Here is a 115,115-nt window from a genome sequence, read left to right on the forward strand (position 1 = left end):
TACCTGAATTCATTTATTAGAATGGGTGTCTGGTCTGGTGTAAAGTGGTTTAATTAAACAAATGTTCTTGCTCAAAAAGAAATTGGGACAATTTACGCTCCTAGTTTACCAAATACACGCAGTGTGCAGCACATTTAAGCATCTAGACTGGAGAGAAGACAGCAAATGGAGGTGTTATTGACATAATCTCTTACCCAGGCCAAAGGACCCCTCGCTGTTAGTATAAAGAGCGACCGTGACTGCAGTACTCCAACAAACAGTTTAATTACTTAACATGTTCAGTCAGTGTATGCTCTGTTTTTAAAAAGTCAAGCGTATAAAACTGTGAGATAAGGTGCAATAATGACAATAGCTGACATACAAATCAACATTGAACTCTTTATGCTTTCTTTTGGATATTGGTGTTTCATTGGGACACGGTTAGCACACTGCAAGATAGAACATGCTCAGGGACAAAAGAAGAGGAGGAGATGGAAGGGAGAAAAAAGTGTACAGTATCACATTTGTGAATGCAGTTTTGTGCACGGCAGATTATATGCGCCGACAAGATTCACGAACCGAACAATAACTACCGTGTTTTACATATTTGAACGCACGTTTTGACATCTCATGCAAAATGTAAAAATATTTGCAATACAAATGAAAATATTTACTCTGCATTTCTCGGCGTCAGCTATGCTCCATGCTAAAGCTATATAAGTTTCGCAAATGGAACGTCAGAGCGTTTCATTTGTGATCCAAAATACCTATAGAAATATATTGTCTATCTGCAGCAAGCTACATTGTACTTATTGTGCCATATTCTACAATATTCTGCAGTAGCACAGAATATACTGTACACAACAAAGGTCATGGACAAAAATATACAGAAACAATCTACTGTCATAGAAAACCGACACAGTTGGCTAGCTAGAAGATATAGAAACAGGTGTGTCAGACCGAAACGACAACCAGCACTGAATGGTCCCCCATTGAGATCATGCAATATCATAAAATGTAACATGTAAAAGAGAACAGCTACAAACTCCTAGACCCCTCTAGCAAGTCAAGTTCAGCGCTAATAGAGGTCCTCAAATAAATGTAGTTAATGAACCTTAACCCGAAACACTGCTGGAGTTTTCCCCAACTTGCTCACATTTATTTAAACGTGAATTCTGAGAGAGGTAGAGAAAGAGAGAGAGAGAGAGCATCCATCCATTGAGTCAATGGAAAACCAATTTGAACACAGTCACCCTGCCTAAACTTCAGCCTCAACAAAGAATGCCATCAGCAGTCAAGGGCAGAGCATCCAACAGATTTGGGATAAAAGTGTCATCTGCAACTAGAACAGGAGTCCATGTGATATCACCGTGGAGAAGGCACAGAATAACTTTGCATTCATTTGCAAAGGAAAACAGGCGCATTCCCTCTCCCTCCAAATGACCATAATGGTCCTGTGCTACATTTTCAAGTGCCAATTGTGATGAAGTGGATGCACCCACCCCCACCCCCCCATCCCCGCCCCACACACTCTCTGGCTTCTTTTTCTATGAAGACAAAAAAAAAAACAACAGTATGAAGGTGCCCTTGCAATCTAGACTTGATGTGTAGTGGTCTGTTGTGTGTTGAATGTTACAATGGTCAGTTCTGAAAAAGAGATGGGATCCTTCAGAGCCAGCCAATACATTATTCATCCAGAAACGCTTGTTAAAGCCTTACAGGTTATGGCTGAATGTAAGAAGGGAGACAAAGGTTAAATAATCAGACAGCATCAGAGCAGTGAGGAGCTGAGGATGAAGAGGGATGGAGAAAGAGCATAACAACATGGGACATAAAAAAGCAAACAGCAAGTATGACTACTGAAATACGATGAGACCTTAGATGAAGAATTCTAAAGGTTTGGATATGGCCCATCATGAGCAGCTAATGCCTTTCAGATAAGTTTTATTGTTTTTTTCTTTTTATACCACATGAATATTCAAGCTGTGCTTTACACTGAATGTTTCATTATGAGTGGACCAATAGAAATGGTCCACTTGGTATAACTTGTATAACTGTATTATGTTAAAGTCAAGAATGTACAGTAAAGTAAAGAATGCTTCCAGAAATTCAGTAATGTGAAAAAATTGAGACACCCCATGAAAACCCTTGTGTTTTTCCTAACATATTTAAACATCTGGACGCTTGATCTTCACTTGAACAATATAGAGAGATGGAGGTAATATAACTAAACACATACAACTGAAGAAATGTATTGTAAAAATGAACAATTTTTTGTTATTAATACAAAATTATATAAGAAATACGTATTAAATTAGAAATTAGAATCAGGTGCAGCATATTTGCTGTAGATGATTAGAACATGGTCTTATTTAAACCTTAGACATGTGGTTTGCTCTTGATTATTGAAGTGAGTGGTATAACCATTGCTAGATCCAAAGGGCTCCCTGAGGTTGTGTATGGATATGAGTCTGGGTAGGGATTTAAAAAGACCTCAGAACAATTAGAAATCAGCCGTTCCACTGTCCACTAAATCATATACAAGTCAAACCACTGCCAGCATGTCAAGGTCAGACTGTCCAAGCAAGTTCAATAGCGGACCATGAAGTTTCCAACAATCTTAAAATGTCATCCTGGGATCTACAGGTAGTTTCTGCTACAGCTGATATCAGAAAGAGATTGCACAAGTTTGATTTTCATGTGAAATGAGTCCCATGAAAATGAAAAAAACAAAAACAAAAAAAAACATCAGGGCAGGGTCTTTTTTTTTCCAGACCCATTTGCATCTACAGTCTTCTCTCGAAACGCCTCAGAGAACTCTTTGGATCTCGCAATGGTGACGCCACTCACTTCAACAATCAAGAGCAAATGAACTTAAATGTCTGAGGTTTAAGTAAGACACGCTCCTCCAGAATCCTCTCCAACCATGTTCTAATCATCTGCAGCTGATTCAGATTTTAGTAAGTAGTAATAAATGAGGGGGTGTCTTCAATTGTTCCTTGAAAGACAATTGCATTTTTATTACTTACATTTATTATAAAATTACATTTCTTCAGTTTTATTGAATTAGTTATTTTGCCTCCATCGCTCAGTACTGTTCAAGTGAAGATCAAATGTCCATCTGTTTAAATATGTTAAAAAAGACAAATTTGTTTAGGTTTGGTGGAGGTTTGTGACTGCAATGGTAAATCAGAGGGATAAAACTTGGTTGATGAAGTCAAGAAAAATGCAGTTTACGGATCAGAAGGATTGTTTAAGGGTTGGGGGCAGGATTGCTGTAGGATTTGCTTCTAGGTTGTGAAAAGATTCACAGCCTCCTGGATTATTCTCATTTCTCTCTCTTTTTCTCACTCATCAGAACGTTTAGAACTCACAGTTATCTAACACTGCCATAGACAGCCAACAACCACTTATAAATGAGCAAATACATTCAGACATTTTAGAACATACTACACATGACACATGTTGCCCAAATGCCTCCTTAATAGTGAGGCAGAAGTCTCTCAAAGTTAAATTGCAGTCGTACCATTCTGCACATGATATTAAAGGTTCTGTGTTGCTTGATGGTCGCAAACCTACCATGGAGTTTCCATTGTTCGTTCCACACACATATAGTGCTTATTACTCTCAGTTAGCTGGTCCTCAGAGAGTTCTTTGGTGACAGTAGGTGCTCACAAAGTTCTCTTGATCACTGTCTTGCTCTGGGTTCATGAAAACGGTTGATGGTTTATCTCTGGTAGGGTCTTGCCGTTCCAGCAGGCTACGGCGGAGACCCGTGCATGCTCGGGTCATTGACGTGTGGGAGAGAAGATGAGCTCATCTGCCCTTTCACCCCAACTACAGGCACTCATTCTCGTTCTCTCTCTATCTCTCTCTATCTCTCTCTAACTCACGCTCCCTTTTGTTCATCCCCCTCTGTTCTTCTCAACCTTCTCTTTCTAGAATCTGTTAGAATCATATCAGCTGTTTCCTTTAACTTTTAATGGGTTCACAGCTCCACCAGATGATGGAACAAGTTTTTTTTGTTAGATGAAGTTGTGAAGTTGTCCTGCTTTTGATGTTCCAAGGCATTTAGCAGCACTAACATGTGGGCAGAGCATCTGCTTCCTTTGTTGTTGTGTTTGTGTGTCTTTGTTCCCCCGATTTTTTTAGAATAGACTGGACTGAGTGCAGATGTTGGTAAGGAAATGTTGTTCTTCTAAATAAAATCATATATAGGTGCTGTCAGCAGTCAAGGGGGTAATCACCAATCTATACTAGGTTGGCAATCATCAGTTTGTGTACATGCCCAGTTAAAAGTCCCTAGAACTCCAGTCCTTCCTTCTCCTTTTCTTCAAATGCGTGTATTGAGAGGGGGCTTGTTGGGCGTGCCTGAGGCAGATAGGGCAGGACGGGGCTCAATCCCTTTGCTTTTCATGAAGGACAGCAGCTGGTCAGGGATTTCCGCCAGGACATCTTTAGCTAGTCGTGCCATGCTCAGGACCTGGTTCCCAGAGCGGTCAATGTAGTCCCGGAACGGAACAAACTGGTGGCCGATAGGCAGAATAAAAGAGACAGATCTTCAGGCGGTCAAATACAGTGACAGAGGATGCTGTTACCTAAAGATTGGTAAAACATGAAAAGAGAGATGAAAAGAGAGGGAAGACTTTCTTTACCTGCACAATGTCTCTCTCAGCAAATCGCCCTCTAGAAGACACTCTGACATCATCACCGTCTAACTCCTCCATAGCTGCAGAAGAAAAGTAACACTACATGACCTTCACAACCTACAGTATGCTAATATCTGTAGTTTCTTCTCTTTAAATTCCCCTCCAACCTACTATACATAGTATCTGCGTCATAGACTATATGTAACACAAGTGCTCATGAGTTGAAGAAAGTGTGGTATAGTGTGTGTTTAAAAAGCTTTAAACACGTCTGTTTAATTCCTGCCTTCTTACCACATCTATTAGTCTACATTACTATACAGCATCTACATCAACCATTAGTCAAACTGCTTCCCACCACGGCTGATTGACCACAGTCTAAAAATGCAAAAAAACACAAGTCACTTAATCTGCTTTTTTATTAGAAATTTATTTGTTTTCAGCATGAAATTGGAAAATGTGGTAAAACATTTTGCTTTAAGACAAGTTGCAATGAGAGGAGATGATTTAGCAATATAGGCTTCTAAGCTATTCATTAGTGTTGGTAAATGTTCATGTATTAATGTTACTTAATATAGCTGCATGATTTTAGAGGCATTTAACTTCCCTTACACACACACACTGCCACGGCCCTACAACTTAGGCCTACTTAACGCCCCTTAGCCACAACTTCCTAACTACGATGAGCGTCTGTGTGTCCCCAGTGTCCGCTTTTTTGAAAAACAAAATCACCCTAGCTTACCACACATTGTGCTGAGAGGACACAGACAGGACAGCAGCACTATCTGATAAAATTTGGGAAACTGCAAAACATAATTACAGTGCCAAAAACTAAACTAAGCTATAGGATGCTTTGTGGCTCCTGCAGTGCAGTAAACCAGCCAATGAAAACAGAGCTTTTCAGAAGCCCCCTCACATACTTACTATTTATACATTAAAGAACAACTTAACACACTGAATAAATGTGGTCTTTGTGCATTCTATGTATCAAAATAGTGTTTATTTTCCAGTTGAAATGAAAAGAAAATCCCAAATGTTTCATGTGGTCGTACAGTGTGTTCAGACTAGCAGGCGACAAAGCAACAAGCTACCAGTCATTTCCTATGGGAATGCGCAACTGACGTGGCGACAGAGCGCCAAAATACAAATCATGTTGTGATTTTCTCAACTTTATGCAAATAAATTATGACGCGGTGAATCAACACTCTTAAAAATTGGCTACAACAAATTTTTCCGCCCAGTTGCAGACATTCCCTTCTGCTCTCTGAACTTTTTGTTCCTACCGGCATTTGTTTCTTATTCTCAACAGTGTGATGCTAAACATGGAAGAGAGGCTCATAACCACTTCTTCTTCTTTCTTTTGACCCGTTTTATATGATGCATCTGTGCACATGTACAAGGAGAATGTGTATATTTTTAATAAAGATAAAAAAATAGCGTATACATATGTAGTATTTGTTTTGGCAATGAAATTTCCTTGTCGAAAGTACCCACAAAAGACAAACTTGGGGCGTAGTAATGAAAAAAGGCGCCTTCATTTAGAAGCATTCCTTAAAGATGGTGGGATTTCTTTCTGCAGAGAAAATGCCTGTCTATTCCAGATTAAAAATAGGGCACCGTCACCCTAATCCTCTCTGTAACAGTGCTGTACTAAGGTGGTCCTGATAACTATGCTGCTGCTGTAGTTTGGAGTATATTCATACTTTGTTGTTAAGGAGTGTTTTGCTTGATACCGCTATAATTCTGTGTGTGAGAGAGATAGAGAATAAGGGGAGCATCTGTTGATGCGTACGTGTATGCATGTGTGTGTGTGTAGGCTGGAGGCAGATGTCAGTTAGCTGAGCCTCTGGGGGAGGCACAGGCTTAAGCACTGCTTCTCCAGGGTGCAGAGGACGCTTACGCTGTGCTCGGTGTGTGTGTGTGTGCCGGAGAGAGCATAGGTATTGATCCCGGAGATGCAAGTGTGTATGTAAATGGCTATGGGTGCTGAAGGGGCATGGCAGGGGATCGAGGGGTGTGTGACAGATGGCAGCTGAGGACACAGAGACAGGGGGTACAGGGGGCAAGAAGAGGAGAAAGAGAGAGACAGGGAGACGAAGGAATAAAAAAGAGCAAATGAGAGGCAGGAAGCTGATGATAACGAGACAACTGAGACTGTTCGGAACATCGTGCACTCTGTGTATTTGCATTCTGAACACATTTTGGCAGTTTCGAGTGAAGTTTGAAATTAAGCAGATAAATTAAGCAGCTGTTGTGTCTTTCCTTAGATGCATGAGTTTTCTTCCATAATTCTGTCTGCTAACTAGTACAGAATTAACATAATATTCATGTGCATGAGTCAAGTCACACAAGTTCCTGTTTGTTAAATCAAATGAAAGCAGTTTCTACGTGGAGTATTAAAGGTATCATTGCTGTTGTAAGAACAACGTACTGAGTCGCTGAAATTGAATCTGTAAGGTGTATTTATTTTGACCGAATGAGAGTTTTGGTACATGAAAAGGATATACACTATATGGACAAATTCACTGGGAAAGCTGCTCCAAAACCAAGGGTATTACAATAGAGGTTATCCTGCTTTTGTTGGAGTAACTCTGAGCTAATAAAAAAAGCTAAGGCTAATGCTAGGCAGACCAGAGACGGGGGAGAGCTGACCATAGCCAAAGTAGCCTCACATTGAGCTAAATCGGCTAAAAGCTAACCCAGACTATTGCGTTGATGCAATCTCTTCAGCTTGCCAACTGCATGCCACGCTGAGAGGACACTGAGAGGACAGCAACACTTTTCCAGTAGGAAATCATCACAAAAAATGTTAGTGGTAGTGGTAATGTTGTAAACCAGCCAATAAAAGCCAATAAAAGTTTTATTTTTTCCCACAAGGAAAGCCCTTCTGAGGCCAAATAACAGGGTTGTATATAGGATTGTAAATCTGCTACTGAGCATTTTTCACCCAAACCTAAGCCGCATAATTGGAATACACATGAGAGGGTGCCTGTAACATAATTATCGTTTAAATGCATATAAATAACTTACAGTGAGAGCTAGTCTGGCTAAATTATTGACCACATGGCACAGTTTCTATGGTATTCCAGGTGGTTTCTATGGGGTTGCTGGGCAATTGCTGTGGTGTTCCTGATGCTATTTTTATTTAACTGTGTAAAACCAAATGAATTAATGAATACAAACATTTAAAAAATAAATAAAATACATCCACCTTTTCTCAGTGCAGAGAGACACATGCTGGATTTCTCATTGAGCGATCCCTTCTTATTAGGCTGAAGCTGTCTCTTCTCCTGACAGTAAGCAAACAATTGAGAATTGCATGCGCGTGTGTATAATGAAGGCTCATCATCACTGCTCGTTATTATTCAGATTCAGTGTTCGGTGTACAGAGTATACTGTGCTTTAGGCTGCACTGTATAATTCTGCACTGTATAGCTGTAATACCTGATAGGAGACCTAACCCAGGCTATAATGATTACCAGGACACTGTGTGTGAGGCTGTGTGTGTGCATATGCAATTGAGTTTGTTAAGGCTGCTCAGTAGTCCTGAAATGGAATGAACTGGTGCACGAGAGATGGACAGGCAGAAACCGAGGCATAGCTGGGAGGTAAAAGAGGGGGCAGTGGCTTAAAGATATACAGAGCTTTAGGCTGTGCTGCATAACTTAGCTTTAATAACTGAGATGGCCAAACTAATACTGGTTATAATGATTACCCAGGACACTGTGTGTGAGATTGTGTGTGTGTGTGTTTGTGCACATGCAACTGAGTTTATTTACCCAGCTCTGACCTTAGGACAAACAAGGCATCTCTCGCTCTCTCTCAGTCACTCACACACACAAACACACACCACAAACTTACCATCAAATTCAGCGGGGCCCACACCCACAATAATGATAGACATGGGTAAAGCAGAGGCCTGAAGAAAACACACACACATAATAATGATTACTGAGCTAAGTCGAGTACAAGCTTCCATGCAATTGACTAAAGCCTTCCAATTTTGGGAAATTTTAACAGACACAGTACACTGGAGCTTAGTCCTGTCTAATACAGGAGCATTTACACTGGAGAGTCTATAAAATGTGTACACAGTAATGATCCTCACAAATAAGCAGAGCCCTGGCTAATTTTCCACTTAATATGGTACTCCTAATGCTTGCATTATGCTTGCTCTTTTTAAATATAAACAGACATACTTGCAAATATGCAATGTACACACAGCTGAAGGCTGTATTCATGTGCCACATTATTAAAAAACTACAGTGTTGTCTGTTTAATAATCGTTGACTGTTGCTTAGCAGTGAAAGGCTGCTGTGAAAAACTACATGTTAACAGAATTGTTTATTGTGGTTATTATTAATAACATATTAAAGTATTGGTGACACCTGATTTGGAGAGGCCCCGCTTCAATGTAATAATTACACATTAACATATCAAGAACAAATGAAAAATCTTGCAGCACTGGTATGTCTGAATGCATTCAGTAGATTATCATTACAAGTGCCTTTTAGAAATAAAATTTGTGGAAAATCTGCTTCATAATTTCTTCATAATTGTTGGCTTTTTTATTTTTTGCTTTATTTGAAGTGTCCAAAGCCCATTTCTGTAGATATTAACCCGAGAAGTCATGAACATGTAACAGATATAATGCATACCATCTTAACATACTCAACATAGGCATGCTGCTGACACCAGTCTGTAACTGGATTTTAACTGGATTGAGTTTTGATTAAAGTCAGGGTCAGGATAAGGGTCAGACGGAGGGTTAGGATCAGGTTTTGGGTAAGGAGTAAGGTTAGGATATGGTCAGGGCTAGGATTAGGTTTTGAGTTAAGGTTAAGAACGAGGGTGAATACAGGGAATTTATTAGATATTTACATATTTTTGTATACTCATGTCACTCTAATCTAAGGAGATTTAAGGACACTTTTAGGACTGCACCTTCAGCGGGAGTCTACAAACCTCTGAAACATATAGAACATAACAGAACATGCACATTCTGGTTTTATTTGGATTCATGAGTAAACAGTCTCTCACACTGACGACGGCCTCTTTGGTCTGCACCATGTCTGAGATGACTCCATCTGTGATCATCAGCAATACAAAATACTGTGAACCATCAGTCACATCCTGCGCTGACCTGAAACAGACAGAGAGAAGACAGATGGCATGGAGGTGCCTAAGTCCACTGTGTACTAATACATATATCAACATGGTTTGGTATTATGTATCAACAAAACCAAAATCTACATTGTAATAATGTCTTATAATACTTTCTGTCATGTTGGTCCTCATTAGGCCCCACAGGCCCGTAAACAATAAATACATGTCACTTTGACCTTTCAGAATATGCCACCTAATCATAACTGGACAAGAATATGTATACCACATTTATAATGACACAATGCATTACTCTTTCATCATTATTCAGTGCTTGCAATACATTTGGAAACATTTCTAAAAGTTTTCAGTTCATCTTGAAAGATGTATTATGGACTTTTACTACAGGAGTCATTTGTAAATGACTGTCAGTGGTTAGTATGTGCCTGTGAGAGAAAGAGAGAGAGAGACAGAGAGAGAGAGAGAGAGGTGTATTAGCCCCCACAGCAGGCAGTATGGGGTCCCACCGGCTCTGTGTCTGATTGGCTCAGCATCACTATATGCCCACTGGGCAAAATCTCCAGCCAACTAAATGGCACAACTCTCTCTTCCTCTTCCTCTGTCTGTCTTTCTCTCTCTCTCTTTCACTGTTTGGACCGCTCACTCCGCCCGTCATTAATCCTCACTAACTCTTTGTCTCTCTCTCTCTCTCTCTCCCTCCCCACACACAGACCTTTTTACTGTTTACTGTAGAAGTTAGGCACCAACTATGGGGCATGAGGGAAGTGGTCTGAGAGTATAAATACCACAAATCAGTCTAAACCCACCTGCTGCCACCTAACAACAGCAGCGTGAATGGGAACGACAGAGAGAGAATGCTGACAAGTGTGTCCTCCCCCTCGCCCTTCTGTGTGTGTGTGTGTGTGTGTGTGCATGGAGAGCTCTTGAAGTTCCTCGTTGGTATATCTGTGCTGTTATGCAAGAGCCATCTCCACTCTCCCAACATGATATTACTATGGCAATGAGCCAGCTATAAATAAATGATGGGTATATAGAGAGATCAGAAATGAACAAAGACTCAGAAGAGCTAACTGACACAGCAGAGTGTCCTCAGGACAACATCCAAACTCAGAGGAGGAGGTCCTGTGTGTGTCTGTGTCTTACCGTGCTACCTGGTTAATGACTGGGGCAAAGTTGGTTGGTCCATAGAGCTGGACTGTTCTGAGGCTCTGGAAGTAAGCCTCCAGCACTCCCTCTATACCCACACAGTTTGGGTCTTCACTGTTTCCGTTCTTAAAAAAAATAATAAAACAAACAAAGAAAAACATAAATCACAGAAATTAATAGATATGTTTCTAATTATAAACTGAACAAGATCATCATATGATTAAATAATCATGGCACAATGATTAATCCTGAGTGCTGGTATTTTTGCCAAATGTTTGTTACCCTTCAAATGTAATGGTGCAAACACACTTGTAACACCCACCCCTTAACATGGGGTACAACAGCAACCACTTTGCAACACATGAGCAACCATGTGGAATACCTTTGCAACTGCCTAGCAACCACTTAGTAACACCCTAGCAACCACTGAGCAACATTCATGGAAACCGCCTGAAATACCAAAGCAATTACCCTGCCACACTGTAGCACCTATCTAGTGTCCACATAGCAATCACCAAGTAACCACTTAGCAACACCATAGCAACTATTTGGAAACATCACAGCAACCAATGTGGATACCATTGCAACTTCATGCCAGCCACCTGGGAAGGGTTTTGTTAAACCCTTTAAATAACAGCTGAATGTCCAACTTTCAGTCACAGATCAACTGCTTCATACCAAAGCCATTGTGGTATTGTTTCCAGAACTAAAACAAAGTGATCATTTAGTAAAAAGTCATGCACACAATTTTCTCTTTCCATTAAATGTTTTGTTCATGTCAGCCAATGTATGTTTGGTGTGTGAAGCAGTGTAGCTTAGGTTCTGTAGAACAGAAGCTACTAGGTTAGTGTAGCTAACTAGTGATGGAAGTACAGTAACCAGCAGTTTGGTGAGCAAGTTCAATAATAATTCTATATAATATCCCCTAAACCAACGGTGGCAAAGTTTCCTTCTCTTACCTCTGATTAAGATTCTTCAGATAAAATTGAAAAATCAGCTAATCATCGGTCTCAGAAGAGAAGAGACACTTGACCAAGGCTCTGACTGAAGTCAGGAGTCTTATTCTATCCTGAAGGACATCGGGGAAAATAATACAAGTTTGGCCTCTCTCTCATTAAATACAGGTTTCCTGGATCGACTGAAGTTGAGCAAACGAGTGGAGATATCTCTATATTAGCCGAAAGCTTGATCTCTTCAGTCTGGAGAAGAGGCTGGAGTGGCCTCTGGCAGTCTCCACGGTGCTCATGCGTGGCTGTGCATTAGATTGGTAGATCCGCAATAGCAGATTGGAGCGAATGACCCTCCGACCCTGACGAGCACAGAGTAGGAGAGAGGGAGATTGAATGGGGCCGGGAGTGAATCGCTTTTTACAGGAGCGTGGCCAGCCTTTTATTTCTCTCTGATTTTGGGGATTTCCGTGCGGCATTGAAAGCAAGGGTGACCTTTTCCGAAACTGCCTGACAGATTCAAATTTCTTTGGTCGAATTAAATTTGCTTCTGATTCAAACGATTCAAAGTCCGTCCTAACCTCTTTCCAAAAGCGTTTTCTGAACTTTTCCGCAGTGAAATGAGCTCAGTACAATTGTGCCCGTGGAGATGTACACAGTAAATTGGGCCCTGGTGAAAACGAGACAATGTGCAGTGAATCCTGAAGGTCAATGTATGGGTCATCATCATCTTTTATGAAATGCTCTCATACTGTCCTGAAATGACATTAACAACGAGAAGAGGAAACAGAGCGAGAAAAAGAAAGAGGGAGGAGGGAGAGTGTTTAAAGAATCCAAACAGAAGAACAAAGGCAGTGAGGCATCGTTAGCTAATGTATCACTGTTGTAATTGAAGTTGCTTTTGCATGACGCTGTTTCAGTACTGTCACGCTAAGGTGAGCTCTAATTAAGGCAAGGTGATTACAGTCACTGGCATATTGGAACAGGAAGAAAAGTGAATAGCTACAAACAGTTCTTGACAAACTAAATCAAGAACACCAAGTATCATCTTGCAACTCTACAAAGTTCCATCTCTGAGATTATATTCCATATGAAAAACAAGCATCTTACAAAGTCTCAAAGTCATATGTGGCAATGAAACTGTTTTGTGAAAAAAGTGTTATCCTGAACTCATTTGGCCAGCCTGGGCTGTGGGAAAAACATTAATGACCAAACATTGTATAAACAACACACATCACTTTAATGGTAAAATACTTTTGAGTCTGTGGAACTGACTAAAATGCCAATACCTACAGGAATTAATCAGAATTCCAAAATTTCCCTCTGCATTCTGGGAGTATGTAGTGATATGAGTAGCCTGAGTAGACTGATAAATCACTGTGCTGATCAGTTATTTATCTCAGTGTTACTGAATTCTACTAAAGCATGAGTAGACTGATAAATCACTGCTGATCAGTTATTTATCTCAGTGTTACTGAGCTCTACTAAAACCTGAGTAGACTGATAAATCACTGTGCTGATCAGTTATTTATCTCAGTGTTACTGAGCTCTACTAAAGCCTGAGTAGACTGATAAATCACTGCTGATCAGTTATTTATCTCAGTGTTACTGAGCTCTACTAAAACCTGAGTAGACTGATAAATCACTGTGCTGATCAGTTATTTATCTCAGTGTTACTGAGCTCTACTAAAGCATGAGTAGACTGATAAATCACTGTGCTGATCAGTTATTTATCTCAGTGTTACTGAGCTCTACTAAAGCATGAGTAGACTGATAAACCACTGTGCTGATCAGTTATTTATCTCAGTGTTACTGAGCTCTACTAAAACCTGAGTAGACTGATAAATCACTGTGCTGATCAGTTATTTATCTCAGTGTTACTGAACTCTACTAAAGCCTGAGTAGACTGATAAATCACTGTGCTGATCAGTTATTTATCTCAGTGTTACTGAGCTCTACTAAAGCCTGAGTAGACTGATAAATCATTGTGCTGATCAGTTATTTATCTCAGTGTTGCTGAACTCTGCTAAAGCCTGAGCAGACTGATAAATCACTGTGCTGATCAGTTATTTATCCCAGTATTGCTGAGCTGTGACAGGGTGAGTGAGAATTCAGTATGAATTTTGATTGAATAATTCTTTAACTGACAGCTCAAAAATGTTGTTCCTATCACTTACTGAAATTTGAAGCTTGCCAGGTTGAAAGCTAGAATCTTGAGAATTCCACACTCACAGAGTACACCTGCCACTCTTTACTCTGACTGTGTCATTCAATCTCTCTCTTCCTGTCAGTTCCTTTCTCTCCTCTCTGTCTCTCCCTATTTTTTATTTCTTCTCATCCAACACCCTCCTTCCTTTCTCTCTTTCTCTGTGTTCCACTGGCCGTCCCCATGGGTAAAGTGCATCAGAACCTCAAGGATATTTTTTTATCCTCTTCATTTCAATGGCTTATTTGTTGTCTAATTCTAATTGTGCAGAGGCTCACTTAAACGCACAATATGTCCTCTAAAACATCAAAGACCCCCTGAGTGTTTTCATCAATCCCCCTTTTCTTCTTTTTCTTTATTAAAGAAAGAAGCCAATTTTCAGTCTTGGGACTTGGACTGCTTGCTTGGCTTTATAACTCAGTATGTTCGCCGACCATTCTCTCCTCTCTGGCTCTCCTCTCCTCACTTCTTCTCTCCTCTCTTTCGCCTCATGTCTCTAAGTCACTCGAGCCTGTCTCTCTTGCCTCTGGGCTTAAGCAGACTCTTGAGTTACCATTGTGTGCTTCATATTTCATAACCAGAGCTTATTCTGGTCTTTCATTTTTCATAAGGTCCTTCTCACTCTCTTGGAGCGGACACTGAAGTCATGTGGATGTCTGAGGAATCTGAGTTAGAACTGGGTCCTGGGTTTTTAATAATATTAGATAAATCAAGGCTGAAGGTTGATTCAGGTTTAAAGAGCTCCGATCAAAGCATTTGTTGTGGCCAGAAGAATAGCTGATCTGCTATTGAATGGATCTAATCTGCTGGTGAATGGATTACAAGTTAAAAAATTCCCCAACATGGTTTGACATACATTATGGACAGTCTCGACAAGTCAAGAATTGATGTGGCTGATGTAATTTTAATACGGCTATGAGTTGCTGGTTTAAGGCTATATGAGTAAAGGACTGTGTTTTTAGATTTCAGCATAGAATGAAAAGAGGGCATTCAGGCATTCAGTTCCAACTTCAGTTTACTTACTTCTGCTGCTAATTCTGTAAAAGCAAAAAGTAATGTATTTACTCATGTAAAAATAGTGTACACATTTAAATCAAGTTCATTATTTTTTAGAATATTCTAAAACAAGACAAGTCTTGTTGTAACAAGACAACAAGACTCTTTTAGATAAGATGAGATAAGATAATCCTTTATTAGTCCCACAGAGGGGAAATTCTCAGTGTCACAGCAGCAAAAGGGTAGCAAGACACTCAGATGCAATTGTATATTCTTTTTTCCAGAGAAGAATGCAGTGGCATGAGATAAGAACCTGTTGTGCTTATCTTCAAGCTGTTGGAGGCACCAGAGTGGTGGCTTTTACGGTTATCTGAGCTGAATCACACAAGCAGATTTTGTTTACACTTGTTACTAAGGGCTTCTTCACACCTGCCATTAAAATGCGTCCTGGGTGATCCAATGCAGCACAAAGGTGGCCAGTGACCAGCACAAAGTATAGGTGTGAACAGGGTACAATGTGTCTCGACGATGCATTGTAATCTGATCACTTAAACCACCTTTGAAGGTGGTCAGAGACGCATATGACCACATTATTTTTGTAAACTTTAAAATGTTATTCATAGTGATATTTTCTTTTTGGGCGTATTTGTACAGTCATTCATTGGGACTGGACGTTTTTCATATAGTGTTTTAAGTTTGATCTATATTTATAACTTATATCACTGCTGTGATATGAAAAACACCACCCTTTTTGTCAATTTTCTGGATGAACAGACCAACAGAAATGCTCTAAACTCTTGTGTTACATTGACTTCCATTTAAAGTTGACAATATTTTTGCCTTCTCCTGTAAAGTCCCCTTTTTTCATTGGACAGCAATGAAATGAACCTTTAACCACATACCAAAACAACTTCTAACCTTCAAACCCCCAGTCATGTTTTGATGTCTGTAATATCAGCAAAACCATATAGGAGATTTTTTTCAATCGCAACCATTTGAAATTGTAATGAAAACTGTAGTCAAAACTGACAGTCCTGACAAAAAGTCTAAGAAGAAAAAACTCATGAAAGAAAAATAAATGAACCAAGCTGTATTGATGTGCTGCTGGAGATTTATTGTAATGAGCTCACCAGAGGAAATGCATGAGAGATTTTGCCATCCGGTGGCAGTTTGGCTCCAAAGCCATATGCAGGGAAAAGCTTGTCACTGTCGTAGTCCTGGATGATCTCCCCCACCGCCTTCAGTGCCATGGCGTAGGTGTTCATCTGATATGGACTCATGTAGTGCAGTGAGGTTGGCTGGGCTGGGTTCCCTGAGATCAGAAAGGGATTGGGAACACACTTTTTTTTAGTATGGCCTAATGAGCAGCTTTGGGATTAAGCATGAGTCCCAATCCGAATACCTATTCATTTTGATGTCAGGATGTGTGAGCACACTGTCAAATAAATTATAAATAGAAATATCCAAATGGCCTTTGGTAGTGTATTTAACAGTATTTATGCTCTGTATAAATTTCAAGTTCAATTGAAATTATGAATAGGACTGAATATTCAGTTATTCGAATATTATTTATTCTTCATAACCCCTCTCATTGATTCCCCCAGGGTCTTGCAACAAACAGGAAAAAAAAACGACCCAGTGCACCCTGGGCAAGTCACCTACAGAGTGATACGGCCCCTCGCTGTGGGTCAGCACATACTTATTACTGCATAAAAAAGCAAGGCTTCATTGAAGTCAGGAATTCAACCAATGATGCATTGAACGACTCAGTGGTGGTCTGCATCACGATGCAAAACTACTAGATAATCATCTGAGATCTGAGCTGCATAACAAGCTGGATTTATGAATGACTGTAGGCAGAAGGATGGGTCTGGCAGGAAAGAGGGTTTCTGAAGTATCTGGTGTTCTATGCAGCTGAATATTTCATGCTTAGTGCATCATTCAAGCCTTCTTTGTTTCAAATGAGAAGCGTGAGACTGTACACACCACTTGGGATCAAGACAAGTTCAGCATGACTGTAGGTAATTCATCATGCATGTACTGTGTCATTGAATTACATACACTATTCAGACCTTGAACATATGAACATTTCGTTTTTAAAGATTTAAACAAGGCAGGCATTTTAATTAACTCTGGGTTGGGCTTTAAAAGACGAAAAGATGACCTTTAAATTGAGGATTAGAGTTGTAGGTGTTGTTTCTACTTAAAACCCCATTAACCCTCTCATTACTCATAACATCAATGGTACTTCTCCTTGTGGTTATTTTTGTATTGAGGAAATAGTCTGCTCTCATGCTTTGTACATTTCTTCAGTTTTTAAGTTCATGGAAGTCCAGCATCCAGCTTCCATTTCTAAGTACAGGGAAACATGTTGAAATAGTAAGTGTTTCAAATAAATATGTATTAGCACAAACTTACCATTTGACGCAGTGAAATCTATAGCCACTGTGAAGTTGAGCTGTGTCCTGAAGGCCAAAAAACACACAATTTTACCCCATTTGTCAAGCTAATTAACTCTGTTCACATTATAAGCCTCAATGCCATTCCATTTTTGCTCAGATGTTATATTTCATCAAGTATGAATGTGTGGATAATTGATTCATTTTTGTCAATAATGTGAACAAACCAGTGTCCTAAAATGACCCGCATGCACACATCCAAATCAATAATGTCATGCGAAGGAACTTCATGTGTCACCAACAGCAGCAAACAAATGAAGTAGACACACAGCGTCTTTCATAGCGAAGATCATTTGCTCTGAGCAGCTCTTAGATATTTATTACTAGAGCAAGACGAAGGCAGACATTTTGTATGCATTGGTTTTGCACTGTTTACTAACACTAACGTCAGGTTAGGCACTGCTGCAACACTAACATTGTGGAATTGCAGTGGAGAATAACACACATATGAATTCTTATCTTATCTGTCTTATTTAGGTCTTCTTAGCCTAGTCATTTTGCCAGGACAACACATCCAATGTAGATTTGACTGGTCATATGTTACCATTGGTTTTTGTAAAATCTAATTTCCTCTTATCTTTAATTTAATGACTTACCTTTTATCTCACTGGTAAAAAAATCCAGTTAAAAAATGACAGCTTGGTTGCTCCAAGACTCAACATTCAGAGTCCATTGTAAGGACATTGAGGAGAACTCCACAGTGTGTACCCTTCTTTCTCTGCATCCTTTTTAACCTATACTGTAATTGCTTGGCTATTCATGCTGTCACAGTCTATGTACAGTCAGAATCTCACTTAGCTCATTCACCCAGCTAGATACACTGCTAAGGAACTCCTAGGAACCCTGGGTCTCTGGAATTGTCAATCAGCTGTCAACAAATTCGACCTCATCATAGGATTTGCAACTATACTTTCCCTTCACAGCTTGGCACTAGAGGGAAAGATTTGGACCACCCCAGGAGAACACACGGACACCTGTTGCCTTCTCCACTGCTTTACTCTCCCATACCTGAAGCCATCCCAAATGTCATCTTCAGAAGCAACTGTACTTCACCCAACCACAGCACTGAATCAGGCTGTTTCTTTGTGTAATTCTCTCTTCCACATGTCCTCAACTCCTCTCACACCTTTTTTGAAGGTCACAGTCAAATTTGACAGTTACCTTCAAGAGGAACATTAAAATACTTGTGTTCAATGTTTCCTCCAACAGCTTGCTCATCTCTACCACCAATTACTTCTTTTCCAGAATGACCTTCAGGTACCACTGCTAGCACACTCTACTTGGCCTCCTCTGGACATTTTGCCTAAGGATCATTGTCTTCCAGCCCTTGGCTTCCTGAATTGAAAGAAGATTGCTGCATAAAACAAAAGAACTACGGTCATAGCGGCAAAGGCCAGATTCTCTCCCTCATGACAACATATGCTCTCCACTTCCTGTCTAGTCACCTCCCTTCCTTCTCCGGAGGATGCCATGACTTCCTTTGGACAGTTCATCAACAAATTAAAAATCTGTAAGTCCAACCAACTGTAAGTTACTGTAAGTAACCAACTGTTCTTCTGCATACAAAACGAAGAATTACTGACTGTCCCACAACCTCCACCACTGAGCCTGATTCCTACCATACCATTCCAAGGAACCTCATTGATATTGTTCCATTTCTGACTTCTCAAGTTTGCCTGTTTCACTGTTTGAGTTTTAATGAAAAGCTTTTCCCAGATTCAACAAACACTACTACTATACTATAACTATAACTGCATTTCACACCATTTATTTTTCTCCAAAACTCTAGAACAGGCTATCTTGACACAGCTTTCATGGTCTTCACATCTTAAGAGGAACAACCATCTTGAGTACAACCAATTCAACAAGTTCAGACACCACCCTCTTGTCAGTCACAGAGGCTCTCCATAAAGTAAAAAAAAAAAATAATACAAATAAAAATACAGTAAAAGCTGCTCTTCATTCAGCGTCCTCAAGGTCTGCTCTTGGTTTTATTGTACTGCGTCAGGGTACGGTTGGGTTCTTGTCTTGTAGGTTCGATTCTCACAGTTACTTCACTTTGTAGCATTTTGTAAGTGGCTCTGATCTACTAGGTCGGAATTTAACTGTTCATATCCAGGCTCTGCTTTAACAACACAAAGAGTAAATGCGGTGTGTAAATGCAGTTTGAACCAGTATTTTTAAACAGAAATGGATTGCAAGTGTAATCTATTGTTTTCTGCACAAACAAATCAGCAACACTTAATGGATTTCTGAGTCAACCAGAGCCTGAGGCATTTAAATGAGGCACAAAAATCAACAAGCATGACTCTTCAGCTTACCCTCCTCTGATGAAGTCTACAAACGTGTATTCAGATTCAACTTTAAATGACAGCAGTGTCACCTTTAGAAAGAGAAAAACACATTCTTATGAGGCGCAGACACAAACACACACACAAACACACACAAACAGGCAGTGAAAACATAATGAGTTCAATCAGGTACGCACTGTTCCAGAGTTGACATATTTTTTCTTCTTTCCTTTCTTTTTTGGATTCAAAACCTGAACAAAGAAAACACAAAGATATGTGTTAGAATATACACATTATGGACAAAAGTATTGGGACACCTAGATCATACACCTACAGGACATGACATCTAAGTCTAAATCCATATGCTTAATATTGAGTTGGTCCCACTTTGCAGTTCTAACAGCAGATTTGGAACTCTGCAGTTATTTAGTCAGCAAAACGTTGGCGACTATGCGTCTTAGCATTCGGCGACTATGCATCTTAGCATTCAGCCACCCCGCTCTGTAACTTTACGTGGTCTGCCTCTTCATGGCTGAGTTGCTGTGGCTCCCGAACCCTTCCACTTTTCAAAAATAACACTCACAATTGATCATGGAATGTGATGTGATGCACTGAATTTGGCTAACTCGAAAGCTTTATTGCCAACAATAACACAATATTTTCCCTTATTATTGTCAAAAAAAATAATAGACTGAAGGGAGAATATGTTGATATAATATATTTTATTTATGTAGAAATGATGGACGCATTTGAATCAAGTAAGCGCAATGCATTTCTTCTTTGTGGTGTTTGCAATCTTCAATATGACTGAGGCAGTAATATGTTGTGTAGCCTGAGGCCAGTGGTGGCTGCCCTTACCTCATACACATTAAACTGGCTCTGACCTCGGGACAACTCTCTGTAACTGGTGGTGAACTCTCCGATAAAGTCATGACTGCAGGAAAGAGAGAGAGAGCGACTATATTGAGAGACAATCACTCTTTATGAATTCTCCAGAACATCTATCCCCTCTCAGCCTTTCATTATGTGAGTGACATTTCCTCAAAATCATAAAAAAGGACTTGTGCCATCCATTCTCTGGCACTGGACCTCATTTGTCCATCCACCCATCCATCCTCTTTTCCATATCTTTCTGGTGAGGGTCACGGTGGGTCCAGAGTCTACACGGATTCAAAGGCACAGAAGAAAGGAAGAAAAAATGCCAGTCCTTTATAGGGTATCGTACATTGCCATGGGCAATTTGATATAGCCAACTCCTGGGAGGAAACTGGTGCACCTGGAGGCACACCAAACTCCTCTCAGACAGTGACTGGAGAAAGAATTTAACCCACAATCCTTGTCGCTAGGAGCTGCGCAGCACACACACCACCTGCTGCGTGACCAGGCCACCCAACCTCATCTGTCCTGCTCTTAATACATTTACAGTGATATTTTCAGCAACTTTATTAATGTTGGTAAATAATGGCACTTAACATGAAAATATAATTTTAAAAAATTATTTGATTTAGAAGGTAATTTAGTATATTCTATGACCCAGAAAAACATCAGAGACTACCATATATTTACTTAATGTCCTATCAGAACACTGCAAGTAAAAAATATTTATTTTTCAGCATTTAACAAAAAATTGCACAGAATCTTCAACAACTAATACAAGATCAGATGTTTCTTTTATCTTTATTACAGCTTCTATTATTTTAGGAGACTTGACTTGATATTTTCACACTTCCAAAATTTAGTCTTATAAATTAGAGCATTTTCTACTCCTCACTATCCAAGTCATCCAACACATTCAATGATGTTGAAGTCCAGACCCCTCAAGTTTTCAAACCAAAAAGCACCCAGCACCGTCTTCCATTTTAGGGGTCGAGAACTCCAGGTAAATGCAGACGGCAGGCATAAACATAGCAAAAGAGTGAACATTGCCTATGTTATTACATGCATATGCCACAGTGGTTCCATGCACACTCAAAACCTAGTGGGCAGAGTATGAGTTACACTTACAAGTAGATTGCCCTTACTCTAATCTGTCAAAATAAGGTCTGATCTTTTGATTTAGATGAACGAGTGAATCAGTTGGCAGTACCAAATTGGGAGAAAAAGTGACAAATTTGACAAAAAACGAAATGTATAAAATTACTTATATAGTTGAATAATTCAATATATAACTGAATTTACAGTAATTAAGAGCTGTGTATCTCTTGGAATAAGAACATCATGGTCCTAACCATGGTCATTTACCTTTTCAATAAATATTTTATTTTATTGAACTGAAATGGCTTTTTTTTTTACTGAGGGTACAAAAAGGGTTAGACATATGGATCACACTTTATGCCCTGACAGGTTACAAATAAATGTGTGGTGTCTGTGTGTGTGGGTGTGTGCGTGTTTGTCACCAGACAATAACTGTACAAGGTCAAGGTAAGAAGAAATGGGACCTGTGTCATTTCCCTCTTGTTGTCCTGTCTTTCATTGACAGCACACACACATACACCTTCTGCTTCACTTCCATCAGCTCTTAACTCTTCTCCTCCTCTTATCCTTGCCCTCATCCTTTCAGAAAGTCATGTAAACTCACAAGCCTCTATCAGCAGAGCACTGGCCCGTTCACTCGGACATGTCCCAACCTTTTAGCTTGACCGGGCTACAGAAAGAAAAGAGCAAGGCAATGATGTACAGCAAAGAGCAAGGATATAGAATTTACCTTCCGTCTCTGTCCCAGTCATACACATCTACCTTAACGGTCCTGCAGGAGGGTCAAAGAAGAGAGTGGAAAAGATTCACAGAGATGGAGGAGAGAAGCAGAGAAAGGAAGATAACAAAAGAAGGAGAGTGAGGATGAGAGAGACTGCAATCACATCTAGAATATTGTGGAAAAAACTGCAATGCAAATATTTTGAGCATCGTACAAGCTAACGGGCCAAAGCAGACAAATATAGGGACATCCTGGGGACGTTCATGTACTTGTTATTCAGATTCAGTCCAGTTTGTTGTGGGCAAAACAGATAATTGCTGAGAAAAGCTGGGAAATCACTTACGGCAGCACAGTCACACATACCCAGAGAATAAAAGCCCCCCACCAACACCCAATCTTTTGTCATTATTTGGACATTATCATCAAAACCTTATTTTTATTCAACAGTGGGGCCGCACTCCTGCAGAGTGCTTTTCACAGCTGTCCTGCAGAAATGGAGAACAGTTTAGTTTTGCATTTGAATAGAGACAAGCACTCTTGTACCATCTCAAAGATGTGAAAGTTTGGTTTGCTGTTTGCATAGTTTTCACAACATTCCATGTACAAACAGTGGCACTGGATTTATCTGGATTTTCTGCATGTCTGCTATATGGCAGATTCTTCAGCCATATACTTTTATGTTCCCGGGATATATAATTATGTTAGCAGTACTAAAAAATAAACTGCTTAGCTATCAAATATGTAATTTTTTATCACCATCAAAAGTAAATATGGGCCAAAATAATATTTTTTTCACGTTTATACATCAATATTTTGTTAGTTTGGCCTTGTTAGTTTATCCCCAGCCCAGACTCCAACAAAAAAGTGATCAATTCTTAAAAAAACTTGTGTTTTTATAATAACCTAAAAAGACACATTATGTATTATATTATATCTAACCAACTTTTACATATTCATGAACAATACATTACCGCAACAGCCTTTGATTTCTTGACAAATAAAACTTAAAAAGAAAATATATAAAAACAATTATTGATTATTGATTATTATTGATAATTGTATTTTTTAAAAGTTATGATAGTAAAGAATTAAATGCATGTATAGATGCACTAATATATATTTGTGTGCATGTTAAAATTTTTTGATCATGCTTTGAATATTTGTGGGCATGAACTAAGTTCTAAATCTCTGCAGAATAATCCCCCCTCCCCCGCGTCAGCTATGCATACATTTCTGCATATGCCCTTTAATATGCTGTCCTTGTGTGTGGATGTGTTTGAGTCAAGCTGGTTTGCACAAGCTCTAAATCTCAGTGTTGAGTGCAATAACACCAGCGCTGGCCTGATGAAATAATCGGCCGACTGCTGGCATTATTCTGCCCACCACTGAGAGCACCACAAATCCCACAATCCTCCTCTCTGCCTGCGGCTGAACAAGCCATCCAAACATATGCAAGCTTAGCAAGAGGCGCCGGCTCCTTTTGGCTCTGGCAGTAGATACTGCCTGAGGGTAGAGTGCTGTTAGGTTGAGACTGGCCTGAGTAGAGGCTGCTATGGGTTAGGATTGGTCAGCATGCACTCTAAAGTTTAATATCCACCCCCTAATGTCCATGCCTCAGCTGCTAACAGAAAATAGTCAATGTGTGTTAATGTGCTGTTCATCAATGACAAATGTGTATAATAAGTCAACAGGCACTATATATTTATTTATGGGAGAATTATGTCAACACACAGTGCATGTGTATGGGGCTGCATAGTCACTGATAAGAGTGCCCATGCCAACCCCTGTCCACCAGTGAAAGTGCTTACAATGGACAAGCTAGCCAGATCTGCTTTGGCAGCCCACAGATAACCAACATATAGGTCATAATTCTTTGGACTATCATTGTATATTATAGTGTAATATCCATGTAAAATCATTTTTGTCAAGTTATCCACCTCTACATGTACTCAACACTCAATACACTTCAAATATTTATTATTATACTTAGCTCTGTTGTCATTATGTCATCACTGTGGACATATCTTAAGTTTTTTCATTTATTTTATGGCTTTCTGGCTTTGTACTAATTATTTGAGATGTTTACAGTCATATAGGGATGGCATATTAGAACTATTTTATACATTTACCAGCAGCCTATTTTTGAAAAAAGTGTACCTCAAAACCCATTAAAAGTTGAGAATTCAATCAGCTCACCTGTCATAGTCACCGTTACACAGTGCACGCACAGGGATGGTGAAGGGCTGCCATACTGGATTCAGTGTGTTTTTGATCACCTCTGTCTTATGGCAGATAGTGAACCTATGACACACAAACACAAATTGTTCCTCATAAATAACTCACACTGACCCTTAGATCAGTGATCAATGACCTTAGATCCACCTTCTTGCAGACGTTTGCTTCCATAAAAAGTCTCTCTACCTGATCCATCTAAATACTTCCTTCAGAAGTGCTTGATCAGCTGAATGAGGGGATATATCTGGGTTGAAGAAGAAACCTGCAGATTTATACCAATTTATTTCTTTCACACCCTATTAAAATGGAAAAAGAGTGGAAAATGTATTATTTTAATTAATACCACATTTGTACCACTTCCTGCTTTTGTTTTTTTAGAATCTTAGGAAGCTGCTTAGAAGAGCCTATAACACCTGATTGGTTGGACAAGGTTTAAGGAGTCTTTAAAATCTTTCAAATTTGCATTACCTGGCTGTTCTTCACAATGACTGTGAACAATCCATAGCCCTAACAAGCTATTTAAGATCTGAGACCTTGTAGAAATGATAAAAAAAGTGATTGGTGAAATAGTGCGCACAGGCTTATTCTGCATAAAGCCGAAAGGATGCTTTTAGTTTGTCATTGTTTGACATTAAAATAAACAGAATTCCTGTAATTAAACTTGTAATTAATTATATATAATTGAAATAATTGTAAATCTAACATATGGTAAATTACAATTACTCTAGATTTCTATGGGCTAATAGACATGTTAAGGTGACTAATATCTACTTGTTGCTGCTTGCAGAAAGAAAAAGAGTAAAGAAGAGAGAGAGAGACCTCTTCCCTGCCAGCTCACTCACGTTCCATCCTCGTTGCTGCGGTAGAACACCAGAAAAGGATCAGATTTTCCAAAGAAGTCTTTCTTGTCCAGTTTGTTGGCACACAGCTGCATAGTAGCGATATCCTGCAGGGATAAACACACACAGAGGGTGGGCGAACTGGGAAAAAACACTTTCACACAGCAGAGAGCTGAGGAAAGTCCCATCTTCTACAGCTGTTGTTCACCACTCTAAACAAACAAGAAAGGCTATGAAAGGGTCAAACTCTCAGACATGAACATACGCAGGCAAATCCTAATATGAAGATATCTAAATGAAAAAAGGACATAATGTTGAAATTGTCCCTTAAACATACAGCTCATGTTGATGCTGTTACAGGGAGAATTGCATCTTTGTCATTACCACTTTATTGCAATGCCACGTTGTTTTTTGTATCATATTTGCGTAAAAACCCTGTAATATTACTCTACTGTGTCAGTCCATATGCGTCAGCTTGTCCATGAGGGGGAGCTCAAATGGCAATGATATCTTTACAGCAGTGAATTAAAAGTGAATTACGCTTGTGAATAATACTGCTTTAAAATGGCTATTTAAAATGGCTGTGTTAAAAAGGTCTCATATGAAAACCCAGAATGGAATAAATATCTCCTTTCAAGGACATACAGAAAGGACACAGGCCTTAACATCCTGAGGGAATATTTACAATCCACACAATTATCCTTAAAAACCAAATATACGCTCAGTCTTCTGTGCACTTGCTCTCCTACACATACACACTCACTCACAGAAAGTGTGAAATGAGACAGCTCATCTGCCTTGTGTAAATATGCTGTAATGAGGGTTTTATCCTGCTGGAATCACGGGCGGTAAAGCACTGGCAAAAACAAACACTCCTTCTCATTTCTCTCTATTTACCATATTAATGTGAGCTGCACATTTCTCATAGCCATCACCCATAATCTTATCCGCATTAGCCTCCCACCTCTGAAGAAGGCTGTAAGCTTTCTCAGGTTATTAAAAATTGGGGGGTTATGTATCTGTTAAGTGTGTATCATAAAGGAATCTTCAGTTACCTCCAATATAATGCTGTTCTCAAACACTGCAGACAGGGGAACTCCAATAAACCACAACAGAGATGTTTCATTTGATTGATAACATCAATCACAATCATTACAGCATAGCTAAGTGTAAAAGTAACAGTAACAGTCTAGTATAACTCAATTGCACATAAAGTATATTGCTCCCTCGAGCTGGCGAGACAGCAGCAGTGAGTTATTAAGGAAGCAGCTTCACGTATGGTGAGCTGAAGAATACAGTAATTGATCTGGAGATATAAAAAGGCCCCAACACTTAAGTGACTGAAGCAGATCCATAGGAAGATTTAACTTGAGTTCAGTGAAGAGTGAAGCAATGGTGTTTAAGGGAATCAGGTAGTTTCTAACTGAAAAAGACAAGAGAGCGAGGAAAAGAAGAGAGAGAGGTGGAGAGTGCCTCCTAAGCTTTCAGAAGCACATACAGTAATTACTTTAAGTATTTAATGTCTTTATTGGCTTAGGACGAGCGTTTAGTGTTGAAAAGCCATTAGAGCACATCTAATGTGGAATTTTGCGACTTTCCTGACAAGCAGATGGTTAGCAGTACGCATCAGTGACGTGACTGATTCAATTTAGCTTGCAGCGCATTACTGTAGACCTTTCTTCTTCATACAATAGCATCACTGGTCTGGCAGATCAAGTGCCAGAACACTTCTACTTCAGCTTTTCCAATTACAGCAGAAAATGCAGCATTTAAAAGCATTTTATAACGCTGTGAGGAGAGCACTAAGCACACATGATGCAACACTTCAGCACCAGCTAAAAAGTAGGGTTGCATGATATAGATGAAAACGGCTATAGACACAGCTTGTCTAGTCCCTGTAGAGAAGTACTGCCAATAGAATAGGATTCTCTGGACCAGATACACATCAACATATTGGCACCATGCCTGATACCAGGTGTGGGCTAGAGGGGTATAAACCCTCCTGCCCTAGCACTGAGCTGTGGAGCAGTGAAACTGTGTTCTCTGGAATGATGGATGGCACTCCCTCCAATATATTGTGGATGAGGTGGGGAGTTGAGGATGAGGTCAGGTGGTGATCATTCAACATCCTGACCTCGCTAATGATATTGTAGCCTTTTTTAATCCAGCCACTGATCAGGTGTCCAAATACTTTTGTCCATCTAGCATATTACGAATGTCTATGACTCCCAATATATTAAACAGACAGTGGAAAATGTGACTCAATGATTGTCCTACACTGTTTTGACCAAAATTATTTGAATTCGATTAGCTGGATCATGTGGCTTTTATTAGCCAAAATATTAAAATGGAACTGGGATTGTCTGGTATTCCAGATTGTCTGGGATGCTCACTGTATTCAATAAAAATGTAGTGACTGATCAGTTGGGTTATTTTGCATATTGTGGCATTTGTGGCATCAGTATTTACAAGGTGAATGTAGTCATAACATTAAGTATTGTTCCAAGCGCAACCCTAAACCCAAAGCGCAACTCTACCCCCCAAGTGCAAACCTAACCCCCAGGCGCAAACCTAATCCCCACACGCAACCGCTTTTCTGTCTGGTGCTCCCCAAGAGGTTAAAAAATTTAAGTTCTGTAACTCCACCCGAACTGGTGACGTAACAGTGAGGAGTTTTCCCACTATTACACAGTGGTGGGTCGCGACCTTCCAAATATTGACGCTCCCACTGGTCACCTTGGCAATGTCTGAAGCAGAAAAGCTTTTGATTGTCTACTTTCTATCATTTCCGTGTCGCACTAAGCCTCACCTCCACATGCTTGCTATCAACCTGCTAACGTGATTGTTTTTAAACCTGCTGAGAGGGTGGAAGACCTGCTGATATTGAGGGTAGGTATACACTCTGTCATTTAAACTTCCTCCCACATGAGTTCTGAAGTCTTGGCCACAGTACAATGGATTGGCATGTGAAACTGGAGCTTTCGGTGCATTACCCCGTTTTTATACTGCATAAGAAAAGCAGCCTTTTATATTATATTTTGATGTAGTGCAGCACTTTTCCCACCAACTTTGTTACAGTTGTTTTACAGTTACTGTGAATGTCTCAGTGAGTTCAGTATGTGAATGTTCCATATGTACAAAATAAAGCTACAATAATCTATTTATTATAACTATAATCCTTATTTAAAGCACATAACTTCACTTTAGGAGATGATATTTGAGCAGCCCTGCTAGTGAGGTGCATAGCAATGTGATGCAAGGACCTTGCTGTCCTCCTCTCACTGCGAACGAAGCCAGTTTTGCTGAGGGGGAAGCCCTGTAACAGATGGTGTTTGGCACAAACAGGAGTGTGAATGTGAATTCCAGCAGCAGAGAATGTGAATTCCCATACCCTACTAGCCAGTGCTTTTACCAGGTGTGCCCTTAAGGGGTGCCTTGAAAGCAATTTCCAACCCTGTAATGGAAGCAACACTGGACACTACTATCCAATCTGTCATTCAGGTCCACAGCAGAAGGAAACTCATAAATGATATTTTAGCAAGGATGCAGTGACTTGGATATTATACATGTAGACATAGATATTGCTGCTACTGCACAAAAATCTTGCATTTCCATTTTTGTCATTTTTCACTTCGTGACATAATGTGATTTCGGTGGTTGTTCTTTACATTGGGTCACAATTTCATAATGAATAGACCAATAGAAATGCTCCAAAATGACTTGTGTCAAATATTTAATTGAATGTAAAAGAATGTTTTTTCTACCCCTGTAAAGTTGCTATTTTGGAGATATGGGGTTTTGACAGTGGCAGTATTTATATTGCAGTCCCCTAAACAGCGCTCATTTAAAATTCATGAACATTCAGCCTGAGCTACTCTTATGAAGTCTTATGTAACATACATGCAGTTGCATCACTGCTGGACTCCAGCACTCATTCATTATCTAGGCCATTATGAACTGGCTGACTGGAGGAACATGCAATCATCTCACCATCCACTTCTGCTAATTGCTGCTTCTAATTATTTAATTATTCCAAGAGAAAAGCTGAAAAAAGAAATAAATAATTCATGCTTTTGAAAGGAGGAATGTTATGGTCCATTAGTTCCCTTAGCTTTAAATGTATTTGATTAAAATGTTAGTCTTTCACTCTCTGCCAGAATTGCTGTTTGTGTGTGTGATTTTTTATAAAGCGATATTTATTATTCAATACAAAGATTCTCTGGTATTCACTCTAATTCAAAAAGATGAGTTTGTGAATGAATAATGCAAATGATTCATTAAAAAGTTGCCAATCATGAGCAAAAACCAGCAACAATAACAATTTTCTATTCACACAGAACCAGTGCTGACATTTAAACTTCATAAAGGCTTCATCTGAATAATTTGAGGCTGAAATGTCAGCATGGTTTTAAGTTTATACAAAAAAGACACATGTATGTGGCTCATTTTAACCATTTTCAACTAATAAGCAGAACATTGTTTAAAATAGTTAAAGAACTAAATGAGGAACTGAATTTCTGTTCCTACTTTAGATGTAAAAAGGTATGGAAGTGTTAAGAGGCACAATCAGGGTTTTATACTATTGGCTTTGTTTGTATACAGTGTGAACATTACCTTCTGAATGTATTTTAAGTTTCCAAGCAGCTAGCAAACCCCACTAAAACCCAGCAACAACAAGAGTGTAATATAGAGCTTAAAACATTACTACTACATCTTCTTCAGTGGTTTTCAAAGTTAATTTGGAGAATTCTGTCCTGATATCCAGGACTTTTTTTCTCAATGTTTTAAGTGATTAATTCTAAATGGTCTGAGAGAATTAGTGGAATAGTAGTTTTTTTGTTTGTCTGTTTGAACTTAAATTTTAAGAAAAGGTTGGGCTAAATGATAACATATAATTATCATGTTTTTGTAGCTGATACCAAGATTAAAATTAATTCCACATTTGTCTTTTAACTTCTTGTTTATGCTGGCTGCTGCTATCTTTACAAATGTGGACAATACTTTTTCACAGATTACCTTCCAAAAGTGAGCTCACAAAAGGACATGAAGTCCAAAAACATTTTTGTACATAACAAATGACTTAAGCCTGATATGACTGCTTTTATTTAGATGGGATGTTTTTAGCTGCTGTAAAAAAAGCAGAGTTCCTTATTTCAGTGATGCAGCCTCTGGTCATTAGCATTAGCAGTAATTTGGTCTGAATGCTGACTAGCCGACAGTGGGGAAAGTCATCAAAAGCCTGGCTTCTGAGTAAATCACTGTAAGTGCAAGATGGGGGACAAAACTAAGCAAATGCAGCCCTTATTACAGGAACTCTTTAAACTAAGGCAAGGAACAGAGAAGAGCCCAGCTAAAGCTAAGCGGAGACTACCTACACAGATTGCACACTTTGCTGTGCCAGATACTGGCGAAGGTGTCCTTAAATAATCATTTAATCACACATAATAATAAACTATAGAAATAGTTTTTTTTTCTTTATCACAGTTTTAATTGTAAACACACACAGCTCCAGGTCAGCAGGGAGAAATGCCTGCAGAGTTCACTCATTCATCAATGCAAGGACATTCGTACCGCAGACGTTTTATGCTGCTTCATGCTGCTAGTCTCTTTTCCCTGTAGTCTGATTCTCAAAATAACACAAATGAATCAATCAGTATGTGCAAGAATAATGATATAGTAAATATTTAATAAACATGACATCAGAAAATGCTTGATTTAACATCGGAAGTTCAAATAAAGAACTATAAAGATGGTGGCGCCCTCATTTTCTCAGCATGTAAGGTGAAGAGATATTTCAGGCAAGATTATTTTATAATCTAGGTTCTTTTTGACAATAGACCTCAATATAAGTGTGTGTATGTGCAGCAGGGGTTAAAACGTTACTGAAGGCACTTTTGGAAAAGGTCCTATCAGGATTTTTCCTGTGTACTAAAATAACGGATTTATATCTGATTTACTACATAATGTACATTAAAGTTATTTTTGTTGTTATTGGAAGAAACCAGCATAGACCCAATCTTAAAAAATGTCCCATTAAGCAGCCAGCTTGGGGCAGCCAGCACAACAGAGCTGCCAAATTCATCACAAATATTAAAACATATCTCAACAATCCTAAAATATGTGGCTTCAAAAATCTCTGTCTGTGTGTTAGAAAATGTAACATCACACAAGCTGTGTCAACAATGGGTGCAACTTAAAGTCGCTGAATGCATTCATTAGAAGGAGTTTCCACAAACATTTGTAATAAGTAATAAGTAATAAGGTGCTTCTAGTGGTTGTTTGACTGATGCCTTGAAAGAACCACTTTCGGTTCAATAAAGATCCCATGTCTGTAACAGAGATATAACCTTGTATGTAACAGAGATAGAACCATGTCTGTAATAGAGACAGATGAGTGGGAATACCTTCTTAAAGGTCACTTGATGTAAAGATTCTATAAAAATGTAAAGGTTCTTCACGCTCACACACATCTCTATCACAAACAAATGTCATAGCATATGTATTTTTTCTATGGCATCATTCAAAGAACCTTTTGAAGCACCTTATTTTTAAGAGTGTATCATGATATATTGGCTGCCACATCATCCACCCTTTTGAGTGTATATGCTGAACCTACCCTGCAGTTGCTGAGTTCCTCAGCGGTGAAGATGATGGTCCCACACTTCTTCCCTGGAATTCCACTGGAATCAACAAAGAGAGAAAGAGAGCACACAGTTAATCATTTGCGAAAGTCCAGAGCATAATCGAAACATCAATACTGCTCTGTGTATGCTTATCTTTGTTTCATTATTAGTGGCACATATGATGGATGTTCTGTGATGGAGAATGTATGTGTGTGTGTATATGTGTGTTTGGCAGCAGTCAATAAGCCTGTTTGTCTGCAGTGTGTGGTATGTATGGACAGTGTGTGTCTGTGTGTGGTAGTTATGGTGCCTTATGTGGAAATCTGAGAGAGTTTATATTGTTCACAACTATCTGTGTATTTAGAGGGTGTGAATGTGTGTGTTGATAGACTTATTTTTTTGGTGTGTGTGTATGTGTGTGTGTGCACAGTAAGTAAATGAGGGTGTTCAGTAAGAAGTTGGTGTGTCAGAGTGAGAGGTCTAAAGGGCAAGAGTGTGAGCTGCAAACACAATTACACTCAACCCACAGGAGAATCCCCATCACTCAATACCTCCGCACAACACACAACCGCTATGTCTCTCACTCAATATTAGCCAGGAAATTACAGAGAAGTGGTGTGAAAGTCCTCCTCGCTCTGTATTAGAGTGGCAGGAGGTGAAGTCAAGAGGAAACAAAGTGAGAAATTTCTGCAGGGTTTGTGACAAGAACAACAACAGAAGAGAAACAGTGAAGGAATTAAAAGACTACCCTGATACTGTTCACTCTAATTTCAATTTATCATAACTTTATTTTTTATTACCCCTTTAAGTACCATGGACAGTTATTTTGATGTTTCTCTGTATTTAGATAAGAACCGAAAACCTGAAGACTCAAAATGCACTCATCAAAGAAGTCAGTGGTGGCTGAATTCTGTCAGTAAACATTTATGCAAACACATATTGTTGCTGAACACTTTCATGAAGTCTTCAGTCAAAGGTGTTCATTAAAAAAGCACCTAAGTGCAGTATAGGGACAAAGGTATTCATTTCATTTTCATTCACTCTTTATTCCAAAATCCTGCTTTTGTTGGAGTACATGTCTCTACTGTCTGTAGGCACACAGCAATCATTCTCCAGGAGAATTTACAAGGAAGCCAGAGTTTAGGACTGAAGGAGAATGATGAAATATTATTTTATAATATTATACATTTTTGTTACCTTTTTTTACCCAATTTCCTCCCCAACCCACTCATTAGTACTCTCCCCGCTATCATATGTAATGCTGGGAGGGTGAAGACTGACACATGCCTCTTCTGACACATGCGCAACCAACCACTGCCTCTTGTTATACTGCCATTTTTGTCACCAGGCATTTAAAAATGCCTTTAAAAATGCATTTAATGCATTCATTGGTTAATGCACTGAGAGGAATATGCTGGGTACCCTGCTCTGAGCGAGTTATCTACCCAGCTGGAAAGAGCAAGGCCAATTGTGCTCTCTCAGGCTCCAGCTGCTGATGAAAGGCAGTTTGACAGGGGATTTTTGTGCGACATCAACTACGTATGTGTTAAATTTAACACTGTAAGTAGCGATTCAACAATGGAAAATAGATTAAACAAAAACATAAAGCAGTGTAGCATAGTGGCAAATGTGTGTCTATAAGACAGGGATAACATACATTATACACAATACCGACAAGACACAGCTGAGAACAATGATTTGTGAGAGGAGTTATAAACTACACACAAGTGACATCGATTAGAGGGCAGAGCTAGGGCAGCAAGGAGAGAAGTCAAGACAGAAGGCAGTTGAGAAACCATGACAGAACCCTCTGAAATGATTGCCACTGTTGGTAAAAACAGAAGACTATGGGGATATCTTTTATCAGCTTTGACTAGAAATCAAAACTACCAACAAAGATATTTTTCCATAGTCTTTCTGCCTCATCTTTATCAAATATGCCAATAATTGTGAAGAACACTATAACTCTTAGAGGTGCCAAAGACATTTCACAAATGACAAAAGCGTACAGATGATCAGTCTGTACCTTAAGAGAAAAATCACCACCTCACACATTAATTTCTCAGCAGAGACTAAATCATATATTCAGAGATGAATGAGGCAATCAATGGCACTGTCATCTCATTAAATGTTATATTTGGAGAAGACAAGAGTGGAATGGGGAATCCCTCCATTATAAATGTCTTCTGTAATAATGCTGTGTGACCTGCTCTCAGCCCTGCCTGAGTGTAAGTACTCTGTAATGAGCAAAAAGAGCAGAAAAGAGGGTTCTGATAAGCACATTACTGCAGCCAGAGCAGACTGAGGGAATGCATGTCTATATAAAAAGAGTGACCATGTAATGAAAATCCTCTTTTAAGCAAGTCTTTCCCAGGGCTTGGAAATATCTGGGATTTTCTTAGGGAACTCATGGGCAAAATCTAAAAAATAAAAGTGCTACAACTTATTCCTTGGGAGATGTCATAGATGATGCACTCTGGAATTAGTGCCACTGTTGGTAAAAACAATCAGAAGAGACCCATGTTTGTAAAACAAGTGTGAAGAAGATCAAGGGAAGGCTGTTGAAACCTTAAACGTTTTACACTATCTCAAACTTGGTTCCTTAGTAGTTCTTCCATGACACAGCTTAAGAAACCCTTTGTAGAACCTATATACACTAAACACTTAAAAACATCAACATGCCTTCAGGGAAAATGCATTTGCTTATGATTCATGGATCACAAAGGTCATAGGAGTTAATTCATTTCAATATTATCCAGAAACTAAATCCTTTCTTCTTGAACAGATGAAATACAGTCCTTTCTTTCCAGGACTGTCATTATATTGGTATTTCTGTCAAAAGCATTTAAGTGAAACAATTATAGTATTTAATTACAATTCAATGCAAATCTGAGTTGTGTGGAAACCTACATGGCCCAAATTATCATTTTAATTAGTTAGTTACAATCACCAAAGATTTATTAGGAACATATACTAATACCGGGTAGGACATCCTTTGGCTCTCAAAACAGCCTCAGTTCTTTGTGGCATGGATCCACCAGATCTTGGAAACATTCCTTTGAGATTCTGGTCCATGTTGACATGATTGCATCATGCAATTCCTATAGATATTTCATGAGCACTTCCAAGCTGCAAAACTCCTGTTCTACCACATTCCAAAGAATTTCTATCGGATTCAGATCCAGTCACTGGAAAGCAGCCTCAGGGAAGCACCCTCGGGGAAGCAGCCTCAGTTCTCAGTTCATCCATGTTGATATAATTGCATCATGCAATTCATATAGATAGTGTCAGGAGCACTTTCAGGCCATAAATCTCTCATTTATCCACATCCCAAAGGTGGTCTATAAGATTTAGATTCTGTGACTGAGAATGCTACAGGAGAACACCGAACTCATATTTACTGTCATGATAATGAAACCAAGTCTGAGATTCAAGATGAAGATTTATCTGACCAGGCTATGTTTTTACGGTCTTCAGCTGTCCACTGTTGGTAATCTTGTACTCATTGCAGCCTCAGCTTACTGTTCTTGGCTGACAGAATTAAAACCCACTAAGGTCTTTTGCTGCTGTAGCCCATTCACCAGCTGTTGTGCACTGTGGGATGCTCAAAGTTATCTGAGTTACTGTACCCTTTCTGTCAGCTCCAACCAGTCTGTCTACAACAATGCATTTCCTGTCATTCACTGGATGTGTTTTCTTTAGGGATGTCCTGAAGTCTCTTATTGCTGAGTATATTCACCTCCCTGAAATAAACTTAGAGACTAACTCACACCCCTCTGACATGTGCACAGCCAGCCACACCTCTTTTGCGAACTGCCGCTAATGTGACATCACCAGGCAACCAACCCGCCTGGAGGGAAGCGCTGTGTCCCTGGCTCTGATGCACCAGCTAGCAGTCGCCAGTGACGGCCAGCACCACTCTAGTGTGATGTAGGGGAGAGCGCCATCTACCCACCCTAGATAGAGTAAGGCCAAAAGCTTTGACTCGGAGCCCCGGCTGCCGATGGCTAGCCTCTGATCACAGTGACAGCATCTTAGTCCTCTGGACCACTCGGGGCAAGAATTTTGGGCTTCTGGCACACTGCAGACTCTCTTTTATTAACTCTTTTATTTACCTTTTGAGAATGTCCTTACTGCTGCTGGCTAGGAATAACATCTGTTAATGGCACCCTGAGGACACCAGACAACACTCTGAACTAGAAATTGGACTGGGATTAAGATAGCTACAACCAGATCTATTAAAATATGCTTGGATAAGCCCCAATCCAGATCCACTGGATCAGATCGGGACATCCCTAGTTTTCTTTATTCCACCATTCTAAATAAACTCTAGAGAATGTTGGGCTGAAAAGGCTCGTTTGACACCAAAAATCATGTCACAATCCTGTTATGTCACAAAATAAGATAAGATAAGATAGTCCTTTATTAGTCCCGCAGTGGGGAAATTCACAGTGTAACAGCAGAAAGGGATAGCAGGACACTCAGTTACAAAAATTTAGATAAATAAATAATTTACACTATATACACACAATATAGATAAGAATTAAAAAAGCAATAAACAATATTATTTACAGTAAAAGACTCTTAATTGCACATGGGGGTGGGATATTGCACATAGTATTCCCTGAACATGAACATGTGTGTGTAGTTAAGTGTGTGTGTATGTGGTTAAGTGTGTGTGTATGTGGTCCGCTGGGAGCAGTGCTGGTTGTGTAGTCTGACGGCAGCAGGAAGGAAGGACCTGCGATACCGCTCCTTCACACACTTGGGGTGAAGCAGCCTGTCTCTAAAGGAGCTGCCCAGTGCTGCCAGAGTCTCATGCATGGGGTGGGAGCTGTTCTCCAGCATGGATGCCAGCTTGGTTGTCATCCTCCTGTCTCCCACCACCTGCACTGGGTCTAAGAAGCACCCCAGGACAGAGCCGGCCCTCTGATCATGTCATGTCATCTAATTCACAGGACATCACTTTTCTTTTAATGGTTGATGTGAAAACTACCTGAAGCTGGTGGACCATTTGCATGTTTGTATGCATTGCAGTACTGCCACACAATTGGCAGGTTAGATAATTGCATGAATTAATGGTTGTGCAGGTTTAGATTTCTAATCAATTGCTCAGTGAGCAATTTAGTCACTTTTAACATCAGTAGAGATAGAGTAACATAAAGTCTGCTGTTATACTACACAAAACTACAGTTCAGTTTGGGCTTGCTCTGAACACAACACAGAGTCTAACAAAGATATTGATGTTGGCAGTGATGGAAAAAGGGGACAGAGCAGTGCTGCTAAAAGTAACGCTAAAGAGAACCACACTGTGCCTTGCTCCCAGCTTGTCTTACAGACACCAAACTGCCTCATAGCTTTCAGCGACTCAATTGCAAGGGATGTGTGAATAGTAACATCTGAATGTCACAAGCATGAGCTCATATTGGTGCAGATGTAGGACATGAGTGAGTGAGTGTATGATTTGATGCATCATTTTTTAGTTGAATATAGAAATGCTGCATTTGTAACTGTTTATCTTGCTCTTGTAAAATATCTACACAAGCTTTGTTTCACTAACTAAACACTAAAACTAACTGTACACAGAAACTACATTCCTGTTAACAGCCCACATGATACAACAAAACAAGAACATTAAAATCTATAATAACATTATATCATACCAAAGAGACTATGGCTGAACACCTTTTTTGGACCACATTGAGTAGGCTTATTCCTTACTCTTACTAACAGGTGTAGGTGAGCTGAGGGACTAGAAGGCTAGGTGAGAGCAGCAGGCCACAAGTAGGTGTACAGAAAGAGGTGTATGGAGAGATAATGACAGCACCAGGTAGTTTAGTACCAGTCAGGTTGCTCTATTTCTCACTCTCGAGCCTGCATTGCCTCAGCAAGCGACTTGCATCACTTTGCCAATATAGATAAAAGTGTACCATACAAGTTCTTCTACTGCACTGACGTGCTTTCTGTGAAGCGCACAACTCTGTGTAATGGAATTGAAATTGGCTGAAATGAGGATCAGTGACTTGTTTGCCACAGTGCCAGGCTGTTGTTAAGGCACACATGTGAGCACACACACTTTCACACATTCTTCCCCTCCTGTCTTGCTTCCGCTGCAATGGATCCTGAAGTAGAAGACAAGTTAAACCGCACGCCGGCAATTATAACATAATTAATTCTCAAGGGTTTCCGTTCTCTACTTGAAGCATTAATAAACGCTGCTGTTATTTTCACACTCCTGTCCACTTTAGTGAAAACGGATCCTTATTAAAGTCCAGTGCTTAATAATCTTTTGAGCTTAACAGCAACCTTTTGTTGATAGTTAGAAGGCTGAACACGACTTTAGCCAAACTCCAACATTCAAACTTATCCACGGTCCAGAAACCACGCAATAAACAGTTGTAGGTAGGTCTGAAAACTCTAACTCTAAAGCTTAAGGCCTTAGAGTGAAACAAAAGACTTTTAAGAAGGTCACAGGTATGAAGAGACTGCAGTGTGCCGCTTGAGGAAACAGGCTAATTGCAGGAGGAATGCTGAAAAAGTAGCTGCGGGAGATAAGGAACGTTAGCGTTTGTAGCTGTGGGCGACCGGAATGTTCTACACGGCTGTGGGAGATTGCAGCATGTGTAGTCTGCTCCTTCTGAGGGAATCTCCAGTAACATCTCAGCCGCCTACCACTCATCCACTTCCTGCAGTGAAACCCCTCGAACAAACGCACACACTCACATGCACACACCCGCTTTACATAATAAGACTTCGGACACGTAGTCCACCACTCTCCTACACTTTTACTAACGCACAGTCAAATGTGACTAGTCATAAAAAAAGAGAGAACACACACACACACACACACACACTCAGAGAAAAGAGAGGTACATAAGGACTCCATCTCCCACTCACAGGTTACACAATCAGAAATATAGACTCCATTATGCAACAGAGCTAAACATGTAGACTCACATACACCTACACAGAAACAACACACACACACACACACACACACACACACACAGACACTCACACACAATACACACACATAGTTAATGCCTCACTCTCTCTCTCTCTGATACACACATTCACACATACACACGTCTGCTTTTATTTAAATTAAAAATACTGAGTCACTGTTTTAAACAGCTGTGCAGATGTGCTGACACATCAACCACAAGATTTTTAAACGTCCTCTGACGACGAGGGCGACTCATCATTCATACCCGTCGCCATTTTACATATTTACATTCAATGAGCAGGCACTTACTCACACATCTAGCATGAGTGGGCAAGAACAGCCCACAAACACACCAATATGGACAAAGTTGACACTTGCTACTTTGTACCTGGCAATTTTATCAGAAACACCTAACATCTAGGTGCACTTTGCAGGTTCTCTGTAGGTTCTCAGACCGTAGACCAACTTTTAATGCCCAACTGGTCTGCCCTCCATCTATCAGCAGGTCACGTTTTTAAACAGCTGTACAGATGTGCTAACCCTCAATTACAACACTCTTTAAAGACGAGGGTGCTGCTCAAACAGCTGCTCTCCTCAGTGAGTATGCCACTTGCTACTTTGTACTTGGCCATTTTATCAAAAACACTGCATTGAGTAGGTTCTTCGTAGGTTTTCAAATTGTAGACCAACTTTTAATGGCCGACTGCTCTCCCACCATCTATCACATAGATGGAAATAGGAAACACCGCTTACCAGATACAATTTAGATGGTGGACTATTTTCAGCACAGCAGTGACACTAAGCTGACAACCCCAGCAATGCCACTGTTCCTGATGCACTCATACTAGAACAACATACACCAGCAAGCTGCAAAGTTGAGAATAGTCCACCAACCAAAAGCATCCACCATCCCTGTGGTCAGAAACCAGCCACTGACGAAAGGGCAAGAGTGCTAACCTTGGTCCTTGCAGTGCTCAATCCTAATTAATCTAACATACCTGATTCTTAATGAAGACATTCAGGAACATCTAAATATGAGAAACCAGGTGTGTTGGATCTGAACCTGCCAAGGTGGCAGGATCTGGATTGGGCACTCCTGTGTAACATCCATATCTCTGAGTGTCCTTTTAAGGTGATCTTTTCACAGCACCCACATAACATCTGTATGAAGTGTGCTGCACCACCTGCCACTTTTTTAACACAGAAATGGATCCAGTATTGAAATATGCAACAGACTTATGTTTACAACATCATACAAATTGTTACACAAATTGTGTGTGGAATAAGATGGTCTATGATCTCCAATTCTATATACAACATGTAACAACACTGTATTTACAATGTGGCAAGTAAACGGAAGGAATTTCAGAAATTCTGCTGTTCCAGATACACACATCACCAGTGCAACGCACATTAACATGCCACTTACATGCTGGTTTCAGTGTTGTGCTGAGAATGGTCCACTACCCAAATGATATAATATCTGGTCAGCAGTGGTACAATGGTGGTCCTTTTCAAATGATGGATAAGGTAGAGGGTCACTGAGAGTTCCTACAGAACCTACAAAAGCATCTACATTTATAGTACATGGTAGATGTTTCAGATAAAACAGCAGAACCCAAAAAACTGGAAACGCAGTAGTTACAGATGTGTTAGAATTTAACTTTGAATATATTTCACTTCATATTTTCAAAGGCGAGAGCAGAGTTGCTTTTGGTTTTCAGTGGACCCTCAGCCTCAGTAGACTCCACTAAAGCAGAAGCAGCTCTGCTCTCACTAAGCAGAAAGAATGGCTTAGTTCTCCTCTCTCCTCTCAGAGCCACTATTTGGTCACTTTTACAGAACTGAGCAGTTATCGACACGGGGTGTCCTCCGAGTGCATTCAGCTGTCCTGCATGACTGCATGAGTGGCTTGAAAAGATGCAGTGATGGTCACAGAGGATGCACATGTCATGGAAAAAGCAGAGAAAGCCCTCATGCTCTGGCTTTGATAGCTCAACTTCAGCCACTTTCCAGCAGTGCCATTGTTTGAAGGCTTCTGCTGTTTCGGTACCCAGCTGCAGCCGTTCCTGATGGTATGACTTCTAACTTCAAAGACTGAGCTGAGCTCTGGAAGCTGATTTCTTTCCACCTCCCAGCAGTCGTTCGGCCATTTAACAAACACGAAAGAGGCATAAAACGGAGGAAAGAAATACAGCAATTGACAATCAGGGTATTATGAACACTTCAGGGGGGAGTACATGAATAACACCTTACTGTCTCATCATCTGAATAGCTCACAGTCTTAAAAAGTAAATGGAATAAAACATAGACAATTTATTCAGATTATTTCAGACACTCTTTTTCCCACTTCAGCAATTACCTAGTCAATGCAGACATCACGAATGTGACCAGGAAAGTACTTTAGCACTGTCAGATTTGGAACATCAGAAAAAACAGACTGACTAAGCCTTCTAGTGAGAACCAGTTAGATCTAAGGTGATACCAAATGAAATGTCCTCATATTGTGACACTGAATTACCATCTTTTATAGAGCATCAATGTTAGAAAAGCTAGTGGTGAGGAAGTCAGCTTTCCCAAATCTGCTACAATGATCAATAATAAAATTGGCATAGAGAGATTAAACTTAAATGAAATATATCCTTTGCTGGTTAACCAGTTGGCATACTAGCATAGGGTATAGTTTTGCTTGATTGGCCAGCTTGTTAACCACATTGACCAACAAATACCAACTTGGACTATCTAAAACCAGCTGCCAGCTGGTCTTGAGCTGGATATGTCTCAATTTTGCCAAACTCTTACATGCATGAATTATCCAGATTTGTTTTTAGTTTATCATGACAACTTGCTAAATGTCATCTATTACCAAAGCTTAAAGTAAACTATTTCATTGTCACCAAACCTTAATGTTAAAGTTGACAGATTAGAAACAATAATAAGGAGTGTTTTTTCACAGTCTAACAAAAACACATTTACATTTGGGAAAAAAAGTATTTAGTCAGTCACCAATTGTTCAAGTTTCCCACTTAAAAAGATGAGAGAGGCCTGTAATTGACATCATAGGTAGACCTTAACTATGAGAGACAAAATGAGAAAAATCATTGTCTGATTTTTTAAGAATTTATTTGCAAATAATGGTGGAAAATAAGTATTTGGTCAATAACAAAAGTTCATCTCAATACTTTGGTATATATCCTTTGTTGGCAATGACAGAGGTCAAACGTTTTCTGTAAGTCTTTACAAGGTTGGCACACACCGTTGCTGGTATGTTGGCCCATTCCTCCATGCAGATCTCCTCTAGAGCAGTGATGTTTTGGGGCTGTCGGCGGGCAACACGAACTTTTAACTCCCTCCAAAGGTTTTTCAATGGGGTTGAGATCTGGAGACTGGCTAGGCCACTCCAGGACCTTGAAATGCTTCTTACGAAGCCACTCCTTTGTTGCCCTGGCAGTGTGCTTGGGATCATTGTCATGCTGAAAGACCCAGCCACGTTTCATCTTCAATGCCTATGCTGATGGAAGGAGGTTTGCACTCAAAATCTCACAATACATGGCCCCATTCATTCTTTCATGTACACGGACCAGTAGTCCTAGTCCCTTTGCAGAGAAACAGATCCAAAGCATGATGTTGCCACCCCCATGCTTCACAGTTGGTATGGTGTTCTTTGGATGCAACTCAGCATTCACTCTCCTCCAAACACAATGAGTTGTGTGTGTACCAAACAGTTCTACTTTGGTTTCATCACATTCTCCCAATACTCTTCCAGAACATCCAAATGCTCTCTAGCAAACTTCAGACGCGCCCGGATATGTACTGGCTTAAGCCGGGGAACACGTCTGGCACTGCAAGATCCTTGGCGGCGTAGTGTGTTAATGACAGTAGCCTTTGTAACGTTGGTCCCAGCTTTCTGCAGGTCATTCACTAGGTCCCCCGTGTGGTTCTGGGATTTTTGCTCACCGTTCTTGTGATCATTTTGACCCCACGGGCTGAGATCTTGCGTGGAGCCCCTGATCGAGGGAGATTAGCAGTGGTCTTGTGGGTCTCCCATTTTCTGATTATAGCTCCCACAGCAGATTTCTTCACACCAAGCTGCTTGCCTATTGCAGATTCAGTCTTCCCAGCCTGGTGCAGGTCTACAATTTTGTTTCTGGTGTCCTTCGACAGCATTTTGGTCTTCACCAAAGTGGAGTTTGGAGTGTGACTGTTTGAGGTTGTGGGCAGGTCTTTTATACTGTTAACGAGTTCAAATAGGTGCCATTAATACAGGTAATGAGTGGAGGACAGAGAAGCCTCTTAAAGAAGAAGTTACAGGTCTGTGACAGCCAGAAATCTTGCTTGTTTGTAGGTGACCAAATACTTATTTTCCACCATTATTTGCAAATAAATTCTTTAAAAATCAGATATTGTGATTTTCTGATTTATTCTTTCTCATTTTGTCTCTTATAGTTGAGGTCTACCTATGATGTCAATTACAGGCCTCTCTCATTTTTTTAAGTGGGAGAACTTGCACAATTGGTGACTGACTAAATACTTTTTTTCCCCACTGTATTTAGTGTAAAGCTCTTGTGGCAAGTGAGTATTTTTACAGTCATGGCCTATAAGTCCACAGTACAGACTGAATAAGCTGGAGCTCCATGCTCTTACTTCATTATTTGACCCCTAGTTGAAACCACAGTGGACACTTTATGGATCTGGGGATCCACAAGGGCTAGCAGAGTCGACACTGGCCAGGAAAAGCACTCCTGTGCTGGGCAGAGCAGAGCGACAGACTGGCCCAGCAGGAGGCGACACGAGCCTGACCTCCCCATCTCCCCAGGTGACCGCCACAGATTCCACAGTTGCCATGGCAACCTGAGGTTCCATCATGTTGGACTGTGCCTGTATGTTCCATGGAGACAGTGGTGTGTGTTTACATATATATATATATATATATATATATATATATATATATATATATATATATATATATACACATATACATTGTTGGTGCCCTTAATAAAGGAAAAACCCACAATGGTCACAGAAATAACTTGAATCTGACTAAAGTAATAATAAATAAAAATGCTATAAAATTAATCAATGAAAGTCAGACTTTGCTTTTCAACCATGCTTCAACAGAATTATTGAAAAAAATAAACTCATGAAACAGGCCTGGACAGAAATGATGGTACCCTTAACTTAATATTTTGTTGCACAACTTTTTGAGGCAATCACTGCAATCAAACGATTCCTGTAACTGTCAATGAGACTTCTGCACCTCTCAGCAGTTATTTTGTCCCACTTCTCATGAGCAAACTGCTCAGGTTTGAAGGGTGTCTTTTCCAGATGGCACGTTTGGACATACATACAACATAACAGAGCCTCCTCCATGTTTCACAGTAGGGACAGTGTTCTTTTCTTGATATGCTTCATTTTTCCATCTGTGAATATAGAGCTGATGTGCCTTGTCAAAAAGTTCAAATTTGTCTCATCTGTCCATAGGACATTCTCCCAGAAGTGTTGGGGCTTGTCAACATGTAGTTTGGCAAATTCCAGTCTGGCCTTTTTATGAGTTTGTTTTCAACAATGGTGTCCTCCTTGGTCATCTCCCATGAAGTCCACTTTGGCTCAAACAACAATGGATGGTGTGATCTGACACTGAGGTTCCTTGAGCTTGAAGTTCCCCTTTAATATCTCCTTTAAAAGTTTTTCTGGGCTCTTTTTATATCATTCGTATTATCCGTCTCTTTGATTTGTCATCAATTTTCCTCCTGCGGCCACGTCCAGGGAGGTTGGCTACAGTCCCATGGATCTTAAATTCCTGAATAATATGTGCAACTGTAGTCATAGGAGCATCAAGCTGCTTGGAGATGGTCTTATAACCTTTACCTTTAACATGCTTGTCTATAATTTTTTTCTAATCTCCTGAGACAACTCTTTCCTTCACTTCCTCTGGTCCATGTTGAGTGTGGTACACAACATGTCACCAAACAGCACAGTGACTACCTGTAGCCCTATATATAGGCCCAATGACTGACATTTGTGATGTTAATTAGTAAAGACACCTTGATTTAACATGTCCCTTTGGTCACATTATTTTCAGGGGTACTATCATTTTTGTCCAGGAGTTTACTTTTTAAAATAATTCTGTTAAAGCATGGTTCAAAATCAATATCGGATTTTCATTTGTTCATTTTCATAACATTTTTATTATTACTTTTGTCAGATTCAAGTTTCTGTATATATATATATATATATATATATATATATATATATATATATATATGTGTGTGTATATATGACCTTCATGGAAGTCATCAGCAGAAAACCTTTGCTTCAGGGCCTTTTGATGAAAATAAAAGTAATTTTGCTTCACTTATTAAACATGTGTCAGAAATCAGATCACAGGTTCCTCTAACCAGCTGCCTGGTACTCTGAAAATCAACATAACAGATGCCCACAAAGCAGCAGAAGGCTACGAGAAGACAGCGAAGTGCGGCAGGTTGCCGTTTTAAACAGCACATAGTCTAAAACTGCTTCTTCTATATAGGTAATGTTGATTGCTATGTTATGCATTATGATAATGCACAACAAATCACAGATGATCAGTTTTAGGTCTGTAGTTGAAGGGGGTTATAACTATGACTGCTTTATCGGCAGTGAGTTGTGTGTGTGTGTGTGAGTGTGAATGTAATGATACCTGGGTGCTCAGACAGCCAGGGGACAGACGGATGTGTCTGTGCCACAGAGATACAGAGAGTTTCTAAAGCAATAAGTGAACTTCAGCCTACTCTGCCTTGACATCCATTGTAAAGGAATGTATGAGAGTGAGTGTGTGTGTGTGTGTGTGCGCGTAAGCACTCCCGAAGGCATTTCAGATTTGGAGACAGGCGCTGCTTTGATTGCTCGGGCCGATGGGTCTGTGACAGGATGAGAGGGATCCTGCTTCAGGATTCAATGCCGATTTCTCTCTCTCTTTTTTTCTCCATTCTAAATCACTATTTCCATCCACTCCTCTGCTGAGAGTGACATTAGGAAGCACTCGCTCAATTAGACCACAGAAGCCACAAAAAAAGAAGAGGAATAGAAAGAGAGAAATGCTTCTTCTATTCCTTTCCAATTAGTTTGCAACAAGCAGCACCATTTTGAACCTTTCACAAGCAAATACACAGCCACCAATACACACACACATACACACACACACACATTTGTACATACACTTAGTGACATCTCCTGATATTTCTCTATCAAGCCAAACCTGCATGCCCCTGCTTTCACCTATTTCAGAAGCAATCAACCTACCTTAAAAGCTAAGCTTAGTGCACAAAGAGCCGCATTTAGCAGATCAACAGCTCCTCACAATGGCACAGAGTATCTTACAATAGTTACATGAGCGAACAGAGCAGACTGAACCTTCTAAGTAACCGAGCAAATCATGGTGGCATCAGCCAGCCACCCCAATTACTCTACCTGTGCAACTGGGTTGAGGAGAAACATGATTCGAGGGCTCTTTCATGAAGCTCATTCATTCAGTCAAGCTCCAGGAATAGAAACATAATTATATTTACAGTCTAATGTTCCTCAGGGGGGAAATCAACAAGGTAGAGAGAGATTGTTGAAGGATCTGTAATTCAGGCCAGGGAGCCACATCTTCACTTGATTTACTCCTTGCCTGCAGACAAGGAGGACTTCTCATGTGGACTTCCTGAAAACACCAGTCTTTATGGGATACTTCAGTTTAACCCTTAGAAGTTGTATTTATCTCTGGTGAGAATAAAAGCAATGTTAAAAATTAGATGCACTCATAAAAAATGTGCTTCAGATGGTTCCATGCCATGGAAGAACCACCTTTGGTTAAGAACCATGTTTATAATAAAGATGTGCGTTAGTGTGAAGAACCTTTAAAGTGGAAAAGTAACTTTACATCAAGTGTGTTGGAGGTTTGAAATCAGTGCAGATTCTGAACTTTTGGGTGTGTTTATATTTTTAATGAAAGCTCTAGTGAAAATCATCAGCCGCCACCTGTGGTAAAAAGCGCTCTAATTACATGCTTTCAGAAGTGACGTCACATCTCTCCCTCCTTCCTCGCCACCACCATTTTGGTCCTGACGGATGCCCGGGGGGTAGGCTCTGCCTCCCTGCCTCTAAGTTCGGCAGGATCTGCAAGAGTCCTGATGGTGCAAGACCTGGGCTGATGAAGGGGCCTAGGCCAAAGACAATCAACAGTTCTAATTTGTTAAATACACATATGTGGCTGTAAATGTGTGTTTATGTTTTTAGAAATTGCATATCCATAGGGATTTATGAAGTGTTTTTGAATGAGTCTATGTTTCTGGGTACTTTATTTCAGTAACCACTTTCTCTTATTCATTTTCTCTAAATGAATTGCTGTTTCCTTTTTACATAATTAACATTCTCTTTTAATTCTCCCATCGCTTTATCATCGAGACGCAGGAGAACAGGTGGCGAGCGCCTGCAATTAAAAAATCCCTTGGCTGATCAAACGCACTATATAGCACTCACAAGAGACTAACTATATGGACAAAAGTATTGAGACACTTCCTCATTCACTGATTCTTCCTAAATCAAAGGCATAAAGAGTTTATTTTTCTTTTGTTGGAGTACCTTTCTCTACTATCCAGGTTGAATTTTGCTTAACCATTACCTTACCTCACCCAACTTCCAAACTCAAACCCAACCCAAACCCAAACCCAACCCAAACCCAAAAGTATTGGGTTGGTGTTTTACACAGCTCAATGGATCTGTACAGGGACAAGACAAGCAATGGCTGCAACTTAAAGCAGCAGAATATATTAATTAGAATGAGAATCTATATGTTTGTTTTGGGCCTAATGAGTAATGCAAACTAGGCTTTATTAATTGATATTTCAATGCCAAGAAATTGAGATTCTAAAATTAAGCTTTGCTCTCGAGACAGGGTTGGTAACAGCATGGAGAATAAACACGAGGCTGCACTGCACAACATTACTAATAATGCATCTGCCACGCCACAGTGTTTTAACGTTGCTATGGCCAGTGGAAACCCTCTCTATGATGCCCAGTAATTTTCTTAGAGAGACCATTATTTTTCTCTCCTGCATAAAGACTGGACACATTACCAGCAAAAGAAACACATTACCATGGATACATGAGTGAAATATTACTTAATGAATTTAATTTCACATGCAACCAGAACACTGACTGTTTCCAGTAAATCTTCTCTACAGAGCCATGACTTGAAGCTGGATTTTCATTTTCATATATTGATAGACTTTATGGGTGGGTTGAAATGAATTCAGAGAAGCATCAAGTAGGTTGGAGGTAATAATGGGTAGCTCCTGTTGCCATAGAGAATCAGTAGAGTTTATTAGAGCCATGTTGAAGATAGACTCACATTAAAAAGGGGATAAGAATAAAGCTCATCAGTGAATGTTCTCCCCAGGTCTGCACAGACCGTAACAAGATTAAATATCATTACTCTTTCAGACATAAGGAATGTCTTTATTCCCGAAGCAGCTGAGTTAGAAAGAGAGAGAAGAATTTTGTTAACCATACATCAGTAAGCAAGCAATCAGACTTCAGAAGGAGACATTGAGACAGAATGAGACACATAGCTTACATGTATAGCATTTAGATGTATATATGTTTCTTATCTAGTGTACAGAATTTAAATACATGGAAGTTAGTTGTTTAGTACAAGCTCCAACTTGCACCCAGCCATCAGTTGGTCCTGAGAGAGGGGCTGAACCAATTAATTTGAGTGCTGTCTTCTAAAGGAACGCAACAATGTTATATAAGGGAACGGGAAGTGTTGTTCTGCATAAATTATGATAGTGCTGGCCTTCCTGATAGAATTCAGCATCACAGTATTTGCAAAATACATCACAGTGTCATACAGGTTTGCATTAATAAAGTAAACGAACCCAAGCTTCTAATGGGCTCAATTCTCTATGCTAAAGGAAGGTCTTACAACCCTGATAGTGGATTTTTAATTGGACTGTTTTTCTTTGTTTTCTTTTCTTAAAGTTAGGCTAAAGGAAATCTTACACAATATAGAACAGACAGAAAACAATTCTTTTTTCCAAACACTCTAAAGCACCTACAAAACGTCAAACACTGCAGTTAAAGTTTTTGTTATCTACCAAAATGTCTTAAAGCAGCAGTGTGCAGCATTGTTATCTTAAAATAACAACTTCAAAATCATATTGATGCTCCACTGACCTGTAATACGGAGAATAGAGTCTCTAACTTTGCTACTCTGGCCTCAGCACACCAGAAATTACGCAACCTAACTTGGTTAAACAGGCAGGATAATGCTTGTGTGAACTGCATAATGCTGCATAACCGAGTCATATCTGTGTACAAATCTGTAATATTACTCTACCATCTCAGTCTACTTGCTTCTTTTACTTTCAGTGATGGTTCTGTATCTCTCAGCTGGTAAAATGTTTGTGAAAAGCGTTTCCTTTAGTGGTGGCTCAAAGCTTGAATTCCAATTCCTGACTGTTGGGGGGAGTAGAGGCATGAGAAATGCCAATTCTCAAATAATGCTGCTTTAAATTACCAATATGCAAAACTAATATAGACAATGAGTCAACCAGCACCATTTTACAGTGAAACATATTCTATTCTCATTCCACAACAGGTCATACTTAGTTTGAACAGTCAGAAGTTAGAACACAATGATTATTGTTATTAAAAAATGCATATATTTTTTTACACAGTGGACGTTTTTTACAAAGCAGCTTTACAGAAATCCAGTCCAAGAAGTGGCAAGTAAAGAACTAAGAATCAAAAGAACAAGTTATCCTTCTTTGGCTGACAGCACAACAGTAACTCAACAATAACATTAAAATAATGTGAATTATAAATAAAGAGACAAAGTGAGCCTAATCATTTGGCAAAAGCTGAAAACAATGACTAATTTGTGAAGCCTGTGAGAGGTTCTCAACAAGAATGAGAATGCACATGAATGAATTACTTTCCTTTTTGATGACCCAACTGCAGAAGTTAAAAGGAATTAGGGAAAGAAACAATGTGGATATATGAGAACAGCTATTTATTGATTCTTTACCACAGTCAATTCTTTAACCCTGTGATCATTAATGCCCATACCATAAAATAAAGCATTCAAATCTTTATTTTAATATCAATAATATTAATTTACTAATTTATAATTAAATTCCAGAAATATAGTGTTTTACTTTCAACATGCTATCCAAAGATCTCATAATTTTAACAACTATTCAAAGTCCACTAAATATTTGTAGACTTTAGCTTTTGAAATGCTATGAGAGGAACTGCAGCTGACTTTTCAGAGGGATAGTATGCTTTTTATCTGAGTGTTTATCTGCAATCAAAAATATTTCATGTTTTTCATCATTTATAGCTTGATGTCACATTTGCCATAGCTTGTATTTCACTATTTCTTTATTCTTTATGGTCTATTTCATTTTTGTTGTTTTGTTATTTGTTCTGCTGATCTTGGTCTAGGTTTCCTCTCGAGGTTTCTTCCTCTCGATCTGAGGGAATTTTTCCTTGACACTGTTTCTGTAAAGCTGCTTTGTGACTATATTTATTGTAAAAAGTGATATATAAATAAATAGAATAAATTCCATATTAGGTTATGAAATACGCTATTTTTCAGAAATGATGTAAGCGATCAAAGCAAAAAAATTACTAGCAGACAGACACAGTTCAATTGGCAAATATGTACACGTATTCAAATGACCATTCATCAAACAATACATTCATCAACAATACATACATGGGCAACATAAAAGCACTGAAGGATGCATTTAAAAAGCTCAATGTTCACTGGATGACAAAAATGTTTAAAGTAACCGACTTTGCATTGACTTAGGGGCCAAATTTGGTGCATAAGTTTGCATTAAAAAAACATCAGCTCAGGGCCAACATTATACATACAGGGTCAGAAATACATATACACCCACTTCGAATATTAATTCAGTATTTCTAGCGCCAAGGCCTTTTAACTTCCTGTTAGTCATAATGATTGACTACAGCTTTTAGCTTCTCTCTGCCCACATAAAAAGGGTTTGTTTGACAGCACTGACAAACACAAGACTGACCAACACACTGTTAAACAAACTAAGGTTCAAGGAGCTCAGTGCAGATCTGAGAAGAATGATTACAGATTTATGGCTACCAAAATCATTTAATCATTGTGCATGTGCTAAGGGAGGACCGTAAATCACATATTTAGTGTGAATGTGTATTTCTGAGCCCAAGTGTATACTTATGGCCCTGTGTTGATTACAGAAAATGACTAAATATTTCACTTGTGCACCAAATTAGTGTTTCTTTTATAGAGATGCACAAATCAGCCATAATATTAGTACAACTGAGTAGATCCAGCTTGTGCCACCACAACAGATCTGACCATTTGAAGCATGGCCTCCACAAGACCCTTAAGGGCCTGTGGCGTTATGAGCAGATCCTTTAAGTCCTGTGTTGTGAGTTGTGAGGTGGGGCCCTAATGAATTGCTCATGGATGAACAAGCCTTAAGCACTCATGACCCCGACACTGGTTCATAGGTTGTCCTTCCTTGGAGCACTTTTGGTAGGGACTGACCACTACATCCAAAAAAACCCAAAAGACTTGCCTGATGTTTTGGAGATGTTAGTTAGCCCTAGTTGTCTAGCCATCATAATTTGACTCTTGTCAAAGTGGCTCAGTTTCTTATGCTTGCCCATCAGTGGTGCTAATGTTATGGCTAATCAGTGTATGTTCTTACTTATTCTACCCCAGAAAAAGAACAGTTCAGAGAAATCCTTGAAATATCAATATTATCATTACAATATTTATGTGCATAAAGAGTGCATGTAAACTTCTGACCTCAATTGTAGGTAGCCTCCAAATAAAGCGTTACCATACTTTTGCTCCTTTAAAATTAGCCTCGGCTTTTGGCTCGAATGCAAAGAACATCCGCAAGCCTTTTTTCCATATTGACTAGACTGATCCTCTGGCGATTCTCCATTTTTGTAAGGTCTTGCCAAGGAAGGAAGCCAAAGTGAATAAAAAAAGAATTAGCATATGTCTGTGCCATTAAAATAAAACACCTCTGAGTCAGAGATGTGCAAGACCAGCAATAACTATTACAGAGAGAGGAAGAAAGGAAAGAAAGGAGAAAGTTATAGACAGAACTGCAAGTGCATGTGTGAGGGTGTGTGTGTGTGTGTGCATGCATGCGGATAGGTACGTACTGTATGTGTCTATAAGGCCCTGTGGCAATTCCTAGCTAGTCTCTTGTTTTAACTGTCTAACTTTCAAAGTCTTGTTCATTTTAATACCCTCCTTTTCTCTCTGCCCCTTCTATTTCTTACTTCCTGTCTTTCACTCTCAGTAGTGCTGACCTCTCCAGTCTCTGCTTCATCTATCTCGCTACCTCTCTCTCTCTCTCTCTCTCTCTCTCTCTCCCTTTCACTGCAGGTCTTTCCCTTTATCTTTCTCTCTCTGTAAAACAAGTCCCATGAGAGTGGGTTTTTGTCAGTGACATACACACACACACACACACACACACACACATAGAGGCCCACCCACTCATCCTGATTCCTCCATCAAACCAAAATAGCTCTCAACAGCATCCTCCCTCTCATCCCCAGCCATCTCTCTCTCTCTCTCACCCACCCACTCAGCTCTCCATTCTTTCCTCCTCCTCTTCCTCCTCCTCCTCCTCTCTACCATCACAGGAGGGACTGTGGTGTCGACCAAACCTTAAACATCCCCAGAAATCTGCTTTAGTAACACTATTACAATACACTGAGTTGCTAGTTTATTAGAATCACCTGCCCTGCAGTATTGGCCAGTTAATCAGAAACACCCACTCTATGGGTGCACTTCGTAGGTTAAATTTTTAATTACATGATTATGGTAGAGTAGAGCTGCACAATACATTGCATATTATCACAATATTAGCTTTTCTGAAATGATTATATGATTGTGAATTTATTTATTTAACATCACATGGATCGAGTGAATCAGACACAGCAGTGCTGCTGGAGTTTTTAAACACTGTGTCCAATCACTGTCCACTCTATTACACAAACCTACCTAGTTGGTCCAGACCATTGAAAAACAGGGTGAAGTCGATGGAGGGCTTTCCCAACTAGAGCGCCAACCATTGATCTGTGAACAGCTGCCGTATCTGCAGTTATCCTAGACTGTGTACAGGGCTTGACAGGAGCCCAAATGCGCCTCCTCTTAGTTGGTCCTGGGCCTTCAGCTCGAGCATGCGACCAAACCACTGCCATGATTTTATTTAGGATAACATTCTTTTTTTATTGCTTAAACGTAACTGTAATATTATGTAATATTCTGTACAGTCTAATAACAGAAATGTGCTTTAACGGTGAAGCTCAAAATTACAGTGGTAATTCCATACACTGCTGCTAGTTAATTACTGTAATTTTACAGGTCAGGTTCAGTAAGTAGCAATTCTTGCAATTAGGATTCTGTCTAGATCATGCAACCCAATTGTACAGATGTACATAAATAACTCTAGCTTTTTGGCTTGTTGTTTGTTTAGCAGTGAGTGACAATTATGGCAGCTATACTATGTGGACAAAATTATTGGGACACTGGATGATTAATTGTTTCTTCTAAGGTCATCAAAAAAGATTTATTCTGCTTTTGTTGGTTACTGTCTCTACGGTCCAGGGAAGGCTTTCTACTTGATTTTCTAGCATTGCAAGGATTTGATAGCATTCAGTGACAACAGTATTAGCATTAGATAATAACCACCCCATCTCACCCCCAACTTCCCATCTCATATCAAAAGTACTGAATGGAGCATTATCATTTCAGAGAACACTTCTTTACAACTCAATGCTGGTGGGGTTTTATACCCCTCTAGCCCCCACCTGGTATTAGGCATCGTGCCAATAGGTTCATGATTATCTGCTCCAATGAGTCCTATTCTATTGGGAACACTTCTCTACAGGGACTAGACAAGCTTTGTGTGTGCATTTGCACATCTGTGTCAGCAATGAGTGCAACTTAAAGTGGCTGAATGCATTATTACAAGGGGTGTCCACAAACATTTGGACATCATGTATATTTAATTGCCAGGTTCAGGGCTGTACATAGGGCCTGCTTGAAACGTGTGCCCATAGTTAATGGAGCTTTTATTTAATGAAGAGCTAATTTAAAATGTGGATGTGGGAGCATGCTGATGATTTTGTGCTTCTCCATCTGTGATATGAATGATATTGATAACCTGGGGAGGCAAAGAGAGCTAAAATTAGCAGCAGCCTCAATGATGCTCTCACCATGGGATCCAGAGCAATTCTGCCATCAACAGCAACACACACACATACACACACACACATACACACACATGCACACATACTGACTCACAAACAAACAAAGTGAAGTGCAGAAATGTGGAAAATGATCAGAAGGTAGTGGGTGAGCTTGCTCTCCCAATATGTATGTGTGTCTGTATGTGTGTGTGTGTGCTAAACACAGAGACTGAGGCTACAGTCTAAAACACAGTCACACATCTTTGGCTTCATTTGGTCACACTAGCAAATGGGTCAGTAGTGTTTAGCCATGGCAGTTCATACTGTATGTATTTAGGTTATGTCCATTGTGTATCCTACAGTACGGCCCATTTTCAGTCAACATAACTACATTTCTGTTATGCTCTACAGATCATTTATATTTAATGCCTTAGAATGAAGTTGAACACATCTGGACTAACACAACTACATCATTTTAGTTGTCAAGTGCAATGTTAATTAATTCAGTGTAATTTCTGCTGTTTTATTTTTCTTTAAATCACAAAAGAGCTGCTAATGAAGGTTCTACTCTTTGGGCTGGTTTCCATAACACTAACAATTAAACAGCTATATTAAAATATTCAAAATATTCAAAATTATTCTTGATCCCTTTCTATGAAACTGGGCATAGGTGCTGACACTATGGCCCAAGGATTCCAAGTTCAATTCCTGGGTCATGCTGCTTTGCCATCAGCAGCCAAAGCCTGAAAGAGCTCAACTGTCCATGCTCTCTCTGGGTGTATAAATGGCACCCTCTCCCCTAATCACTTCCATTGTGATACAGGCCAGCACAGGCGTCTGCTGGCTGATGTATCAGAGCTGGGGATCCGTTGTTTTCCTCTGAGCTCATTGGCTACCTAGTGATGCTGCACTGTTGGCAGTTAGAAAAGAGGCGGTGGCTGATTGCACATACATCAGAGGCGGCATGTGCTTGTCCTTTTCCTCGTAGTATCGGGAGCATTGCAAGTGATAAAGTGGAAAGTCCTAGTGAGTGAGCGGGTGGGTTAATTGGCTCAGCTAAATTAGGGAGAAAATTGGATAAAAAGTTATCAGTATTTACAGGGAGTTTACCCTACCCCCATGCTGCAATAACAGCCTCTACTCTTCTAAGAAGGCTTTACACTAGATGGTAGGTTTTGGGCAATACATAAAACATGTCAAAATATCAGATACGCTGAATTTCTAATGAAAGATGAAATGCAACTTGTGACCAGCCCATCAACAGAATCTAAGAACACTGTACAAATGTTGAATTATAGAGCCTGTAAACGGCAATTGGTATACAGAAACTGCATAAACTGTATATACAAGTATAACTGCAATAACAAGTAGCTGATGGCCTGGTCAGTACAAGGATGGGAGACCTCCTCAGAATACCAGGTGCTATGTGGTAAGAAAAGCAGGCCTAAAGAAAGGTTGGATGACTTGACTACAAAACTACATATCATGTATTGAAGAATGCTTTGAAGTATTGTGATATATTTTTTTATTATATTGCTCACTTTTATATGCAGGGTTAATGAAGATAAAAAATCAAATATACACACAAATATGGAAAAAAACACACAAGCTCTAAAGTAAGAATCTTTCAGAAAATGTGTCGTCTTTTCTAAGACTTAGGCTCCCAGTCTGTATTTTCAGATCAGGTTACATGTGTGAAAAGGTCTAGAGAGACAGACAGAGGTGTGTGTGCAATGACACAACGATGGAGGACATCTGTGGGTGGCAAGTGAAGGGTTTTTGAAGCTAATTATCTATTTGGACAAAGATCAAACACCCCGCAGTGGGATATTCATGCTCAATGTGTCCGCCCAACAGGTCTCTCATGGCAAGCCAAACTCTCTCTCTGCTGGTGACTGGCAGACAAAAAAAAACAGGAAGCGACTAACTGAATACCAGAGCATGAGCGGAAAAGGCTAATTAGGAATTCATTTGAATGTTAGAAATGCATGAATTGAAAGCGCTTCATTAAGCACAAACAAATGGATGGACAGTGATAAAAACTACCAAGAAACAGAGTGGTTTGATGTGAAGGACTACCATTTAGACAATTATTTTCTTATGTAAAGTTGGCATATTACTATGGTTAAAGCCATCAAACCATAGTAATGTTTCCAACAGAGTACAGTAATGGGAGTGTTGATCTACTAAATATGAGACATGAGAGTATTTACGATTGATCATTTGCTACTATACAGTTTCCCTCTGAACTTGAGAATGGTTGGGCTCTACCTTTTAGCCATTTTAATATGCAATATTATTGTTTTTAATAAATTAGCATGTTTTGCTTTTTAGTTTACAATAACATTTCATATCCAAATCATATCCAGCTGATTAAATCTTATAATTTTCTTCAAAAGTAAAGAAACAACTTAAATATACAAAATATACTTGTTTCAATACTTATCTGACAAAAACCTACTCATTTAATTACTTATCTGAACTAGCTTCCTTATTTAAGAAATAATTACAAAAGTATAAAAATGCTTATCTGAAATCACTTATTTTAATACTTATCTAAAATAACTTACTTATTTTAATATATGTATATGAAATTTCAATTTTTATTATTTATTTCATTAGTTCTTTCAAAAACCTTTTTATTACTCATTTCAATAACATTTTTTATTATTGATCTTACTTTTTCCACTACTAATCTGAAATGACTTATTTCATTACTTTCTGAAAAGTAAAATACAAATATTACTGACAAAATATCCCTCAAACATTTGCACAGGTTTTTAATTGTAGTTCTGGGGATGCCACGGCCGAATGGCTGTTACAAACTATACATCACAGATAAAAATATCACAAAACTTTTAAATATTGCATTAAACCTATACACCAGATACATGTATCTAATATTAATATGCTGTTTGTTCCATGAATAAAAACAAACAGGCAGAATGTCTTCTAGATGTCTTCTAGCCTTCCCTCATGAAACGGGCATACGGTGACACTGCATAGGCTATTGCTTTTGGAGCACCTCAGGTGACAAAGTCAAACACATTGTTTTGACACTTGCTAAGATTTCTAGTCACTGGGACAGCAGTTATCTAGGTTGTTTTTTGGTGGTTGAGCAAATCATGCTGCGTGCAACACTTTGCAAAAAATAAACAAAAGCTTAGTTACCATCAAATTGCACAGATATATTGAGCTCGGTCCATGCCTTAACAAATCTGCTTCAGCACATGCTAATTAGGTCAACCAGGTGTGCTAGATGAGAGAAAACACAAACATGTGCATAGTATGAGATGTCCTTTCCAGCTCGCAACTATATTACACTGAAACACTGCCCAATGGCTGGGCTTATAATGACTCATAAGCAAAAGAATATGATGATGCAACTGACAGTTTCTGTCATACAGTCAGCAAAACAACTGCTGTCTGACACAGCAACCGCTGCTCTCAGGATGACCACTTCCAGTAGCTGACTGACCACAATGATGGCATGTGCTCATGCATCTTGTATCATCCACTGTGCCATGCAGTGTGTGCCTATGCCAGTATACATATTGTATTGAGTCATAATGCATTAGAGATGAGTGGCAGTGTGAATGTATGCCCCATGTAGGCCTATAAGTTTATAAGGACTTCAAAAGCCAGTGTAAAATAAGATGACAGCAGAAGCACTTGTTTCCTCGCCTCTACTGTCACTAATGAGAATATCTGCCTTCTGAGAGCAGGCTGTTATCTGTCTTACGCCATTCAAACAGGCAGCCTCAGTCTGATTGGGAGATATGCCAGTAGACAGCACTAATGTCATCATGAAGGTACAAAGACGATGCCTGGATAAACTCAAAACAGACAGCTATAAAAAAGCCACACATTAACACTCAACACGGACGTGTTAAAAGCAACACAACACATCTTGACTTATTTGTGCCACAGTTTAGAACAACAACTTGTTTTGTTAGTTTTAACACAAAATACAATACAAAATACAATTACCTCAACCCACTGTACTTAATGTGGATGGTAGGCTGTTATACATCAGAAACGACACCCAAAACTCCACCAAACTCAAAGTGAATACTTGGGTCATGTTGGGTTTACAAACAAATATTTCAGTCTCAACTACATTTCCCTTCATATACAGTGCTTTGTGTGACACACGTACGTATTGCTTGTAACTGGTCAGTTACACATTTTTTCTATCCAGTGCACAAAAAAGCATATTATATACATAATCTGCTGTGCAGGTGCACCCCATACATAATTACATGCTGAAACAATCTCAGTACTCCCTCAAACAAGGTTAAAATGCAGTTTTAGGCATCTATCCATTAATAATGAAAACATAGTAAGAAAAAAAAGCAAAAAAATTAGCTGGAGAGTCACTGTTGGTTCCATAAAGAACCATGTTCTGGAAACTGTGGCCAAGCTGTTAGAGAAGCAGACTTGGAAACAGAAGGTTAAAGGTTTGACCCCCTGGATCAGCACGGCTGAGGTGCCCTTGAGAAAGGCACCTAACCCACTATAGCTCCCTGGGGTCTGAGGTTGACCCCCATTGCTCCAGGTGTGTGTGCTCATTGCCCATAGTCACAAATGTGTGCATATTCACTGTCATGGATACATTAAATGTAAGGGTGAATTGTGTTGCAGTATTGTGTAATGTCCATAAAGGATAATCTTAGATAACTGAGAATCTGTATTTGTGTTCATGTGTGGTGCGTGTGTGATTGGTGAGGTTCAGTGACACATTTTATTTAATTGGCAGTTCTGGTTTATACAAATTAGTAGGACAGTTTGGCAGCTTAGACAGGTCTCTTTATAAATCACAGTTTTACCTTAACTTAATTCATTTTGGCGGCATGCCACAGCCTTCCTGATCCCAATTTAATTACTGTGAACAAGCTGAAGGAATTCATCAAATGTAACTGATCATGGCAGAATAAAACAGGTGAGAGTGTGTTTGTGCTAACAAAACAAAGAACTGAGATAATGAGTGTACAGAAAATCTCTCTGCAGTCCACCCTGATTTGTGCGAGCTCGGACCAAAACATTAAGAGAGAGGACGTACTCAGGGATCTTTGGGCTGGAGTTTAAGTGACTTCTGCTTTGTGGTAGAAGGCCAGACCAGTGATAAGTGGAGCTAGGACTGAGAGATATGGAAGTTAAAGGGAGGAGATGGGGTGAGGCTTTGCAAAACCTACATAGTGATGGAATTTATAGGAGGACTGGGAGTAAAGGGGCTTTAGGCATGTTCCTCCTCTTAAAAATCGTTAACTTGATATTTTTAGATCATGCATTTTTTTAAACCAAAGTATCTGTGCATTCATACAGTTCTTTATACAATGGCCAGATAAGGAGACACATCAGTCTGACTGGATTTTTTGATTGTTTTCAGGATTGATTACTCAAGTTACTTCAATGTTTTAAACTACATTTATGTAGATTTATGGCTCTTCAAAGTATATGAATCAGATAAACCAAAAAGCTAGCCTGCTGTGGCTTTTTCTTTCAGCTATGCAGGGGGTAAACAAAGGCTCAGCTTTCTCACAGGAATGTCGTTCATCAGTCAGGTCATGGGGGGAAGTTTGGCAGTTTGGCCTTTAGCTAATTTTGCAGCAGTATGAGATGAATTTTTAAAGCCTAATACTGTATTACGTTAGTCACTGATTAATGATAATTACTTAATTCCATATCCCTAGTGATTATTTTTCTTAATACACAATAGGCACATACATATTTTGACTGGAGTTTTTGTAAATCCCATTCTGAATCCATAAGCAATAATATGACGTTGTTTCCCCTTTTGCAGCTATACTCTTCTGGGAAGGCTTCCTACAAGTTTTTGTAGGGTGTCTGTGGGACGTTTTGCCCATTCATCCAGAACAGCATTTGTGAGGTCAGACACTGATTTTGGACGAGAGGGCCTGGCTCGCAATCTCCATTCTAGTCTGTGCGGGCCAGTCAAGTTATTCCACACCAAACTCACCCAACCATGCCTTTAAGGACCTTGCTTTGTGCACTGGGGCACAGTCATGCTGGAACAGAAAAGGGCCTTTTCCCAAACTGTTTCTACAAAGTTGGAAGCATACCATTGTCCAAAATGTCTTGGTATGCTGAGGCCTTAAGATTTCCCTTCAGTGGAACAAAGGGCCCTATAGGCCAACCCATGAAAACAACCCCATAACATTATCAAACTTTACTTTACCAAACTTTGCAATTGGCATAATGCAGTCAGGCAAGTAACGTTTTCCTGGTATTCGCCAAACCCAGACTAGTCCATCTGAATGCCACAGAACACGTTTCCGCTGCTTTAGAGTCCAGTAGCAGCATGATTTAGACCATGCAATCCTATGCTTGGCATTGTGCTTGGTGGTGTAAGGCTTGCATGCAGCTGCTCAGCCATGTAAACCCCTGCCCTGAGAGTCCATGCACACAGTTTCTGTGCTGATGTTAATGCCGAATAAGATTTGAATCTCTGCAGCAGTTAACTGGTAGAAAGCTTACTGTCTTCAGCTGTTTCAGTGATGTGTGTACTTGCCATAGAATGTAAATAAGCATTCTAAACTCTTAACAAATAAAATTATATATACAATATTATTATCCCAATAATATTAAATATATTAACAAACTGCATTACTTGACAGAAAGTATAACAATGTGTTGCATAGATCTACATCAATAAAGAGCAAATAAACAGCTCAGTAGTAGTGAGCAGAGACACAAACAAGGGTGGAAAAAAACCTTGAGAGTCACCTGCTCTATTGTCCGAGTAAGCCGGGCAAACAAAAGTAATAGGACACCTGCTAATTCATTGTTTCTTCCAAAAGCAAGGCAATTAATACTCTATCCTGCTTTGTTGGATTAACTGTTTTTGTCCAGGGAAGACTTTCTACTAGCTTTTGGAGCATTGCTGTGAGGATTTGACTGCATTCAGTTATCTGGGTATCTAGGGTAGATTACCTGCTTCAGAGAGTCCTATTCTATTGCACATCTGTGTCAGCAATAGGTTCAGAATAACGTAACTAAATACATTCCTTAGAAGGACCATAATATGGCACATTTGGCCATATTGTGCACTTCATTTGAAATTCAGAAAGCGCTCCAACTGCATATATTTTTCACTACAGCTTTCACTGCATTTACAGAGTACCAGCATTCTGTAAAGTATGTCCAATCTAGTAAAAGTTGCTATGGAAGACTGCACATCTTATCTGTTATCTTAATCATGCTATGAAGGAGCTTCACAATTTCAAATACACTGATATCCACATATTTTGAAATTAAAGCAACCAAAGATACCCACATTCATACACACACATACACAGAAACACACACAGTGTAAAGTCTCCTCTCCATGGCAACACTGTAGTTTTAGAGGAATATCCTGAAATAAATCAAGGCACTGAGAGACAGAAAGAACAGCATAATCAGAAATGTGGATAGAATACCCCCACATTAACACACTGATGATTTCACACCACTTTCAATAGCGCTCCGCAAAAGAGCAGAAATCTTCAGACAGCACTGAATCAAAAAAAAAAAGTCTGTTGCACTCTGCTTGGTCTGGTGATCTGAATAAAGGACATGAATAAAGAATGTGCTCAGACATGAAAAAGAATGAACTGAAGTGAACTGTGTTTTTCCATGCTTCCGCTGTGGAGCTGGATCAAACATCTGACGCTGCGCCAGCCAGCGTTACTACAGTATCAGTCAAACTCCACACAGACACATCAAGCCTGGCTACATATGGCCACTCAATATTTAATCAGATGTTGTACTAATACCAAGAGTCTATCAATGATACACAACAGATGAGACATCATTTTAATAACTGCAAAAATGAAAAAAAAGAAAAAAATATAAAATATAACTAGAATATTCACTAGCAGTGGTTGAGTAAGATTGCTGGTATTAACAAACACACAGAATACTGGTAGCTGTTTGGAGTTGTTTGTTGTTTATGGCCTCTGTCAGATCTTCTACATCTTACTGTTTATGGAATTCCTAAATCTTCTTTTAACCCTTTAGCAAGTATCTGTAATCATGCACCCAGAATAATTTCCCCTTCTGTAACGTCTGCTCTGCACCATTTAAGATGGAACGGAAACTTTTTGCATTTTTGGGATGCGCTGTATGTTGTGGAAAGACTGATTAATGCACAAATTTGCAGAATTAAAGCTCATTGTTCAGATCCTACAGGTGGGACAATACTTGTGAAGGGTTAAAATTTCTGGAGATGAGGACCATGAGCTCCATGAGAGGAGTGCTGAATCCTTCCTCCTTCTACTCCCCGTTCTTCTGGAGTGTTTCAATCAAAGCCACAGAAAGCAACTCTCAAAATATTCTGCTGGTTTTTCATGCAAATCAATTTGAATTTCTAATCTTGAAGAGGAGAGAGAGAGAGAGAGAGAGAGAGAGAGAGAGATTCTGTATGCTGGTGTCATTAAACTGGAAGAGGGGATAGAAATAAATTAAACTAGAAAAAATTGCTTCCATTTTATATAGGTCAGAGGCTGCTACCTGTTAAATAATGAAAAAGGCTATAGTGTGTCAGACCATGTGTGTGTGTGTGTGAGAGAGAGAGAGAGAGAGAGAGAGAGAGAGAGAGAGAGAGAGAGAATCTGTGGGTAAAATATGAATGCTGTAATTGCTGCCCCTGTGGTCAGGGTGGACTTAAATGTTCCACATTTTTCAATCTGTGATCGGTCGCAACACCATAAATCTATGAGGTACAAAACGTCCTACAAGTATAATGATATATGTAGGCAGTACTGGGCGTAGACTTGCACACGTGTGCAATAATATATGTGGACAGATTTATGCAGAGGACATCACATATATTATAATTCTACCACCATTACAAGCAATTTACATAAATATATACTGCATGAAACACACAGCAACTGTGCTTATTCTTATCCAAAAGCAAACAAGCATGGCTGCAGTCTGTGGAAATCTTATGAAACAAGCAGGTTTCAGGTGGACAGAGGTACTGTATTATGAAACACACAACTATACCTAAATATAGTGTAAGATCAGAGTGATACAAAGCCAAACATCTGTGTTAGAAAGAAGGAAAGTGAAAAACTATCAACAGAGTGATTTATCAGTCTACTCAATCTTTAGTATAGCTCGGTAACACTGAGATAAATAACTGATCAGCACAGTGATTTATCAGTCTACTCAGGCTTTAGTAGAACTCAGTAACACTGAGATAAATAACTGATCAGCACAGTAATTTATCAGTCTACTCAGGCTTTAGTAGAACTCAGTAACACTGAGATAAATAACTGATCAGCACAGTGATTTATCAGTCTACTCAGGCTTTAGTAGAGCTCGGTAACACTGAGATAAATAACTGATCAGCACAGTGATTTATCAGTCTACTCATGCTTTAGCAGAGCTCAGTAACACTGAGATAAATAACTGATCAGCACAGTGATTTATCAGTCTACTCATGCTTTAGTAGAGCTCAGTAACACTGAGATAAATAACTGATCAGCACAGTGATTTATCAGTCTACTCAGGCTTTAGAAAAACATCAGTGTTTTGTTTCTGAAAAGGGTATTTGTTGAGCTCCACTAATGAGTGTGTTTGCTACACCGTGCACTGATCCTAAAGTACTGTACAAGTACTGACAATGTTTTTAAATTTAATTATCTGTCATTTGTGTTTGAGGACAATTCGGAACAGACAAAAGAACCAGCAAAACAGCAGTTTAAACAGTCACTTTTTAAATTCAATTATATAAAAAAACTATTACAAAGCTGCCAGAGGCAAAATCCTACAATGTTACTTAACAAAATACTAGCATAATTAACTGATACCCACTTAGCTTCTTTTGACCATGTATTTTAGGCAATGCCTAAACACTGGTTGTTGTTTTCAGTGTTCCAAGGTGTTTTTTCATGTTATGTTTGATGATGTTAATTATGATATTATGCAGCTGATCAGCATTGTAGAAGGCCATTGTAAAGTAATTTTATCATGAAAATGTTCATCACAATACCGCCCACCCTTCTAGTTATATTCATGTCCATAAAGCACACGAAATTAGAGAACAGTGGATGAGGACATAAGAAATGAATTTGTCCCAGGTGACATTTGCTCATCCTGCACATTGTCTGCTGAACTCCCAGAGACCTGCTCCTTTAGGTTTTACCAAAGTTACCCAAACAGCACTTCGGCCTCTCTGTAGAAGATAGATTCTCACTAGTAATGAACCTCAGCAGTAATAGAGCTCCTCTTTCAGGTGTGCTTTTACTCTATAGCCTTCTGAGCTATTGTTAGCAAGATGGAAAAAAAAGAAAAAAAGCTAAGAATTACAACAAAAAGAAAGAATTCACTCAACTTAAATTCTGTGATAGCCAGAGACGGACAAGAATGTCCTCAGTTACCATAGAAACATAGCTGTCAAGTGAGTGGAGCACTTCATCTTTTTGAGAGAGAGAGAGAGAGATAGAAAGAGAGAGAGAGAGAGAGAGAGAGAGAGAGAGAGAGAGAGAGAGAGAGAGAGAGAGAGAGAGTTTAGTTTAGTTTAGATTATTAATATTGATTGATTGATTAGGTTAATAAAACAAAACCCCGAAAATATTTTGCTCTTCAAATCTAAAAACTTACAGACAACAGAACATAAGTAGGGATGTAACAACAGAGCCTATCATGTTGTATGAAAGTGTCACAGAGAACTGCATTATATTGTATTGTGCTGTTGTCGTGGGCTCAGTTATGCACATGGGGAGTGAAGGCTAGCCCATCTGGTCTAATCCCACAAAAGTAGTTATGCTGAACAAACTGCTAAAAAAAAAAACTTATGCTGGCTATGTCTTGCGAAGTCCATGATTCAAAGGCTCAGAGCGTCGGTTTAAATGCTGTTGCTGATTGGTGTATGTGGTGATAAATACAACTGATACAATATAATCACAAGATCATTGTTATAATATTCACAGTCGCTGCAGTAATTTACTTTAGTCATTTTTAACATTGTGCTTTGTTATATGCAGAGTCAAATAATGAAAACAGAGTTAGTGTCTACTTATTTATAAACTGCATGTACTGTATATTCAAAAATTATGTGTGAACAAAAAAGTAAAAAAAAAGCTGTGTGCATATGCGGTTACCCCCTTAACTGCTGACTTACTATTCTGTAACATCTAAGCGTCATTTATTAACTGTAGACATTATTCATCAATCATTCTTGGTTCTTAGGAATTACTGAATAAGGCCCAATGAAACTATAGTGTATGTTATGTAGCTATGAGAGTAAATAAGTAACAGTGGGTCTACATCCAGGTCAGAATTTAAGGGGTTAATTGACAATTTTACTTCACATACCATCTCCAAACATAGTTGCAGGTGGTCATGTGGTTTACTATCATGAACTGATTTTAGATTTTGAATTGCTAATCGTTGTAGTCAATGGACAGAGTTGTGTACAGATCTAATACAGCAGATTAAGTGGAATACATTTTTGATCTTCAAGCTTCCTAGAGTTTGAGAGAACATTTGAGAGAACATCAGTGGTAAAGTAAAAAATATGATCATTATGTTAAATTGAGCTATTAGCCCCTGCAGATTAGACAAATGAGAATAACAGTGAATGATGATCCTTTAGATTGAAAGATCCAGCACTATACTCAGATATAGATCTGGCATGCAAAAAAGGTTTAATGCTGCTTGGACAGGAACGCTATTCCTCCTGACAGAACTGGTGCTGTTTTAAGGAAAGAGAAGGCATAACCAGGAATTCGAGAAGAAATGATGCATGTAAATTTATCATGCATACATGTATACAGAAGAATGAAAAGTATCAGTGAAGAAAGTTAGGAGTGCAGATCTGAGACGTTTTTGAAATGGCCTTCCAAAAGTCCTGACCACAATTATGTAGACTGTGCTTAAAAGTTGGGTCTGTGACAGCAAACCAAAGCTCTACCAGTCTTGTAAAGAAGGTTCAAAACTTCAACCAGAATTCTGGCAGATGTTTGCTGGCTAAGGGACTTGTTAAGGGACATTTAATATTGGATGTGCTGTATATTTATTTTTGACCCTTTGATGTTTTGAGAAATCCTACCAAAATGTGAAAAATAAGTGTTTCTAACATATATATAAAGATTCATTATGACTCATTATGTCCAAAAAAAACACAAAACACCAGTTTAAAGGTATTCTTAAAGTCCATTATTGTCATGACATTTATGTCCCTGAGGACTGTATGTAAATTTCTGTATGTAAATAAAATACCATTAGAAAACTGTATAAAAACAGTATCACCAATAATTTCCCAATAATGCCCAAACAATACTTAGAATTCTCTAAAAAGTTCTCTACTAAATGAAACAGTCCTGAATTGATATTACACTAATCCCACTGTGTCAGAGTTAATAAGGAAACTGCTTATTAAATGCAGAGAGAGGGGAGTAGGGTCAACAGTGTTTGGCCTCTGGTGTGGTGGCCTACACCAAATGCACACTAACCATTTCCATCAGGGATCTGATCAAATTGTCTGAGTTCCTGCTATTCTTCTTAATTATATGCAGGGTCAGCATAATCTTAATGCAAGAAACAGTTACACAAGGCACCACAGGGGTTACCATCTGATTGAAGCACCAATTTAAAATGAGCCTCAAGTGCAAGGAAGTAACTGCTTATTTGCTATTAACGACAATTTTAAAATCGTTAATCACATGGGCGAAGAGAAGTACACTCTAGTTTCATCATCTGAAAATATTTCACTGTGCCTCTTTGATATTCGCAGGTCTGCAGGATGTTTAGTTACAGACTAGAGGATTTTCAGCCTGCAGGATTTTTCATGGTGGCTGAGCCCTGCGCACAGCAATAACAAATGTATTAGACAATGTGTAAGTAGGTTTATCTCATCTAAATAAATACTCTATTTTGGCTGCACGTATTACCCTCAAACAAGCAGAGCATATAGAGATAAGAAAAAAAGTAGTGGAGCAAAAAGAAGTGCAGTAAGTCTTCTGTCATATTCTTGGAGTCTACTAGGAGACTGTTAAGATGACTGACCCAGAGACTCCTTATTAGAGAGTTCGGCTACTATAAGGTGCACATTTAAGAATAATTACTGCATCACGGCCTGAAAGCCTATGAATAATTGTTCTGTGTCAGAGGCTTCTTCAACAGAATGTCAGGTCATCTATTTGTAAGCTGAAGCTAAAGCACAGTTGGGCCATGCAACAAGACAATGATCCATAGCACACAAGCATATTTACCTCACAATGGTTAAAAATAGGAAATGTAAAAATTTGGAACGCTTGCATAATCTTTCATAGAAATGCAATACCAATAGAATGGGAGGCCTAAGGTCACCATGCCCAATGCTAAGTGTCGACTAGAGTTGTATAGTATAGTTACAAAGCCCATCAGAATTGGGTTGTGAAGCAGTGGATCTATGACATCTGAAGTGATGCAGTTCCATCAAATAACTCTGGGATGAGTAAGATTGAGTGGGTTGTGATCCAGAACAAATCATCCAACATCAGTACCTAACCACACAAAATCTCTTGCGGCTGAAAGTAATCAAATCCTCACAGCAATGTTCCACCATCTACTGTAAAGCCTTGTCAAAACAACAGCTGTTATTCCATCAAATGACTGAGCAGTGTTTAAGGAAGGTTGTAGGATAAGAAATGATCCCTCTCCCTCCTGTCTGGCATAAGGCTGCAACGCATCAGGGACAAGTCCTCCAGACTCATGAACAGTTTCTTCCTTCAGGCAGTCAGACAGCTGAACTGATCTGCCTGACGGTCCTTAACACATCTAGACAGGACCGCTATCTCAGCCCTGTTCCCCACTTTCAATCATTTCACTATTTCAGTGGCACCAAAGTCAGTCACCTCTGGTCAAATTACATATGTTGTAGGTTTTGATCTTCTACACAGAACATACTTCTGCACATTCTACAGCCCAATTACATATTATTTGCTTAATCTAACAGCAAAGGGCTATTTTAGTAACACTAAATTCACCATTAGAGATTCCTAAACCACACAGAAAGATGCTTTCCTCTTTATAGGTTTCCAAACATGCAAGGTCTCACGTCGGTCTTGATGCTTGTACACAAACTCAACATACAGAGCAATACATTTAACTGAACCACACCATGATCATGAAAAACATCACAACTGCTATTGAGAAAAAAAATCTTGTGAAGGATTCAGAGCAAATTTAATACAGAATTTAATATCCAGTAAGACATTTTAACATAGTCATATTTTACAATGACATAACTTTTTTTCAGTCCATCAGAATAAAAAAAAACATATTGATTAAGCAAAGATTAAAGTCAATATTGAAGGCATTGAAACAACCTTCTGTATTTACCCAATCTGCCTCTTTTTTCAATTTTGAGCATTGGTCATTAATATGCATTTACACACACAACACATCACTGGTCTACATATTTATTACATTTTACTTTTAGTACAGCAACTTAGTTTGGAACTTAATCACACAGCCTTCATGCATACAATTGCATAAATTTGTATATTTGTATATTTATATATGTATATTTTATCTATTGTCTAATTATCTTTGCACCCTGTCTTTGTACCAAGTCCTCAACTATCCAAAGGTTCATGTACCTTATTCACTTATAGCTTCCTAAGAATTTTCTCTTGAGAAAGGTCTTTATAAAAGTAAACAGCAGAATTGTTCTGCTCTTAAAATGAGGGAACCCATTTGCCAGGTAAACTGAACATATCCCAATTAAGAAAACATAAGAGGTCTTTGTGAGTATATGAAATGTGAGTATAAACCTTTAAACCTCATACATCTCTACAGAACCAAAAGGGGTTCATCTCTGGCATTTGAGGCACTGTTATTTTTAAGAGTGTAAAAAGACATAATAGTAAAAAGGCAGCGCAGTGCTGAGCACAAGCACAATGACTTTTTTTATGTGGCATAGCACTGTAACCCATGAAATTCATGAATCTAGCCAATTACGTTTATGGTCTGCTGTTATTTTACGTTAAATGTAGCAACATAGATTTCTTACTCAACATGTCTGTGATCAGGACAAATGACATTTTTTATTTAATAAATTATACAAATATAACAAATATGATCTATGGATATAAAGAAATCTTTTTCAATACGACATTTAATATGTCTGAACATTTGCATATAGATGAATATACTTAAGCATTAATGCAGATTTCCTTTGTACAATTGGCTTTCACTAAAGCACACAAAACACAAGAGCTCTATCCTATCTGCATGAACACCCAAGTAGAGTCCCAGATCTACTGTAAAAGCTTACTTAAAACACAAACAAACCCGAGATGAAGATGTGGGCCAAAAACACTAATAAATAGCAAGCATTCTGGAATCCTTGATATAAAAAGAATCATATTTTTGCGAGAAACTAATCATCATGAGAGCCAAACATGGCATGGAAAGCAACATTTTACATATTATGAAACACAAGCATGTTCTGTACAAGTTTAGCAAACTCTCCAGGGAATTGCACAATGCTACTGCACCATAGAATTGAGCCACCTAATTGAACTTCATATGTAAACCCACAACAAAAGACTCACTGAATTTAAATGCTGACACACTGAATCACTGCTGCACCAAAACAATTCAATTGTGGTGATGCTGCATTTAACCACCAATTCAGCCATTTGCTGTCAGTGAATCAAAATATATGTACTTACGAAAGCGTTCTCTCCATTCGACTGCCTGTGGAGCCAATGATCTCTCCAAGTGTGCAAAATGTCTGTCCCAGGAAATCCTACAGATATTAGGAGATAGATAGAGTTAAAATATATGATGCTATGAAAAAGTGTTTAAATCTGAATTCTTTGTGCACATTTAAACACTGAATTACATTAAATCTTAAATAAAAATCTAATACGGCATAAAAATGACCCTGAGGAAACCAAAAACACAATGTGGTTTTATGTATTTTTTATGATTTTTATTATGATTGCCTCCTTATTATCAACAATTAGTTACACCCACCTCAGCAGCAAGAATTGCAAACAAATGTTTTCTGTAGTTAATAAGCTGAATTTTGGCACTGAATTTTGAACTGCTTCAGCTTAGTGACATTTGTAGGCCTTCCAGCCAAAATTGCCTCATTTGGTCCTGACACATTTCAGTAAAGGTTTAGATCAGGACTCTTTGACCAGGCCATTTCAAAACTTCTTATTTTTACCCAATGTGAGGTAGATGTCCTTGTTTGCTTTGGATCACTGTCTTGTTGCATGGCCCAACTGCACTTTAGCTTCAGCTCACAGAAAGATGAAATTTCTCTTAAAGAATTCTTTCTTTGACAAATGGCAGAATTCATAGTTACTTCAAGGTCCTGATGCAGTAAACATTCGAAAAATAATCCCACAACCACCACCATTCCTGACAGTTGGAGACTCTTACTTTAAAAAGAGAGCCTATATAGGTCAAAAAGCTCCAATTTAGATTAATCTGTAAATGACACAATTTCCAGGAAAGCGAACTAGGTATGTGTGCAATGGTGAAACTGATACAAGCATTTATTGTAAATGCTTCTTGGTTAGCAATGTTTTCTGCTGTACTATTCTGCCATGGATTTCATTATTGGCCAGTGTTTTTCTAATGGTCAAACCATGAACACTGATTCCTGGATGATTCCTGGGAAGATTGACTACTGTTTCAAACTTTCTCCCTTTGAACAGTATGGCTCTGACTGTAGTTTGTTGGAACCCCAGAGCCTTAGAAATGCCTTTGTAACCTTTTCCAGGCTGATGGGCATCCTTAACTGTTTTTTTTTTCTGGAAAAACAGCTTTGTGTGTTTTTTTCTGTGGCAATCTGTGCCTGATTGATATGCTACCAAGTTCTTTTCAATTTAAAGGCCCACAGATTTAGATTGAATAAGGCTGGCCCAAATCAACGAGGGTTTTTAACTAAAGCCCTCACAGAGGTTTCTGATTATGACTCTAATTAACTTTATCATTAGTAACATTATCTGGAGATAATTGATACTTTGCATGACAAAGAAATAAAAAAACAATACTTTGTGTCTGTTTCACTGCCAGACTCTTTTTATACATACTTTTACAACCCACTGGAAAATCAGACTAAATTTAACAAACAAATTCAGAAAATCTAGGGGAATTGGCTCTTGATTGTTATTTTGTATATAATTATATATTTATAAAGTTATCTTTGTCATTAGACACCTAGCTGCAATATACCATTTAATCATATTATTTATTCTTATTAATTAATTATTCAATATCCTCCCTACATTATTTTTTCAGTCATTTACTAACAAAATGACCCAATTGTCTCCTCATGTTATTTGTATGTACTTGAAAGTCTCTTCTCAACCAACTCTTCCTGCCCCTCTACTGTTTACACTGCTAGCTACAAAACTGGAGTAGCTCCATGTGCCTGGAGGAGAACACTAAATGCCAGACTGGATGGTGCATCATTGATGTTGCAGGAAGGGGGGTTGTGATATTTGTAAAATAGCAAAAAGCACCCCTGGGACTCCAATGTGGGTCCCAGCAGTACAGCTCAATTCTGCACTGTACAGCACCTTTAACCAGATATGCTGCATAAGGACTATTCTTTTATTTATGATTATGATTATGATGATTATGATTATTATTATTAATTACAACTGCTGGTTTAAGTACAGAATTCCCTTCACACTCATCTATCCAATCCTGTTTATGTTTGATCCAGCTGATCCGCATTTCAGCTGAGAATTTAAATGAATTTTCTCTGAAACTAATTAAAAACAGACATTACCTCCAGCTAAGTTTAGAAATGGCAAACCTTGCAGTGTCACGATATTTCTGGTGTGTGTATTGGGAGTTCTCATTCTTTCATTAAACACACACACACACACATAGACAGGAAACAGATGCTTTTATCAGGGTTACTCACTTTCTGCTCATCCACGAAAAGACAGGTAAAAAGAGAGAAAGTAAAATGTCATACAGATAACAGAACTTTTTTATTCAGAACCTTTAATAATATGTTCAAAACATTGGTATTAAATTTGAAAAAAAAATACACACTATATGTCTAATGTTTCTAATGAAAGCATTCAGCTACCTAAGTTGCCCCCATTGCTGACATAGATGTGCAAATGCACACACACTGCTTGTCTAGTCACTGAAGAGAAGTACTGGCAATAGAATAGGATTCTCTGGAGCAGATAAAAATATAGGCACCATGCCTAAAGCCAGGTGTGGGCTAGAATGTTATGTTCTCTGTAATGATGACGGTGCTCCATCCAGTACTTTTGAGATGAACTGGGGAGTTGTGGATGAGGTGGGGTGATGATAATCCAACATCCTGACCTCACTAAAGCTTGTGTCACCGAATGCTATCAAATCCCCACAGCTAAAATCTAGAAGAAAGCTCTCCTTGGAAAGTAGAGTCAGTTACTCCAACAAAAGCAGGATAAACTCTTTTATTAGAATATTTTTTTAATAACCTTGATTTTTGAAGAAACAAGGAATGAGCAGGTGTCCCAATACATTTGTCCAAAGCTTGTATATTATATATACAGTTATGAAGTAAAGGACTAGAAACTAATAGAAAGACGATGTTGGAAACAGAGTTCATGCTCCATGTTCATGTGATTGTGTCATGCAATTCCTGCAGATTCTTCAAATGAACTTTCATGCTGCAAATTTCTCAGTCTGGTCATTCTCTATTGACCTCTCTCACCAAAAAGGCTAAATTCTTATACTCTGCAGACTTAAATGCTGAGACAGCACAAGCATCCATTGGCTGATATATTAGAGCAGGGGATCTTGTGTTTTCCTCTGAGCGCTTTGACAAGAGGCGGTGTCTGTCTGTCTTCACATCAGAGAAGAGGCAAGTGCTTGTCCTCATCCTTCTAGTGTCAGGAGGATTGCAAGTAATAGTGGGAGTCCTAGTGAGTGGGTGGGTTTATTGGCTTAGCTAAATTGGGAAGAATATAAATAGGGTTTAAAGAATTATTGAAATCCTATGCTGATGATTGATGTGAACATTACCTGAAGCTGATGGCTCATATCTGATTTTATACATTGCACCGCTGCCATGTAATTGGCTAATTAGCTAATCACATGAATAAGTACATGCTTTTCTAATTAAGTAGAACATGTACAGCAGTACTGTATTGTCTTAAGCATCTGAAAAAATATACATATAACTACTTATTCATCACTTCAGTACTTCTAAACCATATGTACATGTGTTTAAACAAATAAACAAAGCAATATTCAAGTAAGCTGAGTATTTCATTTTTAGTTAATGCCTGGTTTATCTAATCAATCCTCCATTAAAGCAAATTAGTTGCACTGATGGAGGAACTAAACAACTCCATACAGATCCATACAAATTGAATTAGCAACATGAAAGTGCTCCTGACCAATCTAAAGGAATCCTGTGACACAGTCATGAACCCACATTTCACAACGTTTCCAAAAGCTTATGGAATCCACAGAATAGAGAACTAAGGCTGTTTTGAGAGCAAAAGGAGGACCTACCCAGTACTAGTGCAGTATTCCTATTGAAATGCTTGGTAAGTTGTGTTATGTAGCATATAGTAAAGACTTACACAGGAAAAGAAACAAAAGGAGTGAAGGCTTACATGTTTGGAGATGTTTGAACTTCTTGTGTCCACATTGTACCTAAAATAGAAGATTAATGTTATGTAATTCCAAATGTAATTAACTTGCAATAACTTTCAAATATACAAGCTATAAGAAGGAGGAGTTATGTTCTCATACAAACACAAGATAAATGTATTTTTAAAAAGATTATAATTAGTCGCAAGAAAGGTCTCACAGAGGCGATTCAGGAGTAATTACAGAGAGAGAGGAAAATTATACCCATTAGATACCCCATGCAAGTGTGTGTGTCGTGGAAAGTGAGAGTGAAATGAGGAGCAGAGGGTCCACAGATTGCACTCATTTCTTTTCTTTGAACATGCTCCATTTTCCTGCAGGCCACAGGCTCCCACAGGGAGCCCTTAGGAGCTGACATGAATGAGACTCTGCAATGATTTTTGTTCATGTTTGACAAAAAGAATCCTCTGTCTCCTTCCCTTACTCGCTCTCTCCTTCTCTTCTTCTCAATAACTGCTCTTATGTCTTCTAGAGCATCATCTTCTACAGCCTTGTCTTTTTGACCACAGATTTCTCTCAGAGTTCAAACAAACACACTGCCACATGCAATATATTAGCAGTCATTATACATAATATATGTCCATATGTTTTGTAGACGCCCCTTCTAATAAATGCAGTCAGCTACATTGCACTAAGTTGCAACCAAATTCTGACAGATGTGTAAATGCACACATGCACAGCTTGTCTAGTCCCTATAGAGAAGTACTACCAATAGAATAGGACTCTCTGGAGGAGAAACATGAACCTATTGGCACCATGCCTAATGCCAGACATGGGCTAGAGGGGTATAAAGCTGTGGAACTGTGTTCTCTGGAACGATGATGCTCCATCCAATATTTTGGGGATGGGTTAGGGAGTTGGGAGTGGGGTGTGGTGATCACCATCCAACATCCTGACTGAAAGCAATCAAATCCTGACAGCAATGCTCCAAAATCTAGTAGAACGTCTTCCCTGGAGAGATGTGTTAAAAGCAGGAGAAAAGGACAAGCATAAGGATCTGAGCTGTGACCACTTTTGGTAGGTACTGGACATTTTTTTTTTTTTACAAAAATGACTTTGATAATACCACTATCACCACCAGGCTTTGAATTCCACACCTCTCCTGCACCAATCCACCTTTTCCAGCACCGGCACATTTATTCCTGGCCACCAAAACAGCAGCTGAGTGCACCCAAACAAGATAGTAACACAGGAATTATACTGTTAGACTTTGCTTGTGCCTGCAAGAAAGTAGAGCCTTAGAGTAGAGTGTACACTAAATTACATTTTAAGGCACTACCCAAACTATATCACACACATTTTTGTACCATGCTCAGGGAGACATATTTGGTCAGGGGCAGAGGTGGTTCGGTGGTTAGCACACCAGGCTACTGGTGATAGAATTGTGAGTTTGATATCTGGGTTTGCCAAAATGCCACTGTTGGGCCCTTGAGCAAGGATCTCAATCCTCTCTGCTCCCCAGGCACTGCAGCAATGGCTGTCCACTGTTCTGGGCACTTGTGTGTGTTCACTGCATGAATGGGTTAAAGACAGGTGCCAAATTCTTTCTGTGTCCAAAACAAATGGTGAATGTGGTTGAGGTCTTTGCTATAAATCCTATATGTCCTCTTTTAGGAATCTGAAGCATCTGTCCAGCTGTGATTTCTAAATTGCATATGTCTGGGACTTCACACTAATTTCCTGTCAGTGATTTGGTTAAACACTATATGTCCATATATTTATGGACACCTTTTCTAATGAATGCATACAGTTAATTTAAGTTGCACCCATTGCTGGCACGTGTACATAAATGCACAAACAGCTTGTCTAGTCCCTGTAGAAAAGTAGTGACAATCTTGATCTGTGGAGCAGGGGAATCGTGTTCTCTGGAATGATGGTGCTCCATCGGGTACTTCTCAGATGAACTGGGCAGTTGGGGATGAAGTGGGGTGGTAATCATCCAACATCTTGACCTAATTAAAGGTTGTGTTGCCAAATGCAATCAAATTCCCAAAGCAATGCTCTCAAAATCTGGAAGAAAGCCATCCCTGGACAGTAGAGACAGTTACTCCAGCAAATCAGGATAAACTCTTTTTTAATACCCTTGATTTTGGAAGAAACAGGCATATGTCCCAATATATGTTTGTAAGAATATTGATTAGTCTTTGTAAATGAGTAAATGTTTATGTGTTGATGCTCATTAACACAGTTACCTGGTTTTATATAACTTTATTTTCACTTAAAAAGATGAGAGAGGCCTGTAATTGACATCATAGGTAGACCTCAACTATGAGAGACAAAATGAGAAAAAAAAATCAGAAAATCACATTGTCTCATTTTTAAAGAATTTATTTGCAAATAATGGTGGAAAATAAGTATTTGGTCAATAACAAAAGTTAATCTCAATACTTTGTTATATATCCTTTGTTGGCAATGACAGAGGTCAAACGTTTTCTGTAAGTCTTCACAAGGTTGGCACACTCCGTTGCTGGTATGTTGGCCCATTCCTCCATGCAGATCTCCTCTAAAACAGTGATGTTTTGGGGCTGTCGGTGGGCAACACGGACTTTCAACTCCCTCCAAAGGTTTTCAATGGGGTTGAGATCTGGAGACTGGCTAGGCCACTCCAGGACCTTGAAATGCTTCTTACGAAGCCACTCCTTTGTTGCCCTGGCAGTGTGCTTGGGATCATTGTCATGCTGAAAGACCCAGCCACGTTTCATCTTCAATGCCCTTGCTGATGGAAGGAGGTTTGCACTCAAAATCTCACAATACACGGCCCCATTCATTCTTTCATGTACACGGACCAGTCGTCCTAGTCCCTTTGCAGAGAAACAGCCCTAAAGCATGATGTTGCCACCCCCATGCTTCACAGTTGGTATGGTGTTCTTTGGATGTAACTCAGCATTCACTCTCCTCCAAACATAACGAATTTGTACCAAACAGTTCTACTTTGGTTTCATCTGACCATAAGACATTCTCCCAATACTCTTCTGGAACATCCAAATGCTCTCTAGCAAACTTCAGACGCGCCCGGATATGTACTGGCTTAAGCAGGGGAACACGTCTAGCACTGTAAGATCTGAGTCCCTGGTGGCGTAGTGTGTTACTGACGGTAGCCTTTGTAACGTTGGTCCCAGCTTTCTGCAGGTCATTCACTAGGTCCCCCCGTGTGGTTCTGGGATTTTTGCTCACTGTTCGTATGATCATTTTGACCCCACGGGCTGAGATCTTGCGTGGAGCCCCTGATCGAGGGAGATTAGCAGTGGTCTTGTGGGTCTCCCATTTTCTGATTATTGCTCCCGCAGTAGATTTCTTCACACCAGGCTGCTTGCCTATTGCAGATTCAGTCTTCCCTGCCTGGTGCAGGTCTACAATTTTGTTTCTGGTGTCCTTTGACAGCTCTTTGGTCTTCACCATAGTGGAGTTTGGAGTGTGACTGTTTGAGGTTGTGGGCAGGTGTCTTTTATACTGTTAACGGGTTCAAATAGGTGCCATTAATACAGGTAATGAGTGGAGGACAGAGAAGCCTCTTAAAGAAGAAGTTACAGGTCTGTGACAGCCAGAAATCTTGCTTGTTTGTAGGTGACCAAATACTTATTTTCCACCATTATTTGCAAATAAATTCTTTAAAAATCAGATATTGTGATTTTCTGAATGTTTTTTCTCATTTTGTCTCTCATAGTTGAGGTCTACCTATGATGTCAATTACAGGCCTCTCTCATCTTTTTAGGAGGGAGAACTTGCACAATTGGTGACTAAATACTTTTTTTCCCCACTGTGTATATATATATATATATATATATATATATATATATATATATATATATATATATATATCAGTATACAGCTGTATCAGTACATCCCTAACACAGATCCCCCCCCCCCACCCTCCTCACACAAAGATTTCTCTTTTAGGAAATCCAGCTTTTTGTTTCCAGGAGTGAATCGTATTTGAATTCATCGTCACTCTCCTTGTGTCTCTCTGGTCTGGCCAGATCTGGCTGTGCAGATGGACGTGTGAAAGCTCCATTCATCTGAGAGGCAAAGTGTGACAGCCTCGGACCCCAAAGGGATGCATGATGGACAGGAAGAGGTGCAGCAGCTCCTCAGGATAGCACTAAGGAGCTGAGGGGATTTTGCCCGGAACTAGGTGGGAATGCTCAATGTGGATGTGGAGAGTCACCTGTTCGCTTAGTGTTGTGAGGAGAAAGCATGTTCAAAAAGTCACTGGAGTCAACATCCTACTGCCCTTCCTCCCTCAGCTGTACCTCTAAACCTCACTGTAGTACTGTAATCCGCCATATTTCCCTACTCTCCCTCTATCTCTTCTCTTCCCTTCTTTCTCTCGTTGTGTTACTCGCATTCTGGTTTTTTTTCTGATTCTCGCATTCATTCCGTATCGCTCCTCATCTCTGCTTCTGTCTCTCTTACTTTGTTCATCTGTCTCTTCTCCTCTTTCTTCTTTTTCTCACATTTTCTTCTTTCTGTCTTTTTCTCTGGTCTCTCTCTCTCTCTCTCTCTCTTTGATTGTGTCCACATTTAATACAATACAATACAATTTAATATTAATAGTTTTCTGTGATCAGATTCAGTCTGGTAAGAGGAAATATGTATGTTGGGGGAAAAAAGTCCACAGAAGTAATTATTACACTGGATCTTGGCTTCTCTCTCTCTTTGTCTTGCTCTCAAGATTTCTCTCACTGTGTGTGTTTGTGTGTGCGCATGAATGCACTTATGCTCATGCTTATTTACCGGCAGTATTACAGAGCAGTACTACAGAGTTTGCTCCCTTGAGGCTTAAAATGTCTTTAATATCATTTTCTGATAGAGGTATGTGAGAAAGTGAGACCCATCCATTGTTCCACTGCATTGTGGAACCCCCACGATACCTCTAATGTGTTTACAGTATCCCAGAGCAGGAGAAATTTGAAAAACAAAACATTGTTTACAGGAAGTAAAACAGAAATGATGTACGTGTTGGTGTGCTGGGAAAGAAAAATCCGATCTCATCTGGTCACACTGGGGACATATTTTAATGACAAGTGTAAAAAGAATCCGGTCAAAGTAGATCCAGTTTCTATCCAGATACATAACACGTGTTAATGCCAGGTGTAAACAGGCTCTGGCTGTTTTTCTCTCTCCCTCTCGTTTCCTCCCTTTTATCTCTCTGACACGCTCTTCACCTTCTTTTTAATTTCTCTTTCTCACTATCTCCCTTCTTTGTATCTCTGTCTCTCTTTCTCTCGCTTTCTCTGTCCCCCTCTCTCTCCCTATTTGCAGCAAACAAGTACTCCTCTGGTCTATGCCTGTATCAAAATGAAATTATGGCAGAGTGTGAGGGCCCGCAAGCGCCGCTGAAATGAGATTTAGCACAAGAGGATGATAAACTCACTCAAAAATTTAATGGCACTCATTTACATAAAGCAGTGACAAAATGTAGCCAAGGTGGGCCCTGTAATTCAGACCAAAAAAAGCTTCTAAATAGAAAATGTCCCATTACACACACCCAGCAAAATGCCTAGGTGAATAATCACTTTAAACACGGCACAGCAAGACAGTAACAGCGCTTTTCCCTTCCTATCTGAAGTGGTGCTGCAGTGGAATGAGAAATTCAATTACTCTTGCAACTGACTTTGTTTATGGTGAGCACGAGATTCTACATCTAGTTTCCTTTCCTAATCACAGTGATAAGAAACACAGTTGTCCTCTCAGCATAGAATCAGAGCTTCATATCTCCAGCTGATTTAACTGACTCACTCCACGATCTGCCCAGTTACGGCCTGCTGTCAGATACAGCCTCAGTTCAGCCTGATTGGAGCACTGAAATATTGCTTTGATATGACCTTTCAAAGGAAGCAGGCAGAATAACTTCCACTTAAAAGAGAGACAGATCGATTCTGGCATGGTTTAAATGGTGGTACAATGCAATAGTTTGTTCTGTATATCTCAGCTAGTACTGCTGTTTGAACATGATGTGCCTCATTTCACTTGTGAAAGGGTCGGTTATATAGATCAGTTTTTAAAGCACAGATAGAAAAAAGACTGCATTGTAAGGAATACAGAGAGGTTGACAAATAATAATACAATAATGAATTGTTGTGAAGTTAAGAAAAACTAAAAAATTATAGGATATGGGCTCTCAAAAAAAAAGAACTGTTAAAGGTGCCATAAACTGCATAAATAGAGTATTTTAAGTTGTTCTTTAAAATATAAATAGTAAGTATGTGCCTTTTCTTGGGGTGTCATTAAACAAGCGTAAACGAGGCATAAATCTAACAAGACTAGTCAAGACTATTACATCACAGTTTTAAGGTTTCGGAATTGGCTTATTTTACAGATGTTTTGGTTATGCTAGATTTCCTTTTGAATAAATAGAGTTTTCATTCTATGCCCCCTAGAATCAAACACAAGTATAATATCAAATGCCTTATTAGATCTTTTTGCTCACATAGTCTGCAGTAATTACTAGCGTAGCATATGCCAGACAATAACACAACAATAACAAATAAGCCTGTAGCAATCAGCAGCACTTCACACAGTTATGAAGATTCTTTATCACACTGATACACCATTTAAACTCCAGTTTCAAAGTTTCATCACAGGCTGAATTGCTCTTTTTCTTTTTTCATTTTCATCTGAATAAATTTCATGCACATTTTTTTATTTACCATGTCTGCACCGTAGGAGTGCTGGATAATCTACTCAAATCTCAGCATGCAAGCCCTGCATTTGAATAGCAATCAGATCAGTGGAAAATCCATACCTTAATGTCTCTGTTCAGGCTTATAGAAAAGGATGGGAGTGCTAAGAATAACATGAGCAAAGTCCATGTATTAGACTTGATCTATGAGTTCTGTTAGGGATAAAATGCACCATTATGAAAACTTGTGTGATGATCAACATGTTCACATCTGTCTCTGGAAAAAATTACTGAATCAATGGATCAAATAAATGGTTGAAAAATAAATACAAAAAAAAAATGTGTTATTGACACATTTAAACCAAAAAAATGTACATTTAAATGTAATATTTAAGTGCAAATATCAGCAGCAATTTAAAATTAGCTATGGACACTTTTCCTTTATAAATGGCCTCATAAGGGTTGCAGCAGTAAACCATTGTTAGGTATACCATGGTATGAACAGTGTTGGTTGTCATACTGTGCCCATTAGCTTAATACCAGTATTGGAAAAAAATGCAACTGTGCAGAGAATTCCACCAATTTTGTTAAAAACTAAACATTCAATCTACTAATAAAGAAAATAAACAGTATATTAATCAATAACTAGCTGGAAATAAAGTAGTTTAAAAGAGCTTCACCTAACATGCAAAAGGGAGACATTTTACACTTATACTTCCATTATAAACAGTTCCAAGCTTTAGCTATAGTACAGCTTTTATTCAAGCAAAATAACCCTGTTTTAATCCTTTAAGGGTCAATGTATACTACTACTACTACTACTACTACTACTAATAATAATAATAATAATAATAAAAAGAAGAAGACGAAGAAGAAGATTTGTGAACAACAGAAGTGTGAAATACCATATACTGTTATACCATAAAACTGTGATTTTCTGAGATGGTACCATGAAAATCTCTTACCGTTACAACCTTAGACCTCATTAAGTAGTGCTAAAACAATCTGTAAAAAATATAAACATAGGCTAATTCATGCATAATATCAGCACTAAATATCTCTCTAACTGAGACGGTTATTTAAAGCAATTATCTGCCAGTGATACTGCATAGATATTATCACTATGAATTTCTGCTACACACAATCTCCTTTCTACATCACATTAACACACCTCTGAGAAACATCCCTTATGTCTTCAGGCTTTCAGAATACCAGCTGTGTATGCATGTAAGGAGCATGCTGAGTATAGTCATGTAGAATGTGCAGGAAAAACAACAAGCTCAAAGGGTCCATGTCTTTTATACATGTTTTCTTGTGTTGTATTTTTTTTCCCCTAAGGGTCCACTTATGATGTTTTTGTGTGGGGTTGTGTACCTTTCACAGGCAAAAATCATTTTACATTACCATTTTTCAACCTCTCTTAACCCTTCAAAATTAAACATGTTGTTACTTTACCTTTACCTTTGTGAAAGCGAATAAATGCTAGAGATACCATGAGCATTTCTTTGTGCCCTATGAGTGCTGAGTATCAATAATTCAGCCTCTAATGATTTTCAGTGGGGATTAGCTTAGCACCAACACTACGCAACAGGGGCTCTCCAAACACTATGACTCAACAGTCACCACCAGCCAAGACGTGACTCAAATTTACCATCTCCTCCGCTAATGTAGCTTTACACCGCACTGTAGCGTCACTGGCTCTAATTAAATAGCAGCTAAACGTTTTCCATAAAGGATATAAAGCATATGGTGTTTAATAGCACAGCCTGAATGGGTTCGAAGGTAGCAGAATGAAAGCACATAAAGGATATAAATGACGTTTGAACAATAGACAAAGCGTGTGCTTTTTTTAGTGACGCAGTATATTAGCGAAATATATTTTTTACGTGACTAGCAGTTTAACAGTTCCACTGTCCCTCTTAAAGCTCTCTCGCTCTCTCATTCACACACACACATACACAGTAGACCCCCTGCTCACATAGTTAAAGAGACAGATGATGCCATGCTCCATCTGTTTATTGACATCCAGATGGCTGGGGACCTGCGCTCCCCACTGACCGCACCTCAAGGCCAGGTACGTGGGCGTCCTTTCAAACAAATGCGGCGCATACAGTACATCAAATCCGGGCCTGGAGAATAAAGCACTGCCAAATTTAAACCGACGCACTGGAGAGTGCATCTGTGGAGTTTATCTCTGATTGTGTTACACCAATGCTGGTTCTCCAAAAAGAGCCTTTTGTCTGTTGCGTGCAGTGTGACATTAGGGAAGTGAAAGAAAGAAAGCTTCAAAAATACCAAATCAATAATGGATTTTGGCAGACCTGTGAAGACAGCTGAAAAAAATGTCAACTTTACCCTTCTCCAGACACAACTCTAACCCTTTCTAACATTGTTTTTTTCCCTTTTTTCCACACAGCCAGCAAATACAACCTTCTGCTCAAATGGAAGAGAGCTGTGTCAGAGTTTCTATCGATTATGGTGTGTGAAAAATAAAGCACAAGAGAGGAACAGGCTGAAGTGAAAATGAGGGCTAAATAGAAATAGGATTCAAGATAGAGAGGGCTGAGAGATAAAGGGAACCACTGGCAGCTTGAAGACTGAGAGAGAGAGAGAGAGAGAGAGAGAGGGAGTTGATGGAGTGGACAATTATAGAACAAACAGGAAATGTACCCAGGTCTATAAATATAAATATATCTAACAAGTAACAGAGAAGTGGAAAGAGAGAGGGAGTAAAGTAAGGAGACACTACGTGAGAAGCATGAGGAAAGGAAGGAGTAGGATGTAGGGGCCCAGAAGAACGGACGGAAGCTGTTTTGTTTGTGTGTTGACGGGGTGGCTGTCAGGCTGTCTATAGGGTGTGATATATGTGAACGATCTGACCAGGAGTTTGTTCCAAGTTCCACCTGATCTACCATGAGCACTTCTCCAAACCCCCACAAAGAACATCGATCACCTCCCAGGCGCATGGAGAGAGACACAGAGAGAGGAAGCATCTATGCGTTTCACTTGAAAAGAACCATTTGAAATAACGTAGGTTCTGAAAAACTGACCAAAATAGCCCGTCTACTCATACTGAACACGGCCACATTTATCTATCTATGTACTTTTAATGTATACATCATTTTTAGCCACAATCTATAACATTAACACAGGTTGTCTTTCAGATTAACTACATCTGGCAATGGTCAAGTGTGTCGTAACTATATTTTATTCATGATGAAATTATGAATCAACTAAATTCAATGCATCACATTTGTAATGTACACTGATCATTACTGACAGGATTTCACAATATGTGTCCATGATTTCAACAATATATTGTGAAATCAACTCATCTTAAAATTGGCTGTGGAAACGGTTAAAAGGCTAAAAGCCAACCTCTTCAGCTAGTTAACCACACCTCAACAGAACAGTAACACTTTCTGGATGATTATATGTTCATGGATTTTTGTTACAATGCTAGGCTAAACTGGTATAGGATATCACATGCTCCTGTCATCTGGCACAATGATGTAGACCAGCCAATGAAAGCAGTGCTCAGATTTTTTGTTCTATAAGCGAATATAAGGAAAAACAGTGTGTTACATTCTGAGGCAAAATAACAGGGTTGTTAATGGGCAACTAAAATTACATACTATTAAAGCATAAAAGAGCAACTTAAATACTGAACAAATGCATTCTGTGGCACTTATCAGATATGTTCTCTAATAAGTCAGTATATTACTGACTTGCATTGGTTGCACAGGAATACATATTACAGATTTAATTAGATTATGACTATATAATAAACTGTATGTAAACGTATAATACATTACAGCTATAACATTTTCATGGAAAAGATGAGTGTAAAGTCACAGTACACTGTTTTTATGGTGATTTTCTGTAAATATGGTAAAATATATAATGTAAAATGTATAATGTAAATGTAATGCAGCAATTTTACAGTCAAATAATTTCCAGTGTAAAAAGCACAGTAATAGAGAACGACCTGAAATCCTGTAAACTTTTGAAAGAGATGAAAATATGCACTCACACATCAAACCGAAGATTCTGCTTCTCCTCAAAGAAGAAATCCAGAACGAATTTCCGCACAAAGTCAGGATTCAGCGTGTTTTCAATCACCTCTGTTCTGCCAAACTGGAAAGCATGAAGAAGAATCAAAGATCAGAATTTGTTGCAGCATTTCATATCTATAATTCACAAAGGTTACTCATCTCACATCAACGATGACAATGCTCTTGATTTCTCAGCAGCAATTTATACTACAGAGTTTCTGAAAACTTCTCAGTCTCTCTCTTACTTCTAGTCACCACACTAACTCAGAGCACAGATCCCCCCCATTTCCATCAGCCAGTGGGTTGCCTGCTCTTTATGAGGCAGTGATGAGCTATCGATTGCCTGCTGTACCTGAGAACACCTAAACCCCCTACAGCCTAAGAGCCTGCCTATCAATCACACTGTCTAACAGGCTTAAACTCCTGATTACAGGCCCGACTTTATCCTTTTAGTCTCAGTCATTTATGTGAGGTTTACATTTAATTGTGGAGAATACAGAGTCTGACAGGACATTAGCAGTAGGTTACTGTATGCTGCTAGCTGCTAAAGCACACTTTGTAGACTGTTTGGTCTATAAAGCTTGCTGGAAAAGGTAATAGTATCCAGTATCTAGGGAATGGTATGATTACTGTGGAATGGAGGTAGCCTTGATGTATCACAATAAAGCAATACATTTTTCATTTAATGTCTTTGTTTTAAATGCTAGAAATGCCCAAAAGTATGCATGCGCAGTCCATGATGTTCGCTATGAGACTGCAGCATGAAAGTGAATCTTCTTTTGAGGGTGACAACTCAAGCCTTCTGCTTTTTTTCATCTCATTGATTCTGCTTGAAGGGAATTCACAGAAACAGCTGGAAACCTAGAGAGGAAAGGAGGACACTCACAGATCAAACACCTATTCCCCATGACACCGAATGAAGTGTTTGATCTAAGACACTTCTTTCCTGTCCTCTTCTGCAAACGATATGCTCTTTTAATGATAATCCCTTCATTTACTTTATTTTTGGGGGTAATTTACACAAAACAGAATATCATAACATGCTATAATGTGACCAGAGAGATGACAACATAAACATATATCTGACAAACTAAACTTCTGGTGCACACCCTGCTCACTCTGAACCTTTACGGCAAATGAGCTGAGCGCTGACCAATCAGATTGCTGACATCAGCAGTTGGCAAAGGCAACTATAATGGGAATGAAATGCAGTGTTAACTTAAATATTGCACTGCTCTTGCATGTTTTAAAAAATATACAGTACCATTCAAAAGTTTGGACACACCTGGTTGTCGGCATCTTAAAAACATTTAATCCAGATGAATCAAGATCACACTTTGTTACTGCTCCATCACTGCAGAGAATGCAGTTTCACTGCTCCAAAGCCCTTGCTGGTGGGCTTTATAGCTGACACTTGGCACTGAGCACAGTCACCTTAGTTGTGACCACTACAGAACATCCCATTCCATTAGCAGTGCTTTAATATGATAATTATACAGGTTTTGTGGGTGTATTTGAACACCAATTGGTGCACCTTACAGTAGTCATATTCACTATTTAGAAGGGTCTTTAGACATGGGATTTAAATGTCTTATGGACTACATATGTAGGAATGTAGGTTAAAATACCATTTACTGCATAATTGCATTTAAAACATTGGACAGACAATATTTCAAAACAATACGATACGTTTTGTTTATTGTATTCTACTGAAAAGCAGAACGCTTGTGTGAGATTATACTCACTGAATTTGCAACCCTACAAAAATAAATATTTAATTTTTCTGTAATACTAACTGAGGTGCTTTTAGATCTGAATCATCAGTGAGGCTGTGGTTTTATCACCTGTAAAAACTGCCCCATACAAAAGAACACTACGTGCTTGGACCCCTAACAAACAGGTACACACATGCCTTTTCTACACCTCCTGTAGAGTACAGGCTGGCAGGCAGAGGCAGGGTCACAGCAGGCCAGCTTTCTGTGGCAGCAGCCACCTCTGGGAAGAAATTTAGAACACTGGAAGTTTTCCAGCAATAGGTAAAGGTACCCTCACTGCCTTTAAATGCATACGAATTTCATTCTCTCAAGAGCTCCCATTAATACTGCCACGCTCTTCATTTCACATGTAGAGGACACTTTAGTGTCAAAGTCCCGAGATTCATTAACCACACTTTGACAGGCAACTGTTTGTCTGTGTACGTATTTGTGTGTGTGTGTGTGTGTGTGTATGAGTGTGTGACACAGAGACAATAGGGAAAGTCTGACTCTCAATTGCATCACACTCATTTGCTTGCTAACAACATTCAAGAGAGAACAAGTGAATGTAATGAACTACGGGAACACACACTGAATAACATTAGTGTGCTACGGGAACTAAGGACACACTGTTTGTAGCACCCTTTTAGATTTAATCTGATACTACTGGCTCTTTAGCAACACTTTTTTCTACATAAATATGACTATAAAGAAACATTAACTGATTCTTCTGAAATCAAGGGTCTTAAAAATGTTTATCCTGCTGTTGTCTCTACTGTCCAGAGAAGGCTTTCTAGACTTTGGAGCATTGCTGTGAGGATTTGATTGCAAATCCTATGACAAGAGCAGTAGTAAGGTCAGGATGTTGGATGATCACCATACCACCTCACCCCCAGCTTCCCAACTCATCCCAAAAGTAGTGGATGGAGCACCATCATTCCAATGAACACAGTTCCACTAGTCCACTGCTCAATGTTGGGGAGTTTTATACCCCACACATAGCCCACACCTGGCATTAGGCATGGTGCCAATAGGTTCATGTTTATCTCTTCCAGAGAGTCCTATTCTATTGGCAATACTTCTCCCCAGGGAGTAGTTGTGTGTGTGTGTGTGTTTTTTGCACATCTGTGTCAGCAATAAGTACAACTTGTACTTATTGTTCTAATGAACGCATTCATTAGAAGCCGTGTCCACAAACATTTAGACCTACAGCATGGACGCAAGCGTAAAGTATATAATCAGAATTTGGAAAAGGTGGGTCTACATAAAATGCAGTTTAAGGGGAACATATAAAAAAGAGACCTAAAATTCAAATTTCTCATTCTCTCAGCAAGCAACACACTTTAAGTGGAACAAAGTAACATATTGCATGGCTGCTTTGCCCAGGAGGAGCCAGAGAGCCAAAGAAAATGCATTCCAAGGGACAGAAAAAGACTGCTATTATATCCTGCCCCTGGAAATGATGTAAAAAACACCACACACACATCATTGCTATTGCAAAGTTCTGTGGAACTAGGTTACAGCCACTATGGTTACCATCAGTATTGGACTGGTAATGGGGAGGTATGTGTAAGCTGGGCTTACAATGGCACTCGATCCAGTCGATGACGAACATGAGGGACTTCTGAGCCTCAGCAAGACACTTCAGTCAGAGATTAGCATTAAAAGCCTTTCATATTCATGCCTAAAAACTTTTTATAAGGCTCTCGACACTTTTTTGTACTGAGAGTGTTCTTTTCCAAAGGTTTGTACAACCCTCTAGTGCTGTATCACGTTGCTGGGTCTAAAAACGATCCGGCCAACAGATGATCCGCCCAAAGCCAGAACAGTTGGTGCTTGAGTGGCATTTACAAAGAGGGTCAAATGAAGAAATTGGTCAATTTGGCAGCTCTTACATGCAACAATTTGGGGGCTGCACTTTGTAGCAGTATATCCTTTCCATCTGCACTGTTCCAGAGTGTGTTTGCTTGCATGGAAGAGATGTTCACAACTGCAGCTACATAAACACTTGCAGATTGTGTCAAACTTACAGACACATACACACATATATCATACTGTGCCCTGAGGGTTTGTGGACTTAGACAAGACAGGGGGGCTGAAACATATGGGACAGTCCAGGCTGTGTTCCATTCTGGCAAGCAGCCGGTGTGGGAGAACACTGGCAGCGTTCCGATCTGGCAGCCAAAGTCAAGACTTTTCCCTTTCATTCAATCCAGTTCTCATAAAGTATATAAATATGGATGCTTTGTGGAAGTGCTGAGTGTTTCATTACGCCCTATGGTACACATGCTAATTGCTTTTTCAGTCCACATCTTTCTGAAGCTAACAATTAGCTAGTTAGACAAATAAAGGATCTTCAGGTCATGTATTTGGATCAGCGTGAGCACTTAGTGCATAAGCTCTGTATTCTTAACCGACTAGGTATATGTGTACTTGTTTGTGTTAGCCTGAACATGCATGAATTACTATAAAGGAACTAATAATACTGTTACATCATCTATTTATGGGCTACAATTATAAAAATGAAAAATGAAAATTATAAAAAATATTTGTATAATATGAACAAAAAATGGGTTGAATGGTCAAACAAATATTACAAGGTGTTCCTTTGATGTTCTTCCAAAAGTCCTGCATGTCAGACATACAGCTATATGTCCTTCCAGGAGTTCTGTAGCTATATGTCCTTTCAGAGGTCCTATACGTCAGTCAAATAGCTATATGTCCTTACAGTGGTTGGTGTGTTAAAAGCTCTTGAATCTAACAGTGTATTGATGACAGTAAAGTGTTGCATACGCTGATGCATTGACCGAGACTCAGTCAGACTAACTGATCCCCTGCAGGTTTCTCCACAAACAGCCTTTGATAGTAGCACAAAGTGCAAATTAAATGCAAGAACCCCAAATGAGTGTGCGTGAGAGACAGAGTAATAGCACTGTTACCATGATCCTCCAATCTCAGCTTTTCGCTCTCCTGTTCTATGGCTCCAATATAGAGAAGGTAACTGTAAAATCAGCGTCCTTGATTTTTCAGCCAGCCCATCTCAGACTACTTCCTCTAGGTGTCCATTAGGGGTACACACTCTGTGATTCACTTTCTCATCAGAAACGTGACTCCTGAAACCACTAATCAGAGGCACTAGCTTGAAGGACACTCTCACCAACTGTGACTCTCTACCAACTCTACATTTCCATTTAAATAAAGGCATCACATCCTATTTCAGCATTTTGCCCCAGTTGGTATTACAAAGCACAGGAACATGGCTATACTTCAAGCAAAGGTGAATACTGAAAGACTGTAACTCCACATGACTGAACGGTGTAAATCTGAGACACTTTCTACAAAATATTGACACAGGATGGTTGACCACAGAAAAAAAATCATACTCACCTCTCTCCATTCTTTTGTACCTATGCCTTGAATGTACAACACCACAACTGGGAAAGAGAGACAGAGAGAACAAAAAAGAGAGAACATTAGATTAAAGGGCTCAAGAGACAATGTGAAATGAAATGCCACAGCAAATTAAGTGCAGTCAAATATCTCCTCAGCAAGATAGATGTGACCTTTTCAAACTCTGTCCGCCAACACAATTAGGGAGAAAAAAAGCCAGTGTAGCATCAGACTCATGTGAAATATTTACACTCACTCATTACCATGCATTTGTAATAACAGGCCCAAATCACAGATCAACACTTGCAATGATGGAGGCTAGCCTGGGATATTTTAATCATGGGAAGGTAAGACTTGATGACGTCTAAATTAACCCATTTCAGCCGACAGACCCCAGTACCAGATCCCATAGCTAACATAACAGGTCTAGATTAGCCATGGCTAAGATTTTGTGTATCAAATCAGAGGATTCTAACGAGTTCTATCTTTTCTATCTTTACATAAATACGGCATGATGACTCATGTGTTGGCTAAGTACAGATTTGATCAGAGACAGTGTGTGTTCACATTCAGTGCACTGTTCAGTAAGAACAGTCAGGGCTTATAATTGTTCTTTATGACAGCACCATTTATGTTTAAAGCATACTGCTGGTCATGTGTTGTATTTTGCACAGCAGCAGCTTGAGACACAGGCAATACCAAAATTGCTGGATGTTGAGCTTTGTTAGATCATGCTCATTACATTAAAATAAACACTGTATAATAGTACTGTGAAATCAGGTTGTAGAACAGGAACATATACAACAACAAAAATAACTACATTGTTACGTCCTTCACATAAACTTCACTAAAAATAAAAACCACATCATTTTATATCAATCCTTGTTTGTTGTAAATGCTTTGTTATACTAAAAATAATTATACTAAAGAACCTCAATGTACTTCAGAATGAAAATAAAAGTCAATAAAAACTGATTAAACCATTATGAAGTAGATTTTATTGTGTGCTTTGGATCATTGTCTTTTTGCATGACCCAACAGCACTTCAGATTCAGCTCATGGACAGATGACCAGACATTTTCTTGAAGAAGCATCTGATTCAGAGCAGTAATTTATAGTTATATCAATAGTAGCAAGGTGTCTAAGTCTTGATGCACCCTCAAAAACGATCACACTGTGACCACCAGACTTCGGAGTTGGTATAAAGTATTATGTTTTTGCCAAACATAACATGCCCATACCAGAAACATCACTTTAGATTATTCTGTTTCTAACACATTTTTCCAGAACTTCAGAATGAGGATTATTTAGATGTTTATCAGCAAACCGGAGACAAACATTTGTATTCTTCTTGGCTAGTAGTGATTTCTGTTGCACTATTCTGCCATGGATCCTAGTGTTGGTTAAGTCATAAACACCGATCTTAGCTCAGGTAAGACAAGCTTGCACTTTTTTAGATGCTGTCACTTTCTGAATGAATTTACACCTTAGAGAGAATCTGGGAGAACATCCACTCTTGGGAAGATTGTTTTCTCCATTTGGACAGTAAGGCTCTGACAGTAGTTAAAGGAAGCCATAGAGCCATAGAAATGGCTCTGTATATTTTTCTAGATTGTCCTCAGCCTTTATTCTGAGAATTTCAGGAATCTCTCTTTTCTGTGGCTTGATATGCCTGACAGGATAACCTGTGTGATGACCAAAGATATAGACTGGACAGGGATGGCACAAATCAAGGCTGATTACTGGAGGCCTCAGACTGGTTACTGATCAATGAGCCTAATTAACTTGTTGCATTATCTTGGGTGGGTAAACATCTTTTCACAGCTGAAGACTTGATATTCGAATGCACAAAGACATTAAAAGATGTGAAATATCAAACCATTGTTTGGTATTTCACAGTATTACCAATTCAGAATTTACAATAGGAAGTTTAGCATGCCCCTGTAAGCTATACGTATAATATATACATAGTTTATGTACACAGTATATTTTCCTGTTGCTCAGAGACATGTTAACAGAAGGGTCATATGTATTATGTGCACTGTGCTCTTTTTTACATTTATTTGACACAATTTTGGTGATGTGCCACTGCCTCTAACATCTCTTACTAACTAACTATCTGTTAGTTTATCTCTTAGTAGTATACGCCTAGTTCACATAAAATGTCAGTCTTAAAGTACCATGCTCAGTTGATTCCAAACAATCCCCCACACTACAATAGGAAACACATTTTGCAGAACAGTTTGCCGATTTCCCCAACAGACCTACTAAACCTGGTGATTAAAGGATGAGTTTGATCAGGTTTGCCTGAGCACGAAAAGCAATCCAGGGAATCCAGCCCTTAAGGACCAGAATTGCCCACCCCTGCTCTGTATTATGTTGTGCTAGAAGCTATTCTGTGATATTTGGGCTAGATTTGTTACAGTACAGAAGTAAGTTGGATTTGCTTTTCTCTTCCTCTTATATCAGATCCAGTATTTTCTGCTGGTTTCACCCCAATAGTGGTATGAGATACAAACTCATTGAGAACTTTATTATGTTCTTTACACTTTACTAATACTGGGTATGGCCTTCATTTGCCCACAGAACTGCCACAATTCATGGCATGGATTCCACAAGATTTTGGAAAGTCATGTTGAGAAGTTTTTTCAGGAGCACTCTCACACTGCAAATATCTAATTCTTCCACATCCCAAATATGTTCTATTGGATTCAGATCCAAACACTGAACTCTGAACACTGAACAATAAAACCAGTTTGAGATGAATTTTGCTTTGTGACATGATGCATAATTTTGCTTTGTGACATTATTATGCTGAAGTAACTGTTAGAAAAAGGTAAACTATGGCCTTGTCAGAAGTGGACCTCAACATTATTCTGAGATGCTTTTCTATTTCCCACAACTGTTGAGTGGTTTTCACAGAGTATTCACAGATGTTCTGTCAGCTGAAACCAGTCTGGACATTCTCTGTTGACCTCTTTCATCAAGAAGACTTTATTTGTCTGCAGAACTGATGCTCACTGGATGTTTTTCCTTATTGCACTATCCAGAGTGAACTCTAGAGATTGTTGTGCAGAGGGGATCTCCCAGGAGATCAGCGGTTCTAGACATCCTTAAACCATCTCGTCTGGCTCCCACAATCGTACCACAGTAAAAAAATCACTGAGACCGCTTCTTCCCCACTCTGATGGTTGATGTGAACATTACCTGAAGCTGCTGACCCATATCTCCATGATATGTGTTTGATGAATGTAAAATCTGTATTATCTCTATATGCCAATCATTGCTGTGAGTGCACCCACAAGGGAGAAGGTACATCAAGTTCAACCTCGGCTTTTACAATGTCTACTTTTTCCATTCCACCTCCTTCTCTTCTACCTTGTTTCTCAGCTTCTCCATCACTCTTCCTTTAAAAGAACACAACTTTCCTCATTGCTTTTTCTGCTCCATCCTTTCTTCCTTTTCTGTTCTGTTTCCCCTCCCCATAATGTCACATCAAAGCCAAAGGCGATGCCGTAGAGAAAGCAATCAGCATAATGTCAGCAGTGCAGGCCCCGAGCAGCCAGGCGTGACCCTCGGGCCCCGTCCCTCTCCTCTCCCCTCCACCGTTTCAAAGCAAACCATAAACAAGACCATGTTAAATGAATAAAGACAGAGATAGCAAGAGGAGGGAGGGAAGGGGTGAAGAGAAAAGAGGGCGGATGGTCCAGCGGGATTCAGCTAGTGGCGGATAAGTGATTCCTGTGAGCTTTACACAGAAATAAGGCTGTGTAAGGAGTGTGGCTGAGCGTAAAGGGAATACCTCCAGTGTTTAAACAGTGCAGATGGAAATGACTGTACTTAGAGTAGGTGGATTAAAGGCAAGAGCTAATCCAGCAGCCTTAATGAAATTTTCTATTAACCTTTTTTTTAAAATACAAACACCTAATTATCTGTGTTATTATTTATGGTTTACTTATACACTGTGTTTTCAAATGTTTGTGGACACCCCTTCTAATGAATACATTCTTTAAGTTGCACCCATTGCTGATTTACAAAATGTACAAAAGCACACACATAGCTTGTCAACTCCCTGTGAAGAAGAACTGCCAATAGAATGGGACTTTATGAAGCAGATCATCATGAGCCTAATGGCACAATGCCAACTAACGCCAGGCGTGGACTAGAGGGGTATAAAGCCCCACAGCTTTGAGCTGTGAAGCAGTGGAACTGTGTTCTCTGGAATAATGGTGCTCCATCCAGTATGTTTGGGATGAACTGGGGAGTTAGTGATCATCCAGCATCCTGACCTCATTAATGCTCTTGTCACAGAATGCAATCAAATCCTTACAGCAATGCTCCACAATCTGAGTCCTAAGCAGGATAAAATATTTTTTTAATGCCCTTAATTTCAGAACAAAAGCAATGAATGAGCAGATGTAATATTACTTTTGTCCATATAGTGTAGTTTTAGTATTTGTTAAAAATTGTTAGTTATTTTTAGTTATATTTATAAATCACCTAGAAGGCCTCGGAGAGCTCCACTCACTTCCATAATCAAGAGCAAACCAAACTAAATGTCTGATGCTTAAATAAGACAGGCTCCTCAAAATTCCTGTCTAAGTGGAGTTATCACGTAACTAAATTATGCCAGAAGGACCACACTGGCCCTCAAGCTTTTACATACCTCAGTTTTTAATTTCAACTCTGTCTCATCGCATCCACCTCCACCCCGTCTCAAACCTTTCTTTCTTTTGGCCTCAGGAGAGCCAACCCAGACTCTACCGCCATACTGTTCCATCTCAGGGCGTAGTCCCAGCTAATGTGCTGCACCTGATTATAATTTAAATTTAAAATAGTAATAAATGTGGGAGTGTTCTCACGAGGAGCAGGAGTGTTCTCACAAGAAAAAAAACATTTTACCAATTATTTTTTAAGCCGTTTCATCAGAAATATGTTGTATTAAATTGCCTCCATCTCCCAATATATTGTTCAAGTGAAGATCAAAGGTCTGTATATTGAATTTGTCAATATAATCACACACACATACAAACCACTCAGACTCTTACCAGCATGGCTTCTTGGGATCCTTTTTTTAAACTCTTATCCCTCCTCTCACTTTTTCCACACTATTGAATTTATAGCCAATGGAGGGATGGAGAGAAGAGTGAGAGAGAGCAGAGAGATAAAAGAGTGCAACATTCACAGGGTTTCCCCTTTATACTCAGTCTGGTCAGGGTTTGAAGTGCAGGACATCCTCTCTGACCAATCATTACACCCCACCCACACACACACACACACAGAAACACTTAAAGCCTTCACCCCATGTAGATTAGCCTCTGATTTACTGTTTCTATCTGTATGTGTGTATGTGTGTGTGTGTTTTTTTTTTTTTGAGTGAGTGCAAGACCTCAATACAATTCGCTACAAATTTATCAGCTGTTCTTATGTGTATAAGATCAGACTAGAGGCCTTAAGAGTGAGCTACTAACACCATAAAGGAGCTAATCTGGAACCAGATACAGAATGTGTGTGTGTGACATAATTTTGGCATTTCATTTACATTATGTCTATAGAAGATTATCTGCTATAATAGACAATACAATTGCTGAAGATGTACAATTAGCACAAAACTGTAGTTAAATTTGAATTACATTTGTTTTGAATTGAATCATTCCTGAAAAAATAATTTCAAAAGTAGCAGTTTATTAATTAAAACAGTTTTAAATTTTGAATCAGAGATACTTGTGTGATCTACTCCATTTCGGGGGAAGAAAACAGAAAACAGAAAATGTCAGTCATTCTCATTGCTGTACAGTTGATTAGCATGTCCTTTCCGAAGTTAAACCAGCCACGACTGGAGCTTCATGGGGAAAATTTGGGTCACGCATAAATAAAAGAAAACCCAAGAGGTGCACAAATCAAGCTGCATTCTACACAGAGTTGCAACTGCATCATCACACAGTTTACTCGGGTTTTGAAGGTCATGCCTTAACGATGCCTCGCCATTAAAATACAGTACATTGATTTAGACCAACCTGGCAAGTCACTGATGTTGACAAAGTCAGCCTGGATTGCACCCGTAGCAGCACTGACTCAACGTGCTTAAATTGTCACAGCACTCACATTTTGCACTCACACCTGTCAGCCTATCAGTCTTTTCCTGGTTTCAGACCTGAACTCAAGTAAATGATGCATCGACCTTTAAATGTATACCTTGGGTCACTTTGGGTGTTAAAACACTAATTTTAAAGGAGCCATAGAATATACTGTTCCAGTACTGTAATTTGTTTTTTCATTGTGTGTATGGTAAGTATGTGTAATAAGTCTATTTCCAACCCTGTTATTTAGCCTCAGAATGAAAACACTGTTTGTTTGTTTTTATATAGTGGGCTGGTAGAATAAAAATTATGAACTATGAATATTATGTTTTGATTTGCTGGTTTATGCCACCAAGATGACTCGTAGGATTCACACAGGATAGCATAGCATAACATTGTTTTTAGCACTGTAACAAGAACATTGGACCTTTATTCATTGACCATTTTTAAGGGAAAAAAATCTTCTTAGTTTTCTGACATCTACAAATTTTTTCTTGTTTGGGATTTGTTCAATTTATGAGGAGAATGGGATAAATCATTTTATAAACAATAAAAACAATCCATATCTAACTGCATGTTCAATAGTGAAAGGTAAGTACAAAATATGTCCAAATATTTGTGGACACCCCTTTGAATGAATGCATTCAGCTACTTTAGGCTGCACGCATTGCTGACACAGATGTGCAACTGCATACAAACACAGCTTGCCTAGTCCATGTAGAAAAGAACTGCCAATAGAATAGGACTCATGACAAATCCCTTTTTTAAAAGTGTCCCAATATTTTGCCTATATAGTGTAATTTCAATGCTAGTATTACAAATGTGTCCTCATGTTTTCAAATGCATTTCCATGCATTCACATGTAAGTCCAAATATTGTAAAATGCTATTCGGGTAAGCCTTAGTTTTTACAGAACTCTAGGCTGCTGGTACCCACACTACTGGTGCATGTGGATGCCATAGTCAGTTTGTAAAGTCAAAAAGCTGGCATGTGAAATCCTAAATAACAGTTTGTGTTCAGGTGGTGATATACTTCATTATTGACTGCTGACAGATTTGTTGTGCATGTTCACTACTAAGTAGATTAAAGTTATAATTTATGTGCATTATGATCACTTATGTGTATTACGATACAGAAACTGAAGCTCCATTGTCTCAGTAGACCACACTTTGCCAGCTTGGCCTGCTTCATGTGGTGTCTGTGAATGTTCAGACTGGCGATACCTTACAAATGTACAAATTATTTGGGATTCACACGAAGAACATGAAGAAAGCTGGATGTGACAAAAGTGGAAGAACTTAAAACCACCCAGGTCTACTGAGCTCTCCTAATACATTTTGTCAAAGACATGAAATGGTCTTAGCAAAAAGAGAAAACTGCAATTAAATTAGCGTTAATAATAATTAAGGAAAGGAGAGAAACTGAGGCTGAGCGAGGCTGTTCAGGGAGCCGGTCTGTTCACACAGAAACTCTGATGAAAGAGCAAGACTAATTGGGCTCCTATCATCCAGAGTGGAGAGAGCTTTAATTACTTTTGTATTGGTGAGATAGCTGGAGAAGCCAAGAGTCCTTGGGCACTCTTGCCGCTCAGCTTAATGTAATAATACAGAGACAAACATACGCAGATCCACTCTGCCAGTATTTCGTTCATCACCATCTCTTTACGAGGCCAAGGGCCACACAGAGCTAGAGCAATCTAAAAGCACTTCATCTTCAAAAAAATATCCTGCCTCACTATAAAACAGAATCAGCCACACACATCAATCATCTGACCACAAATCAACCCCCCACAAACACTTATACACACACACAGACACGCTTATAACAACAGCGTAGGCTCATAACACCCTCTAACACAAACATCTTATGAAATTACAACTTAAAACAAGCTAATCTAAAACTACTTCAACATGCTTATAATACTTCCCGCACACATCTGGTCAAGTCTACCAAGTCTGAGCAATTGTTCATGATTTAGAAGCATTTATCAAATGAACAGTCCTGAGTTTAATCTAAATCTAAGGCCTAAGTAAATGTGGCAGCATATAAGTTGTCCAGTCAGGCATATCATGCCACAGAGATAAGAGATTCCTGGAGAGTGCAGAAAGAATGTTGTGGACGTCTATGAATCTGAATGAGGTTACAAAGCCCTTTCTTTTTTTATAATTTTGTCTTTTTTCTTCCCCTAGCACTAGCACTAGGAGGGTAAGGACTGAACACAGGTCTCCTCCGATACATGCTCTTTTTCACCAGCTCTTTTTAAACTGCTGTCAATGTGGCATTGGCAGGCAACTGACGCGATCGGAGGAAATCGATGGGTCCCCAACTCCAAAAGACGCCCAAGACTGCTTTTGAGTGATAAGGTGAGAGAGAGCCATTTACGCACCTGAGGAAAGCTCTCTTAGATTCCTGACACTCAGGGCAACGAATGAATGGCTCTTGAATGGCAGAATGGCTCTTGAACTTTTGTAAAGCCATTTCCTTGTCTCTAAGACTACGTTCCCACAGCTGGTAAAGTGGCCCAAATCCGATTGTCTTACAAAATCTGATTTTCTTTGGGCTGTTCTCACTATCTTTTTAATTTATATTTACATTTAAGGCATTTAGCAGATGCTCTTATCCAGAGCGACTTACAAAAATGCTTTGCTATTTACCCAAAAATAACCTCTAGTTAGTTTAGTTTTAATAAGCTAAAAATTCAAAGATACCTCTAAGTTTAGACACTACTTAACACAAGTCAATAAGGTGACCATAGTACTTTACTATTCACCCAAGTATTTTCTGAAGTGGTGGGTCTATAGTCTGTGTTTGAAGACAGCGAGCGACTCTGCCGTTCGGACACCCTGAGGTAGTTCGTTCCACCACTTTGGTGCCAGGACAGAAAAAAGCCTGGACGCTTGGCCTAAATCCAACATTCACCTGAACAGTTCACAATCTGACATGCATGCGCAACGGAGCAGCGTTTTTCCCTTCTCCTCAGCGAGCTTTTACGATGAATGCAGAGTTGGTTTGAACTTTCTGTTTGCATTGAAGAGTATTGGATATGTATCAGATTTTAATACACAAAGTGGCCCAAATCACAACTGAAAATGTTTTACCGTTCTCACAGTTAACACATCATATACGATAGTAAGGTTTCACAAAACAATCTCAGAGCTGAATAGAGAAAGTCTGGAATGGTGGGCAGTGATTTAATCATGAGACATTTACCTTTCACAAGAACCATGTACCTATCTGAGCATATTGTGGATATTGCATGTGTTTAAATAACACTGACCAACTGCAAATTTCAGTGAAGTGTAATTAGTTATTTTTATTTGGATGAAGTGAAGCATTTTCAAAATAATATCAACTTGTCAGATTATCATAATAAATTTTGTGTATCCCTGAAATGTCTTTAAATACAATATTTTTAATGAGGTTTGACAAGAAACACCTGACACCTGATCCTCCTGACTTGTGGAAAAATGTGTTGTGGACAGATACAGCTAAAGTAGAGATTTCTTGCAGACAAAAGCCCAAGAATGTGTGGTGAAAACCTAACACTACTTTTCAAAGTACAAACTTGTGTACAAAGTGTGATGATTTAGGGATGCTTCATCAGGATCTGAACACCTTGTTACTAGAGATTCACATTAAAGAGATGCAGAGGTACATTCAGTATTAGTTATTCAATAAATTAAATAATGACATGAATATGAGCTCAGATTTTACATCCAAATTGGGTGAGTGTGCAAGAATTCCAAACCTTCTCCGCCTGTGTAATTTAGCAGATAAAAGTTCTAGAGTTTTTATGTGTGGCATTTGCATTTGAAATCTGTTGCTGTTAACTTCAATATAAACATTACTGAAGCAGTTTAAGAGAGAGAGAGGCGGGTCAAAATTCCTCCTCAACATTGTGAGACACTAATTAACAATGACCTGCCTCTGCCATTTACACTTGTATAGTACTACGCCATTCTTTTCTTCACATATCATATTCCAAGGCCCCATATTGGCAGCTCCAATCACTGAGCCAACCACTGAACGTAAAACAATCGCTCTCTCTGTCTGGGAATTGAACCTTGCATTACAGGCAGAGATACCGTCCACTATACTAACTAGTAAGTTATTGCTGCTACAGGGATGTGACCAGCTGTTGAAAAGAAAAAAGCATAACATGATAACATCACATTTGATTGGTTCTTTTAAAAAGACTGTATAATGCTTTTGTTGTAGTAACCGTCGCTACTGTCCAGGGAAGGAAGCTTTCGAAAGATTTTGGAGATTTGCTGAATTTCCAGAAATTTTATTGTACTCAAGACAAGACCGTTTTTGAGGTCACAATGTTGGCTAATTTCTACCCCACCTCATCCACAACTCCCCATCTTATCCCAAAAGTATTGGATGGTGCACCAACCATCATTCCAGAGAACACTGCTCCACATGTACTATTCCCCATGCCTGGCATTAGGCACGGTGCCAATAGGTTTATGTTTATCTGATCTAAAGAGTCCTATTCTATTGGCAGTACTTTTATACAGGAACAAGACAGGCTGTGTGTGTTTGTGCCATTTGCACATATGTGTCAGTAATGGGTGCAACATAGCTATATGCCTTAATTATAAGGGGTGTCCACAAACATTTGGACATATAGTGTATGTTCTGCCTACATAGGGCAATTATATACTGGTGTGTACCAGCACCACACACAAATGGCCTATTACAGTGCATGCTGAGGGTTTACACTTACACCAATCAGCCAGAACATTAATACTACCTCCTTGTTTCTACACACATTGCCCATTCTATCAGCTCCACTGACCATATGAATTTTGATACTACCATCAGCATCTACATCATCTGTGAACACAAGCGAACCTGTATCTATAGGAGCAATACAGGCACGGACCACCTCCCTCCCATCACCATGTTTTAGAGATCTTGGGAGGTTCTTCATTATGGTAAGAGGTCTTTTATCATCAGGTTTACATTGGCATATCAGTCCCTTTATGGTGGCTAAGCTCAGCAGTTTTTTCCTTTTCCTCATGTTTTGGTAAGGCTAAGGTTTGAATGATGCCTCTTTCCTAGTCTGCAATAATATAACATATTGTCACTGTTACATAAAAAAACGTATATCTTTAAAAAGGCAACTCTACAGGAGAACAAAAAAACGTATTACCTTCAATAGAAGTCAATGTAGAAAGATTTTACTCCAAGTAATTTTGGAGCATTTCTATTGGCCCATTTCTCATGAAATTTTAACTCAATGTAAAGAACTGCCAGTAAAGTTCAACATATTCAAAATATGTTAAAAAGTCTTAATGGACAACAATGGACATGCAAGGTTCTTGCAAGACAGCGACAATATTATCTTCAATAATCAGTATCTATGAGTTCATAGTTCGGGTGTCGGCCCAGCATCTTACATTACAGGGCATTTAAAATTCTCTAGTGCCAGATGGTGGTGTCTAGAGTTTAAATAGTACTGTAGCAAACAGTAGATGCACTAATTAAAAGGCTGACATACATAAACAAAAAGTTTAGGGTGCTTGGGGTAACACTGCTCATTATAAATGCCAGCAATGTGCTCAACTCAGCTGATATAATTACTGTATATGTGTGTAGAATTCTCACCTGTACTATATAATTATCACACCTGTGGGTACCCCAGGCATTCCCCAGATATCCCAGATATTCCCAATGTTGTTTACTTTAAAAAAAAAAAAGAGAATACATTGTATTGTTTATTTGACTTTACCAGTTAATGTTGTGATACATAATCGCAGTCCCTGAGGGGACAGCAGTACTGTGCCCAAACACACTGAATTAGTTCAAACTGAGCCTGTAAATTTAATCAACACTGTAGTGTGAGTACACCGACTCTGCGTTCCCCAACACACATTACCAAAACCGTTGTAGAATATTTCTTATTCACGAAGATCTAGAACGTTCCTCCTCATTCTCACTGTTCTAGAAAGGTACTCCTTGTTCACAGCTCCTTCACACTCTTTCAGGATGTTTCTTTTCTTTCACATTATTACAGAATGGTTCTCCACAGTCACACTGTTCTAGAATGCCCCCCTTATTCACATACCCCCTTATCGCTCATTTGGTACATTAGTTTTTTCTCAGAAGAGGATAACGTTAACAACATTAGACTGTTGGTGTTTGTTGGTTTATGTTGGGTTGGTGAACCATTAGAACTGCCAAAGGTCTGACTGATATGAACAGTTTGTGGTATATGAAGACCTGTGTTTGTATTTGTCATTGTTAATATTTGATAAAATCTTCAGCGGAGAAAAACTGCACTTATACTCTCTGTGATATTAACCAACAGGAAATGACCACTTACAGCAATGGAGATTGTGCAGTCTAGGAGCAATAAAATACAAATCTATTTGGCTTCAAAATATAATTTAGTGGTGCCAATAATTTTGCCACAAATGTTTTTGAATTAATACACTATTCTTAAAATAAGACTTAAAGAAGCAATTTCTATTAGATATATACATGGTAAACAATTTCTAAGGAGCATCTGAATCATATAGGGACATATTAGGAATATTCCAATCAGGTTATTGTGTTCCCTGTTTCAATCAGAGTCTCTTAATGCTGCATATCAGCCGATACAAACCCAATATGTAACTGCATAAATAATAGCCCGACAGTTTAGCTAAGATGTGCTGCTGAATCAAATCACTTTATTTTTAGTAGGAGTTTCTATAATGAGACATTCTGGACTATTTATTTAGTTTAGTAGATTTTTTTTAAAGTAATGCTGATTTATAGTTTAATATCTTTTAATTCTTTTATTTACATTCTATGAATGTCCTCACTGCTGCCATCTGGAAAAAATGTCTTAAGGCCACCAGACCATGCTAACAAACACTGTGATTAAAATAGCCAACACCCGATCCATTAAAATATGCCAGGATCGGCCCTGATCCCGATCCACTGGATGGGTTTGGGACATACCTATTACATTTTGTTTGCTTTATACTGACATGACAATGATAGTGATTGATATATTGCTATATTGCTCATGCCAATCCAACTGTGCTGTGATCCCAAAATTAGTGAAATTATCATTTAATTTTATGGGGTAGGCCATATTACTCTCCTCCCCATCACTATGCTGTGTAGGCAGGCAGCCTGCATGTCAGACTGAAGGGTCTTTCCTGTCTAAATGTGTTGAGGTACTTGAGGGGGCCCTGCATGGCCAACAGTTGAAAAAAATGTTGTGACAGGCTTTATTTGCATCAAAGGAGATGTGTGCTGGTCTTTACACTGCGAGAGTGGTGATGTTGACGCGATAGGAGAAAGACCTGCTATTGCTTGTGGGAATTTGATCTACATCTAGGTCAGGCAATACATGGCAATACATTTTAAATGATTTTTCCACCTAAAACACCCTTACTAGCAAGCGTAACCCACCCTATTTAGACTTACACACTCTTTTCTGTGTCTGCTCTTTAAATGACATAGACAGTCACTTCTTCTGCCTCCTCACGCTGCCCTTCCAATCATCAGAAAGGTCACAAGCTCAAATCAGTGTGTTAATGTTGTTCATGCTGCTCCTTTTCAACTGAGAGAGGGCTTTCAATGAGCTGAGATATTGACTATAGAGCCACACACACATACACACACTCACTCAGACACTTCTCCAGCAACGATTGCAGCAAAGAGCTAAGTGATGCAGAACTAGTTAATGATTAGTTGTCCTGAGGGGTGCATTGATTTGGCATTTTAACAAGAAGCACCACTACAATCTTTGGACAGATAATCAGAGCAAACTGCATTAAAGTGCACTGATGAACTGCCAATGTGTTTCTGCCTGTGAGTATCTGTTTTAGCACAGTGAGTCAGCATATGGAAAACATCCAAAAAAGAACTTTGCTTACCTGGATCTGATTTAGAAAAAGTGTCCATGTCCAATAAGCTCCTGTCAAAATAAACAAGAAGGAGAATGCAAATTACACACTGACACACACTGAGAGAATTGGTCTTTAAGAAGACACTGATCAGACAACTAATCTACATCATTGACGTACAAGGCAGCCTAAAACGGCTTGCAGGACCACAGTGTTAAAGATGCTGTAGTTTTTCTGCAGTATAATACACGCCTGGGCAGACATTTCTAAAGCTGTCTATAAAATGAAATGTAAACAATGCAACAATGAAAACAGATATTTTAAAGGAGATGAATTCTGGGCCAATTTGTCAGGTACAAATCTGGTGATGTCAGTGCAAATGCAGCACACATACACACACATTTCTAACATACAGGATCACATGAAATTGTTAAAAATATTTTAGTGTAGAAAGCCAGCATGCCCTGTACTTGAGGGAAAGTATGGATTTGCTTTTTATAATTTTTACTGCTGTAATTCTGATACCACTGCACATCCCTGACTTTTTGCCAAGCAATTTCTGCCCATTTTTATTGGTCCCCCTTTAAAAAGGGTGGGGTGGTTTTCAAGGGGTGGGGTGGGTAAATGCAGTTGTTCTATATAGAACCATGATAACTATCTTCCACTATCGTTTCGAGAAAAATAGCCATTTTTACCACTATATAAAACCCACATTAGAGAATATGTATAATGTTTACATAATATAAACATGACCTAGAAAAAAAACTTGAAACAAAGAGTTATGATGTTGTCAAGTTTACCAAACTCACAACTCTCAATTTAGTTTAGGCGCCAATAATGCTTATATTATCCACCAGGATATTTTTTCCAGGATCACTGATGGTGATAGGTGTTGAATGTTTTATGTCAGATGTGAAGTGAAGGCTATTCACTGGAAATGTTTATCTGTAATGGTTGTGGTTAATTCCCAGTTTACTGTTGTGATATTAATGCCATGGTGTGACCACACCTGAGCCAGTAATGAGTGACTAACCAACAAAGGATAAAAATAATACATAATTATACTTCCATTACATAATAGCAATAATTTGTAATCTATATTTTAATTGGGTTCATTTACACCAACACATGTACCACCCAACCACTAATTATTGAAGACTAGCTGGCAAATTAGACACTAAGTCAATCTGGAAAATATGAGAGGCAGTGAAAACAATACTGTCTCGATCAGATTTAAATAACAGCACTCCTGTTAACAGCCCAGAATAACTAACATGCCTCGACCTCATATGACAATAAGAGGTTTGCAAAAGGTACACCTAGGGCAAAAACAAACCACACACACACACTGTCTCTCTGGAGCCCCCACAACCCAGCGGGGGACAGCCTTCACGCATAGAGGCAGGTGCTGAGAGGAAGGAGACAGAGATAGAGAGAGAGTAAGGCCAGGGGTATTCATATTCAACTCCTCTCAGCTACAAAATCCTCAGTGCTGCTTTCATGTCCTAAATATGAAATGCTATAGTAATAGCAGCAGGCTGAGGTTTTGATAGATGAGCAAGTCAAGAGTGTGTCTGGGTGAAGTGTAGGATCATTCGCAAGGTTCAGCAGAAATGTTTGTGTGTGTTTATGTGCGTTCTGTGACGCTCTAGGGTGTCAGCTACGCTCAATGTGTGTCTAACAGGATCTCCATACATAAATCTACAGCAGCAGTCAGGTTTTACATAAAGCAACAAACATGCTCCTCTACCACCCTCAAAAATGAAGGTGCCAAAAATGGTTCTTTGGAGTGATGCCATAGAAATAGCACTACCGGTTCCCTCAAGAAGCTTTCAGCAGATGGTTCTTTAAATAACATTTGCTGTAGATGAGATATGTGTGAGTGTGAAGAACCTTTTGAAGATGCTCTAGAATGGAAAACTGGACATAGCTGAAGAATGAATATTTGGTACATGAAAGTGACATACCATGAACCTCAAACACTGTGACAGAGCTATAAACTAGGTCAGTTCCAAAACCAAAACTGTTATGTAACATTATGGGCTCATTACGTTTACATTACCAAATATCACATACATCCAGCTCGCTAGTGCAAGCCTTTTGAGGATAAACACAACAGCTAATTTGGGAGAATATAGAAGTATACCTAAAAAGGTGAACAGCTAAGGCCAATAAAGGGGGTAAGGCTAACCAGAGAAAGCGTCACTGCAGGAATCAGGCTAACAAGGCTAAAAGGCTAAAAGATAACTCTCTGCCCAACAGAGCTGCTTGGCAAGTGGGTGCAAGGCTAAAAGCTAACCAAACCAACTGACTACAACCTCTTCATCTACTAAAGTGCAGCATCATGTCATTTCAGTGTTACAATGCTAGGCTATCCAAAAAAAAGTCCTAAAAGGAAAATTAGTGCATGTCACTCTGAGACAAAATAACAGGGTTGTAAATAGGTTGTATAAAAGTTACTAGTCACACACTTACCAAGTATACATCAAAGAACAAGTTAAATTCTAGACAAATTTTTTTTGTTGCATTTTCGACACCTTTAAAGGTTGAGAGAACATCTACATAATGTTTCTATAGATCCTACCGCAATGGAAGGTTAATTTAGCACCCCTTATTTTTAAGAGTGCACACTACATTGAAAAGGAAATACACTCTTCAAACATACACCTACATTGTGGTGCGAGATAAGGATGATTAGAAGTGGAGAGATGAAATCCAAGTGATGAAGTGGAAGGATAAAGGTTGGGACAGGTAAAGATAGGGGGTTCAGGTGGAAATAAAGAAAAATGACCAAAAAAATAAGCGTTACAATTGCTGTCTACTTTGTCTCCCCTCAGAGTGGACACCACAGACTGGAAATCTTCCTCAACTGACAAAGCTAGGTTTTCATACCTAGTGCCCAAGTGATACACTATTAATTGGGTTGTACAATGGAAAACATGGAAACATGGAGTGATACTGTTTCATAACAGTCTAGACTACCCCCAAAAATGACATAAACCCATAGACCCACATTCTAGCCCAGGCCATGCACTGGCACAGTTCACAACCTTAACAGTTCTGCAGGTATTGTGAAGAACAACAAAAACAGAGCAACAAGAACAGAATTGCTGACTATGTGCAAAAAGGTACATTGATGAGCTAAATTGGGACCCTGAAAACAAGCTTTAAAAAAGTGCCTTAGGGGACTAAAAAGGTAAAGGTAAAGGTGCACGTATTTGTCCACCTAAACAGACTAAACATGTTTCTACCATGACAGCGTTCAAAAGAACATTTTTTAAAGAGTGCACTGCTAATTTTGAGTGCAGTTCAAATTAAGCCTGGTTTGAATAAAACATACAGGTCTTTACAGCACCATCAACAAGAGTGCAGCTAACAGTGTTTTGCATAGGTAATGATACGTACAGGCTGTGAGTAAACAACAGAGCTTTCACCCACCACTACAGCTTTGAATACTGGAGAAGAAAATGACTCACTAACTTTTATTTAAAATATACTTCTTCTCACCCAGAGTAGAAAGACTGATTCCAGCTTGGTTGCACAACATACCCCAGCCACAGTTTCTTTTTGCTTAGAAATTGAGGCTAGTTTGCACAGATCACTCCACAGTTTGAAATCAAACGATCCCAGTCCTGGCAAGTCCTCTTTATTATCATTTGGTTCAGACATTGGCTGAATCCCAAACAATTCCCACAGCACTTTCGCTGCTGACTTCATTCAATTCACATTCTAAAACATTTAGACATTTTAGACTTGTTTTTCACATCCTAAAAAGGGGACAGATCCAGGAAAAAGAGGATCACCCTAATGTAATTGTCTGACATTTAAAAATATACATACAATGGCATGCTATTGGGTGGACTACTAAGTGAGTGAATAGAACTGATCTCAAAAAGGCATAACATTCAAGACAACACATTAGTTTCAATGTTTTGAGCAACATGTTAGTGTATTCTTTTTGTAATAATAAAAATGCGACTCTCTCAATTGTTAAGCACAGAGTGAATTAATTGTGCTTTGTGCTTGTTTTGCAACCAGATTTTACAGCAAGCATGTCACTGGAGGAGGTAAGAATCGACAGAATTAAATACTAGGAGGATATTAGGAGGATAATGATCCTAAACAGACCGAAGGTCTGAAGGTCAAAGAAAGATCTTCCAAACTAGAACTGAAAGAATCTTAGCTGGCTACAAAAAGCCTTTAGGAGCTGTGATACTTTTGCTTTGGCCTTTTTCTTTTTGTTATTTTAAAACTGTAAAAGATGGACATAAAAGTAAACTGGTTTAAAATATGAAAGAAGTGTGTCATCTTTAACTTTACAGCTGCTGAAAATCAGGTCATCTTTTATTCAATTAGCTATTTACAGTAACAGATATTTTGACTGGGGTGCCCAAAGTTTTGCATGTCGCAAAGGATGGAGAGAGAGATAAAAATAGAAATCGCGAGAGATGAAGAAAAAAATGGAGAGAGATAAAGAAGAGGAGAGAACAAAAGAGAGAGAGAAAAGAGCAAGCATTAAAGATCGAGAGAAAGCATAAACAGTATCTGTATCACTATGTGGAGTCTGTAGAGACACTTAAATACAGTATCAGTATCTGCAATAGGAAACACAGATAACTAAATGACACCAATGTAATTTTCACATTTGACACTAGCAGTAGCAAAAACAATACCCACTGCAAAATCTGTAAAACCAGTATTTTGAGGGGTAACAAAGTTTTCTTCCAAAATCATGTAGCAGTAGCCCACCTAATGAGGGCTGAAATGAAGGCTGCGGTGATTAGTTGCTGTCGTTGATGACGTTGATGCTGAAAATGTGCCAACATCAATGTTGTAAGCCGACACATCATTTTCATCACATAATTTTCCCTTTTGCATGAGTTTTTCATAAGATCAGTAATTTCTGGCTCCTGTTCATTTGTCTCCATTCAAAGCTAGCAAAAAGCTAGCAAATTTGCACAAAACAAAATGATGGTTTATACACTGGGCAACGTTTTAAAGGCAAACCGCAGCAACACTTAAGCAACGAACAAGCACCTGAAGAGATAACATGGAGGTGAAATTGTAGTCCAAAATGATGGACTGGCGGACCCTTTGAATTGCTCGATGTTAATATTTCGCATGCCCTGGACACCAGCAATCGTGTACTGAGAGACACAAAGAGAGACACAAAGGAACTCCCAGTGTTTAAATGTAAAAGGATTGCATAGATAACTGGGTGAAGGTGAAGTCCCTTTTTCTATAAAGATCACATTATATTTTATATTAGCATATAATTATGTGTATCTTAATTATTAGATGAACCATAGCACATTATTTAATCATGTTACTAAAAATGTGCTGGATAGATAACTTGCTAATGACGCTCAGTACCTTTATAAACATGGTATAATTCAGTTAGAATTTATGGGCACCTATCCAGTAGTGAGGTTAGAAAGAGTTGGTATCGGTACTCTGTGTCGACAGGTGTTTCAGGATCAGCTATCCGTATCGGAAGGGAAAACATGATACTGCTGCATCCCTAGAGAAAATATGAAAAACATTATCTTTAGGTGTTCTTCGAGTGTTCGGGTAACCACTGCCTTCTGTTTCTCATCATACACCAGCCACATCTGCACGCATCTGTACCGAATCGCTGTGGGAGTGTGTGACAATATGTCCGCTGGAGTGAAACTGTTGGAAACATCTGTTCCACTGTGGCAGATATGAGGGAACAGGAGTGTGTCTATAGGGAGTCAATAGTGGAGACAAATCTAAACACATGATATATCTGAACAGTGTAAGGAAGGTGACAGGAGGTTGCAAAAAACTGCAATTCACAATCTACTGCAAGATGCATCCAATTTGGCCATGTAAGTGTGCTTGTGTGTGGGCAGGCACGGTTTAGTGATGATACCTGAGTCCATGGAACATGATGAAATCTCTACTGCCTTTTAGCATCACTTTGTTTATTTAGCTCTGAGGCTCTGAAGCTCTGAGGCTCTGCTAGAAATCATGAAAAAAAAGCTAAATTCAGTAGGACCTTCCTGCCCACAACAGACAGGCCGTCCCACACACACACGTGTACGAACCCACACCTGAGGCCCTGTTGCAAGCAGCATTTCTAAGGATTCTGTGTATATGTGTGTGTGCTGATATATGTGTGGATCCACATCAATCCTGCAATTATCTGAAATCCTAAGAGTTCTGATCGAGCTCAGGCTTTCACACAGGTATGTTACCAAGCGTTCAGATATAATAGGTATCATGTCAGATCACATAGGGCAATACAGAATGATAAAGTCAAACTTTGTTCTATTCAGTTTCCCAACAGATTGACCACTATTATCTACCACAATGTCCAAGATTTATTTACATTTACAGCCTTTGACTGAGTCTCTTATCCAGAGTGACTTACATTTGAATCATGTTCCACATGTAGGAGAATGTAGTGTTAGGAGTTCTGCCCAAGGACTCTTATTGTTGTAGTGTGGTGGGCTTGCCTACCCTAGGAATCAAACCCTGGTCTGCAAACAGGAAAATAAATAAACAGGCTTGTTTGTGACTGTGTCTTTAAGACTGACATATACTATCCAAATGTTTGTGGACACCAAGTTTGAATGAATGCATTTAGCTACTTTAAGTTGCATCCATTGCTGCTCCACAGATGTGCAAATGCACACACAGCTTGTCTAGTCCTTGTAGAGAAGCACTGGCATTAGAATAGGAATCGCTGGAGCAGATGAAAAATTACCCATTGGCACCATGTCTAAGCCTTCAGTAGACAGCAGAGACAGTTACTCAAATAAAAGAGCAAGCATAAACCTTTTAATATGATTGTTGGAAGAAACAATGAATGAGCAGGTGTCCCAATAGTTTCGCCTATTTAGTGTTTATACATGAGGGCTGTTCTGATTGGCCGCCCTGTTTTGAATCTTATTCAAGAAGCAGTCCAGACAGAAACACTATTATAATGTCAGTGTGCATCAGTAAACCTAAACTGCAGTTGATGGATGTATGTAAATGAGTTCTCTTATACTCTGTGGAAGAATGCAATCAAACCCTCACTGCAGTGTTTAAACTCCTGACAAGGTTTAACTGTTAGGAGTCTGATACTGCAGCAAGAAACCAATACTATAGACTCTCTATCAACCCAGCAAACTTTTAACAGCTCTGAATTTCACCACAGCAACTCTCTCAGACTGTAAGAGATGTGTGCAGACTCTGTGTGTGTGCATGTGAGAGAGAGTGTATTCTGGTCATGCTCACTCTTAAATCGATGCGCATGCTGCGTTTTAACATGTGCCAGGAGCGCAAGGACCCAATACATATATTTTATATATTAGACATATTTTCATTGTAAAATAATGCATTTTTAACAGTTTACAGCCTGATTCTTCTCCAAAATCAGTGTAAATTTAAATCATGAACTCTTGAGTCCAGCAAACACATAACTATGTGCAATACCCCCCCCCCCATGTGCAATTAAGAGTCTTTTGCTGTAAATAATATTGTTTATTGCTTTTTTAATTCTTATTTATATTATGTATATAGTGTAAATTATTTATCTAAATTTTTGTAACTGAGTGTCCTGCTATCCCTTTCTGCTGTCACACTGTGAATTTCCCCACTGCGGGACTAATAAAGGACTATCTTATCTTATCTTATCTTATCTTAACATTGTCACAACATGCTGTTCACATGGTCTCAAAAAGGTTGTCCCAACGTTATCACAATCTCATTATTAAGTAACATAGCCATTGGGTGTTATGACTAACTATTGGCAACTTAGCAAAATTCAATGCAATTTCATGCACAACACACAGATCGGCCATAACATTAGCACCACAACAGATCTGACCAATCGAGGCATGGACTCCACAAGACCTGGGTGGTGGGAGGGTGTCCTGGGTTATCAAGGACAAGGCCAAGGCCAAGACCCATGACCCTGTCACTGGCTCACATGTTGTCCTTTCCTGAACCACTTTTGGTAGGTACATGCCTGATGTTTTGGAGATTTTCTAGCCGTCACAATTTGGTCCTTGTCAAACTGGCTCAGATCCTAATGCTTGTCCATTTTTCGCGTTTTCAACACATCACCTACAAGACATTACTGCTCACTTGCTGCCTAATATATCCCACCCCTCGACAGAGGCCACTGTGTTCTTCACCTCACTGGTACTAATGTTATGGCTGAACAGTGAAAGCCCTATTTGGACTTATAAGATTAGATTTCCAGTGTGGTCCAGTGTGGTCCAGTGGGGTCCAGTGTGGTCCAGTGTGGTCCAGTGGGGTCCAGTGTGGTCCAGTGTGGTCCAGTGGGGTAATTCTCTTATTCACATGAGACCCTTACTTCTTCACATGGCCACAAATTCCTAGAACATTGTTTCTCAGGGAATCTCAGGGATTTTCTGAGGAATTACATTTCAACGCTGTGACAACGTAAAGAGCACCAAGCCTCCAACGTTGTGGGTACCAAAACAAGACGTTGTCACAACGTTGTCTACTTTTAACAGCGTTGCCACACTGCTGTCAGAAGGTGGTACTCTGTACGTTGTCACAACCTCATTTTAAAGTAACGTTGCTAGATGATATTATGCAATATTTTCATGTACAACATAAACCGGTCGAGGTTACATGTAAATTTTCTCGCTTGTCTCGCATCGTCACAACCTCCTAAAATATTAAAAATAACACTAAAATAAAAACAGCGTGTTTTTTCCCTGAGGAATTACATTTCAACGTTGTGACAACGTCGCGAGCACCCAGCAGACAGAGCTTTGGGTGGCAGAACAATAGGGTGTCAAAACGTTTCGGTGTTTGAGGGGAGTGGGGGTCCTATTTTCCCGCCTCATGAAGCTTTAAAGAAGCACATTGTGCACTTTTACATCTGCAGCACAGTCTCAACTCCAGGGCTGCCTTTCCCTGCGTTTATACTCGCACTGTCACAGAGCCCGGTGTTGAGAGCCCACTCACCTGCACGAGACAGTAACTTCAATCTTAGTTGCTGGTACAGTCGAGTGGAGCGGGTCGAAGTCGCCGATAGATGCCATGCTGAGGCGCGTGCAGCACGAGCTTTCTCTTTTCCCGTTTAAACACTGAAGTTTCTACTTTTCCAAACAGAAGCAGGTTTCTCCACAACGCCTCTCCATCCGCGCGGGGACACACACACACACGATGGAGATAAACAGAAAGAAAGAAAGAGAGAGAGAGAGAGAGAGAGAGAGAGAGAAGGGGAAGTGAGAGGAGCACGGAGCCCGAGCCGCTGCGTTTCACCTGTGTGACGCCAATTCACACACGAGCCGCTTTCATGTGCGGCGCCGCGCGCGCGCCGAGCTCAGAGCGCCGAACCGAGTGAAGCGAGTTGACTGAAGCGCGAGAGAGGCGCAGTGCTGCAGCTCCGCCAGCGGGGGGCGACAGAACACACCGCACACGCGCACACTCAGCACGCACTGAAGCACGCACTGAAGCACGCACTGAAGGGAGGTGCAGGGAGGATGTTGAGTCCGCTCTCCACAGCAGTGAGCAGCAGTGCTTCCCTGGATCGATACTGGAATCCCGATACTTCCGATCGGGACCGTTTCCTTTAGCAGTCATTTGATCATGAAAATGAAAAATGAGAATCAGGTGTTTTCTTTGAGAGATCACCTGCAGGTGAGGCTAAACAGTGCATGGGGGGTGACTGAAGCAGATAAATGTAGATAGGAACTACTTTTCCTCACGCCTCTCCATCTGCTACTCACACAGGTTCAGAGAGGCACGAGACGGAGTACACGCGACTCTCTGATGGTAGATCAGATGGGGTTTTGCAGTCCTCTAATTAGAAAGCAGAAGGAGGGATTTCATGCTGGATGTGTGTGTGTGTGTGTGTGTGTTGTAGGTGGAGGCGGAATTGCATATCTTAGAATTGCAGATATGTATGTGGCTAGGAACTAATTTTCCTCACACAGGCAACAGACAGAATAAATAAATAACGGTAGATCATATATGGAGTCCATCCATTAGAAAGTAGATGGAGCTGTATTGGATGTTAGACTTCTAATAAAACTATTTCTCTTACATGGATAGATGATAAACGAGAGTTTAGTACATAGAACTGACATGCTGCCTCAAACACATGTTTTTTATTAAAAAAGAAAAATAGGACAAGCCCTGGAAAAAAGTTTATATATATATACAGTGAGTCCAAGAAGTATTTGATCCCTTGCTGATTTTCTTCGTTGGCCCACTAATAAAGACATGATCATTCTATACTTTTAATGGTAGATGTATTCTTACATGGAGAGACAGAATATTAAAAAGAAAATCCAGAAAATAAATCTAAGGAATATATATTAATTGATTTGTATTTCATGGAGTGAAATAAGTATTTGATCCCTTAGTATTCATTAGCAGTTCTGGCTTTTACAGACCAGTTAGACACTCCCAATCAACTTGTTACCTGACCTGAAGCCACCTGTTCTCACTAATCACTTGTGTGAAAAACACCTGTCCACAGAATCAGACAGATCACACAGATTTCAAGTCTCCAACATGGGTAAAACCAAAGAGCTGTCACAGGACCTCAGAGTCAGAATTGTTGACCTTCACAAAGCTGGAATGGGCTACAAAAAGATTAGTAAGGTGTTGGATGTGAAAGTAACAACTATTGGTGCAATTATCAGAAAGTTTAAAGAGTATAACATGACAATCAACAGACCTCGGCCCGGTGCTCCAAAGAAGATTTCGCCTCGTGGGGTGGCAATGATGCTGAGAACAGTCAGAAATCGTCCTGCAACCACTCGGCAGGAGTTAGCAAATGACCTGAAGGCAGCTGGGACCACAGTTTGCAAGGAAACAATTGGCAACACTTTGCGCAACAATGGATTCACATCCTGCAGTGCCCGAAAGGTACCCCTGCTGAAGAGAGCACATGTGGAGGCGCGCCTCAAGTATGCCAATGATCATTTGAAAGATGAACCAAGTTATTGAGAGAAGGTTTTGTGGTCAGACGAGACCAAAATTGAACTTTTTGGCCTCAACTCCACCCGCCATGTGTGGAGGAAGAAAAATGCTGCCTATGACCCCAAGAACACTGTGCCCACCGTCAAGCATGGAGGTGGAAGCATAATGTTTTGGGGGTGTTTCTCTGCCAAGGGTACAGGGCTACTTCACCGCATCACTGGGAAGATGGATGGAGCCATGTACCGCACAATCCTGAGGGACAACCTCCTCCCCTCTGCCAGGGATCTGAAAATGGGCCGTGGTTGGGTCTTCCAACATGATAACGACCCTAAACATACAGCAAAGGCAACAAAGGATTGGCTCAAGAAAAATCACATTAAGGTCATGGAGTGGCCCAGCCAGTCGCCAGACCTCAATCCGATCGAAAATCT

The 115,115-nt window shown here is 39.3% G+C and overlaps 1 protein-coding gene across 1 annotated transcript; it reads right to left on the reverse strand.

Annotated features, from left to right (window-relative positions):
- Positions 1 to 1,501: 1,501 nt before the first annotated feature.
- Positions 1,502 to 113,079, reverse strand: LOC140560282 (copine-9-like). Its single transcript, XM_072684620.1, has 21 exons — positions 112,717 to 113,079; positions 103,792 to 103,832; positions 89,826 to 89,872; positions 84,663 to 84,766; positions 73,971 to 74,010; positions 72,269 to 72,271; positions 70,050 to 70,126; positions 32,180 to 32,243; positions 25,567 to 25,670; positions 24,686 to 24,790; positions 22,499 to 22,540; positions 20,653 to 20,728; positions 19,992 to 20,045; positions 19,825 to 19,886; positions 17,463 to 17,509; positions 16,175 to 16,356; positions 10,893 to 11,020; positions 9,666 to 9,768; positions 8,487 to 8,544; positions 4,635 to 4,708; positions 1,502 to 4,504 (listed from the first exon to the last, which is right to left on the reverse strand). Exons 1-21 carry the CDS (start codon positions 112,791 to 112,793, stop codon positions 4,313 to 4,315), a joined length of 1,680 nt encoding a protein of 559 aa, XP_072540721.1. The 5' UTR covers positions 112,794 to 113,079; the 3' UTR covers positions 1,502 to 4,312.
- Between the last annotated feature and the right edge of the window lie 2,036 nt (positions 113,080 to 115,115).

The sequence above is a fragment of the Salminus brasiliensis genome, chromosome 7 (assembly GCF_030463535.1).
Source record: "Salminus brasiliensis chromosome 7, fSalBra1.hap2, whole genome shotgun sequence".
Lineage (NCBI taxonomy): Eukaryota > Metazoa > Chordata > Actinopteri > Characiformes > Bryconidae > Salminus > Salminus brasiliensis.

Excerpts from the sequence above, each read along its gene's own strand:
- LOC140560282 (XM_072684620.1), bottom strand. The coding sequence starts at position 112,793 with ATGGCATCTATCGGCGACTTCGACCCGCTCCACTCGACTGTACCAGCA. Across the intron at positions 4,709-8,486 it reads GGGCCCCGCTGAATTTGATG|CTATGGAGGAGTTAGACGGT; the intron begins GTAAGTTTGTGG and ends TTTCTTCTGCAG. Across the intron at positions 4,505-4,634 it reads CTGAGAGAGACATTGTGCAG|TTTGTTCCGTTCCGGGACTA; the intron begins GTAAAGAAAGTC and ends ATCGGCCACCAG.